This window comes from Colossoma macropomum, unplaced genomic scaffold (assembly GCF_904425465.1).
Source record: "Colossoma macropomum unplaced genomic scaffold, Colossoma_macropomum, whole genome shotgun sequence".
NCBI classification, from domain to species: Eukaryota; Metazoa; Chordata; class Actinopteri; order Characiformes; family Serrasalmidae; genus Colossoma; species Colossoma macropomum.
In genome coordinates, this window is record NW_023494792.1 from 54,400,113 (window position 1) to 54,539,681 (window position 139,569).

Genomic DNA, 139,569 nt, shown 5'->3' on the forward strand with positions numbered 1-139,569 from the left:
TTGATGGATTTAAAAAATTTTGAGATGCAATTTGGTACACTTAAATAAGATGTTTTCTTTTCTATGTTTAAAATGTTCAAAAGTTGGGAAAGCAGCAATTCAAAGGTAGCAATATTATGACATATATATAAAAAAACATCTTAAAGAGGAGATTTAATCATGATTGCGTATACAAGGAGAATCCATGAAAAGCAGAGTCCTTTATGAGCATGATGGGTCGAGATCCACCACTTTGCCAAAAGTTCCTCAGTAAAAAATCAAATAGTTTAAGAATAATATTACTCAGAGAGCAATTTCAAGGATTTCAGCTATTTCGCTCTCTACAGTGCATAATAACACCAAGAGATTCAGGGAATCTGGAGAAATCGCTGTGTGTAAAGGGCAAGGCTAAAAAACACAACTGAATGCCCATGATCTTCAATATCTCAGACAGAACTGCATTAAAAAAACAGTATGCTCCTTTGATGGATATCACCACATGGGCTCAGGAGTACTTTGACAAACTATTGTCAATAAACACAGTTTCCTGCTGCATCCACAAAGGCAAGTTAAGACTGTACTATGCACAGAGGTCATATGTCAATAGTGTCTAGAAACACTGCTGACTTCTCTGGGCTTGAGCTCTTCTGAAATTGACTGATGCTCAGTGGAACTGTTGTCTGATGAGTCAACCTTTCAGATTGTTAATGGAAATAGTGGATGTTCTGCTGAATATATTTTGGAGCAACATATGCTGCCTTCTATATCTTAGGGACGTATCAAGTACTGTTAAAAGGAAAGGTGATGTAACACAGTGGTAAACATGCACCTGTCCCAACTTTTTCAGAACATGGTGCAAACATTAAATTTGGAATGAGCATATATTTACCAAAAAAAAACAAGAAAACAGTGACGTTCACACAGTAAAACATAAAACATTGTGTTTTTGTACTGTGATACATGATTGTACTCATGTTAATACAGGTTAAACAGATAGTACTAATCACTGCTTTGATTGTATGAGCATTTCACATACTGTCCCTGCTTTGGAATAAAGGCTGCATCGCCCAGTGGGTTTTACTCAGCTTGCTCTGTTGTCACATGACCCAGTTTGACCTTGTGTGATGAGACTGGTGTTCCTGACCTGGTCCACAAAGTACACAAGTATTACTTACTTGAATATTTAGAGAATATTTTTTTTAATAACCACCAATAGTTTGAGATTTATATTTCATTTTTTAAAATTTCCATAGTTAAACTGTGAATGCTTGAAAAATGCAAAGGCCTACTCCATTTGCTTGTTTTAGTTGACAATAAATATTTAAAAACTTCACATAAAATCAAAGATGAGCCACACAATAGACTAATTATAACTACTAACTAACTACTAACTAATAGGCTTTTTCTGTCATATCATGACCTAGTTTGATATTTTAAAGATTTGCTGAGAATACTTGATGTGTTGCATCACTAGCCAGGTTTTCATTCAAGCATTTCGCAAATGTTATGCGTATTTATGAAATGTCGGCAGAAAAAATTATGAATTGTATTTTCATTCACTACAGGTATGTGAAGAAACTTTAGATGACATTGGCTACCATGATTTGGGGCTGCATCAAAACAGACAAGATGGAGGGATTTAACTAAAGAATTTACAGCCATTTGCCATCTTTTTATGATTGTTTGCAGCTCAGAGACACCAGGCAGGATGAGTAATGGCCCACCTAATGAGGGCTGAAATGTCCATGCCACCCCGACAACATCCACCTTGCATCTGGGAACACAATCATGGGAGTTTATTACGCAGAGGCATTTTTCAAATAAGCTTTGGATTTGGCATTTCAGAATGCCAAAAGCAACCTTCGAAAAGCTCCATGCGTGATGATTAGACCATGTGTAGTCCCTTACAGCCTGATACATGACTGTTTATTTTCACATTTTGGCTTTTGTAATATTATAACTTTTCCACTTTGTCCTAACATAAAATCTTTAATTGTAATATTTGTGTGTTTTTCTCATTTTTAGCTTTTCCATTCAGTTCCTTCTGGCGCATTTTCAAAATTTGCAAAAAATTGGTGGATGGAAAACCTGTTACTGGGGTTGTACAAGATTTGCCAAACTTTGGCCCACTTTGAAATTCAGACCTGGAGACCTCAAACTCCCTATGCTCTGATTAACTAATTCAGTCACACACAGACTTTTCTTAAAGTGGTAGTTCACGCACCAGCTCAGCGTCACAGTGTCCTCTGAGAACAGATCTTGCTTTACACAGAACACTAGGGGTGGGCAGATTGATACAAATATCGATACTATTGATACTAATGTTGGTATTGGATTGATCCTAGCATGATGGGATCGATACTTCTCTACATTCAGTACGTTGCTTTTGTTTAATCAAAAAGTAGAGATGTCTGCAAACACTGCTCCGTAAAGAAGGGTGTAAGTTTTAAAACATTCATTGTTCTCCAGTAGTAATTTAATGCAGAGTTCATGTTTGCAAATTAAGTTCATTACAGTAATAAAAATTATTTTTATTTGCTGAAAAACTTTGCTGTCCTGGGTTTAAACATGCACATGATTAACTAATTAAGAGTGGAAAGCAAAAATCACTTAGTGGTCATGAAAATGTTTTTAGATTTAGCATATCGATGATAGATTCACCTCATAAATCATGACACACTGCTGTCCCATACATGAAAGTACATAAGCTGCTTTTATGAGTAAAAAGTATCGGTATCGGCGATACTGACCCTGTATTTACTTGGTATCAGACCGATACCATATTTTGCTGTATCGCACACCACTACTGAACATAAACTCTGATTAACTAATTCATTCACACACAGACCTTTCTTAAAGTAGTAGTTCACACACCAGCTCAGCGTCACAGTGTCCTCTGAGAACAGATCTCACTTTACACAGAACACAAACACATGGCTGCATGTTGAGCTGTTAGCAGGCAGGCAGGTGCAGGTGGTGGTGGAGACGTTTCCTTGATGGGAGACAGAGAGACCTACCTCCCTCATGATGAGCTGGGAGGTATAGATTCAGCCGTTCCAGATTCCTGCACTCAGCCCAGTTCAGTTTAGGGGCATTCATTATCAGCGCACCCGTGTTCGAACTTGAAGCTCCAGTTGCTGTTATAATATGCAATATGCAGCTGTCTGCAAACTTGTTAGTTACAATGCTCTTTTACTACAAAAGCTAATATGGGCTTTATGAATGAGTTCTAGCTCCTCATTTTGTTCCTTTACTGAGTGTTAAACTAGTATTTCTGCAAATGTCTATTACTTCAGTGCATCCAGTGATTAAAGGTAAGACCTCAATGGGCCATTAACATTTTTAATGCCTGCTGTGCCAGTATGGCTTTGCCTACAATGATTAGGTTGGTCTGATTTTAATTTAGGATGAATCTTAAATGGCTCCCTGCACAGGTCATGAAATTATACTAAATTTACCAGACTCTCTCTGGCTCCTCCCACTTGCACACCTGCATCTGATCTTGACTCATTAAGACTCCTTCTTAATTCCCTTTCTTTCCTCTGTTAGTTTCCGAAGTCATTGTGTTTGTTAACCTGAGTTTCTAGCTGTTGTTTCTTTGTTTGTCTTGTTTTCCAGTTTTTGATGCTTGCTTGCCCCTTTGGTTTTGTTAATATGGATCTGCTTCTTATTTTGCCTGCCTGTGTTTTGACCTCTGCCCGCTGTGTATGAGTATTGAGGACTGTAAGGACTGCCTCTAATAAAGTCATTTTGCACTTGCAACCTGCCTCAGCTCCTACATTACAGAAGACTTTACCCCGTGTTGTTGATTTGGATGAAGGGGACACAGTGGACATCCCAACGGCAGAGGAGAGCCCCACAGTGCTGCATAGGGCTCTGGAGAGTACCTGCAAGCCAGCGCTGGGTTCCACAGCGCCGCTCAGAGCTCCAGAGAATGTCAGTGAGACAGCGCAGGGTTCCAAGGCTCCGCCCAGTGCTACAGTGAGCACTGGCCAATCAATGCCTACCCTCAAACCTCTGTCCAGTACTATTGAGAGCACTGGCCTGTCAACGCCTGCCCTCATCATGCCTGTGGTGGCTCCTTTAGCCCTCCCCTGGGGTAGCAACTACAACTGGAGCAGACTACCCTGTTCTTGTTTCCAGGGCTGCTCCAGTTCCTGCTCCCAGGACAGCTCCAGTTCCTGCTCCCCAGATGGCTCTAGTGCCAGCTCCATGCAAGGCTCCTGTTTCAGTCCTCCAAGCTTCTCCAGTTCTGGTTCACCAAGCAGCTCCTGAGCCACCTTTCCGTACTTATCCTGTGCTGGCTTCCCAAGCTGCTCCTTTTCCAGGGCTACTTCCCTGTGCTGCTTCCCTGTACTGATCCGGTGCCCCTTCTCCAGTGCTGGTTCAATGTGCGTCTCCATCTCCGTCTCCCCATACTGAGCCCGTGCTGGCTTCCTGAGCTGTTCCTCCTCCAGTGCTGGTTCCCTGTGCCGCTCCTGTGTCGGCTCTCTGTCCTGATCCAATGCAGGCTTCCCGAATTGCTGCTTTTTCTATTATGGTCCCCTGTGCAGCTCCTATGCTAGTTCCTCATTAAGTTCCGTGACAGCTTCCTGAGCAGCTCTTTGTCCTGTTCCTGGGCCTGCTCCTTCTGCACCAGCTCCCAGAGCTGCCCCAGTGCCAGCTTTTATGACCGCTTCTCCTGTGCCAGCTCCCAAAGCTTTTGAATTTCCATTCATTTATTTTTACATTAAAATTGTTCACTCTCTCACGTACATTAATCTTATACTTTGTTTCAGTCGTGTTGTACTATCACACCTGTTAAGAACTGATGCTGAGCAGAGATGCACATGTGTAATATTTAAATTAAAATGTTAAAATGAAAACAGCATAAACTGTTATTAAATTACTAAATTCACTGATTATTAATCCTCTGCTGCCATCAAAATGTACTGAAGTGATTAAACCACTGACCTGCAGTTATGTGTGTAAAAGTGATCAGTAAAATGATTGTTATAAAAAAGGTATTGAATTATGATAAATATATTGTATTTATTAAATCATAAAGGGTTTTGTATTTGTGTTTTTAATCATGATTTCATTACACTGTATTCTCTGTGTTACAAAATAATTAAAAAGCAGCACATTCCTCAATTCCTCAAGTAAAATTGTGTGGGTTCAGCCGGCCCCGCCTGCTGCCGGCAGAGGGCAACGGCGGCAGGGTGTCCAGCCTGCGCCGCCTGCTGCCGGCAGAGGGCGACAGCGGCAGGGTGTCCAGCCTGCGCCACCTGCTGCCGGCAGAGGGCAACGGCAGCAGGGTGTCCAGCCTGCGCCGCCTGCTGCCAGCAGAGGGCAACGGCGGCACAGGGCCATAACTTCAGGGAACTCCAATTCCCAGAAGTCCGCGGGCTGATTAGGCCCAACGCGACACACCTGCGGACTCCTCTACTTAAGGTCAAGGCAAACAGTGGTGTTTGTCACACCTCTGTAGAGGGGTGACCGGTACGGTACTTAGTGTCAGAAAAGAAAAGAAAAGAAAAGAAAAGAAACTGCCCCAAAACTAAAAAAGAAAAGAGGGCTGAGAAGAGAAATTGCCCCAAAACTAAAAAAGAAAAGAAAAGAGGGCTGAGAAAAGAAACTGTCCCAAAGCTACTTAAAGGGGAAAAAAAGAAAGAAAAGAGGTCTGTCTTCCCTTCGTTTTTGGAGTGGAAGTGTTTTTTTGTTTTTCCTATTATCTGTCCTCTCACCTCTTTAGTTCAGCCTTTGTTTGAGCATGCTGCTCTCAGCGTCTCTTTTATTTGCCATTCATTGTTTTCCCGCCTTTTCTTTTCCCCCCTTCCTGGAGGTGTTATTGCCAGGAGTCACCTGTGCTCTTCAGTGGCGCAGTGGTTACGCCACGACGCGCCGATCAATACATCGCCGGTTCGATCCTGGCTTTGGGTCACCTCATATGCATGCTTCAGATTCACAACCCAGTGTCACAATAATTTTTTCCCATTTTTTTTCTGTCTCCAATTCTGCACTTGGGTCCGCCTCCCCGCCGTCCCGTAACAGAAAGGTGTGACCAACATGGACCCAGCAGAATTGGATCCCATCAGATCTGCCCTGCAAACTCAGGGTGCTGTTATTGGCCGGCATGAGCAGCTGTTGCAAGACATGATGCAGCAGCTGACCCTTCTGGTCAGGGCACAGACCGAGGGGGTTCAGCCTGCCAGTGCTGCTGCTGCTGCCCCTGCTCCTGCCTTAGCTCCCACTCCACCCCCCCTGCTGACCTGAACCCCATCTGGGGTGATGCTCTGGTGGCCAATCCAGAGAGGTATGCTGGGGACCCAGAGACCTGTAGAGGGTTTCTCTTGCAGTGTTCTCTGGTGTTTGAGCAGCAACCCTCCCGGTTCCCCACAGAGAGGTCCAAAGTGGCTTACATGATCTCTCTATTGACCGGTAGGGCTTTGGCTTGGGCCACCTCGCTGTGGGAGCAGGACTCTCCTGACACAGCATCGGGAGAGAGTTTTGTCAAGGCCATGAGGGCGACCTTTCATAACCCCATCGGGGGTAGGGAGGCTGCACCCCGCCTCCTGGCCCTCTCCCAAGGAGCCCGTTCGGTGGCGGATTATGCCATCGAGTTCCGTACCCTGGCCGCTGAAAGTGGCTGGAATGAGGAGGCGCTAACTGCCATATTCCATCAGGGACTTAACGGGAAGCTCAAGGATGAACTAGCCACCCGGGAGCTGCCCTCCACGTTAGAGGGTCTCTATGACGTATGCATCCGTCTGGATTCCCGCATGCGTCAAAGAGACTTGGACCGGAGAGGTGGTTCCCGCGCTCCTGTCTCCCGTCCCCCCTGGCGCCCCTCTCCAGCCAGGTCACCACCTAGCAGGGACCTGCCTGAGCCCATGCAACTCGGTAGTGCTGGGCTGCCTGATCGCGGTTCTGGGCCTCAATCATTTGAGACCAGACGCCCTGGCAATACTAGCAAGCCATGGGGAAACGCACGGGCCCGCTCCGGTCAGGGGGACCGGTGAGGGGCCAGTCATCCTTTTCCCCCACTTCGGGGCTCTTCTTGGAAGTAAAACTTTCATGGGGGCCCAGTCAACACACAACCTTGCAGGCCTTCGTTGACTCAGGAGCAGCAGAAAGCTTTCTTGATGTCACGTTGGCTGCTGAGCTGGGCCTACCCATTGAGCCCGTGGAACGTCCTCTACCGGTTATGGCCATTGACGGCCAGTCTCTGGGGTCTGGGCCCGTCACTCATCACACTGGGCCAGTCACCTTGCGAGTGGACCCCCACAGTGAGAGCACGGTGCTGTACCTCACCCAAGCCCCCCACTTGCAACTTGTGTTGGGGTTCCCTTGGTTGAAGCACCACAACCCTCGCATTGACTGGTCGACACAGTCCATATATGCATGGGACCCCCGGTGTAACGGTCATTGCCTGGTCGACCCTGGCCCCCTCCGAGGGACGCCCTCCCTCAAGGGTCCCGCTATACCAGACCTTTCAGGGGTCCACAGAGACTACTGGGACCTCAAGGAGGTCTTCAGTAAAGAGAAGGCCCAGGTTCTGCGGCCCCACAGGGAGTTTGACTGTGCCATCAACCTGCTCCCAGGTGCTACACCACCCCACGACCGGTTGTTTGCACTCTCGCCCCCTGAACGTGCTGCCATGGATGAATACATCCGTGAAGCATTAGAGCTGGGGTTCATACGCCCATCCTCCTCTCCCGCAGGAGCAGGCTTCTTCTTTGTCGGAAAGAAGGACAGAGGTCTCCGCCCCTGCGTGGACTACCATGGGCTCAACGCCATCAATGAACTAATGAACGCCCCGGCGGTCTTCCAGCGCTTCATAAATGAAGTCCTCAGAGAAGCCCTGGGTCTTTATGCGTATGTCTACCTCGACGACATACTCATTTACAGCCGGTCCCTCGAGGAACATGTCGGGCATGTCAGGCGGATCCTGCAACTATTGCTGGAGAACCGCCTGTACGTTAAGCTGGAGAAGTCGGTGTTCCATGTCTCTACGGTGTCCTTTTTGGGCTTTGTGGTGTCCAAGGGCACCCTCCGCATGGACCCGGCCAAGATCAGAGCCGTGGTGGACTGGCCCCGTCCTACCTCCCTCCGGTTGGTCCAACGTTTCCTGGGGTTTGCCAACTTCTTCCGACGCTTTGTGAGGAACTTCGGTTCCGTGGGGGCACCCCTCACCGCCCTTACCCGGAAGACCCCAGGGCCCTTTCGTTGGACCATCGAGGCCCAAAAGGCTTTTGAGGAGATCAAGGCACGGCTGACATCTCCCCCGGTCCTCCAGCTGCCTGATCCGGAGGAACCATTTGTCGTCGAGGTAGACGCTTCGGAAGTGGGTGTTGGGGTCGTACTCTCGCAACGCCTAGGTCCAGCCAAGAAACTCCACCCATGCGCGTTCTTCTCCCATCGTCTTACCCCAGCTGAACGCAACTACGATGTCGGAGACAGGGAGCTTCTGGCCGTGAAGCTCGCCCTGGAGGAATGGAGGCACTGGCTTGAGGGGTCTAAACATCCCTTTGTGGTCTGGACCGACCACAAGAACCTGGCCTATATCCAACAGGCAAAGTGGCTCAACCCTTGCCGAGCCCGATGGGCACTGTTTTTTTAGCCGCTTTGATTTCCTGCTGTCTTATAGGCCAGGCTCTAAGAACACCAAGCCTGATGCTCTGTCCAGACAGTGGGCACCTCCGGGGCCTGACCCCTCCCCAGAACCCATTATTCCTGCTCCTCAGATCTTGGCCCCACTCTGTTGGGAGCTGGAGACTGCCATCAGGGAGGCCCTACGGCAGGAGCCCGATCCTGGAGGTGGTCCCCCCGGTAAGCTGTACGTGCCTGCTGCCGTGCGGCAACGGGTGCTGCTATGGGGGCACGCCTCCCCATTTTCAGGTCACCCAGGGGTGGCTAGGACCCTGGACTTTTTGTGCAGGCGATTTTGGTGGCCTAGCATGGAGAGGGACATCCGTGCCTTCATTGCGTCTTGTGAGACGTGTGCATGCTGCAAAGCACCCCGGTCACGGACCCAAGGTCTCCTCCACCCGCTGCCCATACCTGCGCGTCCATGGTCTCACGTCTCCCTGGACTTTGTCATGGGTCTACCCCCCTCCAAAGGCAACACGGTCATCCTGGTCCTCGTGGACCGCTTCTCCAAGGCATGTAAGTTTGTGGCCCTGCCCAAGCTTCCCTCTGCCAAGGAGACAGCGGAGCTCCTGTTACAGCACGTGGTCAGGGTTCACGGGATGCCTAGTGATCTAGTGTCTGACCGGGGTCCCCAGTTCGCTAGCCGTTTTTGGAAGGCCTTCTGCCAGCTCATGGGAGCCTCTGTGAGCCTCTCCTCCGGCTTCCACCCAGAGTCCAATGGCCAAACTGAGAGGGTCAATCAAGACCTTGCCCGGACTCTGCGGTGCTTGACCTCCACCAACCCCTCCTCATGGGCGGAGTATCTACCCTGGGCGGAATATGCCCATAACACTCTCCGGCATTCGTCCCTGGGCATGTCACCCTTTGAGTGCCAGTTTGGGTTTTCTCCGCCCATGTTCCCCGAAGAGGAGCGTGAGGTTGGGGTTCCTGCTGCGGAGCAGTTTGTGCAGCGTTGCCGGAGAGCATGGCGGAAGGCCCGTGCTTCCCTCTTGGTCACCGCCGAGGCCAGAAAGCAGGTGGCAGACCGCAAGAGGCGCCCAGCCCCCACCTTCCGGCCAGGCCAGCGGGTCTGGCTCTCGGCCAAGGACCTTCCGCTCCGTGTGGAGTCCAAAAAGCTGGCGCCTAGATATGTGGGGCCCTTTAAGATCGACCGGCGGATCAACCCAGTCACCTACCGGCTACGCCTTCCTCCCTCCATGCGGATCCACCCCGCATTCCACGTGTCGCGCCTTAGGCCGTTCCTTTGTGGGACTCGGCCCCCAGCACCGCAGCTTGTTGCTGGCTCCCCGGCTTACACGGTCCGCCGCCTCCTGGACTCCCGCCGTGTGCGGGGTGGCATCCAGTACTTGGTTGACTGGGAGGGCTACGGGCCTGAGGAGCGGTCTTGGGTTCCGGCACGCCATATCCTGGACCCGGAGCTCATTAGGGAGTTCCGACGGACACGCGCTGCTGGCCTTGGGACTTCTGGGGCCGTCCCTAGGAGGGGGGGTCCTGTAAGGGTTCAGCCGGCCCCGCCTGCTGCCGGCAGAGGGCAACAGCGGCAGGGTGTCCAGCCTGCGCCGCCTGCTGCCAGCAGAGGGCGACAGCGGTAGGGTGTCCAGCCTGCGCCGCCTGCTGCCAGCAGAGGGCGACGGCAGCAGGGTGTCCAGCCTGCGCTGCCAGCTGCCAGCAGAGGGCGACGGCGGCACAGGGCCATAACTTCAGGGAACTCCAATTCCCAGAAGTCCGCGGGCTGATTAGGCCCAACGCGACACACCTGCGGACTCCTCTACTTAAGGTCAAGGCAAACAGTGGTGTTTGTCACACCTTTGTAGAGGGGTGACCGGTACGGTACTTAGTGTCAGAAAAGAAAAGAAACTGCCCCAAAACTAAAAAAGAAAAAGAAAAGAGGGCTGAGAGAAGAAACTGCCCCAAAACTAAAAAAGAAAAAGAAAAGAGGGCTGGAAGAAGAAACTGCCCCAAAACTAAAAAAGAAAAAGAGGGCTGAGAAAAGAAACTGTCCCAAAGCTACTTAAAGGGGAAAAAAAAAAGAAAAAAAAGAAAAGAGGTCTGTCTTCCCTTCGTTTTTGGAGTGGAAGTGTTTTTTGTTTTTCCTATTATCTGTTCTCTCGCCTCTCTAGTTCAGCCTTTGTTTGAGCACGCTGCTCTCAGCGTCTCTTTTGTTTGCCGTTCATCGTTTTCCCGCCTTTTCTTTTCCCCCCTTCCTTGAGGTGTTATTGCCAGGAGTTAACTGTGCTCTTCAGTGGCGCAGTGGTTACGCCACGACGCGCCGATCAAAACATCGCCGGTCGAACCTGGCTTTGGGTCACCTCATATGCATGCTTCAGATTCACAACCCAAGTGTCACAATAAACTCATTTTTTCCCCACTGTTTCCATTTCTGCACTTGGGTCCGCCTCCCCGCCATCCCGTAACAAAAATAACATCTGCGAATAAGTTTAGTTTATTTCTTACTTTACTGAGTGTTAAACTAGTATTTCTGTGTGTCTGTATTGTAATTCAGAGCTGTGTGTGTGTGTGTGTGTGTGTGTGTGCGCGAGATGGTTATCAGTGTGTGGATCAGCTCTCTGCAGGTGCAGCATTAATGCTGTATTACACTGGAGTGTTTCCTCTCTCTGAAGTCAGTCTCCTGTATGTTGGTGTGTTTCTCACCACACTGCTGCGAGCGTCTCTCCTCACACACACACCTCTAGAGACGGAGGTGGAGTTCTGTTCATCAGTGTTGACGCTCTTTTGATAAATATGGAGAAAGAAAAAAATGCCTCCTCTGATTTGTCACTGAAAATGTTTGATGATTTCCTCTTCTCTTTCTAATAAGGTAATAGTGAGTGTGATTGGCGGCTGTGGGGAGCTCTCTCTCTCTCTCTCTCTCTCTCTCTCTCTCTCTCTCTCAGTTTCTTCAGTCTCTCTGGGGGTTTGGAGGTGAAGCTTGTTCTGCTGCTGAGTTGACCGGACTGTGTGCAGGTCAGAGGGAGATGGACAGCTGTGTGGCTCTCATTCTTCTGTCCTCTGCAGTCACACTCACCACAGCTGGTATGTACACTCTCACTATAAACAAATCACAGATATATAATTTCAAACTCTGCCTCTCTCTTTCTCTTTGTTTGTTCAGTATTTCTCTATTTGCTAGTTTAAGCCATGTTTTATTATATTAATGTTTTTCCGTTGTTGTATTCAGTGTTGTGAATCACTGACTCTATACTTTAAAAACTTAAGGACATTTGGGAATTCTTGCTGTGACTGATCTGCCATAATGAAAAAAAAAATGACATGTTTACTGTGTCAGAAGTTTAGGAGAAGTTTTTTTCATTTTGTTTTTCCCAGAGGTCCACTTTGATGTTTTGTTTGGACTTATATATACCAAAAACAGTCATAATTATTTTTTACATGACGATTTCCAACCTCTGTTTATCCAGAATTAAGTAGAATTTCACATGCTTCTGTTTGTCTGCCTTATATTAGGTCTTTTTCAAATAGTAGTCCAGTCTGAGATACTCTTTTGAACTTAAAGATGGGTGGGTAGTGCTAAAGACTGTTCCCCACTGAATATTCTCATATCGCTGCTGTCGGAACAAAACCTTGTCTCTCCATTTTGGTCATTTTTCAGATTCTGTCATAGTTTGAAAATGCCTATTGTCTTTTACATTGTGTGTAAATTTCATGATGAATGGACCAACAGAAATGACTCAAAATGACTTGGAAAAAAGTCTGGCTCCACTGACTTACATTGAAAATAAAATGTTTTTTCCTTCTCCTGTAAAGTTACAATTTGGAGATACGAGGTTTTGTTCTGACAACAGCCATATATAAATGCATTGTTTTTCATGACAACACAAAACAACAATTTCAAAACTCTTTTTGCATATTTTTGAAGTTTTAACAATGTTGACATTACGCTTTTTCATTTTATTTTATTTTTTTTCTTTCATGTTCAACATGTGATGACACAACACACCAAATGTACACTCTGAGGAAAAAAAGGCTAAACTATTATTGAGTGGTACTCCTCAGGTCTATATGCTTATAGAACCCTCAACTATACATGAAATGTAACTTTACATGAAAATGAAAAAAACAACTACTTTACTTTTAATGTAAGTCAAAGGAACCAGAGTTTTTTACAAGTCATTTTGGGCTGTTTCTTTTAGTCCATTCTTCATGAAATTTACATACAATTTACATTATGCCAAAAACTGAAAAACATCAAAAATGGAGATACAAGGTTTTCATCTGACAACAGCAATATATGTATATGAGAGAGAGAGAGAGAGAGAGAGAGAGAGAAAGAGAGTCTGTGGCTATAAAATGAGCAGCAAGTGACACAAAATGACTAATCCGAGTCCCAGATCACATATATCACAGTAACATCATCCACTCAGCATTTAACAGCGATACAAACTCAGCAGCGCTACAAACACGTAAAAAAGAGACCAAAGGTTATTTCCTATTCCAAATAATAACTCACAACAACCCCAAACTAAACCATGTCTGTGAACTTGAAACTAACTGGAGTACACAACTAACAAGGATCTTACAGACTTTAACAACTGTTAACAAACAAAACTCTCTTCATTCGTGCACACAGCAGATGATAAACTGGTCAGAGTGAATTCTTCTTCAACATAACATTTTACAATTTAAGAGCAAAATAGAGATTATTAGAGTGAGGGTTTGTGCTGGATGCTGTTTTTCGTTGCCCATATCGGGGAAGTACTTGTGTAATTGTCTAACTGCATTAATGCTCTTGTGGCTGAATGGAAGAGAATCCTGACGACATGGAAAAAAATCTAGTGAAAAGTGTTCCCATATTAATGGCGTTGGGAGAAATGTTCAACAAGCACAATTAGTCACATATGTGATCACATATGATATTTGAATGCCCGTATACCTGCACATAGACTATGTAAAGCAGCTTTTACCCTCTCTCTCTCTCTCTCTCTCTCTCTCTCTCTCTCTCTCTCTCTCTCTCTCTCTCTCTCTCTCTCTCTCTCTCTCTCTCTCTCTCTCTCTCTCTCACTCTTAATCTTTCTCTCTCTCACTCTTAATCTTTCTCTCTCTTTGTTGTACAGACAGTGTGAGGTTGGTGGATGGTGGCAGTCGCTGTGCTGGGAGAGTGGAGGTTCTTCATGATGATCAGTGGGGAACAGTGTGTAGTGATTACTGGGATATGAGTGGTGCTGCAGTGGTGTGTAGAGAGCTGCGCTGTGGAGAGGCTGTATATGCACTAAGTAATGCTTACTTTGGACCAGGATCAGGACTAATCTGGATGAATTATTTATACTGTAGTGGATCAGAGTCTACACTGAAGAACTGTACATCAGTAGGATGGGGTAAACACTACTGCAATCATGATAAAGATGTTGGAGTCATTTGTTCAGGTAATCTTCACTATAGTGCTTCTATAAATAGCCATCAATACACTATTGATTGAATTTAGGTCAGTAAAATATTAGGTAAGAGTTTTGACTCTTACCTAATATTTAAAAAAATGAAGTCACTTAGAATGCACATGCATGGATTTGAATTGCATATCAACCCAGTTAAACTTGATGAACATTTGTAAACATTGTTACTGTGTATATATGAGATATATAATATTATATAATATATAAAGATAAAAACATCTAACATAAAAAATAAATTCTATCCTTCACAAACTCTATTACAAAAATGTACAATGTAAAAATGAAAAAAAAATGAAAACTGCTTCCTTAAATTCGCTGCCAGTTTAAATTCACTGCAACTTTAAATTTACTGATACATTAAATACACTGCCATTGTAAATTCACTGCCACCCTAAATTCAGTGCCACCTTAAATGCAATTCCACGTTAAATGCAGTGCTACCTTAAATGCAATTTCACCCTAAAATTCAGTGCCACCTTAAATTTGATACCTTAAATTCAGTGCCACCTTGAATGCAGTGCCAACTTAAATTCAGTTCCAATTTAAATTCACTGATACCTCAAACTTAATGCAGTGCCACCTTACATTCACTGCCACCTTAAATGCAGTTCCACCTTAAATTCAATGATACCTTAGATTCACTGCCACGTTGATATCAGTGCTACTTTAAATGCAATTCCACCTTCAATTCAGTGCCACCTTAAATGAAGTGCCACTTTAAATTCAGTGCTACTTTAAATGCAGTGCCACCTTAAATGTGGTGCCTCTTAAATTCACTGGCACCTTAAATTTATTGATACGTTAAGTTTTTACTGCCACCTTAAATTCAGTGCTACCTTAAATGCAATTCCACCTCAACTTCAGTTCCACCTAAAATGCAGTTCCATCTTAAATTCAGTGCTGCCTTAAACACAGTGCTGCCTTAAATTTACTGCCACCTTAAATTTGATACCTTAAAATCACTGCAGCCTTAAATTCTCTGCCACCTTAAGTTCAGTGCTACCTTCAAAGCAGTTCCACCTTAAATTCAGTACCACTTTAATTCAGTGCTTCCTTAAATGCAATTCCACATTAAATTCACTGACACCTTAAATGCAGTTCCACCTTAAATGCAATTCCACCTTAAATTCACTGACACCTTAAATTCAGTGCCACCTTAAATGCAGTTTCATCTTAAATGCAGTTCCACCTTAAATTTACAGCCACCTTAAATTTTCTGATACCTTAAATGCAGTGCCACCTTAAATACAGTTCCACCTTAAATTTACTGACATGTTAAATACAGTGCTACCTTAAATGCAATTCCACCTTATATTCAGTTCCACCTTAAATTCAGTGCCACCTTTAATTCAGTGCTTCATTAAATGCAATTTCACCTCAAATAGGCTATATGCACTCAGAGCATGACGTTTTTCTGGGAAAATCTCAGCCAGCTACAACACTTCCGCTATTCGTACTGTTGCTGTGATTTTTGTTAAGTGGCGATGATGTCCCAGGAAAAGAAGTTTTAAGTTTCAACGAACTGACTGTGCTACAGCTGAACATTGTTGTGTGCCTTTGTGTCAAGCCTCCAGTAAGTACTTAGTTTTCATACATTTCCCTCCGATGCGGAAACCAGGAGAAAATGGATTGTCAGTATCCGGAGGGAGAACTTTACCGTTAGTCCCCATACCTGCGTTTGTAGCTGGGAATTTGAAAAAGAGGATGTTCTTGAGCGGAACAGTTTCTCCGGTCCACATTCAAGAGCGGGGCTTTGGGAGAGGAGAAAGCTAAAGGCGGAGGCTGACACACAGAGCGAGGAGGCTGATACAACCCAGGCCATTGCACACCTCAGGCTGCATGTGGAGCACCTATGCCGATAGAAAGAACAGAAGTTCTTTGATGCTGAGATTCCACTCTGGTTTTTTTGGTAATATTAATCAGCTGTACACTGTTGCATGTCTCCTGACAAACTATGAAAACAGGCCTCTTTTAAAGGCTTGGGCAAAGAAGCCAGAATAGCACTTATACATTACAGTGGTTCCCAACCTTTGTCCTGGAGAACCCCCTGTACTGCACATATTATTACTGTTTCCCCTGCTCTCAACACACCTGATCCAAACAATCAGCTAATTAACAAACCCTTCATCACTTGAAGTGGGTGTGTTTGGAACAGAGAAAATACTAAAATTTGTAGGGCAAGGGTCCTGAAGGACCAGGGTTGGGAACCTGTGATGTGCTGCATTTACATTTAGTCAGCTGATGTTATCCAATGTGACATCTCTGCTGGGCTTTTTTGAACATGGAAGAAGTGTTAGCCCCCTACCACCTCCAACCCCAAAAAAGCCTATTAGAGGATGTATATTGTCTTGAAGACAAAATGTAAATCTTGTAAATAGCAATTATCTGTATATACTTACATTCAATTTGTTTAATATTGTTCATTATTGAAAACTGATTTATTGTAATAAATTCAATTTAACTATTACTCAGTTTTTTTGGCCACCTACCTGTCAGTCCTGCTCCCCTACATTCCTCTAAACCATCACCATAGTTTACACAAGACAACAAAAACACTCCAATGCTAGTCATGTATCTTTATTACACTGTTAATCATTTCCTATATAAAATTGTTACATACATATACAAATGACATTTGTACAACAATAATAATAAATAATAATAATAATAAAACAAGTTTAAATTGTATATGGATACCACTTTGAAATTATAAAAACTCTCAAGGCATGTTTACAATTATGAAATGCAATGCCTAACAGAATTCATTGATGTAACAGCTGTAACTTACTGAGCTCTAATAAATGAATGAAATGATAAAATTTTAATTTCTACTATTTACAATGAACAGTAAATAGAATTTGTCACTTTTTACAATTAATTAAGCTTAGTTTCAAGAAGTTCTCTTTCAATCTATTTATCACGAGATGTACAGAGATAACAATAAAAAAAGGAAAGGTCAGTTTTTGGGGGAACAGAGGTGGGCTTCAGGTCTGAATAATGTGCAGTCTGGTACAAAAGTGCTGCCACATGGTTGCACAAAGCTGCCACACAGGTACACTGGCAGCTTTGTAGCTGCACAGGATGGGAAGCACAATCTGTAAAAATACACAAATCTGTTACAATACATACTGTAAGTGCTGCAAGTGCAGTTAAACAATAAAATGTTATTTCTAAACAATAAATGAGTGAATTTTTATTATAAAGGAGAATGACTACAGGGTTAGCAGTATTAGATTCACAGCATTGATATGATTCACAGAAACTTGATTTGGCGAACAGGAACCCGTCTCACGAACCAGCCTGCACTGATGGCGCAGGATGACTTTCCCTAGTTCAGTTAGTTCTGTTAGCTCAGTTATAGTTCAAACAGCTTTTATTATAAAGGAGAACACATGAGTACAGTGAGAAGGTCTGAAAAAACAAAAACAAATATGAAACATTTCATATACACTAAATGTATAAAGGCTAAAATTGTTGTCAAATCATTATTAATCACACTTGACTCATTTAAAATAACAAGGAGCACAACATAATACAATGGAAAAGAAGTGACAACCCAATCTAGTTTCTGTGAATCCCATTGTTTTTACAGATTTTACACACTAGTATTATTCATAGAATATCATATGAAATATGAACTAAAGTAGCCTTTAGCAGTATTGGATTCATTGCATTGATATGATTCACAGAAACACAGGACCTTGTCTCACGAACCAGGATAACTTTCCCTTACGCTCATTGATCTCTAACTCTCAGCCCTAATGTTGATCTCTCCTGTCTTTGAATCCTTGTTTGAAACTGAGATCGACAATAACGTTAGAAAAATTTTAGCAGTGACTGACACACAGACACAGAACATTAGCACATTAGAACATTGTAAGGGCTATGATTACACGGCCGGATCTTACCTTCATGGCCGTAAGTCCAGGTAAGTCTTGAAGCGACTGAGTGAAAAATTCCTTAGCCAATGTGATGGATACGAGCGCCGGAAGTGAAACAGCTGGCTGACTCGGAATGCGGAAAAAGAGTGTGCATAGAGCCTATTCAGTGCCAACTTAAATTTGATACCTTAAATTTACTGCCACCTTAAATTCACCATAAATGCAGTGGTAACTTAAATTCAGTTTCACCTCAAATTTGACACCTTAAATTCAGTGCCAACTTAAATCCAGTGCCACCTTAAATGCAGTGCCAACTTGAATTCAGTTCCACCTTAAATTTACTGATACCTTAAATGCAGTGCCACCTTACATTCACTACCACCTTAAATTCAATGCTACCTTAAATTCAGTTCCACCTTTAAATTTACTGAAACGTGAAATTCAGTGCTTAAATGTAATTCCACCTTAAACTCAGTGCTACCTTAAATGCAGTGCCACCTTAAATTCAATGATACCTTAGATTCACTGACACCTTGAATTCAATGCTATGTTAAATGCAATTCCACCTTAAATTCAGTGCCACCTTAAATGCAGTGGCACCTTAAATTTTCGTCCACCTTAAATTCAGTGCTACCTTAAATGCAATTCCACCGTAAATTCAGTGCTACCTTAAATGTAGTTCTGCCTTAAATTCACTGCTGCCTTAAATTTGCTGCCACCTTAAATGCAGTGCCACAGTGCCACTTGAAATTCAGTGCTACTTTAAATGCAGTGCCACCTTAAATGCAGTGCCTCTTAAATTCACTGGCACCTTAAATTTATTCATACATTAAATTTAGTGCTACCTTAAAAGCAATTTCATCTCAACTTCAGTTCCACCTAAAATACAGCTCCATTTTAAATTCAATGCTACCTTAAACACAGTGCTACCTTAAATTTGCCACTACCTTAAATTTGATACCTTAAATTCACTGCCACCTTAAATGCAGTTCCTGCTTAAATTCAGTGCTACCTTAAATGCAATTTCACCTTAAAATCACTGCCACCTTAAATTTACTGTTACATTATATTCACGGCTCCTTAACTTCAGTGTTACCTGCAATTCCACCTTAAATTCAGTGCCACTTTAAATGCAGTGCCACCTTAATTTCAGATTGGCCTTAAATGCAATTTCAGCTTAAACTCAGTGCCACTTTAAATTTACTGATACCTTAAATTCAATGCTACCTTGAACGGAATTCCACCTTAAATTCAGTGCTACCGTAAAAACCATGCCATCTTACATTCAGTATTTGTGCTGATACTGCTGTGCATTAGGCTGCGAGCATGTTAGTCTGTATGTGCTGTGTATGACTGTCTGTGTGAGATGTTCATTGTGGCATCACTTGTGGCAGTTAGATTTAAAGGTCCCGAACATTCCGCCATTCATTTCTTACGGAAAAAAATATAAACATCTTTGAACGATAATTTTATGAAACCCATACGTTGGATTGCTTGAAAAGCCCAAGCAACCTAATCGGGTATAGGTCCTATGATCCTGCAAAGTTTTGTGGTTCTAGTTTGAAATCTGTGGGACAAAAAACATTTTATTTTTTGAGCGTAGAATAATAATAATAAGATGAAGATTACAAAGAACAGTAAATTGACTTTTAATTGCACCAACTTAATTGTACATAAAAAAGCAAAAAATATATACACTGTAAGGATATTTTACCCGAATTGCACATGGACTATTGCACATGGGGAATTGCACATGAAGTATTGATTATATTACATGTGACAATGGTGATGAATTAACAATATAAACATTATAAATAGAAAAGCAAGACTATATACATACTATAGAAATATTTTACATGTATTGCACATGGAATATTGATTATATTGCACACAGGAAATGGTAATGAATTCACTGTTTATGTGCTGTAGGTGTGTGAAGTCTAATGGGGGGTGGGAGGTTCTACTGGAAGCAGTGCTAGTTGTACAGTCTAACAGCAGTACGAAGGAAGGACCTGTGTTAGTGCTCCTTCACACACTTGGGGTGAAGCAGCCTGTCACTGAAGGAGCTGCCCAGTGCTGTCAGAGTCTCATGCATGGGGTGAGAGCTGTTCTCTAGAATGGATACTAGTCTGGCTAACATCCTCCTGTCTCCCACCACCTGCACTGGGTCTAGGGGGCTTCTCAGGACAGAGCGGGCCCTCTCTATGAGTCTGTCAAGTCTCTTCTTTTTCGCAGTTGAGATGCAGGCTGCCCCAGCAGACCACTCCATATGCTGATGCCACCACAGTGTTGAAAAAAGTCCTCAGGAGTGCCCCCTGTATTCCAAACGACCTCAGTCTCCTGAGCAGGTAGAGTCTGCTCTGGCCTTTCCTGTAAAGTGCACTACTGTTATCTGAGCAGTCCAGTCTATAGTTGAGGTGAAAACCCAGGTACTTACAAGTCCACTCTCTCAATGTCTGTTCCCTGGATCTTTACTGGTGGAAGGGGGTGTCTGCGCCTGCGGAAATCCACCACCACCTCTTTGGTCTTCCCTCTATTGATCAGGAAGTGGTTCCTCAGACACCAGTCCACAAAGTCCAAATGGGTCAGTTCTTTGCACTCTCTGTCGTCTTCATCTGTAATGAGGCAGACAATCGTCATCAGTCATCAGAGAACCTCTGTACGGTGAGCTGGACATGAAGGCTGCAGTGTACAGGGTGAAAAGGAATGGTGCCACCATGTCAGATGCACATCTTGATCAGGTGTGACATCAGTGCCACTGTGCCACAGTGCCTGTAGCTGCTGAGATCCTTTGGGTGCTGCATTTTCGGCACCGGCACCACACAAGATGTTTTCCACAGTTGTGGTGCTCTCCTTAGGTTCAGGATTTGTTCAACTATTCCACACAGCTGATCTGTGCAGGACTTAAGGAGACTGGCACCGATGCCATCCGGACCCACAGCTTTCCTCACTTTGATCTTTCTGAGCTCCTTTCTCACCTGAGCTGTTGTAAGGCACAGATTGGAACAGGGGGCTGAGTGCTGGAGTGCACAGGTAGCATGGTTGGGCTGACAGCAGGAAAACCAGTGGGGGGTGGCTGTGAGGTGGGAGTTGAGGAGAGGGGGGTGAATGTGGGAGAGGGGGCAGGGCAGTACACTGGGAGTGTAGAAGAGGGGGGTTGCAGCAGGGGTAACTATGTAGGGGGAGGTAAGCGATCAAATCTATTGAAAAATAGACTGAAATCGTTCACTCACTTTTGGTCCCCTACAAGTTATGTTTTATTCATTTGGAAAAACATATGATTATTATATGGTATGATGAATTTTGATTTTATGTGAGTATTGGTGAAAATAAATATTGAGAACTTCTGCCACATTAAAAAAAGATATTTTAAACACTTCACTGTTATCTATGAACATTCATGTTGTGTGATCTCTGTTTTCTCATGCTAATATTTAGAGGTCAGGCTCGTTGGTGGTCCTCATCTGTGCTCTGGGAGAGTGGAGGTGCTTCATGGAGAGACCTGGTCCACAGTGTGTGATGCTGACTTTGACCAGCAGGATGCAGAGGTTGTGTGTCGAGAGCTGGGCTGTGGACTTCCTGTGAAGGTGCTGGGAGCAGCTGCTTTTGGCAGAGGGGAGGGTCAGGTGTGGTCAGAGGAGCTTCAGTGTAGAGGCAACGAATCTCAGATTCATCTTTGTCCAACATCATCTTTACTCAAACACAACTGCTCCCATGACAGTGATGTGGGTCTGGTATGTGCTGGTAAGGACATCTTCACTAATTAGAGTTCAATTCTTTGACTGATGTGCTGCATTTGATGTTAACTCATACTTTCTTATTCTGTGTATCTCTGTGCATAAAATGTGTTTTTTCTGCCCTCTGTTGTACAGACAGTGTGAGGTTGGTGGATGGTGGCAGACGCTGTGCTGGGAGAGTGGAGGTTCTGAATAGAGGACAGTGGGGAACAGTGTGTGATTATAACTGGGATGTGAGTGATGCTGCAGTGGTGTGTAGAGAGCTGCACTGTGGAGAGGCTGTAGATGCTCTGAGTGATGCTCACTTTGGTCCAGGTTCAGGACCAATCTGGATGAATAATGTGGGCTGTAGTGGATCAGAGTCCACACTGAAGAAGTGTAGATCAGCAGGATGGGGTGAAAATGATTGTGGTCATAATCAAGATGCTGGAGTCATTTGTTCAGGTAATCTTCAGTGCAGTGCTCTTATAAACAGTCCACCAATAAACTGTTGATTGAATTCAGGTCAGAAAAGCATTAGGTAAGAGTTTTGACTCTACGATCATTAAACGTGTTGGAACTGTGAACATCTTCTTATTTAAAAAAAAAATAATAATAATAATTTTTATTTATTTATTATTGTTGTATTTTACACAACAGTGGGCAGAATCACAGTGCAACACAATATGTTATCAAAAAGAGACAATAAAAGAAAAATTAAAGTAGTGGAGAGGAAAAACAGAAAACAAAAGAAAAGACAAGAAGAGGTTGGATGTGCTTTATTTAATCAAGTAATTCTAAATATACTAATTTACTAAAGTAACACTCTAAAAAATGGCTCATCAGATCTACCTAAAAAATTACTTCATGTAGTAACAAGCAATTGAGCTAGTTTTATTCAACTCAAAAAATTACATTGACTGAACAAATTATTCATTCAAAGTATTTATTTAGGTTGAATAAAACTAGTTAATTTACTTGTTACCACATGAAGTAATTTTTTAAGGTAGATCTGATGAGCCATTTTTTAGAGTGTAGTTTTCAGTTAATACATAAAAAAGGACTAGGAGTGTACTGTAGTTGCAGGATTGTCTTTTGAGCAGCTGTAAGCCAGCACATATTAATCTACACTGATTAAGTATAAAAGTTGAAATATCATTTATAAGGCACAAGCACAGGTTTGAGTCATGAATTATCCCAGATAAAGACCCTCTCCAGGCATTAATGAAACCCCTAAAGTCTCATCTCTGTTCATAAAAATTACATATTTTGAAGTTCCAAGAATAATGCCTTAAAAGTTTCTTAGATGTATCTACATTTTTGCCTTCATTCCGTTTGCACATATCTGTGAATATGCAAACAGAAGTTTGCCTTCGGTGCTTTCTGCTAGAAAGCGTCTTTCTCTACATTCCATATGCACTTGTCTTAGCTAATCTTATCTTGCTAACGCTATACTAGCAGCTTATGAGTGCGACCTTCATTATGACATGCTTTCTTCATGAACAACAACAGTCATTTTTTTTTTTGTCAGAATGATCATAATGAACATAGCCATCATCTAATTCAGCAAGCTTACCTTTCTGATGAAATCTTTGAGTAACGTTTGCCCTAACTTTTTTCGTCAACATCACAAGCTGTATAAAATGTACATGTACCTTGTAAAGACAATGTCTTGTAACATTATCTAGCACATTGCAGATATGTTAGAGGCAGAAGTCAGCTTCTCATTCGCCAGCTTCTTGTATGAATTTTTTCCCCGTTCCACCTTAAATGGTGCAGCAATTTCTTTCTGGTACCTAAGGCCATCTTATTAGAATTTTCCTGTAACTGCTGCACCATATAAGGTGTAACGGAAAAATTGAGAACAAGAAGTTGGCGAATAAGAAGCTGATTTCAGCTTTGTATATTTGTTGTACACAGTCAATGGACAAAACACAAAATAAATAAACTTACTGGCTGGCACGTACTTGCTATGATAAATGGATGGAACAGCATTTGGCTTCAATATAAATTCAGTGGCAAACCCCATCTGCTTATGAGTAAAATTTACAAAATAGTCCTCTGTTAAATGGCTACTGCAAATCCAAGTTTTCTCTGGAAGTTTGGCTAGGGGGAGTCTGATTTTTCCAAATAAACTGCACCCATTTTTCTTTGATTTTCAGATCTTTCTGTAACATAAGAAGGCTCACATTTTCTCATTTAACTTTGCATCTGAAAACAGAACACGTCTCCGTCATTGATTTAGCTACACCTGATTCTGATACACCTCATTCCACTGTATCATTATGCTTATAATATGGAAAGCTTTACCCCATCAGTGGACAGAATTGGTTCCTTAGCTTTGTGGCATATGAAAGCCAGGCTGTCTGAATCCATGTTTTTTTGATACTGTCACTTGTGCAGCGCAGCACTCAGTCATGGTGTTGAACACTTATTTCGCTCATGAAGTGTCTTATAGCTTATAAAAGACTGCCTGACTGGAGGGTGGTCTTTAACAAATTTCCAAAATTCTGCAATATAAACATGTTCCCAAAACATATGTAAAATGTATTTCAAGCAATGTGAGAGGACAAAAATTACAATAATGATTAAGAATTTTATAGTGTTTTAAAGTGTAGCATAGGCCAAAACCTCAATTTTATAAAATTTATTTAAATATTTGTTCTGTTTTGTTCATTTGGAAATACCTGTGATTTAAATAAAATTTCCATTTTTACCAAGTGTTAGTGAAATTCTCTGTGATATTTTACAAAAATAGATATTTATAAACTTTTTGTTATCAATTATAAACATATGTGTTCTGTGATCTCTATTCTCTTATTCTAACATTTTAGGAGTCAGGCTGGTTGGTGGTTCTCACTGTTCTGGGAGAGTGGAGGTGCTTAATGGAGAGACCTGGTCCACAGTGTGTGATGCTGACTTTGACCAGCAGGATGCAGAGGTTGTGTGTCGAGAGCTGGGCTGTGGGCTTCCTGTGAAGGTGCTGGGAGCAGCTGCTTTTGGCAGAGGGGAGGGTCAGGTGTGGTCAGAGGAGCTTCAGTGCAGAGGCAACGAATCTCAGATTAATTTCTGTCCAATATCATCTTCACTCAAACACAACTGCTCTCATGACAGTGATTTGGGATTGGTGTGTGCTGGTAAGAAGGACACCTTCACAAATTAGTGTTACATTCTGTTACTTATGTGCTGCATATGATGTTTAACACATACTTTCTATCATATTCTGTGTATCTATATGCATAAGTATCTGTCTCTTCCACCTTCTGTTGTACAGACAGTGTGAGGTTGGTGGATAGTGGCAGTCGCTGTGCTGGGAGAGTGGAGGTTCTTCATAGAGGACAGTGGGGAACAGTGTGTGGTGTTAACTGGGATATGAGTGATGCTGCAGTGGTGTGTAGAGAGCTGCGCTGTGGAGAGGCTGTAGATGCACTGAGTAGAGCCACTTTGGACCAGGATCAGGACCAACCTGGATGAATTATGTACAGTGTAGTGGATCAGAGTCCACACTGAAGAAGTGTAGATCAGCAGGATGGGGTGAACTTTACTGTAATCATGGTCCACATGCTGGAGTAATCTGTTCAGGTAGGCCTTACTGAATTTCAGTGTTCTATTTAATGAGATCAACTTTCATATTTCATTGGATAGCATGCATTTAACTTTCTTTTTCATCCTCATTAGCTTTTCAGAAATTGGCATTGCTTTTGCCTGCTTGTGTTTCTTAAAACATTCATGTATCTGGAAAAAAAATCCAATGCTTTTGTACTTTTCAACAAAATAAACTCATGTTAACAGCATTATACCACTAATCAAAAGTACTGCATAATACCTATTCTCTCATGCTATTATTTTAGGAGGAGTCAGGCTGGTTGATGGTCCTCATCTGTGCTCTGGGAGACTGGAGATGCTTCATGGAGAGACCTGGTCCACAGTGTGTGATGCTGACTTTGACCAGCAGGATGCAGAGGTTGTGTGTCGAGAGCTGGGCTGTGGGCTTCCTGTGGAGGTGCTGGGAGCAGCTGCTTTTGGCAGAGGGGAGGGTCAGGTGTGGTCAGAGGAGCTTCAGTGTAGAGGCAATGAATCTCAGATATACTTCTGTCCAACATCATCTTCACTCAAACATAACTGCTCCCATGACAGTGATGTTGGTCTGGTGTGTGCTGGTAAGAAGGACATCTTCACTAATTGGTATTGTATTCTCTGACTGATGTGTTCATTATGATGTTTAGCACATACTTATTCTGTCATATTCTGTGTTTCTCTATGCATAAACAGGCCCATAACCAGGATCATTTTATTTTTGCAGAATTGTGACTTATTTTATGTAGAGAATAAACCAACTGCAGAATATGTATATTACACTAACTGCCAAATTCTAATCTCCTTTGCGTTGTTCATCACTTCATTGCTCACTTTTTTAACCATCCGTAATACTTGTTATGTCCCTTTCTTTTCCTTTAATCATTTTCCAACACTACTTTCTTCCATAAATACTCTGAATTTTGGCACCTGAATGTGACTGCTGCTCCATTTAAAATGGAACATAAAATTAATTGGTGGCAGAATGTAACTGCTGTACCATTTAAGATAGGAGATAAAGGTCAAAAAGATAGTTCTAGATTAAGCAGACATTTGAAGCTTAAAAAAGACATTTATATATTTTACTTGAAGCTTGTGACAGATCTATTACTATATGTTTGTCTTGTAGCAGTGACTCTTTTAGTAGTGAGCTCAATATAGAGCTGCTGTCGTTGTTTTCTGTTTCTAACAACCCCATGATTTAATCTGCTGCTTGAATTCAGTCAGTGATGTATCTAGGATTTCCAGGACGTCTACCATGACATTTTGTGATAAGAGCAGTGCTGTAATACTGGCAGAGATTCAATAAAAGCATGCTGTTTTTTAATAAAAGGTAACTAAAAATTACAGGCATACATTTTTGGTTCCTAGAAATCATAGGCCTTCTCTGAAGGCCTAGAAGGCTCTGATTATTCCCCTCTGCTACTGTTCCATAACTGGTTCGACTTCAGTTACACAGATTAATTCTGTTAAGTAAATTATGTGCCACTTATTTTCTAATTTATCTTTAACTTTACATACATGTTGAAGCCTGTGTATGAAATCAGTTTATAGTTTCAATTTCGTTTTGATATATACTAATGGTTTACATTTTGCGCTCTCTCTCTCTCTCTCTCTCTCTCTCTCTCTCTCTCTCTCTCTCTCTCTCTCTCTCTCTCTCACACACACACTCTCTGTCTCCCTTTGTGTGCTTGTCCTCCTTTTCTGTATCGCTTTTCAGAGCAGTGATTAAATTATGAAGCTTACATTTTGGCATAATCTGTTCATTGCCCTCATTAACACTCACATATTTTGTTGTTGCACAAACTCTCACTTATGTATAATTGCTCAATTAGCCTGGTATGTGTATTGCATATCTGTACATCTGAAAAAGTCAGAACTGGTCTGAACACCATCAAAGACTTTATATTATCTCTGGTAGCATTTGCAGTTGCTTCTTCCACTTTGGATCTCATGACTGGAGATGTGGGGAAAAAACCTTTCGAACCTTCCTGTTCTTCAGGTATTTACGGGCACATGCATAAATATCTGTCTTTTCTGCCTTCTGTTGTACAGGGACAGTGAAGTTGGTGGATGGTGGCAGTCGCTGTGCTGGGAGAGTGGAGATTCTTCATGATGATCAGTGGGGAACAGTGTGTGATGATAATTGGGATATCAGTGATGCTGCAGTGGTGTGTAGAGAGCTGGGCTGTGGAGAGGCTGTAGATACACTGAGTAGAGCTCACTTTGGACCAGGATCAGGACCAATCTGGATGGATGATGTGGGCTGTAGTGGATCAGAATCTACAGTGAAGAACTGTAGATCAGTAGGATGGGGTAAACATAACTGTAACCATTCTAAAGATGCTGGAGTCTCCTGTGTAGGTAGGCTTTTCTGAATTTCAATAATCTATTTAAAGATATTAATTAATTTTACCATTAATATTTCATTTAATAGCCTCTATTTGGCATGCTTTTTAATAATGATCATCAGCATTTCTGAAATTGTTATTAAATTTTCACACTTCCATTTCTTAAAGCTTTAAAATAAAATTTGTCTAATGTATTTTTTTCTTTAGAACTGTATGTTTTTGGGAAAACATGCACACCTATTGTATAATTTAATGAAATATATATATTTTTTATTTATTGTATTATACACTTTATCAAAAGCGGCATAATCTCTGTTTTCACATTAAAATGTATTAGGAGTCAGGCTGGTTGGTGGTTCTCACTGCTCTGGGAGAGTGGAGGTGCTTCGTGGAGAGTCCTGGTCCACAGTGTGTGATGCTGACTTTGACCAGCAGGATGCAGAGGTTGTGTGTCGAGAGCTGGACTGTGGGCTTCCTGTGAAGGTGCTGGGAGCAGCTGCTTTTGGCAGAGGGGAGGGTCAGGTGTGGTCAGAGGAGCTTCAGTGTAGAGGCAACGAGTCTCAGATTCACTTCTGTCCAACATCATCTTCACTCAAACACAACTGCACCCATGACAGTGATGTTGGTCTGGTGTGTGCTGGTAAGATGCACGTCTACATCAATTAATCTTCCATGCTCTGACTTAATGTACTACATGCCATATTTATCATATCTCTCCCTCTACTCTCTAATACAGTCAGTGTGAGGTTGATGGATGGTGGCAGTCGCTGTGCTGGGAGAGTGGAAGTTCTGAATAGAGGACAATGGGGAACAGTGTGTGATGATTACTGGGATACGAGTGATGCTGCAGTGGTGTGTAGAGAGCTGGGATGTGGGGAGGCTCTACATGCACTGAATAATGCTTATTTTGGACCAGGATCAGGACCAATCTGGATGAATTATGTGCATTGTAATGGGTCAGAGTCTACACTGAAGAACTGTATTTTTCTAGGATGGGGTAAACATTACTGTCATCATAATAAAGATGCTGGAGTCATTTGTTCAGGTACTCATCACTACATAACCACTTACATTTTTGGTGTCAAAGAAAAACAGTTTCGGACATCAAACACATTTAATAAAACAGACATTTATTAGAGATTTTTCTAAACATGAAAACTTATAGATGAGTAATAGATGATGTATTTTTCTGTGTAGTGACAACCTAAAGATTCTGATGTCTGGGTGATCCCAAAATGGAAAAGCACATTAAAAAACTTTACTGTCAATCATAAATGTTTGTTTTATATAATCTCTATTCTCTCATGTTGATATTTTAGAACGAATCAAGCTGGTTGGTGGTTCTCACTGCTCTGGGAGACTGGAGATGCTTCACGAAGAGACCTGGTCCACAGTGTGTGATGCTGACTTTGACCAGCAGGATGCAGAGGTTGTGTGTCGAGAGCTGGGCTGTGGGCTTCCTGTGAAGGTGCTGGGAGCAGCTGCTTTTGGCAGAGGGGAGGGTCAGGTGTGGTCAGAGGAGCTTCAGTGTAGAAGCAATGAATCTCAGATATACTTCTGTCCAACATCATCTTCACTCAAACACAACTGCTCCCATGACAGTGATGTTGGTCTGGTGTGTGCTGGTAAGAAGGACATCTTCACTAATTGGTATTGTATTCTCTGACTGATGTGTTCATTATGATGTTTAGCACATGCTTATTCTGTCATATTCTGTGTTTCTCTATGCATAAACAGGCCCATAACCAGGATCATTTTATTTTTGCAGAATTGTGACTTATTTTATGTAGAGAATAAACCAACTGCAGAATATGTATATTACACTAACTGCCAAATTCTAATCTCCTTTGTGTTGTTCATCACTTCATTGCTCACTTTTTTAACCACCCGTAATACTTGTTACGTCCCTTTCTTTTCCTTTAATCATTTTCCAACACTACTTTCTTCCATAAATACTCTGAATTTTGGCACGTGAATGTGACTGCTGCTCCATTTAAAATGGAACATAAAATTAATTGGTGGCAGAATGTAACTGCTGTACCATTTAAGATAGGAGATAAAGGTCAAAAAGATAGTTCTAGATTAAGCAGACATTTGAAGCTTAAAAAAGACATTTATATATTTTACTTGAAGCTTGTGACAGATCTATTACTATATGTTTGTCTTGTAGCAGTGACTCTTTTAGTAGTGAGCTCAATATAGAGCTGCTGTCGTTGTTTTCTGTTTCTAACAACCCCATGATTTAATCTGCTGCTTGAATTCAGTCAGTGATGTATCTAGGATTTCCAGGACGTCTACCATGACATTTTGTGATAAGAGCAGTGCTGTAATACTGGCAGAGATTCAATAAAAGCATGTTGGTTTTTAATAAAAGGTAACTAAAAATTACAGGCATACATTTTTGGTTCCTAGAAATCATAGGCCTTCTCTGAAGGCCTAGAAGGCTCTGATTATTCCCCTCTGCTACTGTTCCATAACTGGTTCGACTTCAGTTACACAGATTAATTCTGTTAAGTAAATTATGTGCCACTTATTTTCTAATTTATCTTTAACTTTACATACATGTTGAAGCCTGTGTATTAAATCAGTTTATAGTTTCAATTTCGTTTTGATATATACTAATGATTTACATTTTGCTCTCTCTCTCTCTCACACACACACACTCTCTGTCTCCCTTTGTGTGCTTGTCCTCCTTTTCTGTATCGCTTTTCAGAGCAGTGATTAAATTATGAAGCTTACATTTTGGCATAATCTGTTCATTGCCCTCATTAACACTCACATATTTTGTTGTTGCACAAACTCTCACTTATGTATAATAGCTCAATTAGCCTGGTATGTGTATTGCATATCTGTACATCTGAAAAAGTCAGAACTGGTCTGAACACCATCAAAGACTTTATATTATCTCTGGTAGCGTTTGCAGTTGCTTCTTCCACTTTGGATCTCATGACTGGAGATGTGGGGAAAAAACCTTTCGAACCTTCCTGTTCTTCAGGTATTTACGGGCACATGCATAAATATCTGTCTTTTCTGCCTTCTGTTGTACAGGGACAGTGAAGTTGGTGGATGGTGGCAGTCGCTGCGCTGGGAGAGTGGAGATTCTTCATGATGATCAGTGGGGAACAGTGTGTGATGATAATTGGGATATCAGTGATGCTGCAGTGGTGTGTAGAGAGCTGGGCTGTGGAGAGGCTGTAGATACACTGAGTAGAGCTCACTTTGGACCAGGATCAGGACCAATCTGGATGGATGATGTGGGCTGTAGTGGATCAGAATCTACAGTGAAGAACTGTAGATCAGTAGGATGGGGTAAACATAACTGTAACCATTCTAAAGATGCTGGAGTCTCCTGTGTAGGTAGGCTTTTCTGAATTTCAATAATCTATTTAAAGATATTAATTAATTTTACCATTAATATTTCATTTAATAGCCTCTATTTGGCATGCTTTTTAATAATGATCATCAGCATTTCTGAAATTGTTATTAAATTTTCACACTTCCATTTCTTAAAGCTTTAAAATAAAATTTGTCTAATGTATTTTTTTCTTTAGAACCGTATGTTTTTGGGAAAACATGCACACCTATTGTATAATTTAATGAAATATATATATTTTTTATTTATTATATTATACACTTTATCAAAAGCGGCATAATCTCTGTTTTCACATTAAAATGTATTAGGAGTCAGGCTGGTTGGTGGTTCTCACTGCTCTGGGAGAGTGGAGGTGCTTCGTGGAGAGACCTGGTCCACAGTGTGTGATGCTGACTTTGACCAGCAGGATGCAGAGGTTGTGTGTCGAGAGCTGGACTGTGGGCTTCCTGTGAAGGTGCTGGGAGCAGCTGCTTTTGGCAGAGGGGAGGGTCAGGTGTGGTCAGAGGAGCTTCATTGTAGAGGCAACGAATCTCAGATATACTTCTGTCCAACATCATCTTCACTCAAACACAACTGCACTCATGACAGTGATGTGGGACTGGTGTGTGCTGGTAAGAGGGACATCAACATCAATTAATCCTGCAGGCTCTTACTTAATGTACTAAATGTCGTCTCTCTCTCTCTCTCTCTCTCTCTCTCTCTCTCTCTCTCTCTCTCTCTCTCTCTCTGTAGCTAGTTTCACACACCAGTATTAATATCTGTCTCTTCTGCCTTCTGTTGTACAGACAGTGTGAGGTTGGTGAATGGTGGCAGTCGCTGTGCTGGGAGAGTGGAGGTTCTTCATAGAGGACAGTGGGGAACAGTGTGTGAATATAAGTGGGATATGAGAGATGCTGCAGTGGTATGTAGAGAGCTGGGCTGTGGAGAGGCTGTAGCTGCACTGAGCAGAGCTCACTTTGGACCAGGATCAGGACCAATCTGGATGAATGAAGTGGACTGTAGTGGATCAGAGTCTACAGTGAAGAACTGTACATCATGGGGATGGGGTAAACATTTATGTCATCATGGTTTAGATGCCGGAGTCATCTGCTCAGGTAAGCTGCAGTTAGTCATGAATGAATTGCTTCCATGAATGAATATATGCTTAATATCATCGTTGCCATAATATCAGATTTTCCAAAAATTTTGACTGACATCAACTTGGATCTTTGTCATCATTGGCTCTCAAGTGGGGTGCTGCTGTGGAAGATTTGAGACATGTGAAAAATAGCAATAATAAAATAACAAAGTAGCCTAATTTGAAATGAATGAGTTGATGATAATATACATTCTTGACTAATTTTAGGGCAAAAGTGATATTGTGCCTAACACTTCTCTCAACACACATTTTCTCTGCTGTTGATTGCAATGTCTGGCATATCACTCAAATGAAACTTAGAAAACTGACAGTACATAGAAAAGACTCCACCTTCCTATTTGGACTGTGCACTCATAGTTTTTTATAAACCTTCTACTACACATAAGCTGTACCAAAATGTTATCAAAAGACTCTTTTTTATATGATTACATCTTTCAGTCAGTTTGTTTTACTAGTTAGACCATACGGACAACTGTATCACTAATTCCATTTGGAAATTTTAGCCAAATATCTCGTATTAGCTAAAGTAAAGGAGTGAGCTTTCTTTTTATCTGAATCTATCTTAAGACTGCATAACAGTCAACCAAATGTGTCTGCTGAAGGCAAACCACAAACTTGTTTTTTTTTCCCTTGAGTGTCAATATCACTTTTTTTAAAGAAAAACAAAAAAACTAATTTGGAATGAGGGGGAGGGGGAGTGTCTGAAAAAATCTTGCAATAGGGTATACCCAAACCCAAAAAGTTTAAGATCCCCTGTTACATACTAGTTTCACTTTTTACCAAACGTAAAGTTTATGTAAATCCACTTCTTTTTTTTCAGGTCAGAGGAAGTCCAGACTTACTGATGGTTTCCACTTGTGCTCTGGGAGAGTGGAGGTGCTTAATGGAATTACCTCATCCACGGTGTGTGATGCTGACTTTGACCAGCAGGATGCAGAGGTTGTGTGTCGAGAGCTGGGCTGTGGGCTTCCTGTGAAGGTGCTGGGAGCAGCTGCTTTTGGCAGAGGGGAGGGTCAGGTGTGGTCAGAGGAGCTTCAGTGTAGAGGCAACGAATCTCAGATTTCCTTCTGTCCAATATCATCTTCACTCAAACACAACTGCACCCATGACAGTGATGTGGGACTGGTGTGTGCCGGTAAAAGTATTAATTTATGATTGAGTTTAATTGATATGAGATTAATTATGTAAAATTATCAGTAAGCTTTGCTGCTGCTTGTCGCAATAAATGGTACTGAACTACCCTCATACATGTATACTTCTATAATGTGATACTGATTCAGGTCACACTCAGGCTCGACTGGTGAACGGCTCTGACTCCTGTTCTGGTCGAGTGGAGCTCCAGTACCTCAGTGAGTGGGGCACAGTGTGTGATGTAAGCTGGGATATGAGAGCTGCCAGTGTCCTCTGTGGTCAGCTGAAGTGTGGGAGTGCTGTGGCTGTGTTGGGGTCAGACTGGTATGGGGAGGGGAGTGGCCGGTTCTGGGCTGATGTGTTTGATTGTCAGGGGAACGAAACACAACTGTCAAAATGTCCCATTTCATCATGGAGTCGAACTGCATGCTCTCATAAACAGGATGTTGGAGTCATCTGCAGTGGTGAGCTCTTAGAATCATGGTGTCCATCTCAAAAAATGCCTGTTTAAGTTTAAGGTTCCCTCAGTCAAATAGAAAGTATTTTAGTTAAGTGATATTTTTTCTTCTTCAGATTCCTCTCTGGCAATTCATGAGGGGCGAGTGCGGTTGTCTGGAGGGATGGAGTGTGAGGGGGAGGTGGAGGTGTACTTCAGGCAGGACTGGAGGAGAGTTCTGCTGGACTCCTGGAGTGAGTCTGAGGCCTCTGTGGTCTGCAGACAGCTGGGCTGTAGCTCTGTGTTCAGCTTCTCCAGCTCCTCTCCATCCAGTCCTGAACACAGACACATGTGTGTGACAGGTTTTAGTTGTTCTGGGAGTGAAGCTCATCTGGGAAACTGCAGCAGCGCACAAGCAGTCAACTGCAGCTCCAGAGAGCAGCTCTCAATCACCTGCTCTGGTAAAAAATATTGCAGCTAAATATCAAAAGTGGCAAACAAATAAATAAAATATCTGTAAAATATAAAATATTTTACCAAAATATATTTTAATCCTTTATTATTCAAAGTCAAATGATTTTCACCAACTTTCTTCCTTATGTCAAAGACCAGTGTAATGAGGACCACACAGATATGATGTAAGAATAATTTAACTGCCTTGTGTGTGTGGATGTATGTATGTTTTTTGTTTGTTTGTTTTTTGTTTTTTTTTTTGTGTAGGTAAGTTTAAATCAGCTCACAGCTCCATCAGGCTGGTTGGTTCTGGGGGAGACTGTGCAGGAAGGCTGGAGGTTTTCCACAGCGGCTCATGGGGGACAGTGTGTGATGACTTGTGGGATATTAAGGATGCGCAGGCAGTCTGCAGACAGCTGCAGTGTGGAGTTGCCCTCAGTGCTCCGGTACCAGCCTGGTTTGGACCTGGAACTGGACGCATATGGCTGAATGAGGTGGAGTGTGAGGGGAACGAGACATCCCTGTGGAACTGCAGATTTCAGCTGTGTGGAGAGGATGAATGTGGACACAAGGAGGACGTAGGAGTCGTGTGCTCAGGTAAAATGTGTTACATGCTCTTGTAATCCCGCTGTTCTGGTCCCTCAATTAAGCAACTGCAACAAGAAGTTGGTTCTGAGCTTTTACTAGAGTCACATCTGCTAGAGCCTGTTTGGGTATAAACAAAGGAAATACAGCAGCTAATCAGTATTATGCTTCTCCACTCTAACAGCATATATCTTCAGTGGCAAAACCGGACTGAACTTGCAGCAATTACAATATGAATCATTACGACATAGACTCAACTTTTTCAGTATTAAACAGCTCAGCTTATTTGGTAGTACAATAAAACAGCAAAATTTGCATACCTGTTTGAGTATAATCAAAGGAAAAACAGCAGCTAGTCAGTATCGTGCTTCTCCACTCTAACAGCTATAAGGTACCAAAGAAATCACATCAGTTCCATATAGCATTCAGACCTAGGTAGCTGTGGCTGAAAAATAGTTAAAGCTTGTACCTTTTTTATAACACAAACGAAGCAGTACCAGTAAAAAGAAACATATGTTCAGTTGTATTTTCTTTTAGAACTAATTTTGGCAAATTCTACTAAAATAAGTTTACTTAAAATAGAGTGTTATTTTTTTCTGTTTCACTCTTGTGTAATTAAAATGATCTGTCTGTAGCTGATGGATAATCCTGAAGCTGATAATCATTAAGAGTTATGCAGTCTTTGAATATGTTATAAGGATATATACAGCACATTTCAGACCACTGATATTCATTTCAGGTGACAATATGTGTTCAAAAGACATTCAAAGTAGAACATTTAAAACTTTTAAAGTAGTATATTTTTAAGATTAGGTAATCCTAGAAGAAATACTGTGTAGCACGGTATTCATTTAAAGTAAAGTCATTCTTCTCCCACCAGAGTTTAAAGAGTTCAGACTCACTGAGGGCTGTGAGGGGAATCTGGAAGTGTTCTACAATGGAACCTGGGGTAATGTGTGTGTAAATTATATGGATGAAGAAACAGCAAGTGTGGTTTGTCAAGAGCTGAACTGTGGTAGATCTGGCAGTGAGTCCTGGAGTAGAGCAAGAGTGGAATCAGCTCCTAACTGGCTGGATTATCTGAAATGTAGGAAACATGACTCCACTCTGTGGCATTGTCCAACTTCACCCTGGAGACAGAACAACTGTGATAATCGTAATGAAGTGGCTCATATTACCTGCTCAAGTAGGCAGTTCCTTTCTACAAATTATAGTGCATTTATGCATTGGCATAACCAAAAACATTTCATAAGGACTTTTTCATGAAATACAGCTCATGATATAATCAGTAATTGATAATAATCTATAATTTTTTTTTTTTGTCATGGCAGACCAAACCAAGCCACACACTCTTGAGATATGCTCTTCACCTCTCTACCAGAAAAAGTGTTCAAGTAAGAACATTATTTTCAGTTATCTACTTTTATTTATTTATTTTTTTGCCAACGTTCTCTAACTTAATTAAAAGAATATATTAAGCTTTACATTATGTGACACTGTTCACGATCAGTTTGTTCTGTTGTGGAATGAAGATCAACTTGGTTTCCTCAATTATGTATTATGCTTATACATTATATAGGTTAGTTATGTAAGATAAGACTGGTACTGGTTTATTATTTGTTGTGGTACTGTCATTCTGGGAAATCATTTGAGATTTTCAGTATAGTTCAGTATATTACAGTAAATTGTATTGTTTGGAATTCTGAGACTCTCCATGTGTGGTGTAGAGCACCTGCCTCTCAGGCTGAAGGGAGGAGAAAGAAGCTGCTCTGGAAGGCTGGAGGTGTATCATAATGCTGAGTGGGGGTCCGTCTGTGATGATCTGTGGGACATCAGGGACGCTCAGGTGGTTTGCAGACAGCTGGGCTGTGGGCCGGCGCTGAGTGCTGATGGGAGTGCTGTCTTTGGTGCTGGTGAAGGGCCTATATGGCTGAACAGAGTGAAGTGTAGAGGGAATGAGATTCACCTGTGGGACTGTCCTCATTCCCTGAAGAAACACACTGACTGCTCCCACAAGAAGGACGCTGGAGTCACCTGTGCAGGTCAGAGGAGTCTGCTGGACTTTTGAAGTCTCTGGATCCAGTCAGATCATCTTTATCCCATTTCTAATAATCTGCAAGTCTTCAGTGAAAAGTGGATTAATGTGCTTTTGTTCATGTTGTCTAATGCTACTTTGTCATATACAGTGCTTAAATTGTATTATAAATTCAGAATCAGAATTGCCTCTTAATACCGACTTCACTTAAACCAGTATTATTTTGGATTTTGTGCTTTGTTTGTTTATTGTTAATGTTTTGTTTCTGTAGGTATAGACATATCTGTGCCTTCTACTACTGTAGCCATATTTACAACCACCACCTCCACCACCACAGGTACTATTCATGTCTTAGGTCATTTTTCTAAGTGATTCTAAAGAGATTATTCAGTGTTCTGTACAATTTCTACTCTGTATTTTTATTTGCAGTTGGTCAGCCAGCAGAGAGAACAACCACTTCATCACCAGCTATTCCATCCATCTATCCAGTGTCTCTCCTGGTTCTGGGAGCGGTGCTCTTCCTGGCCTTAGTGCTTCTGGTTGTGCTGTTTTACCAGAACAGAATGCTCAGGAGAGGTAGAGAGCTTCAGAGATCATCTACAATCCACTTTCTGTACATTCTCTAAACATCATTAGTCTTTCTCCTTTCTCCTCTGTCATCAGTCTTCTGTTCTACTGAACTGGCTCCATGTTTCTCTCTGTCTCCCTCACAGTGCTCTCTAAGAGGAGACGTAAGACTCTGACTGAGGCAGTCTATGAGGAGATTAACCACAGACACATCACTAAAAGTAATGACTCGACTCAAAAAGGTGAATGATATATGGAGTGTTCTGCATGAGGATTATTGTACTAAAGTATACTTAAATTAGAGATATAGAGCCATACCTGCCCACTCTTAGTGACCAAAGCAATATTTCATTTTTTCCTAAATGTATTTTTATTCAACAGTTTAACATAAATATCCAGTTCAGAATTTTCATTAACTTCTTCTGGATAGATTTCTCAGTGCATTAATAATAAGAGTAAATCAGTAAATGAGTGTTTAGTGTATATTAGAGAAATGTGCAGTTAGAGTAGATCTACATGTAGTGTAGTGTGTTAATTCTGCTGATAAGCATCTATTAGGCAGCTGAAGTTAAACTGTGTAATTCCTGTAAAACTTCAATTTTTGTACACACAGAGAAACCACACAGCTGCAGGTGTGTGTGTGTTTGTGTGTGTGTGTGTGTGTATGAGAGAGAGAGAGAGAAAGAGGTGAGGGAGAGGGAGGGAGGCTGAAAGAGATAGAAGGGGGAGGAAGAGAATGAGGAAGGAGTCACTGAGCAAGCAAACCAGTCACTTAGTGAGTGAATGTGTCTGAGTGCGTGACCAATTGAGACGGTGATGAAGTAAGAAAGTGACAAAGTGAGTGAGAGATTGAGTGACTCAGTAAGACACCATATGACAAGTGACAGGGTGACTGAAGTGATTGGGGTGAGTCCACAAGTTAGTTATGAGAGGCTGTTTAGGCCAAAATTCTAACATACCTCTCACACTCACTATCAAATTCTCTCGCACTCGCTATCAAACCCTCTCACACTCACTATCAAACTCTCTCACACTCACTGTCAAACCTCTCACACTCACTAACAAACCCTCTCACACTCACTATCAAACACTCTCACACATACTATCAAACTCTCTCACACTCGCTATTAAACCCTCTCACACTCACTATCAAACTCGACAGTTATCATTTAAATAATCAGTTTCTGATTCGCTCATAGTCAAATAAGCCCGTCCCCCACGTGCAGTAGTTCACTCTTAAAAACAGATGGTTCTTCAAGGGTCCTTTAGTAAAGGCAGTGGTTCTATATAGAACTAGGAACACAAAAGAACCATTTGCATGAGTTCTTCACATGGTGAAATGGTTCTTCAGATTGATAAACAATGTGCTGTAGATGGTTATACATATAACAGAAGTATATTTTGGTCAAACCCTCTCATACTCACTATCAAACTTTCTCACACACGCTATCAAACTCTCACACATGCTATCAAACCCTCTCACACTCACTATCAAACTCTCTCACAATCAAACCCTCTCACACTCACTATCAAACCTCTCACACTCACTATCAAACTCTCTCACATTCGCTATCAAACCCTCTCACACTCACTATCAAACTCTCTCACACATGCTATCAAACTCTCACACATGCTATCAAACCCTCTCACACTCACTATCAAACTCTCTCACACTCACTATCAAACCCTCTCACACGCTATCAAACTCTTTCACACTCACTATCAAACTCTCTCACACACACTATCAAACTCTCTCAAACTCTCTCACACTCACTATCAAACTCTCTCACACATGCTATCAAACCCTCTCACAGTCACTATCAAACTCTCTCACACTCTCTATCAAACTCTCTCATACTCACTATCAAACTCTCTCACACTCACTATCAAACCCTCTCACACTCGCTATCAAACTCTCTCGTACTGACTATCAAACCCTCTCACAGTCACTATCAAACCCTCTCACACTCGCTATCAAACCCTCTCACAATCAAACTCTCACACTCACTATCAAACTCTCTCACACTCATCATCAAACTCTCTCACAATCACTCTCAAACTCTCTCACACTCACTATCAAACTCTCTCACACTCACTATCAAACTCACTATCAAACTCTTTTACACTCACTATCAATTTCTAAGGCTTTCTTGACAGTGAGTGTGAGAGAATTTGACAGAGTGAGAGAGAACTTGATAGAGTCTATGAGAGAACTTGATGGTCACATTTCCTGATTGGCCTAGGGAGTTATCATTTAAATTAGCAGTTTCTGATTGGCTCATAGTCAAATATGCCCTTCCCCCACGTGCGGCAGTTCACTCTTAAAAACAGATGGTTCTTCAAGGTCCTTTAGTAAAGGCAGTGGTTCTATATAGAACTAGGAACACAAAAGAATCATTTGCATGATTTAAGAGTTCTTCACATGCTGAAATGGTTCTTCAGATTGATAGACAATGTGCTGTAGATGGTTATACATATGGCCGAAGTATTTTTGGTGCTATAGCGGTCCGTGTATTTCGTTTTTTATTCTATTATTGTCAGTGAAAAAATCACGAAATAGCTTTGTTTCACAGTTTCACAAACTAATATTTAAAATTAAGTAACAAACAAACAACAATGGAATAAACGGTCGTAAATTACTTATCCAAATAAAAAAAATCACTTTAATCTGAAGTAGATGTGCAGAGGGCACGCCTGGACTAAGAAACTCAGAAATCACTGAATCTGGCCTGTTTTTCGGGGTTATGTAGAATCCTGACTGCCCTTGCACGCGCCTCTCGCAGGCATACGGACACTACAGTTTACACTCGCGATCTCGGTTGTTTCTGTGTGTAAATAACGGTTAATCCTCACTTTTCCTTCACAACAAACAGCACATCAGGACCTAAAGCCGAACACAAAGACTCGCGGTGACAGTCTAGTTTAATGTGCCGAAGGCGCTGGTTGTTGGTGCCACACTCGGAGATGAGTGATGAGTGTGTTGGTGAAGAAGGAAACACGGGAGAGGCTACATAATAACACCGATAACACACACATACATTTTAGACTAAGAGAACAACAACATTAACAAAATTTAACCACAGCACCGTCCCTTTGTACGGGGCGGAGCCGCATCGCAGCTCTGCAGACCGCCTCTAAAGCTCCTTCCCAAAACCGGAGCCGCCACAGTATCATATGAACAATATGAACACAGAACAGCGCACAGCTTTAATCGTTAAGTCTGGAGCTGTAACACAGTCAGTATAACGAAGTTCACATTTGAGGACGTGGCATTACAAAATGGAGGACCAGATTTGCCAAATTGAAAAATAAATATAATAATAATAAAAAAAATGTAAATTAATCAATAAATAAAAAAGCTAAATAAAGTATATATTCTTATTGTGATTTTGATTATACACATTTCCTTTTCTGCAGTTATATATTTCTAAATTTATTTATTTCTGTATTTATTTAAAAGTTAATATTTATTTATCTGTATTTATTACTTTATTTTGTTTTGTTAATGCCATTTTTTATATATTTTTCCGTATGTATATTTTTAACATTTGTTCGCTTTATTCATTGATTTATGTATTCATTTATTTATTTTTTTCATTAATTCATTTAATTATTTATTTTGTTCATTAATTCATTTAAATATTTATTTTTCATTAATTCATTTATTTATTTCTGTATTTCGTCGTTCAAATGATAATGAGGGGCGTGTTTTTCACGTTCAGGCTTAGCAATCAAGACCAGGAGAAGAGTTGATTAAACTTTTCTTTCACCAACTCCAAAAAAAACTGCAATGTCACGGACAGACAAACCTGCCGATACATGACTTTCGATGGCTTCCACAGGCAGCATGTGAAAAGGGCGTCCAAATGTCTGGGGGTGATCTGAATTTTGCTGAAAAAGACGATGAACAACCTCCTCCAAAGTTCTGAACACTATGGGGTCGACCTCTGTATCAGCAGAGGCAGCAAAATGGAGCAAACTGTCCCCACAGCCTCCACAGGAAAGAGTAAATAATCCGTACTTGCATTTTCAGCCAGATCAGCCGAGAGTGTCAGATCTCTGACTGTCTGCTGCCTGTAAGCAGCCATTATTGTACTGTCTTGTCCTTAGTTACCGCTGATAGAGCAAGACGTGTACAATCGAGCTACGGAATCTGATATCAACCAATAGGAATATTAAGTCGCTGTGACATCATTAACTGACAGCCCCTTTATTAGCATAAGTACAGGGAAATACAGAAGTAAATAAATAGAGAAATAAATACATATAGAAATGAATAATAATGGAAATAAATGAATAGTAAAACAGAAAAAATTTAATAAAGAAACACAAACAACAACAAAAAAATAAATACAAAAATTAGTGAGAACGGGAAATTAATAAATAGACATATAAATAAATGCAGACATATTAATTTATATAAGATTTTATTTATTAATATATTAATTGTTATGTATATTTATTTATGTTTAGATTTTTCATCATTATTCTTTGCAATTCTACTTCATATATTAATTTACTAAGTCATTTATTTTTTAATTTTATTTATTTTTCATTTTGGCAAATCTGATCTTTCATATTACAGTATTAATTTTCTCATTATTATTGGGCAGCATGACTTCCATTCCTCTTTGATTTCGCTGTTAAATGGCAGGAGTCCTGTAGAGTCTCTTCCCCATATCGCTTCAGTTCTTGCTGATAGAATAGCTACATTTAATGATGCCTCCCCAAATGCCGGACTCGGCCTATCCTCTCAACATGCCCGATCTTTTCTGTCTTTATCATTCTGAGCTTCTGCGACCAGACGTGCCCTCTGCACGTTTATTTCCGGTTAAAATGATAGAACTTTTTACATTTCGACAAATAAAATACGACCCCTTTTTTTTATTTTATTATTAGTTTGTGAAACTGTGAAACAAAGCTATTTCGTGATTTTTTTCGCTGTTAATAACAGAATAAAAAACGAAATACACGGACCGCTATAGCACCAAAACGACTTCGGTCATATGTATAACCATCTACAGCACATTGTTTATCAATCTGAAGAACCATTTCACCATGCAAAGAGCTCTTTAATCATGCAAATAGTTCTTTTTTGTGATCCTATATAGAACCACTGCCTTTACTAAAGGACCTTTGAAGAACCATCTGTTTTTAAGAGTGAACTACCGCACGGGGAAAGGCGTATTTGACTATGAGCCAATCAGAAACTGCTAATTTAAATGATAACTCCCTAGGCCAATCAGAAAATGTGACCATCAAGTTCTCTCATAGACTCTATCAAGTTCTCTCTCACTCTGTCAAATTCTCTCACACTCACTATCAAGAACGCCTTAGAGTTTGACAGTGAGTGTGAGAGAGTTTGATAGTGAGTTTGATAGTGAGTGTAAGAGAGTTTGATAGTGAGTTTGAAAGTGAGTGTGAGAGAGTTTGATAGCAAGTGTGAGAGGGTTTGATAGTGTGTGTGAGAGCTTGATATCGAGTGTAAGAGAGTTTGATAGTGAGTGTGAGAGGGTTTGATAGCGTGTGTGAGAGAGTTTGATAGTGAGTGTGAGAGACTTTGATAGAGAGTGTGATTGGGTTTGATAGCGTGTGTGAGAGAGTTTGGGTGAGTGATAGAGACCGAGAGGGAGAGTGGGGAGGAGAAGGAGGAAGTATGGAAAGGGAGAGAGCAGGGGTAATGTGTGTGTATGTGTGTGTGTGTGTGTGTGTGTGTGTATGTGTGTGTGTGTGTGTGTGTGTGTTTGTGTTGTTGGGAATTACAGAGATTAAAGGAGTCGCTGAGTGAGCGAGTCAGACAATCAGTGAGTGAGTGGGTTAATATGTGTCTGAGTGAGTGACCAATTGAGGCAGTGATGAAGTAAGAAATGACTGAGTTTGTGACTCTGAGTCATGACTGAGTTAGTGACTGAGTGTCAGAGTAACTGAGTAAGTGACCAAGTTAGTGACTGAGTGAATTAGTGACCAAGTGAGTGAATTAATGACTGATTATAGTGCCTTATTTAGGCAATGATGAAGTATGAAAGTGACCAAGTGAGTGAGATCGAGTGACTAAGTGAATGACCGAGTGAGTGACAGAGTGACTGATTGAGTGACCACATTAGTGAATGAGTGATTGAATGACCTAGTGTCAGAGTGACTGATGCTGATGAAGTGATCTAGTGAATGAGTAATTATGTAGTGAGTAACCAAGAGTTAATGAATATATTCCAGAGTGAGTTTGTGACTGGTCAACTGAGTGACCAAGTGTCCGAATGAGTGACAAAGCGAGGGATTGTGTGAGTGATCAGTTGACCTAGTAAGAATGATCTATTGAGTGACTGGGTTTGTGACTACACAACTGAGTGAGTGAGTGTCTGAGTATCCAATTGAGTGATCTAGTGATTAAATCACTGAGTGAGTGAATGAATTATTAGCTGATTGGATGACAAAAACGTGACTGAGTGAGAGAGTGACCAAGTAAGTGAATGAGTTAGTGACCATAAGAGTGTCTGAGTGAAATGGTTGCCTGAGTGATCAAATGACTGACTGAGTGAGTGACTAAGTGAGTAAATGACAGAGTGACTCAATGAAAGGCCGAAACAGTGACCAAGTGGCCAAGTGAATGATGGTTAGAGTGAATATGTTTGATGACTGTTCTGCTCTCCTCTAACAGGAAGTATCCTCTCTGAAGAACAGCATTCAGGATATGAGGATGTGGATGAGGAGCTTCTCTCAGGTAAGAGGACCAGAACATGTGTGTGTTAAACTCCATTCAACTGAGGAATTTTACAATCACCGTTTAGAAATTAGAGAATTCATTATAAATCCATGTTTCTTAACCCAAGTTTCTTTTAGTCATGTTTATTTTATGAAAACACTGAGCTCGAGAGTAGATCCAATATTTGAAACACAGCAGTAAGGAACGGTTGCAGTGAGGAAAGTAATCTACTTTTACGTTTACAGTTCAGTCATTAACATTAACTAATTATTTCTTGTGTTCAACCCTTTAAATTACTTTATATTTTGTTGGTAACAGCATCAATATTGCTTTGTGGCTGATCAGACTTCTGACTACTGAGGTCATGAGATGCTGGATGTACTGAAATGTTCCACTGCAGTTCTTTAAGTTACTTATTACTTAAGTAGCATTTTTAACTTGGTACTTTTTAACACTTGCTTTTGTGGAAAGACACTTTTACTTACTGATTTTGGACCAGTTTTAAGATTGGTACTCTTGACCAATCGAGTCTTACTCTAAAGATATTCCATTTCTTGAAGAAGACAAAGCCCCAATAACAAATAGTAGTGAATTTAGTTTGTTCCTCTGATTATAGATTTGATTCACCACTAGATCAGGAAGGGTCTGGAAGAAATGATTTCCTGCATATTCTTAATGGTGTCACACTCTGTAGCTCACAAAAGACTCTGAACTTCTGAAATTATTACACTAAAGGGGCTTATTAAAGGGGCTTATTAACTTTTATTAATGTGTTCATGCTTTGACTATGAACTCCTGCATGACTGTTTATAGTTAATAGTCAACGTTGCAGTATGAATCTGTTGGAGAGACACACAGTGCAGGTTAAGGTAGTCAAGACATGCAAGTTTGTGCTCGTGTAACAAAAATAAATAAATACCAAAGCCATAAGCAAATCACTGCTGAATGAAACACTAGACAGACAGATTAATACTGGTCATTTCAGTTTAACTGAGAGATTTTTACAGTTCTTTGTTAGTTTGGTTGGGACAATGTAGGGCAGATGTTTTTTCTCTGTGAATGAGTGAAAGTAAACTGTGCAAAGCGTAAGATTCCTTTTGTGTAATATGTTAGATAGTCTGACTAATGCTTACAACTTTCTAGCTTTTAACACCTTTTAAAATATTTTTCAAGACTTTTTTACAGTTTGATGTTAGTTATGATATGATCATTGCATATCTTAGGATCAGTGAGATGTTATCTAGTTCTCAGCCTCTCTGAACAATCATCTTACTTTTGAAAGTAATAAAATTTGCATTTTTCCAGCAAAGTCTCTGACTGGAGTAAAGGCAGAATATTATGATGATGTCACCACCAGTGGTCTGATTAGTGAGTTCCTTTATTAATTAATCAACTGATTTTATCTTTAAACATTAAACCACAATGTAAAAATATGACTGCACTGTTTGTAAAGTCAGTCTGCTTTTATTTGATTTAGATGAATCAGCAAAAGAGGACACAGCAGAGAACTATGATGATGTCATCACTGCTGGACAGATCTCTGATAGTGTAGCAGGTGTGTTTCTGTTTTGGGGTTTTAGTTTAGAAAGAAGTAAAAATTAAATAGCAATTTAGAGGTTTTAATTCTGTGTTAATAAAATAATCAAATAGATGTTGTACTCAGTTTCAGTGCCTACAACAGACGGTCACTGTAGGAACAAAACAAAAAATATTTTCTGTTTTTTTATAAAATTTGAAAATGTTTGCTGTCCTTTATGATGTGTTAAAATGTCATGATGAATGGAGCAATAGAAATGATCCAAAACTATGAAAAAAAATACCTTACATTTAAATTTATGGATACTTTTTCTTCTCCTTTAAAGTTATCATTTTTAAGATACATGATTTTGTATTACATCATTATATTGTTCAGTGATTATATCTGAACCATCTGACAAATAAACAGTGTAAAATATGATTTTATATCCTTTAATATCTCTGTGTTTTGGTGTAGAGGACATAGCAGAGAATTATGATGATGCCATCACTGCTGATCAGAGCTCAGCTGTTATAACAGGTTTGACTTGTAATGTAACAATACTGTAATCTCAAACATGAACACAGTCTCTGATGATACTGATGCTGATTTAATGACATTTATCTCTATATTTTGACAGAAGACATGACAGATAACTATGATGATGCTGTTACTGCTGGACCAAACTCCAACATTATGACAGGTAAGTTTTACATAACATAGGCAACACATCTCATGTTTGTTTCTTGGTGTTGTAATTTATCTTTCCATGTTGGTGTAGTGGACACACCAGAGAACTATGATGATGTCATCACTGCTGAACAGGATGTAGAAGGAGTAAAAGGTGAGTGGCCGCTCTTGTTGTTTATGCTGCTGCACTGTAAAGAATTTGTCAATTCAACCTGAAAAAACTACTTCATATGGAAACAAGTAAATTACGTAGTTTTAGGTAGTGAGTTCACATAAATTATAAACTTTATACAGAGACACAGTATTTTTACAGCTTCATAGATTATAACTTCCTTTCAGGAGAATCTCCTTAAGGTAAAACTCATTCAGTATTCACTGTCATTACTGTGGCCTCTTATACACAGTAAACATTTTAATACAGAGTTAGTTAGATAGATAAATATTACAAACATCTGATGAATTCTTCTTTGTTCCTGTGATTACAGGTTAATCTGGTTCTTGAGGGAACAAAATATACATGTACAAAGTATAACCATTAATTCACTTTCTAATGTACAATACCTGATGAATTTTCCAGAATTTCTTTTCTTCTAACTTCGTTGGTCCTATCTTGCCTGACCAATCACAGGGCTCATGTCTCTTGTCCTGCCCACACAGCTTTTACATGACTATGCGTTCCCCACCGTCTCACTCTTATCTAGCAATTTAACAAATAGAAGCTCCCCTGGCAAACAACACTTAAATTAGTTAACTTAAAAAAAAATATATTACCTTAAAAAAATGAAGTTACTTAGCAGGTTCAAGCTTAAATAACTGTATATTTGAGTTATAGTTACTTTCTAATTGTCAGTGATCCACACGTCTTCAGTTTGTAAGGTTAATTCAAACAGCCCAGTCATTTCAAATAGCTTCAGTTGAGCAGGCAGTACTCTAGTCTACTCTTTTGAGTTCTGCTTACTCTTGAGTGAGTTAACTTTAACCCTTAACATGGCTGGGGACCACCGACAGGCCCAAAGCTTTATTGTCCACTTCTATATCCTAAGAATAGCTCAACCAGCTACCTCAGCACAAAACACCATCATGGTGACAATAACAAAAACATGTAAAATGCATCCAAGCTTAACATTTAGTATGAGAATATATTGCAACACAAAAATAACATTATGTGAAGAGAACAAATAAAAAATGTAAAATATAAGAGTTTATTAACCAAAACTGACAAAATACTAAGAAGGCTGAGAAGCATTTTAGGCAAAAGATGTTTTAGTCTATAGAACTTAACCAAATTAATTGATCTTAACTAGCTTTACTTAAGTAACTAAGGCATTATACAAGAAATAGAAAGAGTTACTAGATCTTCATTAGTGAGTTTAACAAATGAGTGAAATAAAACAAAACAAATGAAGTCAAATGGGAGTTTAAAGTTAATGTGAAACAGAAAACATGACACATTTCCTTCCATATAATTACCTATTTCTGAGTAAAACACAGTCTCTCAGCAGGTCTCTGAGCTAGCTCTGCACTTTCTCTCAATGGTAGGTGGGGAGTAGTGGGAGGGGGAGGTGAAACATGATAATATTGGTAAATTTTTTATAGTATTTTTCTCCACTGGTGACATGTTATTTGAGATGAATGTACTTATTTTCTAGATTATGATGACATTTCGGAGGAGCCTCAACAGAGATGAATCATGTGACAGAGAGTCCACAGCCAGTGTCTTTCCTCAGAAAACTGCAGTCAAACCTCTTCAGATGCAAGAAATGACAATCACAAGTCAAAATGTTTTATGGAGCATAAAGTGGTTTAAACACCCCCTAATTTATGTAAACAAATTGCAATTACAAATTGCACATTTGTAACACTTTTTTTGAGTTCTTCCAACCTTAGAATCGTTTACTGACACATCTCATCTGAGTATGATCTTACTTTGATCTCTTAATCTAACTTTTTTTATCTTCATGAAGACATTTTGTATCTGAAGTGATAAACATAGTCAGTTAACAGATTTTATAGCAAAAGCTTCTTTTTTTAATTATAATTTAAGGATATGATTGTTTTGGTTTGAAGAAATTAAAGCGCTGTTAATTTTCACTGTAGATTATTTATGAGGGTAAAGGACTGAAAGATGTTCTGGTCATCAGAGATCATCAGTCAGAAACAGGAAAGTGTTGTTTCACTGTAACAAACTTGTATAACAGCTTTCGATTTTCAGGTATTCAGAATCAAGCAGCCCCTTATAACTGTTTATAGAGCCATTATAACACAAAGATTACTTGCCTAATATTATGCTACACTGTAAAAAAATGGTAACAAGCAGTTTAAATGTTTTTTCATCTCAAACAAAAATAAAAAATACTTTGAATAAAACAATTCAAAGCGAAAGTTTAGTTTAAATGAACAAACACGATATTTTACATCAATTCAACTTCAAGTCAACTTTCGCCCAGTTCTACTTTTTACTACTTACACTGTAAGAAAATGATTCAGGACCTTCTCTGTTATGTTACTTACAAGCCTATAATGATTGTGTGACTATTATGACTATTATGAATCTATTACTGTGGTGTGAGAGATGATTCTGTACTCTTCTCTCTGTGTGCTGATCATTAAACAAAAAGTATAAAGATACAGATCATACAGTCACACAAAGCATAAAGATGAGATTTTCTGAGGTTTTATGGTTTTAATACATGTTGCCTTATTTTTCTCATATGTCACTTTTCCTTTTTCTTTTATTCCCATTTTAATTATGAAACTGTTCTTTTAGTAAGTCAGATAAATCAGCAAATCATTATTTGTCTCTGTAGATTTTTATTACAAAATTTCTACATAAACAATAAGTGATGTTTATGACCAAAAAAATTAAATGTTATGTATAAAAGCTTCTTTCATAACATAAACACATCTGAGACAAAGACTCAAACTGCTTCGTAAGTTTGTATGAACTATTTTATAATAAAGGGGAGGGTCCACACACGGGTGATTTTATGTTTAGATCATGTGACAACAGGGGCGCAAACTCACATTGGAGGATAAAGATTTGCTCATTGGTTAAAGCTACTAAGGCTATGCTAGTCACTTTCCTATAGTTAATACTAGTGTTGTAGTTCTCAAGTCCAGTCCTGGTCTTGAGATCAGTCTTGGTCTCGACCTCACTGGTCCTCGGTCTTGTCTCAATCTCAGTGTAAGGTGGGCTCGGAAATTTTTGTTGAGACCAGCTGAGTCCAATGCCTCTGTCTGAGGTAACTAGAAGCTGAATTATTATTGAATATTAATAAAACCAGAATAAACAGGGCTTTCTCTGTGTATTAAACTCAGAAAATATAATATTACATAGCATATCAGTGTATATAATGTACAAGTAATGATAATAAATGTACAGTTAGCTACAATTTTTTTTTTCCTGGAAGAAAATCTTAATCTGGTCTCAGTCTTGATTCCGACTTGACCACTGAAAGTCTTGATATTGACTTGGACTCAATGTGTCCTGGTCTCATGCTTCATAAGACAAGGAAGAAAATCGCTTGTTCCTCTTTTAACTTCATTCCCGGACATGATCATTAGTATTCTGCTTCATTTGGAACTTGTGGTATATACACTTCATTCACCTGGAATTATACCACTGATTTTGAGTAAATTAAACAGCATCACTGTGTAATCTGACTAAACACTAAGGAAAACTGAAAACTGACTGAAAAAAGACTGTTGTTGACCCCACCCCTCACAGTAGTCTGTTCACTCTGGCTGTTACAGTGTCTGCAGTCTACTGAGTCTATTAAGGCTGTAACATCTCAAGTTACCCTGTAACTAAACAATAATTCTAACCACAAAGATCTGGTTAAAAGATCTGACCTGGTTAATGTTGATCTAATCTAAACACACAAACATTAGCAAAAAGTCAATGCTGAGTTCAATGTTTGTGACTGCAGATCCTTTACAGGTAAGAATCTAAATTAGTGGTACACATCCAACTGGATGTAAATTCTAGAAGTTATTATTCCAGCACCTGTCAATCACTGAATTTTTTGTTCCAAGCTGGTTTAACGTAACATCAGAGAAGCACCTGAGAGCCTGTAACAGTGAAACATTTCTAGTCAGCTTTGTGTTGTGTGTGGTCTTCAACAGTGTCAGGTAATTCAGTCTTATTATCAGAAGTTGGCATCAAGCCTCTTCTCTGGAAAAACTGACATTTTCAGAATGTATTCCACTTACAGACGGCGCTATATATTACTGCACATCCAAACCACAAAATGGTTCTCAAAGCCCAAACACTAGAGCTCCACACAGCAGCTGTAGAACCTTTACTGGCTCAGCTACTCAGGAGACAATAACATATGTTTGAAACTTGGACATACATTTTTCATCAAAATCCCATTTATAGCTGCAAGACTGAAATAAATTAAGTGGTTTAATATTTGTCTCATGTCCATTTAAAATACTTTCATAGCTATGAATATAAGTGGGTTGTGTTTATGAAAATTATGAATTTATCCACATAAGACATGTGTGCTCAAAAACAGAGTGGTGTTTTTAATAAAATGTAGAGTTGCTTACTTTCTGCATGTCGTCGTGTTCTCTCCACCAAAACTCCAGCATTGTGAGAGCCAGACTGACTCACAGCCACCACTTTGTACTAAAACATTTCAGATTGACTCTCACTGGATGGTAAGAGAATATTACACTGACCTGGAAAGTCAGATTAAATTATGATGAGTTATAATAAAATGAACTAAGTACATAAGATGTGTAAAGACTTAATGCCCTACTTACATTTATCTACACGAGGGGAATCAGGATGAATGTAAATTGATGCTCTTCACTTCTGATGTGAAACTCCTACTGGGTGCTTGAAGCCCCCAGATCAGCTGCAGCCACTCTAATTTAGCAGCACAGAGTTTAAACTCCTGCAGGACCCTGGACAGCATCCAGAACAGAGCTTATGTGAAGCTGGAGAATCTGATCACATATCCTCACACACATGTAACCAGCTCTATCACACACACCCTCACATACACCAAATCAGCTCTGCCACAAATATTCTCACACACACATACCTTACCAACAATACTACACACAGCCTCACACACACCTAACCATTTCTACCATGCACACCACACACATGCACAAAAAGGTACCTTACCAGCACTACCATACACACCCTCACACATTCCTAACCAGCACACACACACACACACACACACACACATATGCACACTGACCAGCGCTAACATTCATGCCTCACACACACACCTAAATGACGCAACATGAATGAATCTCTGACTAACATCCTCTTTCAGACCTTCCTAACATGAACACATATCAGGTGGTTGGAGGATGAGTCATTTCAGCAGGTGCTTCGATTACAATCGAACAAGGTGATTCTATTGATGATGACAATTTACTCTGGTAAAGTCTGTTTTGACTGGATGAGCTTCACCCCAACTTCAGTGGTCCCACTGAAAACAATACACAAATTAAATCTCTAATTAAACTCACGATCTCTCACTCATTAATGGTTTTCCCAGAGTGCTCTCATAATCTAAACGATTTAGTATTTTTGTTTTGTTTTGGTTTGATGACCACTGTCCTACACAGTGGGTATATCTCATATCTTTAATTGTACATTTTTATTTCTTTTCTTTGCAGACTCTCATTGTGTTTTAGATCCTCCCTACAAAGAGATGCAAAGATGCAAATGCAAATCACATTTACCAGCTAAGATGATCTTCACTTTCTTGTCACTCTCTTCTACTTTTGCTGAGCTCATACTGGACTGTCATAGACAACAAGGAGCTATTAAACATTGAATTAACACTGATTAAAATGTCATTGCATGTGCAAATGCAACGTCCTACAGTACAAAAGACTTCTGTTCCTCTGCTCCTCTGGTCCTTGATTCCTGAGAATGCATCATAGATGAATCAACCCTTTTTAATTCTTTTGTAGGAAGAGTCATGTCAAGTGCTACACCTCAAAAAAAACAAAAAAACAATACAAAACAAAAAAAAACTTACTGTATCTGACCACAACTCACTTCCTTTTAGAAACTTATGGTCAGCTTGAAGATATTATTCAACAGTGTCTGTGATGACTGATAAAGCAGCTGACAGACCAGCCACCTTATGAAAGCTTTCTGCTGGACCCTCTGCTCTGCACTGTAGCTGCACTCAAGCCCTGCAGACAAAGAGACTATTGCAGCAAGACGAAAGCACAGGCCCTTCCATGATACCTACATATACAACAAAAGCACAGTTGTCTTCTAATATTCTGATGTTAAAACTCTTTAAACTCTTCAAAGTTCAGCCTGTAATACAAAAGTCACATTGAATTTGTAACAAATGTTCTGAATGAACACTGTCACTTCATGAATAAATAAATAAATAACTGTTCTGTACTGAAGTCCATGATTGCCTAATAAAATGTTAACAGGTCCCACCCTTCTGATTACTTTCTGTATTAAAGACAGTAAACTCATCTCTGTCATGAAGTTGATTAGAGTACTTACACAGCATTGCTTGATATTAAAAATATTTCATAAAGCTCAGTCAATAAGGGTTTACATGAGATTTAATCTGGTTAAACACGTTGATTAATAACAGCAGATTGTTCTGGTTGAGGGTTTCAGCTGCAAGTTAAAAGCATGAACTCTGAATTTTGACAGAGTTTTTTTTGAAACAGCCATTTTATCACATCAAATTTCTAACTGAAAATCCTAAAAGGAATTAACTGTTGTAACTAACCATTTAAGCAGAAACTATATTTAATCCCCTAAATGGCCAGGGCCCACCAGCATGCCCAAAGTTTTAATACACACTTCTATAGCCTAAGAATACCTTTTGCATTGTAGTATGTGCGTTTCTTGAATAATAAGCCTCAGGATGTCATAAGCCTGGGATTTTAAGGGGTTACTCTAGTCTAATGCCCTGATGGACTGAGTTTTGCATGCAACACTAATCAATATTGAATAAGAATCAGATTTATAACCCACTAGATGGCAGTGATATGCTTCACAATCAAATCCATGACATACAGATGAGTTTGATCCTTTTAATTAGGTATATCTTTACACACAGCACAGGAAAATGCTTCTTTCAGTTTGGCCACTTGTTCTGTAGTCAGAACTGAGGTGGTCTGAGAAGCAGCCAATTGAGACAGGTCTCTGACAGCTGCTGGCACATCTTTCAGACCCTCTGATGCCAGAATTAGCCCCATAACTTCATTTAACACTCGATTCAGTAGTATATCAGATTTTTACATCTATAGGGCATTAATATGGATAAAGATGCAGAAGCTTTATGCTGTAATTGAAGTTAAGAGGAAATGAAAGCAGCATGAAATATTTCTAAACATTTATTTATTGTATTTATTTATTTATTTATATCTGAGAGAACACATAATTCATATTATGACATATTGTCATATTAGGACACCAGCAGTAACTTTAACTGATCAGTTCATTGAAAATGCGCTTCACAGTCTTGATCTTAATTTTACTACATTGACTGATTATTAATCCTCTGCTGCCACCTTGCGGAGAATGGAATACATTACAATGGTCAAAACAAAACTATAAAAACTGAACTGCACTTATATGTGCAGAAGTGATAAACTAAATGATTGTGATAAAAGAGTATCAAATTGTGATGAAAAATACATAATATTTAATAAATTATATTGTATTCTTTAATTTTCAGTTTTTCAGTGTATGTATGTGAGTGTGTGTGTATAAGTAGTTTATTATAGTGTGTGTGTGAATGAATATGCTATCAGTGTGTTTGTGTTTGCATATGTATGTGTGAGGCTGAGACTGTTCTTATAGTTGTGCAGATCTGGGTTGAGGTTTTGCTCATAAAGTATCAGGTTTCACTAACTGTGTTATTTCTACCGTAAAAAAATAAAATAAATAAATAAATAAAAAAACGCAGTAGGTTTTCTGTTTGTGTGTGTGTACAAATTAATATGTTATCAGTGTGTGTGAGTGTAATTGTGTGCGTGTAGGTGTGTGTAGGTTTTCTGTGTGTGTGTGTGTGTAAATGCATATGTTGTCAGTGTGTGTGTGTGTGTGTGTGTGAATGAATGTTATCAGTGTGTGTTTGTTAACAGGTTTTCTGTGTGTGTGTGTGTGTGTGTGTGTGTGTGTGTGTGTGTGAATGAATGTTATCCGTGTGTGTGTGTGCATGTGTGTGTGAGAGAGAGTGTGTGTTAGTAGGTTTTCTGCGTGTGTGTGTTTGTGTGTGTGTGAGTAAATGCATATGTTGTCAGTGTGTGTATGTGTGCATTAGTAGGTTATCTGTGTGTGTGTTTGTGTGAATGAATGTCATCGGTGTGTGTGTCTGTGTTAGCAGGTTTTCTGTGTGTGTGAATGAATATGTTATCAGTGTGTGTGTGTGTGTGTGTGTGTCTGTGTTTGCAGGTTTTCTGAGTGTGAATGAAAATGTTATCAGTGTGTGTGTGTGTGTGTAGGTGTGTGTAGGTGTGTGTGTGTGTGCCTGTGTTAGCAGGTTTTCTGTGTGTGTGTGTGTGTGTGTGAACGAATATGTTATCAATGTGTGTGTGTGTGTGTGTATGTATGTGTGTATGTTATCAGTGTGTGTGTGTAGGTGAGAGTGTGTGTGTGAGAGTGTGTGTGTGTGTGTGTGTGTGAGTGTGTGTGTGTGTGTGTTAGTAGGTTATTTGTTTGTGTTTGTGTGTGAGAGAGAGAGAGAGATTTAATAAAAAGCAGCATATTCACTCATACAGATCAGTTTAATAACATCTTTTAATTGCATTTGTTTATTTTAAACTTTTCTCACATGAATAAATGAATACATTTTTCATCTGTATTTTAACTCAGAGCAGTGTGTTTTATTAATTTGCTTGAATTTTCAGTCTTTGTAAGTTGTTTATCAGTGTATGTACATGAGTGTGTGTATAAGTAGTGTATATATATATATAGTGTGTGTGTGTGTGTGTGTGTGTGTGTGTGTGTGTGCGCGTGAATGAAAATGTTATCAGTGTGTGTGTGTGTGTGTGCGTGGGTGTGTGTGTGATGTGTGTGTGTGAATGAATGAATGTCATCAGAGCGTGTGTGTGAAAGAATGTCATCAGTGTGTGTGTGTGAATGAAAATGGTAACAGTGTGTGTGTTTGTATGTGTGTGTTAGTAGGTTTTCTGTGTCTGAATGAATATGTTATCTGTGTGTGTGTGTGTGTGTGTCTGTGTTAGTAGGTTTTCTGTGTGTGTGTGTGAATTAATATGTTATCAGTGTGTGTGTGTTTGAGTATGTATGTGTGAGGCTGAGACTGTGCTCATAGTTGTGCAGATTTGGGTTGAGGTTTTGCTTATAAAGTATCAGGTTTCACTAACTGTTATTTCTACATCTAGTGTGTAAGCAATCGTACTGTAGTAGGCTTTCTGTGTGTGTGTGTGTGTGTGTATAAATTAATGTTATCAGTGTGTGGGAGTGATTGTGTGTAGATGTGCGTGCGTGTTTATGAGTAGGTTATCAGTGTGTGTGTGTGTGTGTGTATGTGTGTGTGTGTTAGTAGGTTATCTATGTGTGTGTATGTGAGAGAGAGAGTGAGAGGGTGTGTGTGTGCGTGTGTGTGTGTGTGTAAGTGGGTTATCTGTGTGTGTGTGTGTGTGTCTGTGTGTGTGTGTGAGAGAAAGAGATGGTTATCAGTGTGTGGATCAGCTCTCTGCAGGTGCAGCATTAATGCTGTATTACACTGGAGTGTTTCCTCTCTCTGAAGTCAGTCTCCTGTATGTTGGTGTGTTTCTCACCACACTGCTGCGAAAGTCTCTCCTCACACACACACCTCTAGAGACGGAGGTGGAGTTCTGTTCATCAGTGCTGACGCTCTTTTGATACATATGGAGAAAGAAAAAAACGCCTCCACTGATTTGTCACTGAAAATGTTTGATGATCTCCTCTCCTCTTTCTAACAAGGTAATAGTGAGTGTGATTGGCGGGAGCTCTCTCTCTCTCTCTCTCTCTCTCTCTCTCTCTCTCTCTCTCTCTCTCTCTCTCTCTCTCTCTCTCTCTCACTCTCTTTCTCTTTCTCTCTGTTTCTTCAGTCTCTATGGGGCAGTGGAGGTGAAGCTTGTTCTGCTGCTGAATTGAATGGACTGTGTGCAGGTCAGAGGGAGATGGACAGCTGTGTGGCTCTCATTCTTCTGTCCTCCACAATCACACTCACAACAGCAGGTAGGTGTATGATCAGAAAATCAAAAATATTATGAATTTTAAGTCTCTCTCTCTGTCTTTCTCTCTATCTCTCTCTCTCACACACACACACACACACACAATATATATTTATCTGCAAAGCAATTAAAAAAATGAAAAACTAACATCAAGATGAACATGTTACACAATGACTATAAATAGTTAAAATAGTTTCATACTGTTTGAGCTTCAATGCGTATGTGTCCATGAGTAAATATATATGTACAGAATGTTCAAACCCGTATTGTCATGCTAAGTCAGCTTTTCTTTCATTTCTCATAACAGGCAGGAAATTTATCAACTTAAGAGATAAGTTTTCTCAGCATGAACGATGAGAGATCAGCTTTTTTTCCAATAACATTCCTATTTTATGATTATTCATTATTGAAAAGAAGTTGATAATTATATTAGAATGTTATCTGTTTTATGGCACAGTCTTTCTTTCTGAGTCTATATTTTATCAGCATAAAAAGCAACAGCTGACATACAGCAGCAAAAAGTTTTGCATCAGTTAGTTTGGTGAGGATGTTTGTCAGTTTTATTGACTCCAGAAAATGCAGAATTAAAAAAAAAAAACTGTTCACTTGCTTTCTCTCTCTCTCTCTCTGTCTCTCTCTCTCTCTCTCTCTCTCTCTCTCTCTCTCTCTCTGTTGTACAGTCAGTGTAAGGTTGGTGAATGGTGGCAGTCGCTGTGTTGGGAGAGTGGAGGTTCAGTATAATGGAACATGGGGAACAGTTTGTAGTGATAACTGGGATATGAGTGATGCTGCAGTGGTGTGTAGAGAGCTGCGCTGTGGAGAGGCTGTAGATGATCTAGATTTTTCTCAGTTTGTTCCAGGATCAGGACCAATCTGGATAAATAATGTGGATTGTAGTGGATCAGAGTCTACACTGATGAACTGTAGATCCGCAGGATGGGGTGGTCATAACTGTGATCATTCTACAGATGCTGGAGTCATCTGCTCGGGAAATTTTCTTTATGATGCCCCAGGTAATAATATTTTAGTGCACTGCTATCCATTTTTTTAAGTTTCACACCTGATTCTTGTATGATTATAGTTTTTGGAAATCTTGAACAACTTTATTTAAAATCATACTTCCTAAACATGTATTATTTTTCCAAAAGAAAAAGAATATTCTTAAACATATATAATTAAAATTTTGATGTTTGCCAATGGAAAAACAACTTAAAATCTAAAAATGTTATGAAATGGACTATGTTTAACCTCTACTCATCATCAATGTGTGTCATGCTTAATTTATATTATCTGATTATAATGTTTTAGGAGTCAGGCTGGTTGGTGGTTCTCGCTGCTCTGGGAAGAGTGGAGGTGCTTCATGGAGAGACCTGGTCCACAGTGTGTGATGCTGACTTTGACCAGCAGGATGCAGAGGTTGTGTGTCGAGAGCTGGATTGTGGGCTTCCTGTGGAGGTGCTGGGAGCAGCTGCTTTTGGCAGAGGGGAGGGTCAGGTGTGGTCAGAGGAGCTTCAGTGTAGAGGCAACGAATCTCAGATTCACTTCTGTCCAACATCATCTTCACTCAAACACAACTGCTCTCATGACAGTGATGTGGGACTGGTGTGTGCAGGTAAAGAAAGAATTTATGTTTAAAAGTAAACATTTTCAATAAAATGTGCCGCTGCTTGGCAAATTATATGAGCAGTGAGTTGCTCTTATTTGTGTTGATTCTTCTAATGTGATGTTGATTCAGGTCACACAGGGGCTCAGCTGATAAACGGCTCTGACTCCTGTTCTGGTCGAGTGGAGCTCCAGTACCTCAGTGAGTGGGGCACAGTGTGTGATGTAAGCTGGGATATGAAAGCTGCCAGTGTCCTCTGTGGTCAGCTGAGGTGTGGGAGTCCTGTGGCTGTGTTGGGGTCAGACTGGTTTGGGGAGGGGAGTGGCCGGATCTGGGCTGATGTGTTTGACTGTCAGGGGAACGAAACACAACTGTCAAAATGTCCCATTTCATCATGGAGTCGAACTGCATGCTCTCATTAACAGGATGCTGGAGTCATCTGCAGTGGTGAGCTCTCAAAACTGTTTAAACCATCTTATACTAATATCCTGCATGATATGACCAGTAATATGAGCAGTACATGACTGCATACATCTAGGGCCCTCTCAGTTAAATATTAAAAATATTTTAATGAGTTTTCCTCTTTAGGTTCCTCTCTGGCGTTTCATGAGGGGCGAGTGCGGTTGTCTGGAGGGATGCAGTGTGAGGGGGAGGTGGAGGTGTACTTCAGGCAGGACTGGAGGAGAGTTCTGCTGGACTCCTGGAGTGAGTCTGAGGCCTCTGTGGTCTGCAGACAGCTGGGCTGTGGCTCTGTGATCAGCTTATCCAGCTCCTCTACATCCAGTCCTGATCACAGACACATGTGTGTGTGATGGGTTTCAATTGTTCTGGGATTGAAGCTCATCTGGGAAACTGCAGCAGCGCAGAAGCAGTCAACTGCAGCTCCAGAGAACAGCTCTCAATCACCTGTTCTGGTACAATTTACACCAGTTAAAAAACAAAAGGATATCGAACCCTATCTGATCTATTTGTTGTAAATATTAATTTCACACAAGATTTATTATATACATAACATTACATACGTAACTTTATTATGTGGAGGAACAATTAACACGGTGTTCTCAACCTAAATTAGCTATCAGAATAATATAAGGTGAATTACTGGGGAATTATGTGCTTTTGTATGTCCATTTGTCTGTCTGTCTGTGTGGAGTGTAGGTAAGTTTAATTCAGCTTACAGCTTCATCAGGCTGGTTGGTTCTGGGGGAGACTGTGCAGGACGGCTGGAGGTTTTCCACAGCGGCTCATGGGGGACAGTGAGTGATGACTTGTGGGACATTAAGGATGCGCAGGTGGTCTGCAGACAGCTGCAGTGTGGAGTGGCCTTCAGGGCTCTGGTACCAGCCCAGTTTGGACCTGGAACTGGACCCATATGGCTGAATGAGGTGGAGTGTGAGGGGAACGAGACGTCCCTGTGGAACTGCAGATTTCAGCTGTGTGAAGAGGATGAATGTGGTCACAAGGAGGATGTAGGAGTCGTGTGTTCAGGTAAAGAGATATTGAGGGAGCTAACATTAGTTTAGAAGTATGTTTTAATTAACTCCAGTAAAAAATACTAGTTATTGATGAATTAATCAATGAACAATACCTAAATATACAAATAAATATATTCATTAATAAACTAAAGATAAGATTCAGTACAAGGCCTTCTTCCACCAGAGCTTAAAGAGATCAGTCTCACTGAGGGCTGTGAGGGGAATCTGGAAGTGTTCTACAATGGAACCTGGGGTAATGTGTGTGTAAATGGGATGGAACAAGAAACAGTAAGTTTGATTTGTCAAGAGCTGAACTGTGGAAGATCTGGCAGTGAGAGTCCTGCCAAAGCAAGAGTGGAATCAGCTCCTAACTGGCTGGATAATCTAAAATGTAGGAAGCATGACTCCACTCTGTGGCATTGTCTTCACCCTGGAGACAGAACACGTGTGATAATAGCAATGAGGTGGCTCACATTACCTGCTCAGGTAGGCAGCTTCTAGTAGTTTTGTATATTAAGTGGAATGTGTAGAATGTTTGTTATTTTCTATATGTGCCTACAGTAGAACACTTGATTAATGTGAAATAAAACTGGCTAAAATAGCTACAGAGCTTACACAGCTGGAAAAATAAGGGACTTAAAAAAGTTAAAAACATACTTAAAAAGGAAACTGTTTCACTAAATATAGTGGATATAGAAACATAATTATCTATATGACAATTATGCAGATTTATTTCTGTATTTAATGAGTCTTTAATATACAAACCATCAGTGTTGTGTTTTTTAAATATTAGCAAGTTTCAGTAAAGTTTTCAGTAAAGCTTCAGTCCCCTGACTTCACCAAGTATTTTGGAGAGAACCCACACATCACATTATTAACAGGGGTTCTCAGTTTATTAATGCATCTTAAGAGATTATTTCTTTTGGTCATATGCATGATTTATAAGCAGTTTCATGAATAACAGCCCAATGATTAATGAATTACCTTTTTATACTTACAGAAGAGGAAAATCGTCATGTGATGCGAAGCCATCTGAAATGCTCATCATCTTCTTATCAGAAACAGTGCTCATGTAAGTACTCTTTCAAAATAATTTAGTCAGTATTTAATGAACTAAAGCAATAATCAAAAGTGAGTGGTTATTATCTTTGCACAATTTTAAATACTTTTGAATCAGTATGTTTTACTTACAGTAAAAATCTGTATTGCACTATGTAGCTGTATCGTTGATTCATCACATTATCCTCATGTGTGATGCAGATCACCTGCCTCTCAGACTGAGGGGAGGAAATGGAAGCTGCTCTGGAAAGCTGGAGGTGTATCATAGTAAAACGTGGGGCTCCGTCTGTGATGAACTCTGGGACATCAGGGACGCTCAGGTTGTCTGCAGGCAGCTGGGCTGTGGGCCGGCACTGAGTGCTGATGGGAGTGCTGTCTTTGGTGCTGGTGAAGGGCCTATCTGGCTGAACAGAGTGAAGTGTAGAGGGAATGAGATTCACCTGTTGGACTGTCCTCATTCCCTGAAGAACCACACTGACTGCTCCCACAGGCAGGACGCTGGAGTCACCTGTATAGGTCAGAAGAGTCAGCTGGAAGTTTCTGATTCCAATCCAACCGCTTACACAAAACACAATACTATCTTAGTGTTATTTATCTGTAGGGTGATTTTAAGCATTGTTGCTTTTAAACAACGTTGTCTAATGTTAGTTTGTCATATTCAGTTTTAAAATTGTAAGAAATCAGAATCAGAACTACAACTTAATACTAAAAACTTCAGTGTGTGTACAGTGCCAACCATAATGTTTCGGCCATAGGGCTTCACAGGGGTGTTTAATTAGTCAGGTTTAGTTAATTGCTTCATTTGTACAGGTATAAGAGAGCTTTTCCTGTCAGTAAAATGTCTATGAGTAACATAATTCAAACAGTAATTGCATGCAAAGGATATGCAGGTTATGGTTGTATTTTGTGTGTGTTGTTGGCTGTTTATTGTTTGTGGGTTTTTTTTTCTGTATTTCCAGAGATATCTGTGCCTGCCACTGCTGCACCCACAACAATCAACATCACCACCACAGGTGCAATTTTTGTCTCTTTAGTTTCTTAGGTGTTTCTGAACAGGCTATTCAGTGCAATACAGAGTTTCTGTTCTGTATTGTTATTTGCACTTGGTCAGACAGTGAAGAGAACAATCCCTTCTCCACAAACTCATCCAACTACTGTTCTGTCCATCTATCCAGTGTCTCTCCTGGTTCTGGGAGTGCTGCTCTTCCTGGCCTTAGTGATTCTGGTTGTGCTGTTTTACCAGAACAGAGTGCTCAGGAGAGGTAGAGAGATTCAGAGATCATCTACAATCCACTTTCTGTACATTCTCTACACATCATTAGTCCTTCAGTCTGTCATCAGTCTTCTCTTCTCTATGAGGAGATCGACCACAAATACATCACTAAAAGAAATGACCTGACTCAAAGGGGTGACTCATATATGGAAGGATTATTGTATTAAATTAAAGTATATTTACGTCAGAGATAAGAGAACCAACAATTAAAAGTCCTGAATCATTTATTCAGTATAGATTTCTCAGTGTGTTAATAATAAAAGTAAATCAGTTAAATGAGAGTTTAGTGTATGTTAGATGAAATGTGCAGTTAGAGTAGATCTACATGTAGTGTATTGTGTTAATTCTGCTGATAAGCATCTATTAGAAGTAAATAAGTAACAAATTGTGTGAGTGACCGAGTGAGTGAGTGACCAAGAGGCCGAGTGAGGGAATAACCAAGTGACCGAATAATTGACTGAATGAGTGTCTGACTGAGTGAATAAGTGACCAAGTGAGTAAGTGAGAGTGAGGGGCCAAATAATTGACCAAGTGACTGAGTGAGTGACCTAGAGACAGTTAATGACTCAGTGATTGAATTACTGAATGAGTGAGTGACCTAAAGACAGAGCAAGTGACTGAGTGACCAAATGAGTGGTCAAGTGATTGAGTTTTAAGTGTTGTGTCTGAGAGCTCCCTCTACTGGCTGTGCTGCTATTATTCCTTGTAACCAACCCAAATTCACAATGATCCACAGCACTCAGAGGATTGTGGGTGATTCTGCATTCTGAGCGTGTTTGATGTTCTGTTCTGCTCTCCTCTAACAGGAAGTATCCTCTCTGAAGAACAGCATTCAGGATATGAGGATGTGGATAAGGAGCTTCTCTCAGGTAAGAAGACCAGAACATGTGTGTGTCAAACTCCATTCAGCTGGGAAATATTTACCATTTAGAAATACATAGAGTAAATCCAGTATTTGAAATATGGCACCAGAAGTGGGCAATAGCTACATTACATTTACTAAGCTACATGTACTCAAGTAAAATGTAGCTGAATTTGTACTTTACTGAGTATTTGCAATGATAATTTATTTATTTTAAATCAAAATAACACCAAAAAAGGAAGAACAGTTCCTATGCTGATAGATGCTAAGTGTACTAAGATCTTTTGATTTTAACATTTTACTTATAAGTTGTTTTGTGGACAGATACTTTTACTTCGACTTGAGCCATTATTTAACCAAAGTATTAGCATTTCTGAAAGAATTTTGGTTTAGGTCGCTCCACTCATACATTACATTTAGTCTGTTTAGTGTCTGTCCAGGTTGTGCTTTTAGTGTATTTCTAGTACCATTGTTGTTCTTTGCTATTTCAGAGTGAAATTCTCTAATGCTGAATCTAGCTTGTTTCTTTGATTTGATTCATGTCTAGATTGGAAGTGTCTGTCAGAAATTATTGCCTCTTTAATTATAATTCAAACACTGTAACTCACAAAATGCTGAGTTTACATTAAAGCTCCTCTGAATGAGTATCTTATTTTTAAATGTAATTGAAAGTGCTCCTTTTCCAGCAAAGTCTCTGATTGGTGTAAAAGCAGGATATTACGATGATGTCACCACCAGTGGTCTGTTAAGTGGGTTCCTTTATTAATTATTCACCAGATTGATTTTGTCTTTACATGAAACCACAGTGTAAAAATAAGATTACACTGTTTGTAAAGTCGGTCTGTTTTTATTTGATTTAGGTGAATCAGCAAAAGAGGACACAGCAGAGAACTATGATGATGTCATCACTGCTGGACAGATCTCTGATATTGTAGCAGGTGTGTTTCTGTTTTGAGGTCTTAGTTTAGAAAAAGGTAAAAGCTACATAGAGATTAAAAATCCTTGCAAATGTTATGAAAATGGAATAATCAAGTAATCTGTATTTGTAATGACTTTTTGAATAATTTGTGGAGATTTACTGTCCCCTACAGTCCATATACAGGCAAATATTTAGGTTTTTGAAATATATGCTTATCATGTCCACAAATCTGGCAACAATGTATTTATTAACTTTTATTTTATAATATTTTTAAAAAACGTGTACGTAAGTCTCTGAGTGGAATAAAACTCACCACCAGTGGCCTGGTAAGTGGACTGCTCTATTAATTTATATTAAAACAGAATATACTTACAGGTTTTACAATACAATATACAAATATTGCCAAAGGTATTCACTCATCCATCCAAATCATTGAATTCAGGTGTTCCAATCACTTCCATGGCCACAGGTGTATAAAACCAAGCACCTAGGCATGCAGACTGTTTCTACAAACATTTGTGAAAGAATGGGTCCCTCTCAGGAGCTCAGTGAATTCCAACGTGGTACCATGATAGGATGCCACCTGTGCAAGTCCAGTTGTGAAATTTTCTCGCTACTAAATATTCCACAGTCAACTGTCAGTGGTATTATAACAAAGTGGATGCCATTGGGAACGACAGCAACTCAGCCACGAAGTGGTAGACCATGTAAAATGACAGAGCGGGGTCAGCGGATGCTGAGGTGCATAGTGTGCCAACTTTCTGCAGAGTCAATCACCACAGACCTCCAAACTTCATGTGGCCTTCAGATTAGCTCAAGAACAGCGTAGAGAGCTTCATGGAATGGGTTTCCATGGCCGAGCAGCTGCATCCACACCTTACATCACCAAGCACAATGCAAAGTATCAAATGCAGTGGTGTTAAGCACCGCCACTGGACTCTAGAGCAGTGGAGACGTGTTCTCTGAAGCGACCAATCACGCTTCTCCCTCTGGCAATCGATGGATGAGTCTGGGTTTGGCAGTTGGCAGGAGAACGGTACTGTCTGACTGCATTGTGCCAAGCGTAAAGTTTGATGGAGGGGGGATTATAGTGTGGCATTGTTTTTCAGGAGTTGGGCTCGGCCGCTTAGTTCCATTCCCATAAACACACTCCTAAACCTTGCGGAAAGCCTTCCCAGAAGAGTTGAAGCTGTTATAGCTGCAAAGGATGGGCTGACATCATATTAAACCTTATGGATTAAGAATCTGATGTCACTCAAGTTCATATGTGTGTGAAGGCTTACGAGCGAATACTTTTGGTGATATAGTGTATGCTCATCATGCCCACAAATCTGGCAAGAAAATAAAATATTATGCACATATACAATAAGCTAAGTCTATAAAAGAAGGAAAGAAGTAATTATTATTACATTTATTTTTAATAAAGGTTAGTGGAGAAATTATTTCTTCCAAGTAATTTCAAAAATTCATTATTGGCCATTCATCATGAAATTTTGACACAATATGAAGGGTAGTTGAGGATTTCAAATTACTTAAAAAAATGCAAACCGACAAAAATGAAGATACAACGTCTTGTCCCAACAGTGACAATACAGAATTTTAATATTTTAAAATCAAAATAACTCAAATACAACTCAAAACTTAATCAGTAGCAAAACCCCAGTATTCAATGATAATGGCTGAAACACCTGCTTAATGCTTGTGGAAGACGACTGTCTAAAAATTTTATATCCTTTAAATGTCTCTGTGTTTTGGTGTAGAGGATGTAGAAGAGAATTATGATGATGTTATCACTGCTGATCAGAGCTCAGCTGTTGTAACAGGTTTGACTTGTACTGTAACAATAATAAGAGTAATCTCAAACATGAACACAGTCACTGATGATACTGATGCTGATTTAATGACATTTATCTCTACATTTTGACAGAAGACATGACAGATAACTATGATGATGCTGTTACTGCTGGACCAAACCAACATTATGACAGGTAGGTTTTACTTAATGCAGCAAATTATTGAAACTAAAGCTTCAACACAGTACAGTGTCAGGGTTTTTTTTATTGTTATAATTGATCTCTCCATGTTGGTGTAGTGGACAAACCAGAGAGCTATGATGTCATCAGTGGTGAACAGGATGTAAGCATGGTACAAGGTGAGTGGTTGCTGCACTGCAGATGTACATGAATGGAGTAAATAATTTAAATCAAGTGCACAGGAAATGTGAAAAATTGTTTACATTATGTATGGCAGGGGTGCCCAATCCTGGTCCTGGAGATCTGTCGTCCAGCAGAGTTTAGCTCCAAAACTAATAAAAAAAACCCTGATCCAGATAATGAAGGCCTTCAGAAGCATCTGAGTATTGGAACTGGGCATGTTGCATCTGAACTGTCCAGGGTGGTAGATCTCCAGGTCCAGGACTGGGCACCCCTGATCTGTGGCATATGATAAATACTCTCTGTCCTTATTATTTTGATGTGGGGCAGAAGGTCACTCTTTTTAACTGCACTGTCTATTCAAACATGACGTGCAGCCTTATTTATTCATATGGAGAGAATTCAAATGAGTAATGTATCTCATTCACTTGCACACCCTAAGTACAGTTCATGTCTATGAACTGTACTCAGAGTGTGCAAGTGAATGAGATAAATTATTCATCTGCACACTCTGAGTACAGTTCACGTCTATGAAGTGTGCACTTGAATAATTCTTCAGCAGAGTTGGGTGAGTCTGACTGTAACACTGATCATTAGTGCAACACAAGACTGAAAAGTCTAATCAATCTTCTCTATATATATCTGTGTTCTAAACATGGTGAGTCTGATACTAGAGGCCACGAGGACACTCACAAAAAATTCTAATAAGTACAGTTTTATAGACTATGCAGTTCCATTCAAGATAATCTCTTTGTAGTAAAACTCAGTACTCACAGGCAGCACTGTAGCCTCTTATACACATTAAACATCTGAGCATAAAGTTGGTTAGTTAGATAAGTGTTGAAAACATCTTCTGATTAAATTTCTTCTTGTTTCTATTTTTTTCATCCTTTTCTTTAAAAGAGAATTGTCATTCAAAACCGCAGTATGTGTTAGTGTATGTTTCTTCCTAAGTAGATTCATTTTGCTCTTGATGGAACTCAATATACATGTTTAAAGTAATAACTTTTCAATGTTCAGTAACTGGCGTATTTTGCCAGAATTTGGCTCACTGCGAAGTATTGCCAGTCTCATCTGCATACCAAGCCTTGTTTCAACTAGGATTGCTGTCATTGGATTATTTAGACCCTTTTCTGAACTCTTGGACTCTGCTTTTGATCTCCCTTTGGTACCTCTGCTGTTTTTGTGATCTTTTCTGTTTTTTTGACTTCTGGACTGTTTTTGACTTTGATATTGGTTTTTGTGTGCTTGAGTAAACGGCCTTCATGGATTCTAATCGGTCTGAAGAGTCTCCATTACAATGATATACTTCTGAGCGAAACAGTATCACTGACAGTCTCTCAGATAGCTCAGCATTTTCACTCGATGATGGGTCGGGGTGGTTGGAGGGTGAGCTGAAACGTATTGTTATTGGTTAATATTATTTTCGATGCCCACTGGTGCCCAGTGATGTAATCAGAAATGGCAAGACGTTTTTAGGCAAGCAAAAGTCAGTACAGTTGATGGAAGATTAAAGGACAACAGGATTTTTGCTTTTTAAATGACATAACATGATGAATTGTGCGTGACATGACCAGACATAACAAGGTGAAAATGTCCATTATTATTTCAAGTTGATTTTAATGAGCAACATGATCTAAGTTGCAGCCTGGAAGACTGAAAAACAACCTACATGGTGCTCTATTTACTGTTTTTTGGACATTTTCTGATTGTTGGAATAAAGCGTACTATGCAGATGTGCTATTTAAGATAAATGTACTCATTTTACAGGTTATGATGACATGGAGGAAGAACCTCAGACAGAGATGAATCCACAGCCACAGCCAGTGTCTTTTCTCAGGAAATTACATTCAAAACGCAACAAGTGATTTTGTTAGAGATCACAATTCATATTTTAAGGAGCATAAACATTCCAGCTTTATTCCAGGTTTGCACATCTCAAATAGGATATGGTGGTATTATACACCAAGTTTACCCAAACCAAATATCACAAATTGTCCTTTCACCTTTCACCACTTTCTGTGAAATGTACCAGCCTTAGTGAGCTACACTCTCAATACAGATGTGTCAAAAGCAACATGTAATGCTATTTAATACTAGCAGTGTGTTTTATGTGTAACACAGGCAGTTACAGTCTGTGTTGTATCTAATTTTTTTAAGTTTTATTAGAAATATGTTACTAGAAATAATTCTTTTGCTACTAAATGTTTAATTATATTTTAAGTATATGAACAGTTTTGGCTGAAGACTTTAAATTAAAGAGCTGTTCATTTTTATGGTATATTATTTAAGAGAGTAAAGCTACAAAAGCTGTACAGACAAGCAGTGTAAGTGTTTTACTGTAATAATTTTGGATAAATGTTTAAAAATTAATCATAAAACAAACTGATCGCCCAATACTAATAAAAGTTAGTGTAAAAACTGTTTCCTCACTTTTTCTCTCTTATATTATTTGTGAGTCTGTAATGATTGTTTGATTATTAATAGGTGAGATCATATGCACATAGACTTAATCTCAACTGCAAGTTAAGTTCTGTATATTGAGTTTTTTTTAAGTGTGTAATGTATGGGATCTGCTGTAGTCTGAAAGATGATTCTGTACTGTCCTCTCCTCTCTATATGTGGACCAGCAGAAGAACTCTGTACACAATAAGGTTGATCTGCTTTTGATTCCACCTATGTGGTAAAAATAAATAAATAAATACAAATCTGCAGAAAAACAACAATATGTGTAAATAGACTATACTCATTGTATTTTGTATTTGACCATTAATTGAAGCTATTAAAAGGGAAATTAGACTTAAACGTAACTAACAGTAGCATCATAAATAAAGGAAAGTATCTCATGGGAGGTAGTAGTAGTAGTAGTAGTAGTAGCAGATTTAAGATAGCACAGGATAAAAATAATGGACTCAGAAAAACACACATGATAGCGAATATGGACACCAGACAACGCACATAATGAAGGTGATGATGATGTTGGACTCAGAACAATGCATTTGGTAATTAAAATGATGATGATGATGATGATGATGATGATGATGATGATGATGATGATAAAATTACTCAGGACCACACACAAAATGACAATGATGAACTCAGGACAACACACATGATGATGGACCCAAGACAACGCACTTGATAATGATGATGATGATGATAAGCTCAGAAGAACACACTTGATGATGATGACAAGGATGATGATGATGATGATGAGGAGGAGGAGGAGGAGGAGGAGGAGGAGGAGGAGGATGGGCTCAGAACAACACACGATGTTGACAAGGATGATGATGATGATGATGATGATGAGGAGGTGGAGGAGGAGGAGAATGATGGGCTCAGAACAACACACTTGGTGATGATGACAAGGATGATGATAGTGATGATGATGATGATGACACCTAATAGCTGTCTCTCTGATTCAGTATGTCTCAGAAATGATGTGTTTAGTTTTAGCTCTTTTTGCTGTCTGAGTCTGAACTGATATATGACACATTTTGATGTGTTACTATACTGAGGTAACAAAAAGTACAAAGATGGTATTTCTGAGGTTAAAGATGGAGTTTGAAGGAGAGGGCGTGATGCAGGGCAAACATGAGGATGACAGAAAGTTTAGGCACTTCACAGAAACATATATAAGACAGATCAGGATCAGTGAAAGAGAAAACTGAGAAGACACAACTCTCAGTTCAGTTCAAAAGATGAACCAGATATTACTTTGCCATTTTCCCTTGTTTCTTCTTTCTTTGCATTATAATCTTTTGTTATGACTCTTCAGTCATTTTAAGAATCATTCATCTGTTACTATAGCAGCTGTTTGACATCACTGCCATCTTGTAGAAAAAAAGGTGTATTACAGTGACTAAAACAATGTTTTTGTAAGACTGTGTGTAAAAGTGATAAACAAAATAATTTGGACAAAGGAGTATTGAAATGTGATAAATATTTTATGTTTATTTCATTTTAGAATATTATATAATTCTCATAATTTATTATCATAATTTTCTTGTAATTTACTTTAAAACAATTAAAAAGCTGCATGTTCCTCAGATCAGATCAGTAAAATAACATCTTTGAATGTTATTTATTTTTTAAAACTCTATGAATGATAAACAAATATTCCTGTTTATCTATAATTTAGCTCAGAGCTGTGTGTGTGAGCTGGTTATCGGTGTGTGGATCAGCTCTCTGCAGGTGCAGCATTAATGCTGTATTACACTGGAGTGTTTCCTCTCTCTGAAGTCAGTCTCCTGTATGTTGGTGTGTTTCTCACCACACTGCTGCGAGCGTCTCTCCTCACACACACACCTCTAGAGACAGAGGTGGAGTTCTGTTCATCAGCGCTGAAGCTTGTTCTGCTGCTGAGACGAACATACTGTGTGTGCAGGTCAGAGGAAGATGGACAGCTGTGTGGATCTCATTCTTCTGTCCTCCACAATCACACTCACCACAGCTGGTAAGTACTCACTCTATGCCAGTATAATGTATAAATTCAGATTAATTCATCATTTTTTCATCATACTACATGTAATATGAGTATCAACTTACATTGTGTGTGTGGATCAAGTGTCACCAAGGAATCCTCAAGTGATGCCATAGAACACTTTTTTGATTCCCTAAACAACCTTATATGAAAAAGAAAAGAATGAGTGTGAAGAACATTTTAAGTGTTTAAGAACTCTAAAGAAATCTAACGGATGAAAATGTTTCAACTTTTTATTATTTTTTCTTTATTTTTTCCTTCTTTCTATTCTTTTTACTCATGGTCAATGAAAGTCATTAAAGCGTTGAAAATAAAAAAAAATATTACTGCTAGAAATGTAATTAAATATGCAATTATAATATTTAGTACAAACAATAAACTTTCTTTTCTTTCTCTCTTTTTTTAAATTTATTTCTGTCTGTTCTTCTCTCTATGTCTCCGTCATTGTCTCTCTCTGTCTCTCTCCATCTGTCTCCCTCTTTACTTTTAACTGAATGTTAAAAATGCTTTTCACACTCACGCATCTCATTTGCCAAAAAAAGGAAATGAAAGTGATTATTTTATTTGATTATTTTATGCTTTTATGGAAATAACATTTTTGGCTTATTTGTTCTATTAATGTAATTGCCTGACTGCAAACAATCTTATATTTTTAAAATTATTAAAACATAAAACTACAAATAATATTTACTAATAGAAATGTAATAAAAAATGTATTTTGGTTTTTTGGTATTATAACATTAAACCATAAACTCTCTCTCTCTCTCTCTCTCTCTCTCTCTCTCTCTCTCTCTCTCTCTCTCTCTCTCTCTCTCTCTCTGTTGTACAGTCAGTGTGAGACTGTGCTGGGAGAGTGGAGGTGTATTGTAATGATCAGTGGGGAACAGTGTGTGATAAGGAGTGGGGTATGACAGATGCTGCAGTGGTGTGTAGAGAGCTGGGCTGTGGAGATGCTCAGGGTATTCCTAAGTTTGGTCCAGGATCAGGACCAATATTGATGGGATATGTGCAGTGTTATGGATCAGAGTCTACACTGAACAGCTGTTACTTTCTTTCATATTATGGTCAATACTGTAAATCTCATGATCAAGATGTTGGAGTCACCTGCTTAGGTAGGTTGCATCAATCCTGAAAAACAACTTTCATCAAATAGTTATAAACAATAATTATTGTCACTTTAGCTCTTAAAATACACTTAAAATATATTGTGTCGAGAGCTGGGCTGTGGGCTTCCTGTGGAGGTGCCAGGAGCAGCTGCTTTTGGCAGAGGGGAGGGTCAGGTGTGGTCAGAGGAGCTTTTGTGTAGAGGGAATGAATCTGAGATTACTCTCTGTCCAATATCATCTTCACTCAAAACAAAATGTGAACATGACAATGATGTGGGACTTATTTGCTCTGGTCACTATAAATTATTGACCTCTTATTAAAATAAATTATTAGTATGTGTTTTACAGGTATTAGAGTCTCAGTGTTTACATGTAAAATGAGGAGTGATTGGTATTTTGCCATTCTATTACCTGTAATTGTAATGCCGTTTAAAGGCACAGGGGCACGACTGGTGCATGGCTCTGACTCCTGTTCTGGTCGAGTGGAGCTCCAGTACCTCAGTGAGTGGGGCACAGTGTGTGACGTAAGCTGGGATATGAGAGCTGCCAGTGTCCTCTGTGGTCAGCTGAAGTGTGGGAGTGCTGTGGCTGTGCTGGGGTCAGACTGGTTTGGAGAGGGGAGTGGCCGGATCTGGGCTGATGTGTTTGACTGTCAGGGGAACAAAACACAACTGTCAAAATGTCCCATTTCATCATGGAGTCGAACTGCATGCTCTCATAAACAGGATGCTGGAGTCATCTGTGATAGTGAGAACTCAAAAATGTTGTACTCCATTTTAAAGCAATTTCAATGTATTAGAAAATGACTGTGTCAATCTGTTGCATCATCAAATAGAAGGTGTTTTATTTTATTTTAAGTGTATTTATTTATTTAGTGATTATTTTCTTTTTCAGATTCCTCTCTGGCGTTTCATGAGGGGCGAGTGCAATTGTCTGGAGGGATGGAGTGTGAGGGGGAGGTGGAGGTGTACTTTAGGAAGAAATGGAGGAGAGTTCTGCTGGACTCCTGGAGTGAGTCTGAGGCCTCTGTGATCTGCAGACAGCTGGGCTGTGGCTCTGTGATCAGCTTATCCAGCTCCTCTACATCCAGTCCTGATCACAGACACATGTGTGTGATGGGTTTCAATTGTTCTGGGAGTGAAGCTCATCTGGGGAACTGCAGCAGCGCACAAGCAGTCAACTGCAGCTCCAGAGATTAGCTCTCAATCACCTGCTCTGGTAAGTGTTAAAACAGTAACAAGTGTTACCAGATCTACTTTGATTTAATGCAAAAATGACCATTCATGCAATTCTCAGGAAAATAACTGCATCCATCATGTGTTAGAATGAAGCATTGTTGTTGTAAATTGTTATGTAGGAGATTGTTTTAATGTGTTAGTTTGTGTGTTTTGGCTTTTAATGTAGCCTTCAGGCTGGTTGGTTCTGGGGGAAACTGTGCAGGACGGCTGGAGGTTTTCCACAGCGGCTCATGGGGGACAGTGAGTGATGACTTGTGGGATATTAAGAATGCACAGGTGGTCTGCAGACAGCTGCAGTGCAGAGTGGCCTTCAGTGCTCTGGTACCAGGCTAATGAATACACAAGTTAATACAAACTGTATTTTTATCAAATAATTACAAGAGCTAAATTTAGGTAATGTAAAAAAGTATGTTATTTTGTTAATTACATAACCTGTAGTTATATATATTAAGTAACATATGTTTGAAGTAATTTGTTTTTCCAAATTATGTTTCCTGATAACACCGTTTTTTTTTTGTGTGTGTGTGTCAAACTGTAAAACACCCTTTACCTGAAAATCTGGAAGAACACCACAATCAGCATTAGCATCAGATCCCTCTGCTGAATGTGCTCTGTCACTTTGGAAGTTGGTCTACTTCTGATAAAATCTGACTCTCTATCATTTATCCTCTGTCTGTGAAAAGGCCCCTGTCCAGCGCATTAGACTTCACTGAGTTGATTTGTGCTTGGACCCTGCGTGTTGCCACTATATTTAGTGTTAAATTTGCTTATGGTTGTGCTACCTATGATGTTCAGCATATACTTCATACTGTCTGATATCTCTGAATAAATGTTACACAGACAGTGTGAGGTTGGTGGATGGTGACAGTCGCTGTGCTGGGAGAGTGGAGGTGTTTCATGATGATCAGTGGGGAACAGTGTGTGGTGATTACTGGGATATAAGAGATGCTGCAGTGGTGTGTAGAGAGCTGCACTGTGGAGAGCCTGTTAGTGATGCTAACTTTGGACCAGGATCAGGACCAATCTGGATGAAAAATGTGGGTTGTAGTGGATCAGAGTCTGCACTGAAGAACTGTAGATCAGCAGGATGGGGTGAACATTACTGTAATCATGATCAAGACGCTGGAGTCATTTGTTTAGGTAGGTTTTACTAAATTTGAGTACTTTGTTCACAGAGATAAAATTTATAATCAGCATTTAATAGTCAAAAATAAAATGACCATCATTAGCATTTCAGAAATTTCACTAATTAATATATTTCTTAAAACATCCAAATGGAACTTGCCTTACTCCTTATTGTCTTTGGAAACTTTTTTTGGGGGGTGGGGGGGCTTTAAGTGCTTTTGTACATTTTTATTAAATATAATCTTATTAAATATAATCTTGTCCAGTACTGCATAATCACTACTCTCTCATATTTTAGGAGGAGTCAGGCTGGTTAATGGTTCTCACTGTTCTGGGAGAGTGGAGGTGCTGGGAGCAGCTGCTTTTGGCAGAGGGGAGGGTCAGGTGTGGTCAGAGGAGCTTCAGTGTAGAGGCAATGAATCTCAGGTTCACTTCTGTCCAACATCATCTTCATTCAAACACAACTGCACCCATGACAGTGATGTGGGGCTGGTAGGTAAGAGGAACATTTTCACTAATTGGTATTAAACTCTCTTGCAGATGTGCTACATATGATGTTTAGTGTATACTTTCTCTTGAATTCTGTGTATCTTTAAGCAAAAACAGGCCAAAAACAGGATCAAAATTTTATTGCAGTTATTACTATCGTTAATTTTATAGAAATGTGCCCTATATATATATATATATATATATATATATATATATATATATATATATATATATATATAAAACTACTGTTTTATACTGCAACTACTGTTTTATTAACTGAGTTGACTCCATAGATGACTGAAAAAGTAGATGTATTTGTTTATTAATATTGCCATCTGTGGAACTTGAAGCCGAAATCAAAGACTGTAAATCATCTCTGCCCAAACTGGGAAGCTACTGCAAGCTCAACACAGTGGGCAACAATTTCATTGCCAAACTGATCTGAGGTCAGCTGAGAGTCCGTGTGTCACGGATTATTGAGTAGTTTTGGGATGAAAGCTTTTCTGCCTAGTAGGCTACAACGTAATTAGGACATTGCTGTGTCCACAATCTCATGACTGGAATCATGTAGAGGAAAAAAAATTAGTCTACTGAGGTTCAGAACTCAATGTTTTCATAGTTATGGCCATGTGCATAAATATCTGTCTGTTCTGACTTCTGTTATACAGACAATGTGAGGTTGGTGGATGGTAGCAGTCACTGTGCTGGGAGAGTGGAGGTTCTTCATAGAGGACAGTGGGGAACAGTGTGTGATGATGGCTGGGATATGAGAACTGCTGCAGTGGTGTGTAGAGAACTGCACTGTGGAGAGGCTGTAGATGCACTGAGTGAAGCTTACTTTGGACCAGGATCAGGACCAATCTGGATGGTTGATGTGTACTGTAGTGGATCAGAGTCTACACTGTAGAAGTGTAGATCACCAGGATGGGGTAAACATGACTGTGATCATGATCAGATGCTGGAGTCATTTGTTCAGGTATGTTTTATTAAATTTCATTGTTCTTCTCCATGAGGAAAAAATGTATCCTTAACATTCAATTTTATAGTATTTAGTTTTATTACGTAATCATTACAAGTTCATAAATTGTAATAATAACCATACATAAATACATATACACACACACACACACACATGTATATATGTATATATATATATATATATATATATATATATATATATATATATATATATATATATATTAAGGTTCCCCTGGTAATCATGATCAACGAATCTCAGATTTACTTCTGTCCAACTTCTTTTTTACTCAAACAAAACTGCACCCATGACAGTGATGTGGGACTGGTGTGTGCTGGTAAGCACTATTTGTATTTGTATTTGATGTTTAACATGTATCTTTCTAAAGTTATACCAGTAATGACATAAGATTCTCTGCAGTTTCCTTTAATTTCATGAATGTAATTAATATGATTTTCTATAGAAGTATTACTGTGATTCCTGCTTCTCTAACATTTCTCCCAGCACTGCTATAACTTTTCAGACCCTTTTCTGATGTGGAGCTGAAATTTCTCTCTCTCTCTCTCTCTCTCTAACATACAGACAGTGTGAGGTTGGTGGATGGTGGCAGTCACTGTGCTGGGAGGGTGGAGGTTCTTCGTAGAGGACAGTGGGGAACAGTGTGTGGTCATGGCTGGGATATGAGTGATGCTGCAGTGGTGTGTAGAGAGCTGGGCTGTGGAGAGGCTGTAGATGCACTGAGTTATGCTCACTTTGGACCAGGATCAGGACCAATCTGGATGAATTATGTGGACTGTAGTGGATCAGAATCTACACTGAAGATCTGTAAATCACAGGGATGGGGTGAACATTACTGTCATCATGGTTCTGATGTTGGAGTCATCTGCTCAGGTAAACTTCAGTCAGTCATTTGTCATGAATGAACATAACAGCATCAATATCATAATATCAGATTCATTTTCTAAAGAGTTTTGTTAACTTGAATCTTTTATATGAGTGGCTCTCACAGAAGGTACGTAAAAGTAATTGTAAAAAATGTGAAATAAATAAAAAATATTATCATGAAATAAACATTAGTCTAATTAATTCATGAAGGAACTATGCTTCTGTCTGGATCCATGTTTAGAATGAACAATCAGCCTAATGTGAATGCTGAAGGCAAACCACAAAGACTAGAATCCACCTAAATGTCATCATAACTTTAAAAAATTACTTTTATACATGGGTCAAGTTTTATAAACCTACTATTTTTTCTAAACTGTGCTAAGTGTTAATGCATTTCAAATACTCACAGGTCACTGAAAGTCCAGACTTACTGATGGTCCTCATCTGTGTTCTGGGAGAGTGGAGGTGCTTCATGAAGAGACCTGGTACACATTGTGTGATGCTGACTTTGACCAGCAGGATGCAGAGGTTGTGTGTCGAGAGCTGGGCTGTGGGCTTCCTGTGGAGGTGCTGGGAGCAGCTGCTTTTGGCAGAAGGGAGGGTCAGGTGTGGTCAGAGGAGCTTCAATGTAGAGGCAACGAATCTCAGATTTACTTCTGTCCAACATCACCTTCACAAAACTGCTCCCATGACAGTGATGTGGGATTGGTGTGTACTGGTAAACAATACATTTTTAATTGAGATTCACTTCAACAAGATTTATTTTTAAAATATAAATATTTTTCCACTGCTTGTCAAAGTAGATGGCATTGAATTACCTTATCCATGATCATGATTTTGATTCAGGTCACACTCAGGCTCAGCTGGTAAATGGCTCTGACTCCTGTTCTGGTCGAGTGGAGCTCCAGTACCTCAGTGAGTGGGGCACAGTGTGTGACGTAAGCTGGGATATGAGAGCTGCCAGTGTCCTCTGTGGTCAGCTGAAGTGTGGGAGTGCTGTGGCTGTGTTGGAGTCAGACTGGTTTGGGGAGGGGAGTGGCCGGATCTGGGCTGATGTGTTTGACTGTCAGGGGAACGAAACACATCTGTCAGCATGTCCCATTTCATCATGGAGTCGATCTGCATGCTCACATAAACAGGATGCTGGAGTCATCTGCAGTGATGAGATCTCAGAATCATGTAGTCCATCTCACAGTAAAATACACCATGTCAAAAATGCCTGTTGAAGTCTGAGGAACCTTCAATAAAATATGAAGTGTTGAGGAGAAGTTCAGAAAGTTAACTGATTATGTCCTCTGCAGGTTCCTCTCTGGCGTTACATGAGGGGCAAGTGCGTGTTCCAGTGTTATTGCCCATTACTTAGCATCTGTACTATTGTATTGTTACACTCAGAATTTCAGTTCTCTTATATCTGTGTTTATGTCTATGTGTGTGTGTGTGTGTGTGTGTGTGTGTGTGTGTGTGTGCGTAGGTAAGTTTAATTCAGCTCACAGCTCCATCAGGCTGGTTGGTTCTGGGGGAGACTGTGCAGGAAGGCTGGAGGTTTTCCACAGCAGCTCATGGGGGACAGTGTGTGATGACTTTTAGGATATTTAGGATGCGCAGGTAGTCTGCAGACAGCTGCAGTGTGGAGTGGCCCTCAGTGCTCTGGTACCAGCACGATTTGGACCTGGAACTGGACCCATATGGCTGAATGAGGTGGAGTGTGAGGGGAACGAGGCGTCCTTGTGGAGCTGCAAATTTCAGCTGTGTGAAGAGGACGAATGTGGACACAAAGAAGACGTAGGCATTGTGTGTTCAGGTAAAGTGATATTACAATATTGATTCACTAAATCATTTATTTACACAATTTTCCTCTCACCCCAGATGTCAGCATTCAGGAAAGACACGTTTGGTGTGCTTGGTTCTTCAGTTTTACTGAGGAGCTACAAGGTTAATGGAAGTTTGTGTTAAGAGTAAAGATTTTGGGTTACCTAGCCTTCCCGCACTTGTTAGCTATGTTTAGATATGTGCACAAACGGTCGCGTGCACAGACAGACGCCAGGTGGTCCCACAAATTGTCTATGCCTGGCTACACTAGCCTCATTTTGCAGCAGACTATTTCTTTAAGGACATTATTGTTTGTACATGCAAAGAAGTATAATTATTCTTTTGAGGGAATACTAGATATTTAATTTCTATAGAATAAACATGAATTCCTAAAACGTCCCAAAAACATGTTCATTTAAAGGCAAAGTTTAGCATAAGTCCTTATCCCAACAGAGTTTAAAGAGACCAGACGCACTGAGGCCTGTGAAAGGAATCTAGAAGTGTTCTACAATGGAACCTGGGGTAATGTGTGTGTAAATGGGATGGATGAAGAAACAGCAAGTTTAATCTGTCAGGAGCTGAACTGTGGAAGATCTGGCAGTGAGTTCTGGGCCAATGCAAGAGTGAAATCAGCTCCTAACTGGCTGGATGATCTGAAATGTAGGAAACATGACTCCACTCTGTGGCATTGTCCGTCTTCCGCCTGGAAACAGAACTACTGTGATAAAAACAATGAGGTGGCTCACATTACCTGCTCAAGTAGGCAACTTTTAATGTTCTTATGAATTTTCCCTGTGTGTGCTGAAAATAAATCACATCAGGAATAAATCTGGCTTCATTAAATAAATTAAAGCACCAGCTGAACAGAATTGAAATATATAAGCAAAACAGCTTTATATATTTAGTAGCTAATGAAAGACCTTACCATATTCATAGAAGATGAAAATGATCGTCTGTTACGAAGCCATCTGAAAAGCTCCTCATCTCCTCATCACAGAAAGTGCTCAAGTAAGTACACTTGCAAACAAACATGGTCAATAGGCAGCTGGGTTGTGGGCCGGCGCTGAGTGCTGATGGGAGTGCTGTCTTTGGTGCTGGTAAAGGGCCTATCTGGCTGAACAGAGTGAAGTGTAGAGGGAATGAGATTCACCTGTGGGACTGTCCTCATTCCCTAAAGAACCACACTGACTGCTCCCACAGGCAGGACGCTGGAGTCACCTGTGCAGGTCAGAGGAGTCAGGATTTTTTAGTTTTTGACTCCAATCAAAACTCTTTTATTACAGTTTTAAAAATCTGGAAGTCTTTATTAAATGATGCATTGATTATTTATATACAATTATACTAAACTTTAATTGAAAAAATTATTGAAACTTCTGGACCAGTTGTTCCATCTATCTATCCAGTGTCTCTCCTGATTCTGGGAGTTGTGCTCTTCTTGGCCTTAGTGCGTCTGGTTGTGCTGTTTTACCAGAACAGAGTGCTCAGGAGAGGTAGAGAGATTCAGAGATCATCTACAATCCACTTTCTGTACATTCTCTAAACATCATTAGTCCTTCAGTCTGTCATCAGTCTACTCTTTACTGAACTGACTCCATGATTCTCTCTGTCTCCCTGACAGTGCTCTCTAAGAGGAGGCGTAAGGCTCTGACTGAGGCAGTCTATGAGGAGATCGACCGCAGATCCATCAATAAAAGAAATGGCTTGATTCAAAAAAGTGAATGATATATATAGTGTTCTACAGGAAGCATTCATAAAGTATTAATGTATATTTACATTTGAGATCACAGAACACACTGCAGTGCATGCTCATTTGCCCAGTGATCAAAGCTATATGTAATCTTTTCAATGAATGATTTCTTCAGTATAGCTGAATCAGTTAAATAAGAGTTAAGTGTTTAAGTGTATAGACAAAATGTGCACTTAGAGTAGGTCTACATGTAGTGTAGTGTGCTTGTTCTGCTGATAAGCATCTGTTAGGCAGCTGAAGTTAAACCGTATCTTGACTGACTGAGTGTCTGAGTGACCATGTTAGCGACAGAGTATCAACATGACTGATTGAGTAACCGAGTGACCAAGTAAGGGTTCAAATGAGCAATCAGATGACCTATTAAGTGACCAAAAGATTGAGTGAGTGAGTGACTGAGTGAGTAGGTGAGACAGTGACAGAGTAAGTGAATGAAAGACTGAGCAAGGCCGAATGAGTGACAAAGTGACTACATGATTGACAAAGTTTTTGAATATGTGACCGAATGACCAAAAGACCAAGTATGTGACCGAATGTGTGACCTAGCGACTGATTGACTAAGTTTGTGACCAAGTAAGTGAGCAAATGGGTTAGTCAGTCAGTCAGTCAGTGAGTATTGACTAATGTGTCTGAGAGCTCCCTCTACTGTCTGCACTGATATTATTTCTAGTAACCAACCCAGTTCACAATGATCCACAGCGTGTTTGTGGGTAGTTCTGCATTCTGAACATGTTTGATGTCTGTTCTGCTCTCCTCTAACAGGAAGTATCCCCACTGAAGAACAGCATTCAGGATATGAGGATGTGGATGAGGAGCTTCTCTAAGGTAAGAAGATCAGAGCGTGTGTTAAACTCCATTCAACTGAGCAATATTACAATCACCTTTTAGAGATAAAACAATTCATTATAAAACCATGTTTCTTAAGACAAGTTTCTTTTTTTAATGCCAAAAACATTTAGGTCCAGAGTAAATCCAATAGTTGAAACTTTTTTTTTTACATTTTACATCTACTTTTTAATTTATATTTACATTTAAGTCATTAGCATTTATTTACAAACACAATCTAAGGCTTATTATTCACTCATTACATGGAAACACTGCACGCTGGTATTTCGCATTATTGAGTTATTCACATGTTTAAAAGTCTGAACCCACTAGCAGTCCTGGGGTTAAATGGGTTAATTTCTTTGGTTTATAATTGCACCTATAGTGCTGTGGAACTTGTCTAACCTAAAATCATAGAGGTCTGAAATTTGATTTTTTGTTTGTCTGTTTACATTGCTGTGGTCTGAAATGCCCAAACATTTCTTTTCAGATATAGAAGATGAGTTTTAAACTTCAATTTTGAATTATAGCTTAAGTTAATTGGTTGGTTAAAGATCATCAAATCACATGTCTTTTGATCATTGAGATATTTGCAATCAAATTGCCAGTTCTTCTGAATGAGTATTTTTGTAATGAAATTAAAAGTAATAAATGATGTCACCACCTGCAGCGGTCTGATAAGTGGGTTCCTTCATTAATTAATCCGTTTAATTTATTATGTTTATATTAATCCACAATATAAAAATATGATTGCCCTGTTTGTAAAGTCAGTCTGCTTTTACGTGATTTAGGTGAATCAGCAAAAGAGGACACAGCAGAGAACTATGATGATGTCATCACTGCTGGACAGATCTCTAATAGTGTAGCAGGTATGTTTCTGTTTTGGTTTTAGTTTAGAAAGAAGTAGAAATTAAGTAGAGATTAAAAATCTGTCAGGATAGAATAATCAAATGCATGTGATTGTATTTATATTGGTGTTTACAGCATACATGTTTATCATACCTGTAGAATCCAGTCCAAAATCTATTTATTGTTTTATTATTTATTAAATTACAGTGTTTCTAAATATTTAGTTCATGTTTTAAATGAAAATAATAGTTGATAGTTCTGAGTGCTAATGTTAGTAACATTGGCTTATGATAATATTAGGCTTATTTTGAATTGTTTAATGATCATAGCTGAAACACCTGAAACAGCTGTGTATAATTTGATTACTGATCCTTGATACATATCTCTGTGTTTTGGTGTAGAGGACGTAGCAGAGAATTATGATGATGTCATCACTGTTGATCAGAGCTCAGCTGTTGTAACAGGTATGATTTATAGGGCTACTTTCCCAGACATGGATTAAGCCTAGTCTTAGATTAAATTACAATGCCAGTGGTGAATCACTACTGAAAACTCGTTTTTTCAATAGTCTAGGCTTAGGCCTAATCTGGTTTTGGGCAACTGGCCCTTCATGTAACAGTACTGTAATCACATGAACACAGTCAATGATGATACTGATGCTGATTTAATGACTTTTATCTCTACATTTTGACAGAAGACATAACAGATAACTATGATGATGCTGTTACCACTGGACCAAACTCCAACGTTATGACAGGTATATTTTGTTCTTAATATTGACAGTTCATTTTCAACTGCAGCTTCAGCACAGTAGAACATCAGGTTTGTTGGTTATTAATTTATTTTCCCATGTTATAGTAGTGGACACACCAGAGAACTATGATGATGTCATCACTGCTGGATGTAGGAGGGGTAAAAGATGAGTGGCTGATTTTGTTGTGTATGTACATGAGTGTAGAGGGTGGAGTAAGTGATTCAAATCAAGTGTACAGGAAGTCAGCAAAGTGTGCACTTCTACAACAGAGTTTGAAGGTTCTTAAGTAAACTATCCTCTCTACATGTTTAAGGAAGATTCACACTGCATTTTTCTGACAGTGGATAGCAATAGCTATCTGGCTAGCTAAAAATAGCCAAACTACTTACTTGTTAATTCTAAATAATGAAGGAATACATATCGCAATAGTAGCCTGTTTTTAAGCACACACAAACACAGCCACTTCCCCTGCTCATGTAGACTAACAAAACAGAGCCAAAAAAGTTGACATTTGTGGTACTAAAGTCTGTATATGCCAACATTACTCTGTTTGACTCAATAGAATTGCCAGGTATAAACATTAACATATTGATTTTATAAGTTGGCTTCGCAAAATAGGCTGTAAAGAGGACATATCATCCTACCAGTGAACAGCACCACCTGGTTTTAGTTTCAGGGCATTATGTGGCAGAAGTTAGTAAAGCTGCTTAAGCACAGTTTCTCAACATTTTTGCCCGGAACTCAGGTGCACTGTGTATTGTTTTTAATAAAACACCTTTATTGGGAATTGTCCATAGACAGGTCCGTCTGTAGGTACTGCGTTTCACATGCACCCAAGTCACAGCATGTCAATCAGAGCATTTTTGTACCGTGTGCATAGAAATTGTAGGCTCTGTCTAAACATGATGGTCTAAGAAAGGTCACAGAGGTACACTTGCATAGGAAAGTAAAAATCAATATGAGCATGGAAGCTGGTGTAGCTTAACTAGTACAGGAATTATATGAACACAAGGTGGAGTATAAGTAAGAACTGCTGCACAGTTTTTTGTACATACAGAAGTGTCTGAAGAGATTTTGCAGGTAAACCAGCATAAAGACCTTTACAATAGTCCAACCTGCATGAAATAAATGCATGTACAAATTTCTCAGCATCAGAAGGTGATTGAAATGCCCTAAGCTTGGCAATATTACGAACATAACCCATGTTATATTTCCTAATAATATTAATATAATAATATACGCAGTATGTATAGGTATAGAGGTTCAGTGATATACTCAGTATTCACTGGCAGCACTGAACAGCCTGATTAAAGTAGAAAAATGCAGTGCTAAACAGGGAAATACTTTTTGAACATATTAGAATACATTTACTATAAAATATGTATATTTTTATTTGAAATAGTTAAATATTTTCATTTTCCAGACTATGATGTGGAGGAGGAGCATCAGACAGAGATGAATCATTTGACTGAGAGCACACAGGCAGTGTCTTTCCTCAGGAAACTACATTCAAACCTCTTCAAACACAACAGATTACATTATTTTAGATCACAATTAAACATTTTTATAACACTTTTATTGAGTTCTACTATTCTTAGTCAGCTAGAAACATTTATTGACTCATCTCATCTCTTCATGAAAACATGTTATCTTTCATATTCATGATAACATTTTGTTTCTGACGTATTAAAATTAGATCATTTTTCTTTTTAGAGAAATAATGTACTTGATGCCTATTTTTAACACAGTTTAATGTTTGAGACCCTCAAATTAAAGGGCTGTTCATTTTCATTGCGTTTCATTACAAGAAGAAAACTTAATTCCAAACAGCAATCAACAGTTAGAAAAAAATGAACTGCTTCACTGTCATGAAAGTGTTTGAACTGATCACTTAATCCATTGTTTGTGTTTATGACAGCTTTCTATTATCAGTGTTGATGTTTACAATCAGGCAGCTCCTTATAACAGGTTTATGTAGAAATTATAAAGCATACTCACCTCATATTGCGCTAGACTGTAAGAAAAATAGGACTTTCTCTCCTGTGCTATTTGCAAGCCTGTAATGATTGTAAGATTATTATGCTGATAATTTGAGATTTCCACACAGACATAATAATGATAATATATGTAATATATGGAATCTATTATTGTGGTCTGAGAGATAATTCTGTACTTTGTACCCTTTTCTCTTTGTGTTTATCATTAAACACAAAGTATAAAGATACACAGGGTATAAAGATGGTCTTTCTGAGGCTAAATAGGAGGTTTAGGGAGAAGAAACCTCTACTGCACCTTAACTTCAGTGAAGGCCAATGTTCATACAGGAATACTCAGTGAGAGGGCATAGAAATCTCAGGCCATAAGCAGAACTGGTTCTTTAGAGTGTTAATTTTTGTCATTTTATTCTGTTATTTTCCCTTTTTCTTCTTTGCACTATAATCTTAATAAAAGTGTTTTGCCTACAAGGTATTTAAATAAATCAATTTGAATGAATGTTTGTCACTCCTTCTTATTACAAAAGAATTTTTGCACCTTTTAACCAACCTCAGTCATAGACATATCGCTGAACGGACCAGTAAATCCACCAACCCACTCTATCTGGGCACCAGACTGGAGTGACTACAAAGTGTCCTCACAGGAGCGATTGATGAGGGTACTGTGGAGTGCCAAGCTGCCCCACTGAGAACCTTCATGTAAACCTTTTGGCCAGCCTTAAAATCCCTTCAGCCAATGCATGAGGCGAAACCAGCATCGGTACCAGCTCACTGTCGTTCTGCTCTTCTAGGAAAAATTAATCTCACTACTCAATACTCTACTTCTACATGACTCTCTAAACACATACAGATCTGTACCAGCTGAAACATACTAGTGAAACCCTGTAGTCCATTGAATAATTTATTCAGAAAGAAACAGCCAATCACAGTAAATGTCATTTAAAAGACATTCTCTCTCATTCTCTGAACAAAATATGGCAAATTATGCTGCTTAAAATTACGATCAGCTGATTCTATTTGAAAAGGCAGTAGAAACTGTCCAGAAACAGCGTCTTCAAAATAAAATCTTTATGAATAATATGAATAATAATAACACTTACAGAAACGTTTCTGAATGAAAATCAAGTCTGGATTGTTTAGTAGAGGTTGTGTTATTGTCTTGTTCTGCACAGAGACTTTTATCCTTTAGTTTCATGTTAGTATAATTAGATGGCTTGATGTATTTATGGTGTGTCCTGTGCTGTAATGTGATGACAAGAATTTAAAGTGTAATGCGTTACTCTGCTTCATTACAGGAACAAATTCATCACATTACTCTAATGTTACTTTGTACTGTATTCTGTAAAACCCTGTATTTGAGTTACCTTGTGTGGGGTCACTTACCCTTGATAAATTGGGCTGGTGTAGTGTGGGGATGAGCCTGTGATCTTTAGTACTGCCCCCTTGTGGACACATGTATCATACAGTATTTATTTACATTAAGTATGCACATATCAGGTGTGTCGTTATTATGATGTCATAGAAGGAAATAGAAGGAAAAGATTCATCCAGTTTCAAAATCTCACCCAGTTAAAGTAACTCTAACAGACAAACATTGACAAATATCAATGATGTTGAGATCTTGTGTGGCTGCAGTTCCTGTTTCACGTCAGAATTTAAAGTAGAGCCACACATTCAATTGGACATGAAGCTGGTGATTCCACAATAATATCTAGCAGTGCTATTATCCCGACACCTGCCATTCACTGAAATGTTCTTTTCAAGTTGGTTGAACAGAAAATCAGAGGAGGGGCATCTGTGAACCTATGCACAATGTATCTAAACAGCTTTTTGTACTGTGTGGGGGATTTGAAGGAGTTAACTACAACCCCATTTCCAAAAAAGTTGGGATGCTGTGTAAAATGTAAATAAAAGCAAAATACAATGATGTGGAGATCATTTAAACCCTATATTTCAATGAAAATAGTACAAAGACAACATATCAAAAGTTAAAACTGAGAAATTTTATTGTTTTTTGAAAAATATTTTATATTATATTTTATATATAAAACATTTTAAATTTGATGCCAACAACATGTTCCAAAACAGTTGGGACAGGGCAACTAAGGGCTGGTAAAGTTGTGTAGTGCTAAAAAAACACCCGGTCGTTAATTGGCAACAGGTCAGTAACATGATTGAGTATAAAAAGAGTATCCCAGAGAGGCTGAGTCTTTCAGAAGTAAAGATGAGGAGGGGTTCACCTCTCTGTGATAGACTGCCCAAACTGTTGAGCAGCTGAAATCCTATATCAAACCAGAACGGGAAAACATTTAACTTTCAACACTAAAGCAGTTGGTCTCCTCAGTTCCCAAATGCTTACAGAGTGTTGTTAAATGAAGAGGTGATGAAACACAGTGGTAAACATGATCCAGTCACAACTTTTTGGTAATGTGTTCCAAATGGACATATATTTTACAAAAAAACAATTTCTCAGATTCAACATTTGATATGTTGCCTTTGTACTATTTTCCTTTAAAATATAGTTTATATGATTTGCATATCATTGCATTCTATTTTTATCAACATTCTACACAGCGTCCCAACTTTTTTGGAAATGGGATTGTATTTCAACAGCATGTGAAAGTTCAGCTGGCATCAGGTCAGCTCTCTGTGTAAACTGAGATTTCAGAACCTATCCTACCTACAGATGGCTCTCAGCTGAACCCCAAAACTGATCCTTTAGATGCCCCTAAACTCTAGAACTCAGCCCTGCACCAGTACAAGCTTTTACTGACTGACTGAGGAGACAAAACACAGTGTGTACAAACCTGGACATGCTCACAGAGAATCTGTGAACCAAAGTTGGTTGAAGCCCTCAGGGCAGCTGTAGCTGCTCTGTTTCAGCAGCACAGAGCTCAAGGAGCAGTAGGACCCTGGACAGCGTCCACAACAAAGCTGGTGAAGCTGAACATGGAAACACTCCTGAACTCAGCTAAGTCACTGATCTCCACACAGACCAGAGAAGATGAAGAGCAGCTGTGCTGAAGAAGTAACTGCTCTTACATTGTCCCTCTTTTTCTCAGAGACAGAACACCTGGAGTAAAAGAACCAGGAAAGCAGAACCACACCTAACCAGCTCTACCACACACACCATCACCTATACCTAACCAGCTCTGCCACACACACTCTTTCTCTCTCATACACACACACACACACACACACACACACACACACACACCTAACAAACTCTATTGCATACATAATTAACCAGCTCTACCACACACATCCTCACACACTTAAGCAACTCTATAGCACACACTCTCTCTCACACACACACACAGAAAACTAACTAGCTGTTCCATGCACACCTTCACACTCACCTAACCACCTCTACCACATACATCCTCACACACGCCTAACCAGCTCTACCACACACCCTCGCACACAACAAAGCAGCTTTACCATACACATCCTCACCCACACCTAATCAGCAATACCACACACACTCCTACGCAGCTTTTCCACACATGCTTACACACCCAATCAGGACTATCACACACCCCCCACACACCTACCGCACTTTTCCACACATCTAATCAGATCTTAGACTTAGACCCTCAAACACACAGCAGCTTTACCACACATACACTCACCCACACTTTCTTTCACACAAAGTGACCTCTTTTGCTGATTGTCAGACAGATTTTCATTAACTTTGCCACATTTGTCCTTTGCTTACAAAATATTCCTGGTTCTGCTTCTTAGCATAGCTTTATCAGCTGATTTTGCCTAAACAGAACACAAGAGAACATCTGTAACTCATCCTCAGCACAAACCTAACCAGCTCTTCTACACACATCCTCACACACCCTAACAAGCTCTACCCCACGTACCATCACACACATACACCTGAACCTGTTTTAAACTCATCACTGAGCTTTAACTCATTTAAGCTCACTGACAACTAAATTTGTCACCCTCTTTCTCTTTTGCAAAATTTCTAGAAAGTGTATTTTTTTTTCTTTTTAAATATTCCCACATTAAAATTCTCAAAATATATTGCAGAATATAGGCTTATTTTCAGTTTGCGTATCACTGTGTGTGTGTGTGTGTGTGTGTGTGTGTGTGTGTGTGTGTGTGTGTGTGTTTGATATCATGATAAACATTTTTTCTGTGCATTTTGTGACTATTGTCCACACTTAAAGCACACAGAAGAACTGTATGTTTCTTTACATAGAGAGCGTAATCAGTCCTGTTTAACTGTTTAATTTAGTGTAGTGCAGTATGGGTAAGGCTGAATAAGAACCATTCACAGTTTTTAGATACACCACCATGCATTTTGTTTGTGTTTCCAAATATCATAATACATATCATGTATCTTGATTTGATGTTTTTGCTATATAGCCCTCATCTAAAAATAGTACTAATAATGATGCCCAAATCTTTATCTGCTCGGTAAGCATCTGTTTGTTAAAAAAGAAACTCAAACACTACAATTATTACAAATGAATAAACAGTCCAGTGTGATCTGATGTGTGTATGTTAGTTTATTTTCAAAATTTCCAAATTCAGTTAGTATTCAAGACCCATATTATCTAATCAATCCTTCATTAAATTAAATCAGGTGTGCAGATGGTGGAATTAAGCAAATCCATAAGATGGCATTAGTGCAGTGAGAAGTCAAACCTGTGTCTGTTCCAACCAACCTGTTTTCTTCCAACTAAGATATTATTGACAAAATATTCTGTCTGTTTTACTGTATTTACAAATCATAGAGGGTATGTGTGATTTGTTGGGATGCTATGCAAAATGTAAATAAAAACAAAATGCAATGATGTGCAAATCATTTAAACTCTTTCGAAAATAGTACAAAGACAACATATTAAATGTTGAAATTAAGAAAATGTAATGTCGTTTGAAAAATATATGCCCATTTTGAATTGGATGCCAGCAACACATTTCAAAAATGTTGGGACGGGGGCAACAAAAGACTGGTATGTTATTTAATTCTAAATAAAAATGCCTGGTGGAACATCTCACAACTAATTAGGTTAAGTGGCAACAAGTCAATAACATGATTGGGTATTAAAATAGCATCCCAGAGAGGCTGAGTCTTTCAGAAGTAAAGATGATGAGGATGAGGATCTACTCTGTAAAAGGCTGCACAGGCAAATAGTGCAACAATGCAAGAATTTCTCAAAATTAACTATCAAAGAATTTCATCATCTAAAGTAGATAATATCATTAAAAGATTCAGAGAATTCAGAGAAATCTCTCTATGCAAAGCACAAAGCCAAAAACCAATACGGGCTGGCCTGATCTTCGGCCCTTAGGCGGCACTGCATTAAAAACTGACACGATTCTGTAGTGGAAATCATTGCATGGGCTTAGGAACACTTCTGAAAACCACTGTCTCTGAACACAGGTCATCCCTGCATCCACAAATACAAGCTAAAACTCTGTCTAAGTTAAACCATGCAAAGAAGAAACCGTATATAAACAGAATCCAAGAAATCCGCAACCTTTTCTGGGCTAGAGCTCAATTAAGATGGACTGAGAAGAAGTGGCAAAGTGTCCTGTAGTCCAATGAATCAAAATTTGAAATTTCTTTGGAAATCATGGGCGCTGTGACCTCCTGGCTAAAGAGGAGAGAGGCCATCTGGCTTGTTACCAGTGCACAGTTCAAAAGCCAGTATTCATGATGGTATAGGGGTGCATTAGTACACATGGCAGGAGTGACGTGTACATCTGTGAAGGCACCATTATTGCTGAACGATACATACATTTTGGAGCAACATAGACCTGTCACCCATTTAAAACATTTGACGCATTATGGGATGAAAAATATGACAAAGGAGACCCCGAACTATTGAGCAGCTGAATTTTTTTTTATCAAGCAAGAGCGCGAAAACATTTCACTTTCAAAACTACAGCGATTGGTTTCCTCGGTTCCCAAACACTTACAGAGTATTGTTAAAAGAAGAGGTCATTCAACACAGTGGTAAACATGCTCCTGTCCCAATGTTTTTGAAACATTTTGCTGGTGTCAAAATCAAAATGCCCATATCATTTTCAAAAACAATAAAATTCATCATGTGACGTCTTTGTAAATACATTTTTTTGGGAAAGAGGTTGTAGGTTGACACATACTTTTACACAAACCTAAAGAGCTCTACTACACATATCATCGCATACACTATCACACACACCAAGCCCCCCCCTCAGGTCTTCATAACTCAAACTAATAAAAACAATTAAGTCTTAGAAGTCCAGCATTATATAGATTTAAAATGAACAATTCACAATAACAAAACTGAGAAACAAACTCATATGAACATTTAAATGTTTTTTGTCTGACATACAGTAGCAATAGCCAAACAGTGTAATGATGTGGAATGATCTATATAAGGACAACTGAATTAAATATATATTTTGCCTGAACAAAATATATCGGACATAGTCAGTCCAATAACTGCAGAAAATCAGATTTTGTCAATAATCCAATAAACACGTTTACATGAATTTGAAAATTAGTTAATGAGAAACTCCAAGTTTACATGAGTCAGTAAGGCAGTAATCAGATTGCAACCAGCCAATAAACTCAGAAGAAGATGTGACGTAAACGTAATGTAAAACTCAAACTTCATGCCATCGAGCGACTTTACCTGAAAAAATGAATGTACATCATCTAGAAGATTAAGAATATTTAAATCCTTTATTTCGTGTTTGGTTTTAGCACCACTCCAAAAGTGTTTTGCTGCTATTTCGCGACATCCACCGTCTGTTCTGGTGCATGCTCCCCCAGACTGAGAAATCTGATAGAAATTGGAGTATGAATGTACATGCACTGAGAAATCTAATTACTGAGCTAAAATCCAGCTCTCTTTATTGGATTTTTTAATTGGATTTCTAGATCGGAGTATGGTGTTTATATGACTATTTGAATAATCAGATAACTGCAGAAATCCGATTATGTGAAGTGTGTGATGTAGATCACCTGCCTCTCAGGCTGACAGGAGGAGAAAGAATCTGCTCTGGGAGGCTGGAGGTGTATCATAACGCTGAGTGGGGATCCATCTGTGGTGATCTGTGGGACATCAAGGGCGCTCAGGTGGTCTGCAGGCAGTTGGGCTGTGGGCCGGCGCTGAGTGCTGATGGGAGTGCTGTCTTTGGTGCTGGTGAAGGGCCTATCTGGCTGAACAGAGTGAAGTGTAGAGGGAATGAGATTCACCTGTGGGACTGTCCTCATTCCCTGAAGAACCACACTGACTGCTCTCACAGGCAGGACGCTGGAGTCACCTGTGCAGGTCAGAGGAGTCTCCTGGACTTTGAAGGTTCTAACTCCATTTAAATCACATTTATCTCACTTTTAATAATCTGTAGGATTGCACTGAAATTCCATTCATTTTGTTTTGTTAATGCTACCTAATGGTAGTTAATGTTATCCAATGATTGCTGTCATTTTTGTTTTGTATTTACAGACATTTCTCACAGTGTGACTGCATTTGTGTGGTTATTATCTTTATTTAGCTATGAATTCCTGATTATTAGCATTAAACTCAGAGTCAGAGTCAGTCAGAGGACTGTTTGAGACACAAGGAGAAGTTCCAGAGCCAGCATGTGCAGTTGAGGATTTAAATTGGGCATTTAAATGGTCATAAATAAGAGATTTGATTGGTGGTTTTCTGAACTGAAATACTAACTGAATCTTTCGTCCTTTAAAATCACTCTGGACACACAGGGTAAGTCCTGCTGATCACTATGTTGGGTTATCTGCATTGCTGTCTTAACACTTTGGTTGCCATGTGAATGTTAAAGCCGAGAACTAATAACAAGTTTTATAGTGGATCTGACTAATTTTGGCACTGGATGTCTGGCCTGTGTTTGGTTAGAGCTGGGTTTTCTCACTCTGGTTATTGAGGGCAGGGACTGCTGAGTGCTGTTCACTGTTCTAACCCTTTGTTGGAATATGAAGGCTAAAAGCAGTGAGCTAATATCAGGAATTTGGGTGATTTTTCGATTATTCACTGAAGCTGACATCACAGCTCCATGACAGCTCGTTAATGAGGGCCTGGTCTGTAACCATTCTGAAGTTATGAAGTCTAGAAAGCAGAATGTTTCCCGCGAAATGAGTAATGAAATAAACATTGAACTGAACCATATTAATATTTATATTTCATTTTATTAAGTACACCTGAGTTTTCAGGAATTCCTTTAATTCCTGTTTTACTGATGTATAAATATAAGGTGACACACAAAGGTATCAGCAATAATAAGAAGTTTAAAATCCACAAAAAATGTTTCAATAACCACAGAATCAAGCTTTTGACAATTCCCTGAACCGTGGGGTGAATTGAAGACAAAAGTTCAAAAAGAGAGTCCAGGAACATGAAAGATCTGCTCAGATTCTTTATTTAGGAGTGTGTGTGTGTGCGTGTGTGTGGGGGGGGGTATTTCTTGCTCTGTATTCTCAAATCTCATAAAACATTATAAGAAAAGAATGGCAATCTTGGTAAATAGTGGTTGCACAAAGTACTCAATGCAGGGGTGCCAATAACTATGACATGCATGTAATTTTATTAATAAAAGAGTTTTTTTTTTCATATACTAAATTAACTTTAATAAAGGGCTTGATTTCCTTCATATTTTCTGTGTCAGACTGAGGTAATTAACCACAAACACATTTTTACCCACCTTTACCAAGGGTGCCAATAATTGTGGAGCTGAGTAAAACATTAGTTTAAATATGTGAACTTTATTTGAGAAATGAGCAGATGTACATGCAGTTTTGTGTGGTAATTCTGCTGATAAGAATCTGTAAATCGTATTTATATTTCCTGTCAAGCTTCCGTTTTAGTAGCGGCAGAGAAACCACAATGCGCTGACACTCTTTTGAATATGGAGAAAGAAAAAAACGCCTCCTCTGATTTGTCACTGAAAATGTTTGATGATTTCCTCTCCTCTTTCTAATAAGGTCATAGTCAGCGTGACTGGCAGCTGTGGGGAGCTCGCTCTCTCTCTCTCTCCCTCCCTCTCTCTCTCTCTCTCTCTCTCTCTCTCTCTCTCTCTCAGTTTCTTCAGTCTTTCTGGGGTTTGGAGGTGAAGCTTGTTCTGCTGCTGAGTTGAATGGACTGTGTGCAGGTCAGAGGGAGATGGACAGCTGTGTGTCTCTCATTCTTCTTTCCTCCATAATCACACTCACCGCAGCTGGTAAGAGACCTCCCACTGTCTGTATAATGTGTAAATAAATTCAGATAAATTCCCAAATCTAAAATAATCTGCATTTTCTCATTTGAATCTAATGTTATTTTATATTAATGTAACATATATTTGTTATGATTATTTGTTGGAAATGACTAAGAATATAAATAATTAAATCTTATAGATTGTTATGGTATTTTTTATTGTTTCTTTTTCTCCCACTTTACAATAAAGGGTCATTAAATAGTAAAATGCTAAAACATTATTGAAACATTTCATATTACGTAAACTAAATATAATTACAAATTATATTAGTATAAAAAGACATGTATTCCCTTCACTCTCTGTCTGATTCTCTCTCTCTCTCTCTCTCTCTCTCTCTCTCTCTCTCTCTCTCGCTCTCTCTCTCTCTCTCTCTCTCTCTCTCTCTCTCTCTCTCTCTGTCTCTCTCTCTCTCTCTCTGTTGTACAGTCAGTGTGAGGTTGGTGAATGGGGGCAGTCGCTGTGCTGGGAGAGTGGAGGTGTATCGTAATGATCAGTGGGGAACAGTGTGTGGTTATGACTGGGATATGACAGATACTGCAGTGGTGTGTAGAGAGCTGGACTGTGGAGAGGCTCAGGGTATTTCTCAGTTTGGTCCAGGATCAGGACCAATATTGATGGGATTAGTGGAGTGTCGTGGATCAGAGTCTACACTGAACAGCTGTAGATTTAAGTCATGGTATGGTGGAGTCTGTACTTCTCATGATCAAGATGTTGGAGTCACCTGCTCAGGTAGGCTGAATCACTCCTGAAAAATAAACAAGAATATCACAGATATTAATAGACAGCCTGAAATAATCAATGACAAACAGTATTTAATTTCACTAAAGCAGTACATTTACCTTTAAAATAAAATGTTGAAATGTAAACTTTTTCTATAGTTTAAATTTTTGCTTAAACTAAACTGCATTTACACCTTTGTGACCTCATCACAATCTCTAGTGTATAAAGTCAGATCTGTCAAATGGCCGCCAAGTATAAAGGTGTTTTGACTTAATGTAATAATCAATCTGTCAGTGTAGGTTAAATCTGTATGTTCATGACCAGTCTTAAGTTTAGACACAAGAAATTTAATCCTTTTTTAATCTTTTTTTCTTTAGTCTGTAAATCTTTGATCTAAAGAGTTTGGTTTTAATGAATGAACTTTGCTTAAAGATATTTTGTATTTAAAGCATTTTAGAAATACGTTTCAAAAACATACTCGTTTATTTTTATTATTTATTTAATTGTTTATTTGTTAGATATTGATTTTGTTTTTATTGGGATTGTTAAGAGTAACTTGAGACTGTAAAAAAAACTGTCAGGGCAAAGTGGGGATCAGTTCAAGAATTTAGAGTGAAAAATAAAAAAAAAGTAAAGCAAAACTTTCATTGTTAATGAATGAATTTGAAATTTTCACTGAAATGTATATAATTTCATTGTGAGACTTCAAAGTGAGATTTCAATCCAGAGCACGATGTAATGTGACTAAAACCCAGTTAGATCTAAAGTAAAGAAGTAATTTGATAATATGTATTTCTCTCAGAGCTAAAACATGTTCAGCTAAACGTGAATGCTAAAAATGAACCGCAAAGCAAGCACTACACCTAAATAGCACCACGCCTAAATCTTAATGTAAGTATTAACATTATTCAAATACTCATAGGTCGCATGTGCAGACTTGCTGATGGTCCTCATCTGTGCTCTGGGAGAGTGGAGGTGTTGCGTGGAGGGACCTGGTCCACAGTGTGTGATACTGACTTTGACCAGCAGGATGCAGAGGTTATGTGTCGAGAACTGGACTGTGGGCTTCCTGTGGAGGTGCTGGGAGCAGCTGCTTTTGGCAGAGGGGAGGGTCAGGTGTGGTCAGAGGAGCTTCAATGTAGAGGCAACGAACCTGAGACTTACTTATGCCCAACATCATCTTCGCCCAAACACAGCTGTACTCATGACAGTGATGTGGGACTGGTGTGCTCTGGTAAAGAATATATATTTAACTTTAAAGGCATTTTAAATTTTAGTAAACTTTGCAACTGTTGGTCTCAAATATTATATAAATATGATTTGTTCTTTCTCGTGCTCAGTCTTGTAATGTGATGTTGGTTCAGGTCACACTCAGGCTCGGCTGGTGCATGGCTCTGACTCCTGTTCTGGTCGAGTGGAGATCCAGTACCTCAGTGAGTGGGGCACAGTGTGCGATGTAAGCTGGGATATGAGATCTGCCAGTGTCCTCTGTGGTCAGTTGAAGTGTGGGAATGCAGTGGCTGTGTTGGGGTCAGACTGGTTTGGGGAGGGGAGTGGCCGGATCTGGGCTGATGTGTTTGATTGTCAGGGGAACGAAACACACCTGTCAAAATGCCCCATTTCATCATGGAGTCAAACTGCATGCTCTCATAAACAGGATGCTGGAGTCATCTGCAGTGGTGAGTGACTGTATTTTACGAAAACTGTTAAACTCTGCTATTCTAAAAGAGTAAAAATGTATGACTAGGACTGCTGCATCATTAGTCAAAAAAAATGTGTACTTTATTGTGTTATATGTACTTTATTTATTGTGTTATTCCTCTTCAGGTTCCTCTCTGGCGTTTCATGAGGGGCGAGTGCGGTTGTCTGGAGGGATGGAGTGTGAGGGGGGGGTGGAGGTGTACTTCAGGCAGGAATGGAGGAGAGTTCTGCTTGACTCCTGGAGTGAGTCTAAAGCCTCTGTGATTTGCAGACAGCTGGGCTGTGGCTCTGTGTTCAGCTTCTCCAGCTCCTCTCCATCCAGTCATGAACACAGACACATGTGTGTGACGGGTTTCAGTTGTTCTGGGGGTGAAGCTCATCTGGGAAACTGCAGCAGTGCGAAAGTTATGGAGAAGTCCTGCAGTTCAGGAAAACAGATCTCAATCACCTGCTCTGGTAGGAATTACAGCAAGTTGAATAACAAAAGTTGCTAAAAATCTTCTTAAAATAATTCTCATCAAAATATTTTGTAATGTTTACTGTTCATTTAACTGTGAATTTTCTTCATGATGTAGAAGATCAATGGGTAATTTATTGTTCTTAACCTAAGGTAACTGTAATGTATGAATAATTTTAAGGTGAACTGCTGTGTGTTTATGTGTGTGTGTGTATGTGTGTGTTTATGTGTGTGTGTGTGTGTGTGTGTATGTGTGTGTGTGTGTGTGTGTGTGTGTGTGTGTTTCGTGTGTGTGTGTGTGTGTGTGTGTGTGTGTGTGTGTGTGTGTGTGTGTGTGTGTAGGTAAATTTAATTCAGCTCACAGCTCCATCAGGCTGGTTGGTTCTGGGGGAGACTGTGCAGGACGGCTGGAGGTTTTCCACAGCGGCTCATGGGGGACAGTGAGTGATGACTTGTGGGATATTAAGGATGCGCAGGTGGTGTGCAGACAGCTGCAGTGTGGAGTGGCCCTCAGTGCTCCGGTACCAGCCCAGTTTGGACCTGGAACTGGACCCATATGGCTATATAAGGTGGAGTGTGAGGGGAGTGAGACGTCCCTGTGGAACTGTAGATCTCAGCTGTGTGGACAGGGTGAATGTGGACACGAGGAGGATGTAGGAGTCGTGTGCTCAGGTAAAGTGTACTGACTGATACTGGTTGTTTTTTTTGTTTTTTGTAGCGTGTTTACGCTGACAGTTCTTTAACATATAATATTTATTGAGGATTAAGCTGAGGTACATAACTGTTTGAATGTTCATAAAACAAAGCTCAATGAGTGCATGTTCAAACATTGGAATCCTATTACAAATTGTTCATAAAAATATGAAATTTGCGTTAAAGCATGAAATGTATAAAACAAAATTCATACTATAGAAGATGCCAAGCAGCATGAGTTAATTAAATTTTTAATTAAAACATTCTCAATATAGACTTTCAGAGTCATATTAAGGAATCTCTCTCTCATCAGAGTTTAAAGAGTTCAGACTCACTGAGGGCTGTGAGGGGAACCTGGAAGTGTTCTACAATGGAACCTGGGGTAATGTGTGTGTAAATGGGATGGATGAAGAAACAGTGAGTTTGATCTGTCAAGAGCTGAGCTGTGGAAGATCTGGCACTGAGAGACCTACCAAAGCAAGAGTGGAATCAGCTCCTAACTGGCTGGATGATCTGAAATGTAGGAAACATGACTCCACTCTGTGGCATTGTCCATCTTCACCCTGGAGACAGAACAACTGTGATAATCGCAACGAGGTGGCTCACATTACCTGCTCAGGTAGGGAGATTGTAGTGGTTTTATATGGTAATAAGAATAGAATGTGTAGACATCTGTTTGCTGTGAAGCATGAAAATGTATAATCAAAACAGATTTATGACAGTAACTAAATGTAAATAACTTATTTTGACTTATTCATAGAGGAAAATCATCTTGTGCAGAAAAGTCATCTGGAATGCTCCTCATCATCTCCCCATCAGAGACAGTGCTCAAGTAAGGACTCTTGCAAATAAATAAAGTCATTATTTTCAATAATATAAACAACATTAATCACATGTTAATTCTCCTCTTCCCATGTACATACAAGGCTTTTGTTTCACCCTCTGTGACGATCATGTTCTAAACAGACTGAAAATCTATATTTGCTTTATATTTTATTCTGAGACGGTCCTGCATAGTCAGTGTTTCTGTATCTCCTTGTGTGTGATGTGTGTGATGTAGATCACCTGCCTCTCAGGCTGAGAGGAGAAGAAGGAAGCTGCTCTGGGAGGCTGGAGGTGTATCACAAAGCTGAGTGGGGGTCTGTCTGTGTTAATGAGTGGGACATCAGGGATGCTCAGGTTGTCTGTAGGCAGCTGGGCTGTGGGCCGGCGCTGAGTGCTGATGGGAGTGCTGTCTTTGGTGCTGGTAAAGGGCCTATCTGGCTGAACAGAGTGAAGTGTAGAGGGAATGAGATTCACCTGTGGGACTGTCCTCATTCCCTGAAGGAACACACTGACTGCTCCCACAGGCAGGACGCTGGAGTCACCTGTGCAGGTCAGAGGATCCTCCTGGACTTTGAAGGTTCTAACTCCAATTACGTCACATTTATCTCACTTTTAATAATCTGTAGGATTGCACTGAAATTCCATTCATTTTGTTTTGTTAATGCTACCTAATGAGAGTTAATGTTGTCCAATGATTGCTATTTTTCATTTTTCTTTTGTATTTACAGAGATCTCTGATGCTTCTGTTACTTCACCTACAACACCGACTACCACATACAGTTGGGGAAATGCAGTTATTCACACCATTCCACTGCAGATATTAATTCTTCTACCTCTGCTAATTATAATCACCTGAGTTAGTGCATGCATAGGAGCTCCTCACAAGATTTCTGATCAGGCAGTCAGAAGGTTAGTCAAAGTGCATTTGTGTGGTTATTATCTGTATTTAGCTATAAATTTCTGATTATTAGCACTAAACTCAGAGTCAGAGTCAGTCAGAGGACTGTTTGAGACACAATAAGAAGTTCCAGAGCCGGCACGTGCAGTTGGGGATTTAAATTGGGCATTTAAATGGACATAAATAAGAGATTTGATTGGTGGTTTTCTGAACTGAATTACTAACTGAATCTTTCCACCATACAATCACTCTGGACACACAGGGTAAGTCCTGCTGATCACTGTGTTGGGTGAACTGCATTGCTGTCTTAACATTTTGGTTGCCATGTGAATGTTAAAGCAGAGAACTAATAGCAAGTTTTATAGTGGATCTGACTAATTTTGGCACTGGATGTTTGGCCTGTGTTTGGTTAGAGCTGGGTTTTCTCACTCTGGTTATTGAGGGCAGGGACTGCTGAGTGCTGTTCACTGTTCTAACCCTTTGTTGGAATATGAAGGCTAAAAGCAGTGAGCTAATATCAGGAATGTGGGTGATTTTTCGATTATTCACCGAGGCTGACATCACAGCTCCATGACAGCTCGCTAATGAGGGCCTGGACCATTCTGAAGTTATGAAGTCTAGAAAGCAGCTATGAATGTTTCCCGCGAAATGAGTAATGAAATAAACATTAAACTGAATCATATTAATATTTATATTTCATTTTTTAAGTACACCTGAGTGTATTCCTTTAATTCTTGTTTCACTGGTGTATAAATATAAGGTGACAAGCAAAGGTATCAGCAATAATTAAGATGTTTAAAACAGCAGGCGCCTCACAGCAAGAATGGCCTGGGTTCGATTCCCGGCTGGGCGACCTGGGTCATTTCTGTGTGGAGTTTGCCTGTTCTCCCCGTGTCTGCGTGGGTTTCCTCCGGGTACTCCGGTTTCCTCCCACAGTCCAAAAAACATGCAGTCAGGCTGATTGGACATGCTAAATTGCCCCTAGGTGTGAGTGTGAGTGTGGATGTATATGTCTGTTTGTCTGCCCTGCGATGGACTGGCGACCTGTCCAGGGTGTATCCTGCCTTCCGCCTGATGACAGCTGGGATAGGCTCCAGCACCCCACCGCGACCCAGAAGGATAAGCGGTTTAGATGATGGATGGATGGATGGAAAACAGCAGGCGCTGTAGTGAACCTGCCTGGAAGTGGTGTGTGATTATTTTTCCCCATGCACAAGGATGATGATGCTTAGAGAAGCAAAGATTTCTCCACACTGCTAGTACCTTAAACCAGGTTTTATAGTCAGATGAGACAAAAATAGAGCTTTTGGTCAAAAAAGCTTTTGTTAAAAAATAAGAATGGTACAGAACATAACTCACCCCCACAGCTGAATATGCTGGAGGATCTATGATGATCTGGGGATGTTTTTCCTCCTGGGGAAACTTGTTAGGGTACACAGCATCATAGACTCCACACAGTACCATGAGATTTTACATGAAGATCTGGCTGCTTCTGCCAAAAAAGCTAAAACTGGATCATGGTTTGATCTAGTGCCAGGATAATGATTCAAACCGTCATTGTCCAAATCCACAATGACATGAAAAGAGGATTCAGAAACATGAAAGATCTGCTCAGATTCTGTATTTAAGAGTGTTTGTGTGTGTTGGGGGGTATTTCTTGCTCTGTATTCTTAAGTATCATAAAACCCTCGAAAAGAATTGTTGTCTTGGAAAATGGTGACACGTAATTTTGTTAATAAAAGAGTTTTTGTTTTCATAGACTAAATTAACTTTAATAAAGGGTTAGATTTCTTTTGTATTTTCAGTGTTGGACTGAGATAATTAACCACAAACACATTTTTTACCCACCTTTAGCAAGGGTGCCAATAATTGTGGAGCTGGCTGTAACACAAATTCATTAGTATAAAATGTGAAGTTTATTTTAGAAATGTGCAGTTAGAGCAGATCTACATGTGGTTTTGTATGGCAATTCTGCTGGTAAGTATCTATAAATCTTTATATTTCCTGTCAAACTTCCGTTTTAGTAGTGACAGAGAAACCACAAAGCTGCTTGTGTGGGGGGGGGTGGATACAGACAGTCACAGTGAGTGAGTGAGTGAGTGAGTGAGTGACTGAGTGAGCGAGCGAGCCACTCAGTCAGTCAGTGAGTGTCCAAGTGACCAAGTGAGACAGTGACCGAGTGAGAGACTGACTGACTGACTGAGTGAAGAGTCCGTGTTTGTCACCAAGTGTCAGAGTGAGTGACCAAATGAGTAACTGAGTAAGTAACCAATTGACCTTGTGAGTGACCAAGAGACAGTGTGAGGGAGTGACTGAGTGAACTGTTGAGTGACTGAGTTTCTTATTGAATGATTGAATAACAAAATGACTGAGGAAATGACAGAATAAGTTGGGTAATGAGTGACTTAAAGACAGTGAGTGACTGACATAATGATCAGGTAATGAGTGACCAAGGGAGTGAATAGATGACTGCATGACTGATTGAGTTACCAAGTGAAAGAGTGAGTAAGTGACCAAGTGACTGAGAAAGTGAACGAGTGAGTGACTAATTGACCAAGTGAGTGACCAAGAGACTGAGTGACCTAGTGTGTCAGTGACCAAGTGAGTCTTGAGTATAGTGTCTGAGAACGCCCTCTACTGTCTGCACTGATATTATTTCCTGTAACCAATCCAGTTCACAATGATCCACAGCACTCAGAGGATTGTGGGTGGTTCTGCATTCTGAATGTGTTTGATGACTGTTCTGCTCTCCTCTAACAGGAAGTATCCTCTCTGAAGAACAGCATTCAGGATATGAGGATGTGGATGAGGAGGTTCTCTTAGTTAAGAGGACCAGAACATGTGTGTGTGTTAAACAGCTGGAAAGTACAAGCATCACAATCACCATTTAATAATAAGAGAACTCATTATAAATTCATGATTCCGCCACAAAGAATGTTTACAATAAATCCAATATTTGAAATAAATATGCACATAAATTTGTTCTCTTCAGTTTATAGCCAGATGTGTTTTATTGTGCTTTCTTGTAGGGGTGAATAGAAAATTGATAAACTATAATATTGAGATATTATGCCCATTGTCAGAATAATAGTTTTCCAAAAGCCTGGTCAGGGATGCAGAAAGCATAAACTATGCTAAAGTAAAACCACTGTGTCAAAATCTCACTCAATCAAATATGGAAGCTGGGAGCCAAAAATAAAGTACAGTGAAAGTAGAAAAATATCTGTTTAAAAATCAAATCAAGCATCTCAAGTATATAAAAGTAAAAATGAAATGTTTTACTGGGAAATTAAGAGCAAGTTTTGTTCACTAAACTAACTAATGTTGTACTGAGCTGATCACACTGTAATTCACACAGACTGACCTGCCTTGTCTTAAAGGCGTACTCCAGCCAAAATAAAAAAATTAACTACTGCTACATCTGTTGTAAACATTCCAACTCACTTCCTGCAGTGATCACATTCATCCCAAGGACCAGTAAAACCCCCTATGGAGTTTTAAAATATATTAAAAAATCAAATGCAAATAATAAAAAATAAATCAAAATAATTGTTTACGGTGTTCTGTAAATGTACTAGTCATTTATTTTATCAGTAGTCATTGTCACCCTTTCTAGTAGTAATTACTGCTTGTTGTTGTTATTACAGAATAACATCAGTTTATTACAGAATAAGTCAGTTTAGTTTGTTTCGCTGATTAAAGATTTGATTCGTCTCTAGATCAGAAATGTCTGGCGGAAATGATTTTCTGTATAATCTTAGTGTCTCAAACTGTAGCTCACAAAACACACTGACGTTCAGGCTTCCTAAATGATTCTTACACTGAAGTCTTTCTGAGTATTTTATTTGCAGATTAATTAAAAGTTATAAAGTCTCTTTGCATGTGTGTGTGTGAGAAAAGGTGTGTGTGAGAGAGTAAGTGTGTGCTGGTAATGGTGTTGGGATGTTCAGAGATTATGTGTGTGAGTGTGTGAGAGAGAGAGTGTAGAGATGTGTTGAGGGGCTCTTGAGTATTTGTACTTGTATAATTTTGTAATTGTGTTGATTTTAAGTTCTATACTCATTCACTCATGTTCAGGTGATTCAAGTGATTATTATTTAAGGAAGAATTGATGTGAAATGACTTTAAAATGATTTAACTAATTCCAGTAAAAAGTATTTCTCTGTATTTTGTGATATTCAGGGGTCAAAGTTCATTCGAATATTATAAACATTCATTCACATTCCAGTCTCTAATTTTAAAAAAGAGTTCATTAAAAACCTTCTCTTGATGAAAAGCACATATTACTTATTTGACATGAACATTAAATCAGCACTCCAGTGGTTGTTGTTTAGGGTGAAAATCTGCCTAAAGTCTCTCTTTTCACCAGCAAAATAAAGTCACGCTGATTCCTTTAAAGCTGGTCTGTTATTCCTGATTAGACACAAAATTTTTATTTTTCAATTGCCTTTCTGAAATGTTTTAAAAATGCTCAATTACTCACATAAATTAATTTTATGCTATTTCAGTAGTTAAGTGACATCACAACATTGACAGAACAAAACTGAAAGCAGAGCTGCAGATGCCTGATTCCTAATAAGAGATGAAGGAAAGAAGGAGGCATGAAATGTTTCTACATGTTTAAGACAATGTTTTTTATCTATTTAGAAAATCTGGGAGAGCACAGAAACAATATGTAAGGGCCAATATTGTACTTTTTATTCTTTGTGTATTTATTCATTTGTTTATTTATTTTTTGCATTTAGCATTTTTCATTGAAGTCCACTTATAATGTTTGTTTTGGTTTAGGTTCCAAAAAACAGTCTTAGTTCATATTTCATGACCATTTTCCAACCACTTTTTATCCCTTAGAATTAAACAGGCTGTTTTGGTTACTGTACCTTTAAGACTGATATATGTTAAAGATCTCTGTTCTGATTGGCTGTCCTGTATTGCGTGTCATTCAAGCAGTCTAGACTTGCTCTAACCTCAAAGTGAATAGGGGGAGCAAAATGACTGCGTGCTGAGTATATGTAAATATGTAAATATGTTGGTTTTCGTGATGTCACCGAAGCAGTGAATTTAAAACAGTCTGTTTTTCCAGCTAATTTTCTGTAAATTGACTTTTTGAACTTGGAATTAAATAGCATATTTTGAAAGTTTGACAATGTTTGCATACAACATCAAACTCTTTTATTTCATAAAACTGAAGCAAATTCAGTTACATATGATAAGGAACCTTTAAAACAGCAATAATGATTTCAGCTCTCTGTACAATAAGATTGCAGCTCATCAGTACAATGAAAAAAGCACTTCACAACTTTAAGCACAATTTTACTAAATCTACTGATTACTGATCCTCCGCTGCATCTCGTGGTGGAAAAAATGTATTGCAATGATCAAAACATTCTTTCCATAAGTGTTGAACTGCCAGAATCTGTGTTAAACTGGTAAATTAAATTATGGTGATATAAGTTTAATTGTGATGCAAAATACATACATACATACATCATCTAAACCGCTTATCCTTCTGGGTCACGGTGGGGTGCTGGGACCTATCCCAGCTGTCATTGGGCGGAAGGCAGGATACACCCTGGACAGGTCGCCAGTCCATCGCAGGGCAGACAGACAGACATACACAGTCACACACACTCACACCTAGGGGCAATTCAGCATGTCCAATTGGCCTGACTGCATGTTTTTGGACTGTGGGAGGAAACCGGAGTACCTGGAGGAAACCCACGCAGACACGGGGAGAACAGGCAAACTCCACACAGAAATGACCCTAGTTACGCAGCGCTACCCACTGCGCCACCATGCCACCTTGTGATGCAAAATAGGTATTTTTAAATATTTTATTATTTGTATTATTTTATTTAAATATTCTGTAATTACCAACTTTCTTGATTTCCTTACACTATGCTCTCTGTGTTACAAAATACACAATAAATAAATAAATAAATAAATAAATAAATAAAGTGGAAACAGCATGTTTTTACATTCACATAAAAAGAAATGTCTGTCTATATCTACATTTTAAGACCAGTGTGAGTGTTCATGTGTGGGAGAGAGAGAGAGAGAGAGAGAGAGAGAGAGGGAGAGTTGTGTGTGTGTGTGTGTGTGTGTGTCTGTGTGTGTGTTTGTGTGTGATGTTGAGTTTTTTGTCTGAAAGCGCCCTCTACTGTCTGCACTGATATTATTTCATGTCATTAACCCAGTTCACAATGATCCACAGCACTCAGAGGATTGTGGGTGGCTCTGCACTCTGAACATGTTTGATGTCTGTTCTGCTCTCTAACAGGAAGTATCCTCTCTGAAGAACAGCATTCAGGATATGAGGATGTGGATGAGGAGTTTCTCTCAGCTAAGAGGACCAGAACATGTGTGTGTAAAACTCTGCTCACAATATATTAGTGAGTAAAGAAATCTAACTTTTACTTTTACATAGTTACATTTTAGTCTTGAACATTTGGTTATTAATTCATTTTTATGTGTTTGTGTTTTATGGGGGACAGCATCTGTACTTCTTTGTGATTGGTCACTCCTCTGACTATTGAGGTCTGCCATTTTATTTTAGAGCAAAAGATGCCAAAGAAGAGAATGATGGAGCCTCACAAACTACAGTTCCTATGCTGATAGATGCTGAATGTACTAAGAAATGTCCCTGCAGTTTTAACAGTTACTCAGAACTAAAGTACTTTTTTGACCTGGTTTAAACTTCCACTAAAGTTGTTTTGTGGATACTTTTTACTTCTACTTTTTATTTAAGTGTTACTGTACTGATGTATCAGTTATTTGTTTTTCTGACTGACAAATTGATTCATCTCTAGATCAGAATTTTCTGTCAAAAATACCTTCTTGCATAATCTTAATGGAGTCACATTGTAGGTCACAAAAGATTCTGAATTTTAGGGTTTTGAAAAGTGTTACAAAAAAACATATATATATATATATATATATATATATATATATATATATATATATATATATATATAATCAAAAGTAATATAAATAAAAGTAATACATTTTTTTCATTTTGCAGAGAAGTCTCTGACTGGAGTGAAGGCAGAATATTATGATATGTCACCACCAGTGGTCTGATAAGTGAGTTCCTTTATTAATTAATCACCCGATTTTATCTTTAAATATTAAACCACAATGTAAAAATATGACTGAACTGTTTGTAAAGTCAGACTGCTTTTACTTGATTTAGGTGAATCAGCAAACAAGGACACAGCAGAGAGCTATGATGATGTCATCACTGCTGGACAGATCTCTGATAGTGTAGCAGGTGTGTCTCTAATTTGAAGTTTTAGTTTAGAAAGAAATAGAAATTAAGTAGAGATAAAAGGTTCAGAACAAATGTTGTAAAAACAGAATAACCAAATGTTCAGGAACTGTAATGACTTATTTATGGACCTTTACTGCCCCCTACAGATACAGTCCACAATTACGTGCAGGAAGATATTTTGGTTCCTGCAACATATGATCATCATATCCAACATATGATCATAGAATGTGGACAACAATAGATTTATTAATGTTAATACATCACATTTCATAAAGTAAATAATTTACACAGATGAGCCAAAACATTATGACCATTATGAACATTATGTGCCTGGTGTTGGTCCACTTCATGCTGTCAAAACAGCTCTGACCTGCTGTGGCATGGACTCTACAAGACCTCTGAAGGTGACCAGTGGTGTCTGGCACCAAAAACATTAGCAGCAGGTCGTTGGATTTGTCTGGCACATCCCACAGATGCTTGATCGGATTGAGGTCTGGGGAATTTGGAGGCCAGTGCAACACCTTGAACTCTTCATCATGTTCCTCAAATCATTCCCTAACCCCGTTGCTGGTACCTGGTTTGTCCCTCCTCTGACCACTGTGGACAGGTACTCACCACTGCTGACTGGTGGCACCCCAAGAAACCTTACAGTTTCAGAGATGCTCTGACCCAGTCTTCTGGCCATAACAATCTGACTCTTGTCAAAGTCAGTCAGGTCTTCTTGTCTGCACGTTTATCCTGCATCCAACATGACGACTACGAAAACCAACTGTTTGTTTAATGTCTAATATCTCCCAGACCTTGACATGCACTGTTATGAGATAATCAACATTATTCACTGATGTAGGCATAATGTTTCAGTGTAAATACTGATTTTTATGTAAATAAAACTCAAATGGAGCTCAAATTTTCAATTAAATCAATAGCAAAGTAGACTCATACAAACCAAACATTCAGTAAAATATACATGAAACACCTGACAAATTTAATATCTATATCGTTCTATTTATTTTTCCTTTATCTCTCTATAATTTGGTGTAGAGGACATAGCAGAGAATTATGATGATGTCATCACTGCTGAGCTCAGCTGTTGTAACAGGTTTGACTTGTAATGTAACAACACTGTAATCTCAAACATGAACACAGGCACTGATGATACTGATGCTGATTTAATGACATTTATCTCTACATTTTGACAGAAGACATGACAGATAACTATGATGATGCTGTTACCACTGGACAAAACTACATTATGACAAGTAGGTTTTACTTAATGTGGGCAAATAATTTTAAACTAAAGCTTCAACACAGTGAAAATGTCAGGTTTGCTTCTTATTGATATAATTAATCTTCCCACATTGGTGTAGTGGACACACCAGAGAACTATGATGATGTCATCAGTGCTGAACAGGATGTAGGAGGGCTAAAAGGTGAGTGGCTGATCTTGTTGTTTATGTCGCTTCATTGCAGATTTACATGAATGAGGAGGGTGGAGTGAGAGATTTAAATCAAGTGTACAGGAAGTCTGCTGAAAACATGTTTACATTATTTATAGCACATGATAAACTGTGTGCTCATTATTGTGATGTGGGCAGAAGGTTACTCTTTTTACTGCACTGTCCATTCACACATGACATGCAGCCGTATTTATTCATGTATTCAGTTCAGAAGAGTAATTAATCTTATTCATCTGCGCTCTGAGTGTAGTTTGTGTCACTGATGATGAAGTGTGCAGTTGAATAATTCTTCAGCAGAGTTTTGTGGGTCATTGTGTAACACTGAATATCAGTAGTGCAACACTGTCATTTTGGCAAAACGGAAAAACAATCAGTCCTCTCTACATCTACACATGTATAAAGTCTGCCTAATGAATAACCTTCTAATGTACAGTAACTGATGTATTTTGTCAGAATTTCTTCTTTTTCTGTTTGTTTGTTTGAAGACATGACAATCTTGCATGACCAATCACAAGGCTGATGTTGCTTGTGCTGCCCACACAGCTTAAACACAACTACACTGTAAAATGGTCTGTCAGTTCAGTATGAACCAACGAGCCATTTTTAACAGTGTATCTGTTCCCCACGTCTCACTCTTATCAAGCAACTTAGCAAATGGAAACTACCTTGAAAATGTGAATCAGAAAACATGATGCATATTCCTTCCATATAATCACATTATAATTACATAAGTGAAACACATTATATATCTGAGTTAGCTCAGCATTTTCTCTCAATGATAGGTGGGAGTGGTTTGGGGGGTGTTATGATATTATCTGTCAATATTATTATATTAGTTTTCCCCACCCACTGGTGCACGATAATGTAATCAAAAATTAAAATCTGAAAAAACAATGTGAGCAAAAGTCATTACATTTTGAAGGAAAATTACAGAAAAACATGAATTTTGCCTTTTGAATGATGACCAGACACATTAAGTAAAAGGTGAAAAAGGTCCTTTTCAGGTTGAGTTTAATAAGCTGAGCTGCAGCCTGCAGTACTAAACAGAACCTACATAGTGCTCTATTTACTGTTTTTACACATGCAGTGTGCTGTAAAATAAAGATGTGTTATTTGAGTTAAATGTACTTATTTTCCAGACTATGATGACGTGGAGGAGGAGCCTCAGACAGAGATGAATCGTGACTGACAGACCACAGCCAGTGTCTTTCCTCAGGAAACTACATTCAAACCTCTTTAGACACAAGAAATGATTTTATCATCAATCACAAGTCAAAATGTTTTATGGAGCATAAATGAGATAAAGTGGTTTAAACATCCCCTAATTTATGTAAACAAATTACAATCATAAATTACAGTTTTTTTTAACACTTTCCAACTTTTTCCAACCTTAGAAACATTTACTGACACATCTCATCTTATTAAGTTATTCCATCAAAATAATTACCTTAGATCTCTTAATCCAACTTTTTTATCTTTGTGAAAATATTTTGTGTCTGGTGTGATAAAGGTCGTCAGTTAACAGATTTTATGAGACGTTATTATTTTTTTTTTAAATTATAATTTAAGGAAATTATTGTTTTGGATTGAATGTCTTAAATTAAAGGGCTGTTCATTTTCACTGTAGATCATTTTTAAGAGTAAAGGACTGAAAGATGTTCTGGTCAGAAGTGAATGTTCAGTGTTCATCAGTCAGAAACAGGAAAGTGCTGTTTCACTGTAACTAACTTGTATAACAGTTTTCTATTTTCAGTGTTGGCGTTAAAAATCAAGCAGCGCCTTATAACTGTTCATTGCATTTGTTTTGATCATCCCTTTAATATAATAAAATAATAAAATAAAATAATCAATAATGAAACATAATTACTCACCTAATATTGTGCTACACTGTAAAAACAGTAACAAGCAATTTACCTTTTTTCAGCCCAAATAAATATGATGAATAAAATAACACAAGGCAAAAATTGAGGTTAAATAAATACTATATTTATAAAATAAATATTCATTCTAATTCTTTGAATGAAACAATGAAAATAAAAAACACAGTATTTTATATCAATTCAAACCTCAACAGTACTTAAAATCCACTTTTGTCCGGTTCCACTTTATTTACTGCTTACACTGTAAGAAAAATATTTGATACATTCTCTCTTAGGCTTTTTGCATTAATGATTGTGTGATTATTATGATGATGATGATAATTTGATATTATTTCCACACAGGAATAATAATGACTGCATGTCGAGTTCTGTATGTTGAGTTTCATTTGATTTAATATGTATGGAATCTATTACTGTGGTGTGAAAGATAATTCTGTACTCCTCTCTTCTCTGAGCTGATCATTAAACACAGAATATAAAGATGAAATTTTCTGCTTTTTTCGTTTATTTCTGTTTTAAATGTAAACTGTTCTTTGAGTAAATCAGATAAGGACTCTTTGGAGCTGTGGATTTTTATTACAAAATAATGTCTGCATCACCTTTTAAAGGAGCAACAAGTGATGTTTATGACCACAAAAACAAAATGCTCTGTATAAAAGAACTGATTTGTTGTTCTCTTCAAGTTTTTTTCATAACATAAACACATTTGAGAGGAAGACTCAAACTGCTTCATAAGCTTGTATGAACCATTTTATCATAAGGGGGCGGGTCCACACATGGGTGATGTCGTGTTTAGATCATGTGACAACAGGGGCACAAATTTACTGTAGAATAAAAAGATTTGTATGCTCATTGGTTAAAGCTGTGCTATAGTCACTTTCCCAAAGTTAACACAAAGCAGTACCTGACTGTGTGTTGTGTGTTGTTGAATACATACAATTTTGATCTCCCTTACATCTTTGATGGGTCAAATACTTTATTTATTATCAGATATTGTGGACATGATCAAAACGATAAACTGTTTAATTGTTTAAAACAGTATAGTAGTATTTTAGTAATAGCATACATGCTAATAGCATTTCCCCTACACACTGAGCAATTGCTTCGATCAGTCAAGAAACAGAAATGATTACAGTTTCCATTCTGCAGCACAGAGTGTTGATGTAATTGTGGTTGATCCTCATCAGGAAGAGTAAATAATTCACTAAGCTGTGTTGCTGTCAGTCTGACACTCACAGTACTGTCAGCTTTCCCAAGTGAGAGCAAAGATAGAGGATGATTTACATTTAAAGACAGAAATAGCTCAAACTCAAACAAACATCACACAATGCTGCTCTGTGCATTTGACAGCTGTTGTGTGTTACTTGGACAGATAACTGTTACTGTTTAAACTGGTTATAACAAAAGTTGTGTGGGTTATTGACTACACAGCATCAAAACACAAACATTTCTTATTCAAGAGACAAGTACAATATTTTCAAGAGAGGATGAGTGTCTAAGAACAAGTCACCAACCAGTCTCTCTGCAGAGGTGGTGGTTCTCTGGTTCAGCACTGTGAACATAATGAGAACATAACACTGAATGGTCCAGTAGATCAACCATAACCCACCTCATCAGGACACTGAACTGTAGGAGCTCAGGACTGCTGCTGTAGCTGATGTCTCTGCTGCTGCTGGGGAAGCTGGATCTGCTGCTGTCATCACTGCTACACTCCACTCTGCTGTCTGTGCTTCCATCATCACTGGCTCCACTGTCCCCACTGTCATCAAAGACCCCACAGCAGTCTGTTCACTCTGGCTCTCACAGTGTCTGTTTTGCACATACAAACCACAAAATGGTTCCCAAACTGCAAATGCTGATAAAAGTTCCACACACCACTTTTAGAACCTTTACTGGCTGAGCTGCTCAGGAGACAATAATATATGTATGAAACTTGGACATAATTTTTTCATTAAAATGTCATTTGTGTGAAAATGTGAATGTGTGCAGCTTGTCATCTCTCACCCACCATAAACGTTTGCCAGCAACAGAGTGGACAGGGCAGACACAGGAGACATGACAGACAAAGAGACAGGAGACCGAGTGGCCGACTACCCTAAATTAATTAGTTCAATGCTTCAGCCTGTGATTATCTCTACTATGACTCTGCTGCCCTCTGTGCATCAACATAAGAACAGGCAGCTGGCTTCTGTTGGCTAACACAATCCTCCTTCTGCTTCTTCCCATAAAATATATATTAGAAAATAGTGAGGGGGGGACAAGATGGCGGCGAGTTGAGCGGACGTGTGGTTCTCGCGCTCCCAACATACGGCAGAAAATGACTTACGACCAATTTATCAAGTAGCCGTTGTGTGGAGGTGGGGGGCGGTGCGGCGTTCGGCTTGTTTAATGACTGCTCCTTATTATAGGATCGGTAATGCCAGTTGTTCACTTGTTAACTATTGAAGGGAGGGGGGTTGTTTGCTGTTCTACACAGAGTAGAAATGTTCTAGTGTCATCTCAGCTAACCCTACTTAAAGTGAACAAATTGACTTACAAGTTTGATTTTTATTCACTTATTTTAACAATAATTTTAACTTACTCATTTTGTTCTTTTATAAAGGTTATCACAGATGCAAAGGCTTTAAATAACTAGTTATCTGACATAAAGCTACAAATTCTATCATGGAATGTCAGGGGCTTAGGCAGACTCACTATGGCCAGCCTGTTTAAACATTAAATGGCTTTCATCTGATTATCCATAAATAAATGTTGGATATCTACAAATGAGTTTTGACCAGAAACAATTACATTTTGACTCTTCGAATGACGACTTAAGATATCTGCATTTACAATCTTACTAGTAAGAACAGCAATTTAAGATATCTACAATTACTCTTTGACAGGTCAAAATGCCATTGAAGATATCTCAAATGACGTCACATGTTTCGTAATTTGAAGAGTCACAAATCCTTAATTATAATTAAAGATATCTCTAATTCGATTATGACTAGTCAAAATGACATTTTTAGATATCCGAATTATCATTAGGGCCCTATGTGATGTCACTGGGTCGTCTTGACTGTTGCCTGCAGAATTTTAGGTAGCTAAAATGGTGCTGGCTGTCCTTGAAAAAATAGTCAGAAAATGCCATGATCTTGAAAGAGCTCAACAGTATGGTATATGCGGAGAACGTGAACTTCGTTCACTTGAGGACTGCTCAAGAAATTTATGGAGAATTTTGAATTTACTGTCTCCCAGGACACACTCAAATAATGTCATAAAAATAACACAATACATTTCTTGACCTAGTTGTTGGATGTTTATAGACCAATTGAGCTGAACATATTACAAAGCTACTTGCAGCTTTTGAATGTGCTTCTATTTCAGGTGGTTGAGGTAGACCAGCTGTTCATATTACAAAAGAACAGATCGAGTTTCTTTTGACCCAAGGCCACACTGTAAAAAAGATGGCAAAAATATTAGGATGCTCAGCATCGTATCTTTACAAAAGATCCAAAGTGCTTGGTGTACCAGTAAGGAGAAGGTTGGCTGAAGTGACCGATGAAGACCTTGAAATTCATATCAGGCAACTTCAAGCCCTGTATCCAAATTCAGGGAATCAGGTAGGTCTGGACCCTGATTTGAGTGGCATTGAAAAAGTTTTCCTTCAGGCCAGATAACGTTACGGTAGGCTGCATTCGGCATTAGCGGTGCAGACTGATGTCTGTTTGGGAATGATATTTATTTTTCACAAACAACGGAGGTTTTTTAATTGTTAAAATGTTTAGCTGTTCTTTGTAATGTTTGCATGCTCATTTTATGACCAAATGTCTACTTTGATAAACGATAGCCATTAGACTAGCTGAATATTATTATGTAATATATATACACACACAGTAGTTCTGCAGTGGTTTAAAAAACTGACGTTACTAATACATACAACCAGATGATGTGGGCCATGCTGCACACAAAGGGCTACTGGTTCCACGGCGTAGGGTGCGTGAGATGATGGTTCGAATAAACCTCACAGCAGCTGCGAGAAGGTGGAGCAGTGTCTAGACGGGTCTATCATGTCCCATACCCCAACAGTTTATGGCATATTGATGATAACATGCGTCTCATACGGTAAGTCACAATTTCTTTCATCTTTAGTGTGCTAGTAATCTACCATAACCCTTATAACTCTGCCTTGTCTGGGGAAAAATGTATAGCTATACAACTGAGACCATAAACTTTCATATTTGGCCCATGCTTGTGTGTAACTTGCACATTTTCAACCTAAACAAAAAAAAACAACAACTTTGTGATAGTATATACAGTATGACTAATATAGTCTATATCATGATAACTATGTGGTACCTTTTAGGTTTGCTTAAAAAAAAAAAAGAAACAAAAAAAAACTGCATACAGCATACTCTTTCATTGACTATATGAGTGGGGTAGTAAAAGTTTGATACAGTTAATAAGTTTAAAATAAAACATCCTGTATGTATTTGAACTGTATTAGAAAGTACTTTTTGGTGAACTTTGGGTGTCCGTGTGTACATATTTATTACAGTTGGACTTCTTGTATTCCCTTTTTTAGATGGGGCTTTGTGATCCATGGTGGCATCGATGGGCGTTTCAGCTTGATTACTTACCTGAACTGTAATACAGACAACCGTGCTTCCACAGTGCTGCTTCATTTTCTCAAAGCGACGGGCCTCTATGGGCTACCATCTAGAGTGAGATCTGACCATGGTGGTGAGAACTTGCAGGTGGCCTTATTCATGAACCTTGTACAGGGAATTTAACGTCAGAGTCACATCACAGGGGAGTCAGTCCACAATCAGAGAATAGAGCTTCTTTGGAGGGATGTGTTTTTACATGTGCTGGAACCATTCTGCTGCATGTTCTACACTCTTGAAGATTCAGCCCTATTGGATCCCAGTGACCATATACACAAACTTTCACTTCACGTAGTTTTTCTTCCTGAGATTCAAAACAGACTACAACACTTCAGAGAGGCCTGGAACAATTATGCTTTGCGTACAGAAAACAATCAAACACCAACAGAAATCTAGACAGAAGGGATTTTGGTAAACATGGGTGTCAATACCACAGCAACCAACAACGTGTTTGTTCAAAATCCCTACAGAGTAGAGAATCTGGAAGCACTTCTGGAACAGCATGGCTTTCAGCCATTACCAGCTACTGATGATGAGCAGGTCCCTGGTGTGACTGTAGAACCACCTCAGATCAGTCTCAGTCAGCAGCAGCTTGAGTCCATTAATCTTGCAGTTAATCACATTTCAGATCTGAAGATGAAGTACCAGGCTTGTTGTGCTAAAATTGCAAATGCTTTATTGACTTAACATTTTTTAAGAATGTTTGACAACAAGACAATGGACATGCTGTTACATTTGTCAGAAAACACATAGCTGATGCAGGGGTGTTAAGTAACATCTACACTACCATTAAAACTTTCAGAATTTATGTCTGCAACAATATAAAACCAATTAGGTTACGGATAAGTGTATAAAAATGTTATATAAAAACAGTTTTCAAAGAAATGTTAGTGCATAGGGAGAAGAAGCACATAGGTAATTCAAATTTCAAATCCGGAGACCAAATCTCAAAGGCAAATACCCAGGCAACTAAATAATGACAGTATAACATTGTATGTACTTACTTCTTATTCACAGAATTCTAGAAATATTAAATGAAGTGAAATTGTATGGCAAGTGATATCAAACTTTTGAATAATACTGCATTTAAATAAAGGTCTTATTTTATGGAAAAAAAGAAACATTAGCAAAGATCACATTTTGTAGTTGGTTTCAGTCTGGCTTTTACACAGCAACAAATTTCAAACTTTCCAACAAAATTATTTCTTTTAAGGAACTGTGAATGAACTGTTGCACTTACTGGCTGCTTATGCAACACCAAAAGTAGGTGCCTGCAGAATACCCTCTTTCATGTACTTTTTGAAAGATTCATAGTCTGTGTGTACTGGAAGGCGGAGTACTACAAGGCAAGTATTTGCCTCCGGGAAGATTTTGTTGGCCTCATGGAGGAACTCAATTGGTGGGCGATGGTGAAATCCCAGTGGAGGCACCGTGGATGCTCCAGAGGCAAACTCCAGTATCATCTCAAGTGTAATGGGACTGCATTCTCCATCTGAAAAACACCAAATGTAGAAGTGTTGACTTGGGATAGAATACATGTAGTGTTCTGGAAAGAGAAATGTTCTGCTCTTAAATAAACACATGCCAAGTACTTGAAAAATATGTTGATAAGTTACTTCAGATGAGAGTTAAAGACAAAGTTTTTTGTTCTTTGTCCACTAACTTTGGTTAAGTTAATCTGAGGGTGGCTACCTGAACTTGGTAGATTTATGACAATACATTTGTTCAAGAGTTTTCCAAATTTCCATTTTTGATTGTCCAAGCAATATAGTCAATATCTGCTAAAAAGGTGCCCATGTAGATACTCTATTTTCAGCTGTAATATGGCATTCCATTCCCATCTAGAGCGGTAGGTAAAATTTTATTATTGTTACTGTCTTATTCAAAAATTGGGGCACCCTTCAAAATAACTATGCACGTCCATCACAGGGAACACACTTCTGCAAATATAAATGAATTAATATGCACTAATTATTTACTGAATTTACATAATGGAAACAATAAAAACAAAATATGATGTGCACAAGTTTGGGCATTCTGGGGATTTTATGTTTTTTTTCTCCAATATGTTAACATCAGCAAATAAAAAGAAACATTACAATAATATTTGTAGAAATGTACCATATTTTGGTGTGTTCACTGTAAAGGATGTGTTAAAGCATGTATTCATGCAACAGCTTTCAGCAATACATATATATATATATATATATATATATATATATATATATATATATATATACACACACACACACATATATATATATATATATATATATATATATATGTATATATATATATATATATATACATATATATATATATATAAAATCACAACTAACACAATAGAAAGTGTACCTTCAATATATACCTTCAACCTTCAACCAGTCTCTCCAAAAGCATATTGTTTGATTTTCTCTAGCTCTTCTGTTGCTGCCTTGCTTGGAAAAATGCACTTCAAAAAGGGTGCACAAGTCCCGTGCCTGAGGTGGTCTCTCCTCACTGACAAACATATTGTAAAATAGTCCAGAGTTTTTCTGCAGCTCCTCCAGCAAGCCGAGAGTCCTTAAACCTACTGCAAACCTGTAAAAAAAAGAATAAGGTCTTACTTTTAGACAGGTGTTATCCATTTTTTCATTGACCAATGAGCAAATAACTTACTGTTCCAAGGCAGCGTGCACTCTTCCGTTTACAAAGAAATCCGCAGCAGACTGCACAAGTGAATCCTTCTCCTCCAGATTAGATACATGTCTTAAAGCACCAACAATACTCAGGCTGTCTGCTGCCTCCATAATAGCTTCATTTGCCTCTCTGACTGTTTTTGCTTCCTGTATCTAAAGAAAAGTGTCAGTAATGCAAATTTTGCAATAATGGCATTAAACTGTGTGACCAATGTGTAACACTTTTGGATTGCCACTAACTTTGATCAGCTGCTCCCTGAAACTTCCTCTACCAGTGTGGGATGTGTTGGTATGCCACAAATCTGCTGATAAAGCCTCTCTGAGTAGAAGTGTGGGCCAATGCCTCCATGCACCAAACAAACGGATATCATTTTTCCCATCCAGGCGTATAGTTTAGACTCCAACACTTAGAAATAATTAAAAATAACAATGATAAGTTGCTGCCCTGTTGTAGTACAATTTCCCATCAGTCAAAATGCAAAAAATAGCTTTTTCTTTAATACTTACCTTTAGTGTCTAGGGCCAAATGCTGGTCCTTCTCATGCCCCTCAGAGATATTTGACTAATGAATGGCCCTCATCAGTAGCCTTAAGTACTCTCTTGTTGGACCTCCTTCATCAACTGCCCCTTCAGATTTCTGTTCCTCATCCACAAAAACAACGTCCAGTTTTGCTGCTGGGTTAAACTGTCGTCTTTTGAATGCTTGCAGGCTACATTCTAAAATCCTGTCCCTGCAAACATTTATTTGGTTGCTTGTGGGACAGATACTCATATCAACTTTGCTGGCCAGATATGGTCTGTAGGTTAGTCCTGTAGCAAAAGAAGTTGTGGAAATTAGAAGCATATTCATGAAAAAACATTGTCATAATTTTTTTTGTTTTTTAGCAGGTGATGACAATATTGGGTACATTTAAATGTGATGGTAATATTAGAGCCCAGTTAGGTCCAGTGATGCCAATGAACAATCAAGACAGAAATTATGTGGAATGTTGTGTAAAATCAACAATAATGCTTTCTTACTGTCAGATCTAATTATTCAGAAACAGCCCTTGTTACGGTGAACCCAAACATGTAATTTGGACTTACTCATCCAAAGGCAAATCCAGCTGACATAGAGGAGACTGGGGTGGAGAGAGACAAAGTTGTTCTTCTTGGTCTTCAAGGATGACTGTGGGTGGCTCAATAGATGGAAAAGTTGGTGACCGATCCTCAATGATAATCACTTGTGGTGCCTGGTCAGAGGGCAAGGCCAGCGGCCCTGAGGCTGGGATCAACGGTGGTTGAGAGGACGATGGAGTCGACAGTGCCTGGGCAGAAGGTAGGGCCGGCGGCGTCTGATTGGAGGGCAGGGTCAGCAGCGCCTGAACAGAAGGTAGGTCCGGCGGCGCATGGGCGGAGGGTAGGGTGGGCAGCACCTGGGCGGAGGGCAGGGCGGGCGGCGCCAGGGCGGAAGGTATGGCGGGCAGTGCCTGGGCGGAGGGCAGGGTCAGCAGCGCCTGAACAGAAGGTAGTTCCGGTAGCGTCTGGGCGGCGCCTGGGCGGAGGGCAGTGGATGGTCAAAAACTCCATTATTCGGCTTATCAGTGATCATTTCCTAAAAAGACAAATAGCAAATAACATTCTCTGTTTAAAGCAAGACATGACATGTTTTGTTTTGAGACTGGAAGCAGTTTTAAATAAGTTATATCACTTTACCTGGATATTCAGAGTTGCAGAGGTGTTTATACCATGATCCATAAGTGATCCTGATGAATTACTCTCAGTTGGTGTTGACGATGTTGCTTCTTGCACACTGAAAATTTCGCTGGCCATTTCATCTTGTCCAACAAAGTCAAACAGGACCTAAGCCAATAAGTGAGAATGCCATTTCAGTCACATGAAATCAAATTCACAATACATTCTCTGACTGAAACTTCTACCTGAATTGGCTCAGACACAGTGAATTTTCTCATGCAGATGTTGAACTTCAACAGCAGCCCCCTTGATGGTTCCTCACATGCTGCCATTCTCTGACATCTGTCTTCAATTGCCTAAAACATGAGCCCTCAAACAATTAGGTTAACAATCTAAGATTGTTACCTTAAGATTGAATTAGGTCTAACCTTTTTATGTCTTTCCTCCCAGGCCTTGTAACACTGTTTTCTCTTTTCATGTGACAATAAGAATTGTATTTTTGCTTTGAACAAAAAAATAAGAACAGTTAAAACTTACCAAAAAAAAATAAATAAATAAATTCTACCTTCTCTTGGTCTGCTAACAAAGATTCTTTATACTCTTGGTCTTGCTGGGAACGTAGGGATCGCCACGCCTGAAGGGTCTATTGTAAATCCAGTACATGCATTTATTACATGCAGTATCACTGCCAAATAACACAACAGAGAAAAATAAAATGCATATATTTCAAAATGGCCACCAAATGTTAGTTTTGGGTGTTCTCAACCACTGGGGAGGTCTCGCTTAGTGTTGGAGCAGAGGAGGGTTCTGGGAATGAACTGCTGGACATTGCTAAGGTTGGTGATGTTTCCTGTGTTGGGCAGAGAAATGTTTTAACTGTAATGGCACAAATTACTCAGCATATAAAACACACAGTAATTCCCTGTGTACAAAACATTCACACCTGCAATACATCTGCCCGTGGTAAAATGTACAATCTGCTTTTGCCAACCCTCTCCTTCAGCTCCCTTACAGAATTCACTTGTAATTTTTTTTTACCTTTTGTCCTTTGCCAGCCCTTGCCAGTTCAAAGCCAACCAAATTTAAACTGATGTGTGGGTAGCTTTGGCAATTCAGATAAACTCCAATTCAAGTTAATTTTAGACCTTCCGTTTCCTGTCCTCTCATACACTGGCTTGCCTAAAAATGGACACAGTGATAAAATAATAGTCAAGCAAAATAACAGAAAGTACCTTTAACTGAATTCAAACCACAAACTGTAATCCAAAAAGAGAATGTAGGTGAAACAGTAAAATAATAAAGTTTTTAGGCAATAAATAAAAGTGTTGCCAAATTACACTTCACGAGTCCTTGTTGCCTAAATTTAATTATTTCATTAATTCAGTGATTGATACATGACTAAAGTTAACTTACTTGACCTTCAAAGAGTTTTACCTATGTTTCAGGGTAAGTGTTAATTAAAAATGGCATGTGTACATGCCAAGCAAAGGGCTAAAGTCTTAGAAAATACCAAAGCGGCTTCTGACATCGACTTCAGAATTCAAATGTGTCTGTATTAGTGTAAACTTTGTTGCTTGATAGCTAACAAGCTCATGGAACATTTAAAGTTATACCTACCTAATCCGTGGTTGCTGAGTCTCACTTGAGGTGTATTTAGAAGAATAGTTTTATAAAAGAAGGTAAAAACACTCTTAACTTCTATAAGTATAAGGTGAGGTCTGAAGTCCTCTGTATTATCTGTCCTGCAGGGTTTTGGAATGTTTACTTTAAAGGGGCCCCCTGGTCCAAAGGTCTATCTCTTAGTTCCACATAGATGAGATCAATTTAAAAAGGGCCATATGTTCAGTTTGCTTTTTCAACAACAAGTACCCTATATAAGCAGCTGGTTTATTCTGTTCTGGAGGGGACACGATTGGCATGGATCCTCTCTCAGGTACTTTATAGTGCTTGATATGATACCATTTTACTTTGTAATAAACATCTTATGCAAGTAATGCGGTGTCAGCGGAGACTTCTTCAGCATCTTCACATCATCGCTACTTAACAAACAACACACTACTTCAGATGCAGAGGGTAAAACCTCAATATCTGGGCCAGGGAGTAAGAAAATGTTTGCCTGCCATACAGGGTTTGCCCGCCTTCCAACTGGACCTGGACCGAACATAAATGGATTACACCTCATGGTTGCAATGCACCTGCTGCTAGCAAATATAACTTTAATACGTTACCTATATAGTTTAATGTTCGCTATGAAAGTTATTCTAGGGTTGAGACTTCGAAGCCGTCGCATTTTTGGTAGAATAACGACGAGCTAAGGACACAGAAGCTAACAGAGTCTTAACTGGAAAGCCACATTAACCTAACATGGACCGTGATAGCTAGCTAGCTAATCAGTCAGCACCAACTTGCCTTGACTTCGCTGTACTTGACGGCGAAAAGTCTTCTTGTTGCAGACAATAAATCGTCTCTGTTGCTTAACTCCTGTCGAGCACAAGCTGCAGCACTAAAAATCCTGTTAAAGACACGAGAATGTGAATTAGCCTGGGCTGACATGGCATACAGACCACTGATTTGCAACCGCAATCAATGCCAAGCGCTTATTTTGATAAACTTGCCGTGAAAATATGCTACGTATATCTGCTACGTTATGACAAGTCAGAATGATCATTCAAGATAACAGAAATACAAAAGCTGTCTAGCTAAAATATGTTCAAGATATCTGTCATTTATCTGGAGATATTGTAAAAAGACTTTTGACTAGTCAAAATTACAATTCTGGATATCCCTAACTTATTTTTGCTCAGTCATTATTTGCATTCAGTCATTATTTGCATTATCTACAATTCAATCTGCACTAGTGAAATCTCAGTTTTACATATTTAAAAATATAGTTAAGATATCTTTAATAATGAGGAAATTTAAGATCTCTTTAATTGGAATTATGATTAATCAGAACAAAAGGCGACATATCTAATTTACTTTAAGACTAGTCATAATTTAATTGTAGATATCTGAAATTGATGTTTCAGATAGTGAGTAATTAATAGCAGATATCTTGAATTGGAGCTTCCATACCAGCTTAAAGGTAAATTTGATGTCATTCACACTAGTCAAAATGTAATTAGAGACATCTCAAATTGGTATGTTACCTAGTCAAAATATAATTAGAGATAATTTAGTAATATGTCTAGTCATAAATGAATGGCAGATATCTGTAATGTAAGTCTGGCCACACAAATTAATGTTAAACTGGCTTGCCATAGACTCACTAAATTAAAACAAGTAATGACACGTATTAAAAATAGTAACGCCTCAATAGTATTTCTACAAGAATCTCATTTGATAGCAGGGGATATACTAAAAGTAAGAAGGAGGTGGCCTGGTGAGGTATTTGCCGCATCATACTCTTCATGCGCTCGGGGAGTGCTTATATTAATTCATAACTCCATTCCTTTCCAAGTGACTAAAGTTACCCCAGATAATTTTGGAAGATTTCTTATTGTACAAGGCTCCCTGATAGGAACAGATATAAATTTGATCAATGTCTACGGACCAAATGATGATTCACCCAAATTTTATGACACCTTATTTCTAGCTACAGCTTCTTTACCAGGTAAATTACTTATAGGTGGAGACTTTGATTGTACATTAGACCCTAGGTTGGACAAATCCACGGGTATAGATAATATTCATTCTCAGTGTAGGAAGGTGATACATTGCTATGTGAAAGATCTAAATCTGTGTGAGCCCTGGAGAAGTAAATACCAGGATAAGAAAGTTTATTCCTGTTATTCTCCTGCAACAAAATCACACTCGCGAATTGATTATTTCCTAATTTCAAATGATTTATTTCCTTTGGTGCATGACTGTAATTACCACTCTATTGTAATCTCAGACCATGGTGCAGTTTCCCTTAACTTTTCTAAACTAGCATCTAACCCATCAAGATGGAAACTACATCCCAAATGGCTCTTTGATCCTGACTTTATGAAGTATATAGAGACTCACATTGATTTATATTTTGAAACTAACCAATGCGAAACTTCGGCTTCCACTCGATGGGAAGCATTTAAATGTTATATAAGAGGCCAAATGATTAGCTATACTAGTTCACAAACCAAGAAACTCAAATTGAAAATGCAATCTGTAGAAAAAGATAATATAATAAAAATAAAGAATCTGAAGTTTATACAAACACAGTAGGATCACAATATCTACAAAAAGAACTTACCTCTCTTAGAACACAGTATAACGAGCTCTCTCTTGCACAGGCAGAAAACAGCCTTATACATTTAAAACAATTTTTTTACGAACAGGGGGAGAAAGCAGGAAAACGTCTGGCATGGTAGATCAAAAAGCTAGATTCAAATAGGGTGATTACTAGTATACACACTCCATCAGGAAATATATCTACAGACCTTAAAACTATAAATACCACATTTGCATCGTTCTATCAATCCCTCTATAAATCTGAAACACCTGAATACTCAATAGAACAGTCCACATTCTTAGATAATCTCCAAATTCCAGTACTGTCTGAAGAAGTTAAAGAAAAGCTGGGTTGCTAACTAAAGAAGAAATCTTAAATGCTATTACTAAATTAAAAGGAGGAAGAGCAGCTGGCCCGGATGGTATACCTATCGATATTTACAAACATTTTAAAGGAAAAATTGTTACCCCACTGTTAAACATGTATAATGAATCCTTTGAAATGGGATCCTTTCCACACAGCCTCAGGTCCGCCTTAATAACGGTAATTCCTAAACCAGATAAGACACCTACGATATGCAGCTCCTACAGGCCAATATCCCTTTTAAACTCAGATATTAAGATTATTTCTAAAGTTTTAGCACTCAGATTAGAGCAGTACCTACCTGCTATTATAAATGTTGATCACTGTGGCTTTATCCAAAATAGGCAGGCTTTTCATAACATCAGACGGATCCTGAACATTTTGTATGAACAAGAGGGAGCTAAAGACTCCTGTATTCAGTCTCTTGATGCTGAAAAGGCATTCAACAGAGTCGATTGGCCATATCTGTTTGAGGTTCTCTCTCGGTTTGGGTGTGGCACAAAGTTCTGTCACTGGGTCAAAACTTTGTATACAAGGCCGACAGCAGAAGTCATCACTAACAATTTTATCTCTCCACCTTTCGAAGTAACACGAGGTACTCGCCAGCGTTGTCCACTTTCACCCCTCCTCTTCATTTTAGCAATGGAACCTTTCGCCATAGCAATCAGAACCTGCTCAGATATAAAGGGTATATGTTTGTACAGTCAGGAACACCACATAGCCTTATATGCTGATGATACCCTCCTGTTCCTATCAAATGTCCAGAGTACTATTCCATCTCTTATACAGTTGATGAAGACATTTGGTAGATTCTCTGGATATAAAATTAACATGGCTAAATCCTCCATCTTATTTCTCCATGATAAAGATAGACTACAACCACCAATACAACATCCATTCACTAACACGCTGGAAGGATTCAGATATCTTGGAATAAATATTACTGTTAATCTTAAAAACCTCATAGCCGCTAACTATGAACCTATCATAACTAAAGTAAATGATGATATAAAAAGATGGTCACACCTTCCAATTTCTTTAATTGGTAAGATAAACATTATTAAAATGAATATTTTACCAAAATTTCTTTACCTGTTTCAATCAATCCCACTTGCCCCCCTTGCTCATTTTTTTTCCTCAATGAAGAAATTGTTTACCAACTTCATTTGGATTAATAGAAGGTCTAGACTTCGTCTAACTTTATCTGCCTTATGAAAGAGGGGGGATGCAAATGCCAAATCTGCTATGGTACTACCAGGCAGCACAACTGAGATCATCCTTTTTTTGGATTTCACCTCCATCTTACATCCCTTGGGTCCAGATAGAAGCAAGTGCAGTAGCTCTAACTTCATATCTATATTCTGATTCTCCTAAAAAACTAAAAAAAAAGACACTCAGCCCATTTACTAAGAATAGTATAGCTGTTTGGTATGAAGTGCATGCAGCTCTGGGTATTACACCAGAATTATCTCAATATTCTCCTATATTTGGTAATTCATCTTTTATTCCTGGTAAATTAGATGCTGGTTTCAAACTATGGATGAAAAACGGTATACATAAATTAGCCGATATTTATAATGATAACATACTCATGTCATTTGAAGAAATCAGGAGAAGATTTAGGATCATACAAACCATTTCTTTAAATATCTTCAGCTTCGGAGTTTCATACATTCCAAAATCCGCTCTTTTCAGTTACCACCTAAGACTACTATAGAACAGCTAGCAGATAATAACACAATCTCTAAAGGTCAAAGCTCAACTCTGTACAGACATCTTGCAAATAAATCAAATAAAGCAACAAATTCTAAGAAATTGGCATGGAGTCATGATTTACAAAGTGCTATTAGTGAAGAAGATTGGAATTATTGTTGCCTGTATACTAATAATCTTTCAATAAATACACGTCTCAAATTAATTCAGTATAACTGGTTGATGAGAACTTATATTACTCCAGAAAAAAATGTGCAAAATTAACCCAGATATCCCAGACACATGTATAAAATGTACAGGACAAAAGGGAACATTATTTCATTGTTTATGGGAATGTATAGCAATACAGAACTTTTGGAGGCAAGTAATAGGAATTATTTCCAGGATTATCTCCAAAGAAATACCCATCTGTCCAAAACTGTGTATTCTAGGTTTGTACCCAGAGACCCTTTTGTTTAAAAAACATTAAAGCAAAATGGTAGACCTCTGTCTAATATATGCTAAACGCCTGATTAGTACGCACTGGAAAAGTATATATGCACCTTCGGTGAATGCACGGCTGAAAGAGTTGTCTTCCTGTCTAATCCTGGAAAGGATAACTTACACAATAAAAGGAAAACTTGAAGTTTTTTTTATAAAATATGTAAATTGTTTCTGAAATTTATGGAGGAGGTAGATATTGAATCAGCACCCTGATATTCCAAAGCAAAATGTGTTCTTTAATTGATATATACATATTCATTTATTTATTTATTAATAATATTATTGTTATTGTTTTTATTTATGTATTTTATTATTATTATTATTATTTTATTTATTAATTTATCTTTCACAACATGCTTTATGATTCTGCATCTGTAAAGCCTGGGACTAATGTACATTGTGTAGTAACATCAGTTTGAACTAATGTTATAAGCTATGCGATGGCAGGAAGGTGGGGGAAGGGGGAAAGGGTAAGGTGTTTTATGTAATTTATGTAATTTGTTTTAAATGGCTAAATACTTCAATAAACACAAGTTCAAAAAAAAAATAATAATAATAATTGGATTTAATTTCCTTTTTTTCATTTCTCCATTATAAATTCCTGTACATTTTCTTCAGCAGTACTGTTTACTACCAAAGAAAGTATATAGGACATTAATGTAGATAATGCAGATGCTTAATGCTGAAATTGAAGTGAAGATGAAATGAAAGTAATATTTCTAAATGTTTAATGTAATTGTATTTTTTCATATTAATCTTATTTTATTACTTAATATCTGAGAGAACACAGAAGTCATTTTAGGACACCAGCAGTGACCTCAGCTGATCAGTTTAGTGAAAATTCATTTCACAGCTTACATACCGCCAATCGTTGTGCTGGCGCTGAATCTAAAATGGCGCCCTGCTCTGTATGTAGTGCACTGTATAGGAATTTACATACCAGCTCCTGCACCCAAAAAGTGCATAATATAGATAAAAACAGTTATTAAAATAGTCATAAAAATCTTTTGGGATTCAGCCACATCATAACCAACAAACAGTCTACTATTTGACTCTAGAAGCTAGAATTTCAAAACTTCCATAGGTGGCACACTACTTAGAGAGTAGGTATGGTGTTTGGGATTCAGGGGTTGAGGCAACTTCTCACTGAAGCGACATTTGAAGCATGTAAGCCATTCAAATGACATTCTTTATACTGGTATATTGCAGTTTTACAGTCAATCATATTGTAAGTATTTTAATTCAAGTCTGTGATACTAATGGTGCAGTTGTTCCGGCTGTTAGCTCTCTTTTAGCCTGTTAGCTATCCAATCAGCCCAGTTCCAGTCAAGAAAATAAGCTACCAGTCCCTCAGTCTGTACACTCGGTGGTTCATGTGAGCAGAAATACAGTCAAAGATTAATCCATTAACAGCACAAAGATTTTTTCGTGACGCTGTGCAGTGATACAGAGCTCAGTTGTTGTGTGGTGCTCATAGGTGTGCTTATATGGTAGATCAAACGCAGCTCAGCCAATCAGATTTTAGGACTCCATTTTTTTAAACTCTCTGTTTAATAAGCAGCTTGACTGTTTATTAGTCCTCTCCTGCCATCTTGTGGAGAATAATGTATATTACAGTGACTAAAACAAGGTTTATGTAAAAGCTGAACTACAATTATGTCTGTAAAAGTGATAAAATGAATGATTATAATAAATGGGTATTGAATTATTATGAAATATATATTATTTTTATAAAAAATCTATTTTATTCTTTAATGTTTAATTATTATCATGATATTGTTATACTGTGGCAAATTCACTAATTCAGATCAGTACAATCAAATCTTTGAATTGCATTTGTTTACTGTGAACGTTTGTGAGTGATAAACTAATATTTCTGTTTATCAATATTTTAACTCAGAGCAATGTGTGTGTGTGTGTGTGTGTATGTGTGTGTGTGTGTGTGAATTATTTATCAGTGTGACTGAAATGTGTATATGTGTGTGTGTGAGAGAGAGAGAGAAGGTTGTCTCTGTGTGTGTGTGTGTGTGTGTGAGATGGTTATCAGTGTGTGGATCAGCTCTCTGCAGGTGCAGCATGAATGCTGTATCACACTGGAGTGTTTCCTCTCTCTGAAGTCAGTCTCCTGTATGTTGGTGTGTTTCTCACCACACTGCTGCGAGCGTCTCTCCTCACACACACCTCTAGAGACGGAGGTGGAGTTCTGTTCATCAGCGCTGATGCTCTTTTGATTAATATGGAGAAAGAAAAAAATGCCTCCACCTTTCTAATAAGGTAATAGTGAGAGTGATTGGTGGCTGTGGGGAGCTCTCTCTCTCTCTCTCTCTCTCTCTCTCTCTCTCTCAGTTTCTTCAGTCTCTCTGAGTTCGCGGAGGTGAAGGTTGTTCTGCTGCTGAGTTGAACGGACTGTGTGCAGGTCAGAGGGAGATGGACAGCTGTGTGGCTCTCATTCTTCTGCCCTCTACAATCACACACAGTGTGCGGTAATGGCTGGGATATGAGAGATGCTGCAGTGGTGTGTAGAGAGCTGGACTGTGGAGATGCTCAGGGTATTCTTCAGTTTGGTCCAAGATCAGGACCAATATTGATGGGATTAGTGTCGTGTCAGGGATCAGAGTCTGCACTGAACAGCTGTTCATTTGGTGTATTTTATGGTGTTACATGTAAATCTCATGATCTAGATGTTGGAGTCACCTGCTCAGGTAGACTGTCATCACTACTAAAGAACAAACAAGAATCACAGATATTAACAAACAATTTTCAATAATCAATGACAAATAGTATTTCTTTTCACTAAAGCAGTAAATTTAGCCTTAAAATAAAATGTGCATATGTAAGATTTTACATTATTTAAGTTTTTGCTGAAATTAAGCTGCATTTCAGTTGCAGTAATTTTATATTTATACCTTTGTGATCTCATCAACACAGTCTGTAAAGTGTTTAAAGTCAAATCTGTAAAATGGCTGCCGAATATAAACTTTTGGCTTCATGTAATAATCAATCTGTCAATATAGGTTAAATCTGTATGTTCACTACCAGTCATAAGTTTGCATACATACATACATCATCTAAACCGCTTATCCTTCTGGGTCGTGGTGGGGTGCTGGAGCCTATCCCAGCTGTCATTGGGCGGAAGGCAGGATACACCCTGGACAGGTCGCCAGTCCATCGCAGGGCAGACAGACATATACAATCACGCACACATTCACACCTAGGGGCAATTCAGCATTTCCAATTGGCCTGACTGCACGTCTTTGGACTGTGGGAGGAAACCCATGCAGACACGGGGAGAACATGCAAACTCCACACGACCCTGGTCGCCCGGCTGGGAATCGAACCCAGGCCCTTCTTGCTGTGAGGCGACAGCACTACCCACTGCGCCACCGTGCCGTCCGTCATAAGTTTAGACAAAACAAATTCATTTTTAAACATATTTTGATCTGAAGGGTTGTGCTTAAATAAATGAACTTTGTTTAAAGATATTTTGTGTTTTATGCATTTCCAAAATACACTTTTAATAATATATTTTATTATTTTTTTATTATTTATTGAATTATTTATGTTATATATTGATTTTGTTATACATATATATATGAAGGAGTGATTTGATAATATGTATTTCTCTCAGCACTAAAACATGTTCAGCTAAACGTGAATGTGAAAGATGAACCACAAAACAAGTACTACACCTAAAACTTAATGTTAGCATTAACATTATTCAAATACTCATAGGTTGCAGACTTGCTGATGGTCCTCATCTGTGCTCTGGGAGAGTGGAGGTGTTTCGTGGAGAGACCTGGTCCACAGTGTGTGATGCTGACTTTGACCAGCAGGATGCAGAGGTTGTGTGTCGAGAGCTGGGCTGTGGGCTTCCTGTGGAGGTGCTGGGAGCAGCTGCTTTTGGCAGAGGGGAGGGTCAGGTGTGGTCAGAGGAGCTTCAGTGTAGAGGCAATGAATCTGAGATTTATTTCTGCCCAACATCATCATCACTCAAACACAGCTGCACTCATGACAGTGATGTGGGACTGGTGTGCTCAGGTAAAGAATGGATATTTAAGTTCTCTTTAAAAAGTATTCTTTAGTAAACTTTGCTACTGTTGTTCTCCGTTATATAAGCAATGAATTGTTCTTTCTCATGCTCAGTCCTGTAATGTGATGTTCATTCAGGTCACACTCAGGCTCGGCTGGTGAACAGCTCTGACTCCTGTTCTGGGCGAGTGGAGATCCAGTACCTCAGTGAATGGGGCACAGTGTGCGATGTAAGCTGGGATATGAGAGCTGCCAGTGTCCTCTGCGGTCAGCTGAAGTGTGGGAGTGCTGTGGCTGTGTTGGGGTCAGACTGGTATGGGGAGGGGAGTGGCCGGATCTGGGCTGATGTGTTTGATTGTCAGGGGAACGAAACACACCTGTCAAAATGTCACATTTCATCCTGGAGTCGAACTGCATGCTCTCATAAACAGGATGTTGGAGTCATCTGCAGTGGTGAGTGACTCAATGTATTTATGATAACTATTAAATTCTGCTATTCTGAACAAGTAAAAATGTTTGACTAGGTCTGTTGGATCCTTAGTCAAAAAAATAGTACTTAATTGTATATTTTCTTCTCCAGGTTCCTTTCTGGCATTTCATGAGGGGCGAGTGCGGTTGTCTGGAGGGATGGAGTGTGAGGGGGGAGGTGGAGGTGTACTTCAGGCAGGACTGGAGGAGAGTTCTGCTGGACTCCTGGAGTGAGTCTGAGGCCTCTGTGGTCTGCAGACAGCTGGGCTGTGGATCTGTGTTCAGCGTCTCCAGCTCCTCTACATCCAGTCTTGAACACAGTCACATGTGTGTGACGGGTTTCAATTGTTCTGGTAGTGAAGCTCATCTGGGGAACTGCAGCAGTGCACAAGCAGTCAACTGCAGCTCCAGAGCTCTCCATCACCTGCTCTGGTAAAAATTACCGCAGTTAAATAATAAACGTTGCTAAAAATGTTCCTAAAATAATTCGTGCCAAAATAATTTAGAATTTTTATTGTTCATTTTACAGTTAATTTTCTTCATTATGTAGAAGATCAAAAAGTAATATATTGTTGTTAACCTGAAGGAGCTGTAATGTATGAACAATGTTAAGATGAACTGCTGTGTGTTTATGTGTGTGTGTGTGTGTGTGTGTGTGTTGAACCAATCCAAAACGGGAGAAAAAAGGGGTAATAAATTGAGAATGCTCTGTGAGAGTGGAGGTGCTTCATTTGAGAACCTGGTCCACAGTGTGTGATGCTGACTTTGACCAGCAGGATGCAGAGGCTGTGTGTCGAGAGCTGGGCTGTGGGCTTCCTGTGGAGGTGCTGGGAGCAGCAGCTTTTGGCAGAGGGGAGGGTCAGGTGTGGTCAGAGGAACTTCAGTGTACAGGAGATGAATCTGACATTACTTTCTGTCCAATATCATCTTCAGTTAATCACAACTGCACTCATGACAGTGATGTGGGACTGATGTGTTCTGGTAAAGTATTGATACTTAAGCTCCCCTTGAAAGAATGTTTTCAGTTCATTTTGCCACTTTTTATCACATTATATGAGCAATGAGTTTCCTTTATGCATGCAGATTTGTGTAATGTGATGTTCATTCAGGTCACACTCAGGCTCGGCTGATGAACAGCTCTGACTCCTGTTCTGGTCAAGTGGAGCTCCAGTACCTCAGTGAGTGGGGCACAGTGTGTGATGTAAGCTGGGATATGAGAGCTGCCAGTGTCCTCTGTGGTCAGCTGAAGTGTGGGAGTGCTGTGGCTGTGTTGGGGTCAGACTGGTTTGGGGAGGGCTGGGCTGATGTGTTTGATTGTCAGGGAAACAAAACACAACTGTCAAAATGTCCCATTTCATCATGGAGTCGAACTGCATGCTCTCATTAACAGGATGTTGGAGTCGTCTGCAAAAGTGAGCTCTCAAAACTGTGCACTGCATATGAAAGTAATTAATATCATGTTAGTAAATGAGTGTCAATGACACCTTCAAATTAAAAAATAAATTATTAACAGATACTTTTCCTCTCCAGATTCCTCTCTGGCATTTTATGAGGGGCAAGTGCGGTTGTCTGGAGTGATGGAGTGTGAGGGGGTTTGGAGGTTTACTTCAGGCAGGACTGGACAAGAGTTCTGCTGGACTCCGCGAGTGAGTCTGTGGCCTCTGTGGTCAGACACGTGTGTGACAGGTTTCAGTTCTGGGAGTGAAGCTCGTCTGGGGAACTGCAGCAGCGCACAACCAGTCAACTGCAGCTCCAGAGAACAGCTCTTAGTCACCTGCTCTGGTAGGAATTACAGCAGTTAAATAAGTAATACGTTGTTCTCATCCTAAAACATCTGTAACGTATAAATAATTTTAGGGTGAACTGCTGTGCGTGTGTGTGTGTAGGTAAGTTTAATTCAGCTCACAGCTCCATCAGCCTGGTTGGTTCTGGGGGAGACTGTGCAGGAAGGCTGGAGGTTTTCCAAAACGGCTCATGGGGGACAGTGTGTGATGACTTGTGGGATATTGAGGATGCACAGGTTGTCTGCAGACAGTTGCAGTGTGGAGTGGCCGTCAGTGATCCGGTACCAGCCCAGTTTGGACCTGGAACTGGATCCATATCGCTGGTGCAGTGTGAGGGGAACGAGATGTCCCTGTGGAACTGCAGATTTCAGCTGTGTGGAGAGGATGAATGTGAACACATGGAGGATGTAGGGGTTGTGTGCTCAGGTAAAATGTGCTGAACGCTGTTGTTCTTGAAATTTTGAGCCAGCTGTATCTGACAGATCCTTCAAAGTTACACAGTCTTTTAAAATGTTATAAAGATACATACAGCACATTTCAAACTACTGATATTCACAGTAAAACACTACACTTCTAAAGCAGCATATTTTAATACTAGGTAACTGTGGAAGTAATACTACATAGCAGTGTATTTATTTAAAGCCAGGTTTTTTTTCCCAGCAGAGTTTAAAGAGTTCAGACTCACTAAGGACTGCGAGGGGAATCTGGAAGTGTTCTACAATGGAACCTGGGGGGTAACACTTTACATTAAGGGTCGCAAATCAATCATTAATTATATAATAATCAACTATTAGTTTTCCATTATTTAGTTATTAGTTAACTCTTCATTAAGCATTAGCTATTACTTAGTAATTGATTAAGTACTTATCAATTAGTAATTAAGTACACTGTTAGGTCATAAGTTAGTTTGTCACTAGTTTATGGCTTACTTACTCATTATCTGTGTACTAACTGCTGCTTATTACATTATTAATTAACTAATAAGTATTTTTCTTCATATAAAGAAGTAACGTGATAACTTACTAGCACTTATGTGTTAATCCCACTAATTATCTGTTAATTAACTTTCCATCACTTCCATATATTCAGTTGCTTCACTTTTCTCACTTTGGTTCTTGTTCATTAAAGATGCTTATGGTCACATCTGACCGTAAGATGAGTAAACACACATTCACTGACGGTTTTGTTATTCATCACGTTCATCTTGGCATATCTGTACTCATATCTGGTAGGAGTGCATGTAAATTTGGGCATAAATGCTGGATATGTGGCTAATTAACCAAAACTATTATCAACATAATCTGTAATTACAAAAATAAGAACAACAATAGAAAATTTCAATAATACTAATTTGTGTGCATGACAGTCCAGTACAAAAGTGGATGTACTTACTTTACATGCACATTGATATAAACAAGTGCTGCAACTATTTCATGTTCCATTTAAAGACACATTACACTGTGCTTTTGTTGTCATACACTGCAATAATACAGCGTTTATTTTAGGGAATTAATTACACTAAACAATCACTCTACTATGTTAACAGCACAGAGTATTTTGTTTTATTTCACATTTTATTTTTTTCCAGTTGTTGTCATTTTAATACTATTAAGTTTGGTCATCAGGGGAGGAGTGCACTCACTGCTGGACATCAAACTCCACCCATGAGCACGGCCATTAGCTTTCATGCCAAACACTGCCGTTTTATTGGCTGGCTACTGAAACATCTGCATGAATTAGTGTGTGCTTCATGTAAATGATATGTAAATGAGGTGCTGGTCGGCTGGTTTCATGCACTGAAGCTGATTTATCATTTATGCTCAAATCTCCACTTGTTTCCACATCGTACAAAAATTGTTATGAATCAGACGCAGAGCAGTTCATACCTTATAAAAGGCAAAAAACGTGTTCTTTTTTACGCGACTTTGATGATTAATGGGCCCCTTTCACAAGATTGTCAGAATGTTTAGTAGTGAACTATAACGCTCAAACACTGAGCTACAACAGCTGTATTTTAGTGTTCCTGCACGGTTGTGACAGTGAGAATAAGAAGTGGACGGAGGCGCTGATTTAACTGTAAGCAGAGCTGAGACGCTGTGCGTTGTTTTTACTGCAGTTCTGCTGCAGCTGCTTCACATCAAGCAGTCTCTGTGTCTTTGAACAACATGTCAGCGATTTCGGTAATATTCTGTTTTCAAAAGAAAGAAGAACTTTTATATGTAGCATGAATTTTTTAGACTCTGTTTATATTAAGCTAGCTATACTGGCTAGAAGCTACTGCTAACCAAACTAGCCCGGCTAACATGAAGCAGCTTTTTCAGATGTTTTTTCAGCTAGGAGTCTCGTTTTTTACTGAGCAGTGAAAGGTGGATGTTTTCTGAAGTGCTGCTTCAAAAATTGCCATGAAACTATAAGAATAATGCTGTTTGGCAGATCGCTAACATAGCCAGCGTTAGAGCTAACTTAGCTTTAAAGTCTGCTACTCATACGAAGCTGGTGCTCCTCAAACTGGTAATGGCAGGCTAGCTAATTAGCGACTGTAGCCTGCTAGCCTACCATAAGCCAATACAGTTTAAACGAGGTCTGTAAAATAGACTTTACATATAAAAGTTTTTGTTTGTGTTTATGTCAGAAGTCACTGCATCCTGTAGCTAAATGTGTCACAGAACCTGCTCCACGTTAGCCGGCTGGTGGCAGCAGCTAATGAAAGCTAACTAGCTAGCTTCCTTATTTTGGGAACACAGCTACAGTTAGAAATGGCTTCTAGCGTTGCTAGCTAGCTACAGCTAAACAACGTCTACCAAATTCATACTGCACAGAAGAACTTTAATTTCTTTAAAAACAGAAATATTACAGAAATCGCTGGCATATTGTTCAACTACAGAGACACTGTTTGAGGTGAGCAGCTGCTGCAGCAGTAAGCAGGGCTACACCACACACAGCATTTTAGCTGAGTTTACAGTTAAATCAGTGCTTCCACTCACTTCCTTTTGTAATGATAGTGCACGAAAGCTAACATATGTCTGTTGTAGCTCAGTATTTGAGCATTATAGTTCACTGCTAATGCTTAATCCGGACGTAAACGCGACTCTTTGTGAAAAGGGCCCATGGCCATTAGATCTTTACATTTTGACCATTAATTACTTCTTAAATTCCTCTTACTTAACCATTATTTACTGCTTTTGTGTCCCTCCAAGTAAAGTGACAACACAAAATCAGTAATTAATGGTTAAGTAAGAGGAATTTAAGAAGCAATGAATGGTTGATTAAGTGGAATTTAATTAATGGTCAAAATGTAAAGATCTAATGGCCATTAATCATCAAAGTTGCGTAAAAAAGAACACTTTTTTTGCCTTTTATAAGGTATGAACTGCTCTGCGTCTGATTCATAACAATTTTTATACGATGTGGAAACAAGTGGAGATTTGAGCATAAATGATAAATCAGCTTCAGTGCATGAAACCAGCCGACCAGCACCTCATTTACATATCATTTACATGAAGCACACACTAATTCATGCAGATGTTTCAGTAGCTAGCCAATAAAACGGCAGTGTTTGGCATGAAGGCTAATGGCTGTGCTCATGGGTGGAGTTTGATGTCCAGCAGTGAGTGCACTCCTCCCCTGATGACCAAACTTAATAGTATTAAAATGACAACAACTGGAAAAAAATAAAATGTGAAATAAAACTAAATACTCTGTGTTGTTAACATAGTAGAGTGATTGTTTAGTGTAATTAATTCCCTAAAATAAACGCTGTATTATTGCAGTGTATGACAACAAAAGCACAGTGTAATGTGTCTTTAAATGGAACATGAAATAGTTGCAGCACTTGTTTATATCAATGTGCATGTAAAGTAAGTACATCCACTTTTGTACTGGACTGTCATGCGCACAAATTAGTATTATTGAAATTTTCTATTGTTGTTCTTGTTTTTGCAATTACAGATTATGTTGATAATAGTTATGGTTAATTAGCTACATATCCAGCATTTATGCCCAAATTTACATGCACTCCTACCAGATATGAGTACAGATATGCCAAGATGAAAGTGATGAATAACAAAACCATCAGTGAATTTGTGTGCACTCATCTTACGGTCAGATGTGACCATAACCATCTTTAATGAACCAAAGTGAGAAAAGTGAAGCAACTGAATATATGGAAGTGATGGAAAGTTAATTAACAGATAATTAGTGGGATTAACACATAAGTGCTAGTAAGTTATCACGTTACTTCTTTATATGTAGAAAAATACTTATTAGTTAATTAAGAATGTAATAAGCAGCAGTTAGTACACAGATAATGAGTAAGACATAAACTAACGACAGACTAACTTATGACCTAACAGTGTACTTAATTACTAATTGATAAGTGCTTAATCAATTGCTAAGTAATAGCTAATGCTTAATGAAGAGTTAACTAATAACTAAATAATAGGAAACTAATCGTTGATTATTATATAATTAATGATTGATTTGCGACCCTTAATGTAAAGTGTTACCAATAATTGAATAGTGAGTGAATAGTGAGTGAATAATGAGTGAATAATAAGTGAATAGTGAGTGAATAATGAGTGTATAATAAGTGAATAGTGAGTGAATAATGAGTGAATAGTGAGTGAAAATTGAATGAATAATAAGTGAATAGTGAGTGAAAATTGAATGAATAAGTGAATAGTGAGTGAATAGTGAGTGAAAATTGAGTGAATAATAAGTGAATAGTGAGTAAATAATGAGTGAATAATAAGTGAATAGTGAGTGAATAATGAGTGTAAAGTGGTTTTCTTTTCAAATATTTAGTCATACTGTGAATAGTGAGTAAATAATGAGTGAATAATGAGTGAATAATAAGTGAATAGTGAGTGAATGATGAGTGAATAATGAGTGAATAATAAGTGAATAGTGAGTGAATAATGAGTGAATGATAAGTAAATAGTGAGTGAATAATGAGTGAATAGTAAGTGAATAGTGAGTGAATAGTGAGTGAAAATAGAGAGAATAATAAGTGAATAGTGAGTGAATACTGAGTGAATAGGGAGTGAATAATGAGTGAATAATAAGTGAATAGTGAGTGAATAATGAGTGAATAATACGTGAATAGTGAGTAAATAATGAGTGAATAGTGAGTGAATAATAAGTGAATAGTGAGTGAATGATGAGTGAATAGTGAGTGAAAATTGAGTGAATAATAATTGAATAGTGAGTGAATAATGAGTGAATAATAAGTGAATAGTGAGTGAATAATGAGTGAATAATAAGTGAATAGTGAGTGAATAATAAGTGAATAGTGAGTAAATAATGAGTGAATAATAAGTGAATAGTGAGTGAATAATGAGTGTAAAGTGGTTTTCTTTTCAAATATTTAGTCATATTGTGAATAGTGAGTAAATAATGAGTGAATAATGAGTGAATAATAAGTGAATAGTGAGTGAAAAGTGAGTGAATAATGAGTGAATAGTGAGTGATAATTGAGTGAATAATAATTGAATAGTGAGTGAATAATGAGTGAATAATAAGTGAATAGTGAGTGAATAATGAGTGAATAATAAGTGAATAGTGAGTGAATAATTAGTGAATAATGAGTGAATAGTGAGTGAATAATGAGTGACTAATAAGTGAATAGTGAGTGAATAGTGAGTGAATGATAAGTGAATAATTAGTGAATAATGAGTGAATAGTGAGTGAATAATGAATGAATAATAAGTGAATAGTGAGTGAATGATGAGTGAATAATGAGTGAGTAATAATTGAATAGTGAGTGAATAGTGAGTGAATAATGAGTGAATAATAAGTGAATAGTGAGTGAATAATGAGTGAATAATAAGTGAATAATAAGTGAATAGTGAGTGAATAGTGAGTGAATAATGAGTGAATAATAAGTGAATAATGAGTGAATAATAAGTGAATAATGAGTGAATAATGAGTGAATAGTGAGTAAATAATGAGTGAATAATAAGTGAATGGTGAGTGAATAATGAGTGTAAAATGGCTTTCTTTTCAAATATTTAGTCATATTGTGAATAGTGAGTAAATAATGAGTGAATAGTGAGTGAATAATGAGTGAATAGTGAGTGAATGATGAGTGAATAATGAGTGAACAATTATTGAATAGTGAGTGAATAGTGAGTCAATAATGAGTGAATAATAAGTGAATAGTGAGTCAATGAGTGACTAATAAGTGAATAGTGAGTGAATAATGAGTGAAAATTGAGTGAATAATAAGTGAATAGTGAGTGAATAATGAGTGAATAATAAGTGAATAGCGAGTGAATAATGAGTTAATAATAAGTGAATAGTGAGTGAATAATGAGTGAATAGTGAGTGAATAATGAGTGAATAGTGAGTGAATAATGAGTGAATAGTGAGTGAAAATTGAGTGAATAATAAGTGAATAATAAGTGAATAGCGAGTGAATAATAAGCGAATAGTGAGTGAATAATGAGTGAATAGTGAGTGAAAATTGAGTGAATAATAAGTGAATAGTGAGTGAATAATGAGTGTAAAGTGGTTTTCTTTTCAAATATTTAGTCATATTGTGAACACAATATATAAGAGGTATAAATGCAAAATAAAGTCTGATTAAATAAACAGAACACAATGTTTAATTTAAATGAGTTATTCCAGGCATTATGCTTTGGTTGTCACTCCAATGGTTATATATATATATATATATATATATATATATATATATATATATATATATATATATATATAATTATTATTATTTTTAACAACAACAATAATAATAAAAATAATAATAATAATAACAATAATCATAAAATGTTCCACAATAACTTGTAAAACATTGCTGAAATAAACTTCAGTTAATCTAGAACTAAAATCTATCACTCATGGATAACTTGCTGAATTAATTAATGCAGAATAAAAAAAAAAAATTAAGGAGACCCCAATAAATTAAGAGTGTACATACTAAAAACAATAATAATATACCGTTTATGATTGATTCTCCTTCATGGCATGGAAGGATGGTACGAACCTTCTAGTTTTATAATATTTCACTGAAACTGTATTCAAAACATCTTGTCAGTTCACACTTAAGTGTGTTCTAAGATGGCCAGTATGATAATTTATCTACAGAATCTTCTCCCAGATTATGTCAACAGATTAACTGACCAATTATAATAATCACAATTGTGGCCTCCAGAATGACTCACAAAAAAACAGAATCTCATTTCCTTCAGCTGTGTGTCATTCACAGTGGACGCTCCTGTAAGTGAAGTACTGACATTTAAAGTACTGTCACTTCTACCGGTCCTCTCTCGGTCATCAGGGTGTGAGGTGAACGTCCTCCAACCACAGTGGATCAGTTCACACTCAGTAATCACAACCACAATTCTCAATCTGTCAGACTTGCAGATCCATGCAAGCTGCTTCTGCATGTGGTGCTGATTCTGCTCCCACATCACCAACCCGTCCACACCAGAGGAGCAAAAGCCTCAGACTCTCTCTGAAAACTGCCTCCATCTGTAGGGGTCAGTATCTAACACAGGGTCATGACCCCGAGCCCCTCACACTCTGCTTGTGCATGACATTCCAGAGTTTGAGAAGGTTAGAGCAGGTTACGTCTGGTTTGAGCTGTAGGGCACGGAGGTAGTTGGACTCGGCCTCCTGAAGTTTCCCATTGAGGTGGAGGAAGGCCCCGAGGTTCATCAGAGCAGCAGCATACTGAGAGAGAGTGAGACCAAAATGTGGTCAAGCTGAAAAAATGATGAATGATCATTTTATGCTTTATGAAAAGCATTTTGATACTTTTTTTTTATAAAGAAACAGCTGAGTGTAGTGAATGTTTATAGTACTGACACTGCCTACACCTGGACAAAATATGCAAAATCATTTTGCATGTGTGTTTCCCTGTGAATATGTTCTGTTTTAAACAATATATACAGTTTAAATATGAAAATATTATTTACTTAACCCAGTGAAAAATCTGCATTAATGCATAATAAGTCATATTTTGTTTTGTTTTCTTGTTTCAGTCTCTAGTATGCATCCTATAGCCAAGAGCCCACTTTTAGTGCAAGTGAGAAGGCCACACAATCCACAACCTCTCTTCCCTACCAGTGGCTAATGACATCACTGCTCCCCTTGCAGCCTCATACTTCATTTAGCCCATGCCTAGTCCTGTGCCTCTCAGTGCACCTGTGGTCATCTCAGAGTTTGCCAACAAGCCCCCTAAGGCCAAGATCAGCACTCCAGCACTATCAGACAGGTCTCCTGACCCTGTGTGCGTCCTGTCTCCTGATCTTTTTCTGTACTGTTTGTCTTCCTGGTTGGCATAGTATCCTCCTAACACTATGTTTGCCTGCCTGTGTAAAATGATCAAACTGTAAGTATCTCTGGATAAGATCGTCTGCCAAATGTAATAAATGTCATTGTCCTGTTTTCTCTCCTTGTGTCTGTCC

At 38.8% G+C, this 139,569-nt stretch overlaps 3 protein-coding genes and 2 pseudogenes across 6 annotated transcripts; 4 read left to right on the plus strand and 1 right to left on the minus strand.

Moving 5' to 3' along the window:
* The first annotated feature begins 20,934 nt into the window (after nt 1-20,934).
* On the plus strand, nt 20,935-30,648 carry LOC118811218 (scavenger receptor cysteine-rich type 1 protein M130-like). The gene is made up of 5 exons (XM_036575380.1): nt 20,935-21,082; nt 27,244-27,359; nt 27,906-28,179; nt 28,276-28,633; nt 30,588-30,648. The coding sequence occupies exons 1-5, from the start codon at nt 20,935-20,937 to the stop codon at nt 30,646-30,648; spliced, it is 957 nt and encodes a 318-aa protein (XP_036431273.1).
* Nucleotides 30,649-31,493: 845 nt separating this feature from the next.
* On the plus strand, nt 31,494-46,653 carry LOC118811219 (scavenger receptor cysteine-rich type 1 protein M130-like). Its single transcript, XM_036575382.1, has 20 exons — nt 31,494-31,523; nt 31,649-32,020; nt 32,882-33,185; nt 33,331-33,645; nt 33,755-34,078; nt 34,338-34,667; nt 35,536-35,841; nt 35,987-36,049; nt 36,383-36,523; nt 36,575-36,697; nt 36,962-37,027; nt 37,120-37,266; nt 37,404-37,499; nt 43,913-43,993; nt 45,281-45,325; nt 45,435-45,512; nt 45,951-46,013; nt 46,114-46,176; nt 46,255-46,317; nt 46,649-46,653. Exons 1-20 carry the CDS (start codon nt 31,494-31,496, stop codon nt 46,651-46,653), a joined length of 3,015 nt encoding a protein of 1,004 aa, XP_036431275.1.
* A 9,634-nt stretch (nt 46,654-56,287) lies between these two features.
* LOC118811220 lies at nt 56,288-72,477 on the plus strand (annotated as a pseudogene).
* Nucleotides 72,478-72,746: 269 nt separating this feature from the next.
* On the plus strand, nt 72,747-108,401 carry LOC118811221 (annotated as a pseudogene).
* Nucleotides 108,402-114,400: 5,999 nt separating this feature from the next.
* LOC118812531 (G2/M phase-specific E3 ubiquitin-protein ligase) lies at nt 114,401-119,834 on the minus strand. 4 transcript variants are annotated; one of them, XR_005007552.1, is made up of 11 exons: nt 119,711-119,834; nt 119,132-119,272; nt 118,659-118,943; nt 118,339-118,449; nt 118,115-118,261; nt 117,506-118,013; nt 116,927-117,229; nt 116,660-116,825; nt 116,400-116,572; nt 116,097-116,321; nt 114,401-115,233 (listed from the first exon to the last, which is right to left on the minus strand). XR_005007552.1 is itself a non-coding variant. In XM_036577611.1 (4 exons), exons 2-4 carry the CDS (start codon nt 116,528-116,530, stop codon nt 114,989-114,991), a joined length of 588 nt encoding a protein of 195 aa, XP_036433504.1. In that variant the 5' UTR covers nt 116,531-116,572; nt 116,660-116,812; the 3' UTR covers nt 114,401-114,988. The 4 variants fall into 4 exon arrangements, 1 of the variants encoding a protein (XP_036433504.1); XR_005007551.1 differs by having other exon boundaries at nt 118,522-118,943; XR_005007550.1 differs by having other exon boundaries at nt 118,339-118,943.
* Between the last annotated feature and the right edge of the window lie 19,735 nt (nt 119,835-139,569).

Excerpts from the sequence above, each read along its gene's own strand:
- LOC118811218 (XM_036575380.1), top strand. The coding sequence starts at position 20,935 with ATGGTTGGGCTGACAGCAGGAAAACCAGTGGGGGGTGGCTGTGAGGTG. Across the intron at positions 21,083-27,243 it reads GGGTAACTATGTAGGGGGAG|GGACAGTGAAGTTGGTGGAT; the intron begins GTAAGCGATCAA and ends TCTGTTGTACAG. Across the intron at positions 27,360-27,905 it reads ATATCAGTGATGCTGCAGTG|TCTGGGAGAGTGGAGGTGCT; the intron begins GTGTGTAGAGAG and ends GGTTCTCACTGC.
- LOC118811219 (XM_036575382.1), top strand. The coding sequence starts at position 31,494 with ATGACAGTGATGTGGGACTGGTGTGTGCTG. Across the intron at positions 33,186-33,330 it reads TGTGGGACTGGTGTGTGCCG|GTCACACTCAGGCTCGACTG; the intron begins GTAAAAGTATTA and ends ATACTGATTCAG. Across the intron at positions 36,050-36,382 it reads CTACCAGAAAAAGTGTTCAA|AGCACCTGCCTCTCAGGCTG; the intron begins GTAAGAACATTA and ends TGTGTGGTGTAG.
- LOC118812531 (XM_036577611.1), bottom strand. The coding sequence starts at position 116,530 with ATGGAGGCAGCAGACAGCCTGAGTATTGTTGGTGCTTTAAGACATGTA. Across the intron at positions 116,322-116,399 it reads GTGCACGCTGCCTTGGAACA|GTTTGCAGTAGGTTTAAGGA; the intron begins GTAAGTTATTTG and ends TTTTTTTTACAG. Across the intron at positions 115,234-116,109 it reads AGACTGGTTGAAGGTTGAAG|ATGGAGAATGCAGTCCCATT; the intron begins GTATATATTGAA and ends GGTGTTTTTCAG.